Genomic DNA, 128,278 nt, shown 5'->3' with positions numbered 1-128,278 from the left:
GTTACTATTGCTGTGATGAAACACCATGACCAAAGCAACTCCGGGTGGGGGTGTTGTTATTTGGCGTACATTTGAAAAGCAAAGGAAGTCAGGACAGAAACTCAGGTCCGGAACCTGGAGGCTGATGCAAAGACCATGGAGGGTGCTGTGTACTAATTTGCTTCACATGGCTTACTCAGCCTGCTTTATTATAGACCCAAGGACTTCCAGCCCAGGGATGATTCCACTCACAATGGGCTGGACCCTCCCTCATCAATCACTACTTTAAAAAAAATGTTCTACGGGCTTGCCTACAGCACAGTATTAAGAAGACGTTTTCTCTATTGATGTTTTCTCCTCTCCAATGACTCTAGCCTGTGTTGAGTTGAGAAAAAAATTATCAAGCACAGGCCCTCTTCACTTTCTTCCTCCTTCCTCATCCCCCTTCTCTCCATTTTGTCTCTCATTTCTTCCTTCCTTCCTTCCTTCTCTCCTTTTGTCAGCCATTACACCTTTTCAGGTTCACAGAGATCATGTTTTTAATCAGCTAGATCGATTAACTCTCTAACTTCAGTATGAAGCATTGCACACAAAGCAAAGACATTCCCAGGCAGTAAAAGCTTGTTGCTACCACTTACTGGTCATTTACTGTGTACAGACACCATGTTCAAACGTTATGACTTTATGGAGTCAGTTAATTCTCATGTGGACCTCATTTTAACTGAAGAGGAAATCATCATGGGAAGGATCAACACTGGGAATGAAAAATAAAACAAAATTTTTAAAAAGCATGCATGGTTGGTAGTTTGGAGGGCTAGTGGCTGGGCAGGTCGCTGACAAATGATTTTGTATGGAAGATGCTTTGCAAAGTGTAAAACTGTGTGCAAACTTAATAAAGAACCCGGACTTTGCTATCCGTGCATCTCCAGGGAACAAGAAAAGGAGATCATGGCTGAGTCAGGTATTTTACTGCATTAATATTTTGCAGCATTAGACTATCAATATTTTAGGGCACAGGAGACAGTCATTAAGGGCTGAGAGCCTGTGGAACTCTCCTTCTTGGGTAGGTGTACGGATGCACCCTGGCCCACAACCCACTGTCCCAACCCACAGTCCTCATTGTGGGCTCACAGATGAGACCGCCGAGGATTTGGGGCTCACACAGGGTCTCCTCCACTCCTGCCAGACTGGATTCATTCACATACTCTGACTGCATTGCTGAGGGAACCTCAGGCTGTATGCTTTCCTCAGAGCTGTCAAACATTGTCTATTCTCCTGAGCAAAGTAAGCTCCTATGAGCATTCAGGCCACAGATTCCAGCTTGACACTGACACTGACACACACACACACACACACACACACACACACACCACAAACATGTTACTCCCATACACCCTCACCATATACAGGGCACACACAGGGATACCTCCCACACAGACACAATCAACCTTCATACATATAGTCAATACATTTGTATTATAAGTACAGATACCACATGTAGAAACATTAGACCTTCACATACCCACACTATATACCATATCTACCACCTACATAACATCAAACATGCTATACACCTAAACCACACATGCCACACATGTATATGCACACATGTAAATACACACACCACACAGATATACCATACATCCCACACACATGTATATACACATGCTACACACACATAATACACATCACACACATACACTACACATGCAAACTACACATGCATGACACACAAACAAGCCACATGTCAAACACTACACATGTACAGGATATACATCACATATATGCTACATATACCATGTATGCCAAACCCATACACTAAACATACTGCCCATATATACTAAAAACAGCACTCTCAAATCCTATTTCTCGGTCAATAGAGATTGACCAGGCAGAGACCTGGGGTTTGCTCTCACTTTGCCTCACGATGGTCACACAGGCTTTCATGTACCCCACCCCAAGGACCTCCAGTTCAGTGCCTAGGTTATATGGCTGTTTTCAAGGCGTGAGGCTGGTTCCAACTGCTCCAGATTCCTCACTTTCCAAGTTGTTCCCCTTCTCCCACACTGAATGTTCAAGTAGCAGCCAGCAGTGATGGATGTGGCTGTCCACATGGGCTGCTTCTCCCTTTTAGGATAAGAGCTGTTTTTTTTTTTCATTAGCAAATTCCAAGAGCCCATGTAACAACTGAGGTGTGGTACCTTGCACCTGTAACAGTGTTGGAGGGGGTGAAGGCAGGACAATACTGAGTATTCTCGGGCCAGCCAAACTGGCCATCTCCACATTTAGAGAGAGACTCTACATTAAAAAGTAAGTTGGAGAGTGATCATGGAAGAGACCTGATATCAGCCTTTGGGACCCATCTACATGTGTACACATGTGCACACATACACACACCCACGCTTCCTTACCAGCAGCACCTCCAGGAGCAGGCATTTCAGAAAGGGAAGACAGTCGCATCTTTCTTAGCAATCTTTGCCCTTCCAGCGTGCCTTCCAGTCTACCATTTTCTGTAACATCAGTGGTCCTGGAATCTGTGTGCACGCCCCATGGACAGGAAAATGATAGTGTGTTCTTTACACCCATCATCTCCCAGTTCACAATGCTTGGTCTGAAAGAGGCAAACTTCTTGACTCTTCTCAGCATCCATTCCTGGTGGTTCTTAAATTCACCCCTACAGGGTACCATTCCTGGAACTGATGGTAGAAAGAGGACTCTTGGGGCTGTGCAGTCCCCACCACAGTTCTAGCTTGATTCTGGGAACTTCTGGATCAGGATGGTATATAACTACACAGCTTAACTCTTCTAATTATGATAATAATCAATCCATCTGTGCGAATAAAAAGCTTTGCATGGTCTGTCCTAGTTCAGAAGTTGCTGCTTTGAACCATGTTCTATCTGCAAATAGTGACTACCATTTCTAATTTCTAATTTCTAAATGGATGGTGTTTGAATGGTGGGCTCTCGGGGCAGTTCTCCCGAAAGGCAGGACTTTGCCAGGGCCTGTTCCAAACTGAAAGGCTTATCTTCAATAACCCTGCAGATGTGTGGAAACAGCTGATGTGAAGTTACAGTGGACCTTGCACCAGTGTGTAAGCAGGTACCAACTGAGGAAGTCCCTGTGTCCTTCTCCCAGACCATTCTTGCTTTCTCATGGTTCCCCTGCTTCCCTGGGCAAGGCTAGTCTTTTCACCAAATTCTTTTCAGAATACAGATGCAAATATCATATCTGTTTAAATAAGGTACGTCTCCGGATGGCTTTTCCATCCCTGAATTAAATATTCTTTTCTGGCTAGAATATTTTGAAAGAAAGGGGGTAGGAAAAGAAAAAGGCAGCTGTGGGCATTTCTTTCACAGGGTCAGTGAATTCCTCATTGTTCGAAGAGTCTAGGCTTCCCTCTCCCTTTTGTTGTGTCCACATGGAGCACTGTACCAGGTAATGGAAGGATCTTATGTTTCTGTTCTTTGTTTCCGAGGAACAATAGGGAGATGGTATAACCACAGAAGCGAATGCACCCTCAGAAGTCAGTGGCTGAGGATATGAGTCCCAGAGGACATAGCTGAGAAGGCTGTTTCATGTCACCTGTCCATCAGCTTCTGCTCTTTCCAGAAAGATCACACTCGACATCCACAGGAGAATGCCCATTGTCTCTCATTCCACACTGCTTGGTCTGAAAGAGGCAGACTTCTTGACTCAGCTTAGCATCCAGCCTGGTGGTTCTTAAATCCACCCCCTAGAGTTACCATTCCTGGAACTGATGGTGGGAAAAAGCACCCTTGGGGCTATGCAGTCCCTACCACAATTCTAGCTTGCTTCTGGAACCTTCCTGATCAGGACGGTATGTAACTACACAGCTATTCTAATTAGGATAATAATCAAACCATCTTTTGGAATAAAAACTTTGCATTCCTTGCTTATTAGGGCCAAGTAAGGGAGTTTTCAAAAGATGGCAGTCCCTCCAGAAACCCCTCGAAGCCTGTTCTGGCCCTGTCAGGATGAGTGTGTCCAACAGCCATCAACCCTGGGGTGCATGGCAGTTGACAGCTGGTTTACAACCTTTCAGGTGTCACCTGTGATATTATCCTTCCCCAGTGGGATACTCTGGCCTTTGAAGCTTTTGGATGAAGTCCAGGATGTAAAGGTGACATGGTAATTACATTCATCTACTGAAACAATAGTGGGCTGGGTCACAAGCTGTTGGATGTGAGGCCCTGCAGATCAGGAAGTGAGTATTCATGTCCCACGTGCAGCCCATGTCAGGTGCAGAAGCAAAGGAGCAGGTGTTTGACATCTCCTCCTGCTTCCTGATCCTTGGCACACCAAGGGCCCCCATATGAGAGTGGAGTTCTCTGAGATGTCATGGGTAAGGGGGTTCCCCTAGGCTCTCTGCCTCTACATGCTGGATACTTGTATGCGTTACTTGTTCCCCAAGCTCAACTCCTCAGTTTTACTCCATCTTCTTCCCAGTCAGTCAGATCAACTCATCTCTCTCACCTCAGTCTTCCCACAGCCCCCCGTCAGGCTGTTTGTTTATCTCGTGGTTTTAAGGTTGTCTGAGTGCATCACGGTTTATATCAGTAAGAGTAGCAGACAGCGGACATGGGACTCTCCGCTGCAATCCCAGAACTCAAGTCTGATGCTGGGGCGGGACTGAGGATTGCCATGAACTTAAGGACAGCCCAGGCCACAGAGGAAGACCTATCTGAAAACCGAGAAAAAAGAAAAGAAAAACCAAACCAAACCAAGACAAACCAAAACAACCTAGCCACAACTAGCCTTGACTTTTCATCATCCTTTGGCCTTCATAGTAGCCACCTGAAAAAGAAACTGGTATAAACCTGATTATTTTGGCACAGAGGCTTTTATTCAGCTTCAATACACAGCATGCTTTCTCACGACGTATTTAAGAACAGTCTTTTTTTGTCAGTCAATATGCAATGAAGCTCTTTGAAGGGTTGTTAATCTGTACTGTATCTTCACTCTCGCAGGCTCAGGAGCAGAATGCAGTGTAAGAGCACCAGCGTCTATAATTTCTTCTTCAACACAGGGCAAGAATAAGCGTTCTGCTCTCCATAGCGATTTATACTTAACAACAACCACTGCTTTCAGTTCCCAGGGTAATTTGTTCCTATCGACTACCCATTAAGGGCTCGGAAAAAGCAAGAGTTAGCTTTAGTTTACAGACTGAGGAGACCAAGGCTTACAGTGGTTTGATAATTTGTGTGGAGTCCCAGTTGACTAGCTGGTAGGAGAGCTAGGATTTAAATGCACACACATATGAATATGCATGTATCTATGCATGTATGTAAATACAATGAATGTATATATATGTAACAGATTTCAGCTTCACTCCTAAAACTCTTTTGATTCTAGATGCAGACTAAAAATGGGCTTTGCATGTTCCACTTAGGCGTCCTGCAAACATGGTCTCCTCTCAACTCGGCACACAATGCTTTGACTGATCTCTCACATACTTCTCTGCAGTTTCTTCTGTGGAGGCGGATGGGCTGCCCATGTCATCTGACTTCATGGCATGACTCTAGGACTAGAGGGGAAGAAGCTTGTCCGTGGGTAGAAAGAGCTCTCTTGTGAAGCATCGCCTGTCATTTAAAAAGCCTGTGGCCAATGAGCTGAGGCAGGAAATAGGAAGTGGGAGTTCCAGCAGAGGGATGGGGAGGGGGGGTGGGGGGAGGAGAGAGAGAGGAATTCTGGGAAAGAGTCAGGTGCAGGAGAGTTGCTTGGAACATTGCAGGAGGCAGACAGACACATGAACGTGGCATTCATAAAAATAGTGAGATTCACCAGGGAACTCTGAGGAGACAGACACATAAACCTGAGGAGAGGTAACTAGCCAGTGGAAGAACACAGACTAGAACAAGTTTAACTAGAACTAGTTAGGGAATGGAGGAAAGGTTATTGGCCTAGACATTTACTCATGTATAAGAAATCTCAGAGTTGTTATTTTTGGGATCTTGGGTGTGGCTACATTTAAAAGCTGATGGTAACAGTTCTCTACATAATTTCTCTGCAGAATAGATGAGAAAGCGTGTCTGGGAAGATGGTGCAGTGGGTAAGAGTACTTGCTGTGTAAGCACTAGGACCTAAGTTCAAATATCCAGTGCCCATATGAAAAGTCAGGCATGGCTGTCCATGCCTGTAATCACAGCGCTGTGGGGCCAGGTTTAGAAAGATCACTAGGGCTTGCTGGCTGCTAAACAAGCTCCTGGCTCGGTGAGAGACCCCATCTCAAGGCAATACGACGGAAAGCGACAAGAGCAAGATCCCTCAGAGCCTCAGGCCTCTATGCGTGCACAGTGTGTGAAGACACACACACACACACACACATACATACACACACATACACACACATATACACACATACACACACATACACACACATACATGCACACACACATACACACATACATACACACACATACACACACACATACACACACATACACACACATACACACACATACACACACATACATACACACACATACACACACACATACACACACATACATACACACATACACATACACACACATACACACACATACACACACATACACACACATATACACACACATACACACACATACATACACATACATACACACACATACACACACATACACACATACACACACACATACACACACATACACATACATACACACACATACACATACATACACACACATACACATACATACACACATACACACACATACACATACATACACACATACACATACATACACACACATACATACACACATACATACACATACACACACATACACACACATACACATACATACACACACATACACATACATACACACACATACACACATACACACACATACACACACACACAAACACAAACACACATACACACACACACATACACACACACAAACGACATCCACAATAGTAAAATTTAAAAAAGCACGAACATCCTGTGGTTTCAATCCAGGCAGGGAGCAAGACAAAGAATAGCACCACCTCACTGCCTTAAGCCGTAGTGAGGTGTCAGCTGCTGCAGTTAGCCAGAGTTCAAGGCAGTGGGCAGGACGTCTTGTCCGTCCTGTTTGCAGTGATATTCTGGAGGAGGGATATTGGTCCTGGATGTCCTTGTTCTCTGTGGCTTAGCACATCTGAATCCCAGAGAACCCAGGATATCAGGGCCTGAGATCCAACACCTGCAGCTTCTGGCCTCACAGGTGTGGTGGTCTGGGGCCAGAAGTGAAGTCAAAGTCAGGAGCCCCAGGGGCTGGGTCAGAAATGTGCTTAGAGTGGGTGATGCGTGAGCTACAGGGAGAAGATGGGGGGGGGGGCAGCTGGTGGCAGAGTAGAGCTCCTTGCTGCTCATTCTTGCTTAAGTTGAAAGGCTGGCTCATGTCATCTGTCTCTAAGCTCACAGGAGATGGAGCCTCCTGTCTCTGCTTCCTCTATGCTGGGATTATAAAGGTGAGTTGCTATGCCTAGCTTTGCTCCTTACGTGGGTGCTGGGGATCCAAACTCAGGTTTTCATGCTTAAAGCATCACTGAACTACCTTCCCAGCCCAGAGGGTTCATATTTTAAATAAAATACATCCTTCTCTAAAGGGCCTAATGGCTCACATGGGGAGGGTGCTGATGTTTGGGTCTTAGCTGCTGAGAAGGGCAGTGGAGGCTGAGGTCTGGTTAGCTCAGACTCTGGTTTCAGAACAGCCCTCAGAAGTTTTCCCATCTCTGCAGACACAGAGGGGTCCCTTTGCTCTGTTCTGAAGTTTGTCAGGCGATAGCCACTGCGTACTTTCCAGTGTTACTACTTAATGAATAATTTTAGCGCACACAATGGCCCCATAGCCAGTGGCAGTTAAAATAGCTGAGCTTTCCTAACTACATACATTGGGATTTTTTCCCCTTTTCCCTGCAGGTACTCTTTATAGCCCGTCAGACCATTGTTCATAGATGGTGTGACTTCTGAGCCACATAACTATCAGAATCTGGCCTGTCAACTTGCAAGGTCACCGGAAGGCTTACTGTCCCCAATCCTGGAACATCTTCAGAAGTCACAAAATTCCTGACATTGGCAGGCGGTTATGTTTGCGGCTGACCTACAGCGTGTGGCTGTCTGTGATGCCTACAGCTGGGGTGAGACATACGTTGGACACTGGAGTTGGTAGAGGCTGGAGGGGATGTAGGCTCTGCATGAGGGCAGAAGGTAGACAGCCAGTCTTAGGGTTCTTTAAGCATTAGGTCCTGTCCTGCTTCATGTTGAAGTAGCAGCATTTATTCCTGAAGACACCCAGTGAAGCCCTTACTGCTTTAGTAGGTGGCTAGACTCTCTGTCGAATTGTCAGGAATGCTTTTCTGGAAGCATCAACTAGAACAATCTTAGAGACACCCAGCCTGGTTTGCTACGAGGAGCAAAAGTTCAATGGGGCTGTGAAGTCCTGCGTCACCCCACAGTGGGTTGCTCCAGCTGCTACCCTTGTTTCACCAAGGACCATCCTGTTTGTCTTTTTTGTGAGTTGTATGGCCAGATTCCCCCAAGGTTTGAAGAAGCCTCACATTTTACTTCCTACGAGGGAAGAGGCAGAGTTAACAGGCCTTGGTGGGGAATGTTGTTAAGTGTGCAGGCCTCATTCCCAGTAAGGAGGGACCAGGTTGGGGCGTGAGTCCCTCCTTATCTAAAAATTAAGCTTCTAGCTTTTTAAACAAGAAGAAAAAGCTTCCCATTGTATTAAAGAGAGAAAGAGAAGCTACGCCTCATCTCTCCTCAAATGAGGCAAGAAAGTTGGGGTCAAATGCCTGTTCTACGTGTTGATTGAGAATCAGTTTGCAACCCCATAAGAACAATACCAACCAACCAGAGCTCCCAGGGACTAAACCACCATCCAAAGAGTATACATGGACACCCATGGCTCCAGCTATGTAGCAGAAGATGGCCATGTTGAACATCAGTGGAAGGAGAAGCCCTTGGTCCTGCCAAGGCTCCATGCCCCAGTGTAGGAGAATGTCAGGGTGGTGAGGCGGGCAGGGGTGGGTGGATGGGTGGGGGAACACCCTCGTAGGAGCAGGGGGCGGGGGGATGGGATAGGGAGCTTATGGATGGGAAACCGGGGGAGGGGATAACATTTGAAATGTAAATAAAAAAATATCCAATAAAAGAAAAGAATTGTGAGATGGGGTGATGGGGGCTGGGAGGTGGCTCAGCCATTAGGAACACTTGCTGCTTTTGCAAGGTTAAGTCGCCAGCACCCATTTTAGGAAGCTTACACCATCTGCGACTCCAGCTCCAGGGGAGCCAATGTCCTCTTCTGGTCACTATAGGCAGCTACATTCATGTGGTACACATACATATATCCTCAGAGACACATAGAAATACGTGTTTAAAAGATTCTTAGTGGTTTAAGGGTGACAATGAGGCTCAGAGCAAGAATGTTAGCCCAACATTCACAAAGCGTTGTGTCAAGCCTTCCCAGCATGGCAAAACCGAGGAAACACCTTCCCCAAAGAATTAACATGGTTGAGAGGCATTTTATATGCTGCAGGCTTCAGAATGTGACTGTGTTTGGAAATGTCACAGTTGTAATTAGCGAAGATGAGGCTCTCTGTAATATGGTGAGTGCCAGGTCCTTCTCTCCTCAGGTGGGGCAGTTCAAGTGTATCTAAAAGTCACCACAGCCTGCAGCTGAGAGCCAATGAAATATTGACATTATCCACAAAGTTAATGGGGCCCAACAGTGGTGACCTTGGTGGGTACATGGCTCTGAGGCTTCATACATACTCTGTGTGGGATCCACTGTCGCGCCCACCTAGGCCAGCAAGGAAGACGCAACACGGTCGGATTCTTCTCAACAGCCTTTATTGCAGGACCACCTCATTGCTGATACAGGGACCTCGAGCGGCAAAAGCGCTCGCCTTATATACACAGCAGGCTGAGGCTATGCTAATTGTCCTTCAGGGATTGGCGGAGCATGAATCCCTCATTAGCATATTAACGTCCCGACCAACTGGCGCCAGGTGCAAAAGCCGCACATGCGCAGTACCGTTGTTCACCACAGGTGGGCGCCAGATCAACTCATTATCCTTCGGCCGCCCTGGCAAGGGGACAAGCCTGCACATGCGTGGTAAGTCGCTTACTACCAGATGGGACTGGATGTCGGCGCCATCTTTGTTTTACCGCGCCGCTGCCAACTTCTGGCATGGAGAAAAATCTTCATTTCCACATGAAAGGTGTTCGGCCCACATAGTTAGTCACAGCCCTCCAATGGAAGCATGGGAAAGGGAGAGAATTTCCTGAGATGCTTTAGAATATAGAGAACTCTCAGCATGGCAGAGTCTGGCACACCATGGCCAGTGTGCATGAGCGAATGTTCAATGAGCACAAGAACTTCCCTCTGAGTGTCCCCTTCGGGTGCTAGGACAACTGAAGAGAGGAGATTCTGGAAAGCCCTGGATGCAGAGATTTCCGGAGACTCCCTTCTACTTCTCGATGGCAGGGAGGCTGCTCAGCTTTGCTCATGGCTTCTTGGCTCTGGAGTGGTGAGGAACAAGTCCCCCTACTCTGTGGCAGGGTTCCCATGCTGCTAAGCTCTGACACAAAGGAAGCCCTGGATTGACTGTGTGGCACGCAGCTTGACTTGTGCTTCTGGCTCCTTGTCTGTCAAAAGGTTAGAGAATAGTCTAGACCTTTGAGGTTGTGCAGAGTTTATACACACAAAGCATTTTCAGATGGGTTCCACAAAATGGTAAGTCCTGGAAACAGCAGTTGTGAAATGTGCTATGGCTAAAAAATATTCCCATTGGGAGAGGTAAACAATGTCCACTCTTCTTCCTGGGTCCCCAAGGCACACCCAGAAATTGTACTGAAGCTTGCTCTCAGAACCAATGAGTTGATTGGGCTTCCTTACAGTAAGAGCACAGGAGAGAGACTACTTACCAGAATGTGGGGGTGTCCCTTCCAAAGGGCCTCACTGGAAAGTCTTTACCCAGTGGTAATGGGGGCTCTCCCACAGTCACATAGGTGGTTCCCCCTGCTTCTGTCTCCATCTCCTGTTCCTACATGTGCAGTCAGGACACAGGTGCGCACATCGGGTGGTAGTGACATGCTGGATACTCAGCTGAGGCGCCATCCCAGTCCCTCCTCCTCTTATAAGGGCCTGTAAACAGTCAGGAAGCCCCGCTGGGGTGGTCGTTTGCAAGGAATACAGCGGAACTCCTGAAGATGGAGAAGAGCCACATATACCAGGCTGACAGACTGTCTGGCCAAAGACCGCATGGAACACCAGGGTCACTGTGCGGTAAGATGTGTCGAGGGAGTGGTAGCAGAGAAATCCACTAAGGGGCGTTGCCTGCCCCTGGTTCTGCGGGAGTAGTAGCAGGGAGAGCCACCAGGGGGCATTGCCTGCCTCTGGTTCTGTGTCTCTTGTGACTCAAGAGAGACCCGCTTCCTTTGACTGCCAGGAAGCCTCTTCTGAGGAGCGTTTGAGATGGCTGCTCTATGTGGATGCAGCCAGGAGCCATTTGGCAAGTGGCTGTTTTGGAAGTTGATCAGCTGAGTGGGCTGGGTGAGGTCTGCTGCGCCTTCTCATGATTTCTCAGCTTCACTCAACCCGGATGGAACAGTGTTCGGCTGGCAAGGCAGGCCAGCAGATGCACGGGGCTTTTCTCAAACTGCTCTCTGAGCCAAATTTAAAGACACCTCAAGTGTGGGTAGCCCCGCCTCCATTTTCTGGTTTGAGAGCTTTTGATACACATTTCAAATCTTGTTTTCTCCCTAGTGAAATATATTGAGATAGTATACTGGGGTCCAGTGAAATCTATAGGGTCTGAGGAGTTTCTCACCCAGGTATAGGAGAGTGGGGCTGGGAAGATCAGTTGGTGAAGTCCTTGCTTTGGGAAAATGAGTTGGATCCAAGGAGCCCACATAAAAAGAAAAGGCTAGGTATGGTGGTGTGTTCTCACCCCCAGCACTGAGGACTCAGAGACAATAGAACACTGGGCCTCATTGGCTAGCCTACCAGATGAGCTCCAGGCCAGTGAGAGCCCCTGTTTCAAAAGTCAAACCAAATCAACCCAAAAAACCCAAGGTGGGTGGCTCCTGAGGAAAAATTCTTGAGGCTTATTCTACCCTTCATACGACACACATGTTCATACACATGTACACACGCATGTGCACAGCACATGCATATGCTAGTGTACACACAAAGAAGTGCTATAGTAGAGAGACGAGCGTTCATGTGTTCAAACTGAGCACAGTGAAACGCAGCCTGGGGTTAGTTTTGTGACAGTAGGCAAACTCAGGAGCTTCGGTCTGTGGGGCCTTAGCTCACAAAGGCCAACCTTTCTATCATCTGATTGATTAGTTCAAATGTTTATTGGGGAACCACACTAGTCAGACACTGGTTTAGGCCATGAGACTTAAGCAGCAGTAACAACAATAACAACAAAACAGAAAGCAAGTTCACTCAGACCCATCCTACTTAGGCGGGGCTTAGGGGGTGAGGAGGAGCCACATCCAGGAGCCTGTTATCAGGCCTGGACAGGATGTTGAATGGTTCCTTGGACTTTACCCTCACTGCAGATACTGCCTTCTGGGTTCTTTACAAAGCACGTGTCTCTGAGGACACCCCTGGCTTGGGAATTGGATATACTTAAGCTCAAATCCAGGTTCTAAGGGACATAACAGTCTGTGGTGTTACAGAACGGCCAAATCTTAGGGATTTATGGAGGAGAGCGTTATTTTATACAATTCTAGAAGCCGGGAAGTCCAAGGCCTTCATGCTGGGTCATTTCATGGCAGGTGGAAGGGTGGGAAACATGCCTGCCCATCTGACAGGGCATGGCAACTACCCAGATCCATAACCTCATTCCCAAAGCGACCAAGTCACTGAGGAGCATTAACCTCTCACAAGGGCACCGACCTATCCTGTCAAAGACCCCACTTTCCACTAAGTCCCCCACACATTCAGGGGACACATTCTAAACACAGCAGAAAGCTTTGGATTCCCAGGTTCTCCCTGGCCCTCTCTCAGGTTTGGAACATAGAAGTCATCAAGTCTGGGACTCTAGAACACTGTACACAGAGATACAGCCATGGTCCTCTTTCTGGGAATTGTGACAGTAGTGGAGGAGCTGTTAGCCTCAGATGGCCCCATACCTTCACCTTACCTTGGAGAGGCAGGGGTGAAGCAAGGAAACCCTGTGGCTTTCTTAGCCAACTTATATTGAGCCCCTCCTATGTGGGATCTTGAGTCTCATGTGTCTGAGATCAGTACTCACCACCTGCCTGGCCCACGGGCAGCACTGTGGTCCCACTGTCTCCACTGAAAGGACTCTGGCCAGCTCAAGAATGGTGAGCATGGCTCCGGGAGGCCTGGCCCTTCTCTCCCAGTCCCTCTGCCTTGCTAAAAGCCTTTAGATTACATTCCTAAAGCTAGGCACCAGGGCTGGAGAGATGGCTCAGAGGTTAAGAGCACTGTCTGCTCTTCCAGAGATCCTGAGTTCAATTCCCAGCAACCAAATGGTGACTCACAACCATCTGTAATGAGATCTGGTGCCTTCTTCTGGCCTGCAGGCATATGTGCAGGTCGAACACTGTATACATAACAAATAAACCTTTAAAAAATAATAAAGCTAGCCACCAAGGGTCTATTCTTTTATTTGGCCACTTCCTCCTCATTAGAATGACCACCAAGCAATCCAGGGCCTCCTTTGGCTCACTCAATTAACATGCCCAGGTAAAATTAAACACCTTATTCACCTCATCCTAACACAGGGTTTACCCTTGTATCTTTATAAACTGGCATTTTCCTATATGCCACATCTGTCTCCTCCCTATCTAGAGGCACTCTACTCTGGGACAAACACTCCTCCTCCTTCTCCCTTGTTCCCTTCCCCTTCTCCCTCATCCTCTATCTCCTGTCTTTGTCTCTTATTCCTTGCCCTCTCTCCTTCCGAGGCAAATAACTCCCCTTTGTACTGAGAACTTGGTCTTGGAGGTCTTGAGCCAACAGTGTTCTCTTTCACCTGTCTTAGGAGAGGGCCAAAGAGCCCTGGTTATCAGAGGTACCAGATTTCTACCTGCAGGGTAGAGCCAGCAACCAGGCAGCTGGATGGCCCCCTGACAGGTCTCATGGGGAGCTAGTGATGTTTGAGGTGGGCCATGTAGGGGAACTGAATACAGGCAGAAGAACTTACTCTCTTGTCTTACCTGGGAAGGTGACAACTTCAGTTTTCACAGGTTAGGTGCTGTAAAAGAAACCAGGAATACATGTAGATCCTGGCCAAACTATACACAGAGTAAGTCAGGAATACCCCGTTCTTTGTTCAGTACAGTACAGGTCCCAGTCTAGGGACTGCCAAGTCCCACCTTCCGTGACATAAAAATCTATACTTCATCGAATCAGACAAGGCTGGAGTAATGTGCCTCATCTGCTTAACAGCCCCTGGCTGTCTGTCCGAAGAGACAGACACTGTCACTTTGTGCCAGGCTCCTTTAACCCAGAAATCCCCAAGCAGCTGCTTTTGATGTGTCTATGGCTCCAGCGCCAGCGCCTGTTATGTAAATAGATGGGCTGTGTGTCTGTTGGCGCTGGCCATTGCTTTTGACTGAATGGCGTTTGTTCTCCTGGGACTTGTACAATCAACACTCGTTGAACAGCACACACCCAGGAGCTGAGACACAGTGGAGACACACAGATTCACATGTTCTGGTAGGATCTGCAGCTGGAGAATTGTAGGATTTTAGTGACCCCGAGAGTTAATTAGCAGCCACATAACACTCAATGGTAACAGGTTAGCAGCTTTGGTTATGGCCTCAGCAACTGCAACACAAAACTGCCAGACAGCATGTAACTCGGAAAGCCAAGCTCAGCGTCCTCAGGGTGACCAGCCTCAGGGCAAGAGGAAAAAAGTTCCACAGACAACCGAATCCTCAGAGCCACTGAGAAAAGTGTGGGTCAGAGGTCAGGCAGGGGCCAGAGGCCAAGCACCTTAAGCAGGAAGGCAAACAACTCAAAATAGCTTCAGGAAGTCCCTGAAACCAACCAGATTCACTAGCTCTCTCTGCCAGAGTAGCAATAAAAACTGTCAGTACATCTCAGAGGAGCAGAGCCAAGCAACAAAGAAGATTGTGAGACCAGACCAGCTAGCTACCTGGAAGAAGCAGAAACCAGCTGAACTGTCTGAAAGAGGTTTAGACCAACTGAGTCACTTGGAAAAGATGCTCCCTGTTGGGCCTTCTGTTGGCTGTGCAGTGTGCTTCAGGTTACCAGCTTTGTGATTTGGCAACCATGGTGGGCTTTGGTGATGAGTTATTTTTTCTTCTGTACATAACCAACCACTTGCCTATATTCCTGTGAGTAATCCCAGTAAAACTCACTGGTTCATCAAGTTGGACTTTAGTGTTATCTTTACTTTGGTCTGTCTTGCGATTCTTAGTTGGAGGTGATGTATGTTGTATCTCCCCAGGAAAAGTTTTGTCATAAAAAGTTTTGTCGTACAACACAGGCTTACTCATCTTCTCAGGACTTCATCCCAGGCATCACACTCAGAAACGATGCTGGCACTGCCAGGAGCATGGCCTTGTAGTTTCTTTCTGCAGCACTGTAGCACTCCCTGCCCCTTTGAAGATCACTTGACCGAGCTTGGCGTCTGAATGTGACTTCCTGTGCTCTGCCTTCCTATTATGGCTGCTGGCAGCATACCATGTGCAGTCTGAGGCAGGATGCTCACATCTGATGCGCCCTCACAGTCTGATAATCACCCTTCATAGCACCCAGACACAGAGGTGGGTCATATATACGTGAAAGCCTCCAGAAAATAGGTTGTGTGTACAGGCACACCCCAGCTCCCTATCTGAACCCTTGACTCCCACACTCAGGGACTCTACAGCCTGTCTGGACCTCAGATAGTTCACAGGCCCTAGGCTCAGCTGTTTTTTTGTTTGTTTGCTTTAGATATTTTATTTAGAAGGTCATAGACAGTTATGAAAGCCTGGAAAGGCTGGTTCTGCTGTTAGGGAAAGGAGCAGAAGGCAAGCCACTGAGTCAAGGCTTTCTGCAAAGATCTTTTTATATGGGCTGCTACCAGAAGGTACCACCCACACTCAGGTGGTCTTTCCACATCAATTAAGGTGATCACAACAGTTCTTCAGGTGAGAATCCCAACTTAGGTGATTCTACTCTGTGCCATGTTGACATTAAGGCCAGCCATCACAACCTATGTCTCTGGAGTTGTGTAAAAATTCCTTAGATGGAAAAGTTAAGAGGCTCTGGTTTAAGAGGGGGAGGGTATCCTAGTATCTTTGCATGGAATCAGGAATCTGGGGTCCTGGGTCTGGAAAGAGATCAGAGACAGTGCCACAGTTTAGATGAAGTCTTCAACGCAGAGACCTTAGGATGACATTGAAGATAAAAGTTATAGGGCCACTGAGATAACTCAGCAGGTAAAGGGACTTCTCTGCAAGCCTGGAGACCTGAGTTTGATTCCTAGAGTGTTGTTGTAAAATTATAAAAAATAAAAAGCTGTCTTTTTCCCTCCACTAGGTCCAGCACTGCAGTGTCCCAAGATATCTGGTAGATATCTTGCCAGAAACTGACATCCCAATTCCATGGTGGCTTAGTGTCTCTAGTTGCCACATACTCTCTTAAACTTACATCGCTACATGAAAGAGCACACAACACAATAACCTCTGATCCAATTGATAAGATATAATTGCCCACCTAATCATACAAGGCCCTGTACCCATCCATCCCTTAAGAATATTCATAACAACCTGTAAATACACAGAGTGGAATCTTAACGTCAGCCTCCATGTTCTCTCTGCAGCTTCTCTGCTGTCTCCTCCTGTCCCAGTCTCCTCCTCTTCCCTCAAACTTTTCTCCCACCCATCCTTCCTTATTGTCCAATGACAGGCCTCGTTCTATCCTGTACCTGCCCTCACCTGTATGACATCCTACATTGGAGTTCATGTAAACATGGATGGAGAGGATGACTCCAAAGAGTTGTTCTCTGACCTCTGTATGCATATCAGGATTCTCTCTCTCTCTCTCTCTCTCTCTCTCTCTCTCTCTCTCTCTCTCTCTCTCTCTCCCCCACCATGAATGCTTTCATCCCTACCCTCTTCCCTCCTGCTGATGCTGGTGATTTTATGGTAGTTACTGATCCTCTGTCCCGCTGTCTCTCAGCCCTCTTTGCACATGCTACTTGACATTGTCTGAACTTGCGCTCACAAAAGCAAGTGGTAGAAACTTGACTCCCAACACAACAGTGTCAGGATTGGGTGCCTATTGGGATGTGTTTATCCTCACACATGGCTACTGTAAGAGAGATCAGACTACAAGGTCACGTCCTCATTTTCTCACGGTGCCGTCTTCTGCCACACACCTTTGCTGGATGCAGACTCTGTACCTTGGACTTCCCTGCCCCTGAACTGTAAGAAATACATTTCTGTTCTGTGACCCAGTCTCCAGTGCTCTGAGATATAACAACACAAAGCAGACCAAAGCACTGTCTTCCATTCCGGCTTCTTATATTCTTCAAAGACATTTTATTGAACTGCGGTCCTATTTCTGACAAGAAGAGAGAGAGAATTCTTATTGTTAACCCCTCCCACTATGCAGGATGTATATTTCTTTTGGTTGCCTTTAAGGTGATCCTTTTGACAAAAGTGGGTTTAGCTGTGATACTCCTTGGTGGGATTTTCATTGAGTTATATGACTCAAGTCAGCTCTTTGAGTTGATGCCTGTGGTAGTTCGAATAATGATCCCCGAATATGCTACTTTACAGTTCTCAGAGCCCAAAATGCATCCCCTTGAATGATGAAAGGGACTTTACAGATGTGACTAAATGAAAGATCTTGGGATAGGGAGACAATCCTGGACTGTTTAGGTAGGTCCAATGTTGTCATAAGGTCCTTATTAGAGGCAAAGTGATGGAACCAGAACCAGAGAGAGGGCACAGCTGTGCACTGGCCAGCAGGAATTGGTTCCCTAGGTCCCTAGGAAAGGTAAGAACATTAACTTCATCTTCTTGGAGGATTCTGGAAGCTATCTACTTTAAACATGGAATCATTCCCAAAGACTTTTATGTTGATGGCCTGGTCCCAGCCGCTGGTGCTATGGAGAGGTGACCAGACTGTACTAGGGAGGGTGCTATGGAGAGGTGACCAGACTGTACTAGGTCCCAGCCGCTGGTGCTATGGAGAGGTGACCAGACTGTACTAGGGAGGGTGCTAGGGAGAGGTGACCAGACTGTACTAGGGAGGGTGCTAGGGAGAGGTGACCAGACTGTACTAGGTCCCAGCCGCTGGTGCTATGGAGAGGTGACCAGACTGTACTAGGTCCCAGCCGCTGGTACTAGGGAGAGGTGACCAGACTGTACTAGGGAGGGTGCTAGGGAGAGGTGACCAGACTGTACTAGGTCCCAGCCGCTGGTGCTAGGGAGAGGTGACCAGACTGTACTAGGGAGGGTGCTATGGAGAGGTGACCAGACTGTGAGGGTGCTCCCTTATGGGAGGATTTATCCAATAACAGGTCTATCAGGAAGTAGGGCTGGAGAAATTAGATCTGGGGATGAGGGGGAGGTTATGTCTTTAAAGAGTGTACCTTGTGCCCTGCCCCTTCCTGCCCCTTAGAAGGCTTCCTCTTCTAAGCCCTCTTTCCACTGTGATATTTTCCTCCACCGTAGGTCAAAAAAGCAATGGAAATAACCAACCATGGACTGTTTTGCACATATTTTTGTCACTATGACAAAAATTAATAATTTGCTGATGGCTTGATTTTAGACTTCTGATTTTCACAGCTGTAAGTGGATGGATTTATGTTGTTATAATCTCTGTGTTTGTGGCAGTTTGTCAGAGCAACCATAGGGAATTAATGCAGGCAGTTATAAATATTTGTTCAAGGGACTAATTGATGAACCTCTGAGGAAGCTGAAGTTACTCGGTATTAATGTTTTTGTAATAATTAGCGAACAAGTGCTTCAGTTTTTCATAGTTATTTGGCTTGTTATACATGGCAGGAGATGACAACCCTTCAGAAGCCAGCTGGAAGGTGAGGAAGGGGTGTAGCATGTGAATGCTAATATTACAGATCCTTTGGTCCATTGAACACATGCAGATGAGACTGTCCTGAGCTCATTAAGGTGATCTGACAGTCAGATTTTCCTTGCTTTGTGGAATCAACCTTTCTCCAACACCTGTCTTACAAATTGTAGCTCAGCCTCCTGGAGTCAAAAAGTCAGAGAATTTTAATGGGGTGACCCTAGAGAAATCAACTCAACCAGGAGTCATGGAAACTTCATCGAGATATTGTATGACTAAATGTAAGTGTCAGGAATGAGCTCACACTACGATTGGGTCAGTCCTATCTCATTTGACCTTGAATCCCAGGTTCTTCCTCACTGTGCTGTGGTGGCTTTGTGGAGGGTAGAGCCTTGAAAGGGACCTGCTGCTGTCCCTGTAACCTTTCCTAGCTGCCCAGCTGGGTACTGGACAAACAGGTGTGTCTCCCTCCTTAACTCTCTTGAAGAATAAACCTCTTGCTAAAAGTCTTGCTTACTTTTATAATGCTGTGAAGAGATACTGTGCTGGATAGTTTTATGTCATCTTGACACAAGATAATACTATTTGTGAGGGGGGAAATTCAATTAAGAAAACACCTCCATAAGCTGGACTGTGGGCAAGCCTGTAGGGCATTTTCTTAATTAGTGATTGATGGTGGAGGGCTCAGACCATTGTGTACAGTGACATCCCTGGGCTACTTGTCATGGGTTCTGTAGCAAAGCAGGCTGAGCAGGCCATGGGAAGTAAACTAGTAAGCAGCACCCCTCCATTATCTCTATATGATCTCCTGCCTCCAAGCTCCTGCTCTACTTGGGTTCCTGTCCTGACTTCCTTTGATAATGAATAGTGATATGGAAGTGTAAGCCAAATAAATCCTGTCCTCCCGAGTTTGATTTGATTGTAGTGTCTCATCTCAGCAATAATAGCCATAACTAAGATAAATTAGTACCAGCACAGTGGGCTATTAATATAACAGACTTAAGTACGTTTCAGGAGGATTATAGAAGGACTTTGGAAGTTTGAGCTAGAAAAGCCCTTGAATGTTGATAGCTCAGTGGAATGTTCTGTGGCAGTTTGGAGGATTAAAAAAAAATGTTGAAAGTAATTCATAGGAAGGAAGCCTGCCTTGTGACAGTCCAGAGGGAAGTTTGTGAGTTACTCAAAGACTATTGGGCTGTTTGTCATTTTGAGTTAAAAATCTGTGTTTCTGGTTAGCTGGGTCAACTGTGATGCACAAGAGACCAGAACCTCTCAAGTAAAACCTTTGCTTTACTGGGGCAATTGATGCTGGCCAACTGGAGCTGAGAAATTAACTGTAATCAAAAAGAGACCAGCACTATTGAGGGGAAATCTTCTGGGAAGTGTTTCCTCAGAGTCATAAAGGCTGTGTTCCAGAGACAGCCAACGTTGTACCTCATACTTTCACCTAAACTTGGTAACATAAGAGTCACTTGGGGGATACCGATTTTGAAAGCATGAAGAAGTATTGGAGAGCAGCTGAGGCTTGGCACTGTGTGACAGGGCTGGGGTCTCTGAAGAGAGCTCTGGAGAAGCTATTAGTGAAAGTGTAGCAGAAGATCCCAACATTTTGGAAATGCCAGTATCCTGGGATGACTACCAAGGGCAGCAGTAGATATGGAGTGAAGCGAGATTGAGCCTAGGAGATAATTTGTGTGTGTGGAGCTGACTGAATCCATGACCATCATGGCAAGAAGAGGGCAGAGTCAGAGAAGTGATCCAAGCCCTTTAGAGGAGCCCAGAAAATAGTGGGTGTTTCCCAGACACTGGACACTGACTTATTCACACAGTTGGAGTTCAGTTTTGCTTTGATTTGATTGTGACTTTGCCCTGGTTCTTCCCTCTTGAAGTAAGGATGAATTTAACTTATTTTTGATTTTATAGGATCTCACAGTTGAGAGGCTTCATATTTAAAGAGGTTTTAAAAGAGACTTTGGATTTTTTTTTAAAGAGACTGAATTTTAAAGTGTTTGAGTTTGTAAAGACTGAGACTTTTTAAGTTTGTACAATGTTTTATATTATGATGACAGTAAAGTGTCATCTTGGGGATGAACAAGGAAGGAAGGGTTGTGGTTTAATAGTGATGTGTTTGTCAAGTTGACAAGTGGTCAGTTGTGCTGGATAGTTTTGTGTCAACTTGACACAAGATAATGCCATTTGTGAGAAGGGAACCTCAATTTAAAAAAAAAAACGCCTCCATAAGCTGGACTGTGGGAAAGCCTGTAGGGCATTTTCTTAATTAGTGATTGATGGTGGTGAGCCTGGCCCCTTGTGGGTAGTGATATCCTTGGGCTAGATGTTCTGGTTTCTGTACAAAGCAGGCTGAGCAGACCATGGGAAGCAAACTAGTATGCAGCACTGCTCCATGGCCTCTGCATCAGTTCCTGTCTCCAAGTTCCTGCCCTGCTTGGGTTCCTGCCCTGCCTCCCTTTGATAATGAACAGTGATATGGAAAGTGTAAGCCAAGTAACCCTTTCCTCCTCAGGTTGCTTTGGTCATGATGTTTCATCACAGCGATAATAATGGTACCAAGACAGATCTATGACCAAGGCAACTTATAGGAATAGAACTCAGGACCTCTGGAAGAGCAGTCAGTGCTCTTAACCTCGGAGCTATCTCTCCAGCCCCTCAAGGCAACTTATAAAGGAAAGCATTTAATGTGGTTACAGAAAGTGAGCCTATGACCATCATGGCAAGAAGAAAGGTTGGAGGCAGGCAACATGGTGCTGGAGCCTTAGTTGAGATCTTCTTATACGTTGAGACAACAACTGAGAGACAGAGAGGGAAAGGGAGAGTGGAGAGCAAAGACCAAGACCTGGAATGGTGTGGGGTTTTGTAACTTGAAAGGTCATCCCCAGAAACACACCTTCTCTAAGACCATACTTCCTAATCCTTCACAGACAGTTCCACCCAATTGAGGACTAAACATTTGAACAAACCTATAGAGGTCATTCTCCTCCAAACCGCTTCACCTACTTTACTTGTTCAGTGTTCTCCCCTTGAAAATGAGATTCAGCTCTATAATTAGGGACACAAACTATTGTATTCCCACCCTTCAACCCCCACCCTTCAGCCTCCACTCCTTCTAAAGTTCCTCCTTTGGTCTCCCTTTTGTAAGGAGTGTAAACACCCAAGCAGCAAGGTCATTCCACACTTACCTCTCAGGACCAAGAACAGATGGCTTACTGCTTGCTGCCAGGCACTTGAACCACCAGTATTTTCTGGGAGCCTTTGTCTTTGTCACCAAGGCTCACTGGTGGCTCTGTTGGGTGTTGTTGACAATTCTTTGTGCACAGCAGAACTCCACCCCATGGTCTCATTTCAGACTCAGTCCTTGAGTCTACCTATAGCCTGACTGTGGGTATAAGCAATCCCATGTGTCCCAAGACAGGCAATTCAAGGCCTTCATGTGATTGGCTAGTAGGTAGCAATTATACAATCACATCTACAGGCTTTGTGTGGTCTTCCAGATGAATTGATAAGTATCAGTTACAGAATCTCAAGGTTGGGTAGCTTGGAGAAAGCGGTGTAGTCTCCACCCCTGAGAAATAGCTGTGGATACAGTTGTGTGATGCAGATGCTCGGCATTACAGAATTTTATACCTTAGATTCGAATGGCCACGTGCAAAACCTAGGGAGACTCTGCCGCAAGGTGAAAGCTGATCTTTTAGGTAATAATTACAAGACAGGAGAGGAAGAAATAGGAATATTTTTGTGGTGAAATCACATGGACAAAGTGTATACTAAGTGTGCATCAGCTTAATAGCTGGCTCAACCTGTGCTCAGATGGTGGTGGAAGGATTTTAATATTCTCATCTCCTCAACGTTTAAATGCCTCCTCAGGTTTTATTAAGGGCACCGTGTGGAAGCACATATTAATTTCGTGCTTGCCCTAGCAACCAGATGCAGGTCAGGTTCAAGGGGATATGTTTAGCTACAGAGAAAGGCAAACAGCTATTTCTAAGATCATCTTAGCTTGATGGATGATGATTCCACGTTAGCATTTAAAATCATTTCCCTTAATTTAGTATTAAATCTTTGGTCTGCTCCCCCACTCTGAGAGGCCAAAAATCAAAGGGAAAAACGATGCATTTGCTCTCTTTTTAATTTTTTTTATTATTTTTAAAAGCTTTTTATTGGTTCTTTGTGATTTTCACATCATGCACCTCAATTCCAGTCATCTCCCCCTCACCTTGTATCCACTCTCCATCCTTGCAACCTTTCCCTCAGCAGAGAAAAAAAAAATCTTGTTGTGGAAGCCATAGTGTATCCCAGTGTGTCCCATGGTATACCCTTTTTGTTCATGTTTCTTTGCTTGCAAATGTTCATGGAATGACTTCTTGGTTTGGTACAAGGCCTCTGGCTTTTGCTACTCTACTGATACTAGAAGGTCGCTGGGACTCCTCTCCGATAGTCTGTTGTTGCCCTGTGTCATGGAGATCCAGGAGATTTGGATCTGTAGGACCAGCCCCTTCATCAAGGGGTAGATGTTGGGGTGGACCAATCCAAAGCCCTGGTTCTGGGCCTAAGAGGTATCTGAGCTGGTCAGCTCTCTGTCTCTCATGCTCTTACAACCTTGGGACCAGCTCTGCAACAAGAGTCAGCTCTACCCTGCTGCCCAGTTGAGGTACAGTGCCCTCTCTTCTGAGTGTTGCAGCTAGTGAGGGACATGGCCAGTCCTCCCACTCTCATGAGGGACATGGCCAGTTCTCCCACTCTCATGACCATGGGGCCAGCTTTCCTGCCTGCCATAGAAGGCAAGGAACTAGGGAGGGAGGGGAACCTGTTCTTCCAAATGCTGCAGCAGGTGATGGGCAAGACCAGTTCTGCTCCCATGAGCTTCTTGGGGTCAACTTTTCTACCCATTACCAGTTGTGAGGGAAAATGGAGAGTAGGCATCTCTCTCTTGCCAATGCTGTGGCAGACAAGAGGCAGGGCCAGCTCTCTTGAAACCTCCACATCCAAGGTCAGCTTTTCTGTGCTGTAGCAGATGAGGACAGAGCTCTGATCTCTCTTGTTCTGATGACCCCAGAGCCAGCTCTTCTGTCTGAAGTATGTGGCAAGGGGAAAGATGGGGTCATATCTCCTTCTCCCATGTCACCACATAGCAGATATGTAGCTGGGCCAGCTCTCCCACGCTCACACCCTCTGGGGAACTGACTCAACCACAAATCCCAAGAACTGCTGCTAGGTAGGGGCAGAGTCGCCTCTCCTGCTCTCCCACACTGTCCAGGTGAGGAATGTGCCAGTTCTGCATAGCCCTGCGGGGCCACAGACCCAGACATGGCCCCTGGCATCACTGGCTACTCACATGAGGCTCTTCACTACTCTTGAGTCTCTAGTATTTCTGCCTCATTTTTATACCCCCCGCCCCCACCCCCCATTCTTCTGCCTGTCTCTCCAATAGCAGAGGCTGACTCTTCCTTCATGGCTCTCCAGTGGCCTCTACTGGGGAAGCTCCACATTGCATTCTCTGAAAAGGAAGCTCATTGCTGAGCCAAAATGCTCCCATCTATGTTCATGTTGGCTTCAGATAGAGAAAGAAATTACTAGGCTATCTCTAGCATCTAATTCTTGAACACCTACTGAGTGCAGGCAGGATTCTCAGTACTGAGGGCTCCACTCCAGTGATGAAGACACTGGGCCAGGGTGTGTGAGCCCTAATCCCAGAAGTGCAATTAGGGAAAAGAATAGGTGCTTAGAGAGTGTGGTGGCGAAGCATTCGGGTGAGGCAGGATTCCAGATTTGGCGTTCAGAGTGTTGACACTGAGCCTAAAAGACAGGAAGGTGTCATAGGACTGTAGAAAAATTTGAAACTACTACTCTGAAATTCAAGAACTGTCCAGTGCCCTGGACTGTGTAAGAAGGAGCAAGTAATTGCTTTAGTCGTTTGTTTTGCATTGTGTACTTCTGTTATGCAGAGCTATAGTTTAAAACAATGTTCAAACTATGTCTGCATCTCCCTGGTGGATTCTGAAGCTTTCTGAGTGAGAACTCTCAGTGTTCCAAGTGCTTGTTTTGCTTGGCTGTCAGCGAGTGTCCACAATCAGAGTTGAATACCCAGGGTTCCCTCCTCCTTGTCCTTGTGCTTGCCAGGAAGGAACACTATTCAGTCAGTCTTCCTCCTGTTGTGTTTGTGAATGCTAACACCTCCTCTGTCACCCGTTTTCCATCTTGTGTAAGAAACCCAGTCTTGAAGCCAGTGAACCAGTCCTTTGACTCTACCCCTGGTGGTCTCTCCATTCCACTTCTTAAGAAAAGCCCATGATCAAAAGTTTCTCTTCTCTTTCCTCCCTGCACCCCTATCAAATCTCTTTTAATAAGTGTCCAGTTCTCAGACAGCTGCTACAGAGAAGGCTGTAGTCAATGCCCTGCTCCGTATAAACCAATGGGTGGTGGAATGCTCAAAGGGGCCACTTAAGGAAGGAATACTTGTAAAGGGGAATCTCATTGTGATAACAGTGACATCAACTGCTGGAAGCTGGAAGGGGTGATCTGTGAGGAAGAGTGGGTGACTTCTAGTCTACTGATGACTAGCTTGGTTGAAAACAGCCCTTGCTTTCCTGCCCTCCCTCTTCTCTCTCTCTCTCTCTCTCTCTCTCTCTCTCTCTCTCTCTCTCTCTCTGTGTGTGTGTGTGTGTGTGTCAGAGAGAGAGAGTGCAAATATGAATAAATGACTCACATTTGGTTCACGCAACAGACTATTGTTCGCCTGTGAAAAGACTGTCCTACTCCATCAAGGAGAAATGTGATACACATACTCCATGAGGAATAGTGCATGTTACCACTTATACATGGACCATAGGGTAGATGGTTAACAGGCAAAATGTAGAGTGGTAGTGGTGATTGAGTGAAAAATGAGGCCATGTCTGCTCCACAGTGTGGCTGGGGAGGTTCGTTGTAGGATATGAGGGAGAGCACAGCCAGAGGTGTCTGGCAAGGTCCTTGCTGAACATGGCCAGCAAACTGAACCAGGCCATGGGAGAAGGGGATGGGAGAGCAAGAGAGAAAACAAGAGATGAGAGGAGAAGACAGGAGAGGAGAGAAGAGAAGAGAAAAGGTGGGCAAGAGGATCCCCAAACTAAGAGCATGAAAGAGTCCAAAAGACTGCATAGCCAAAATGGTTGAAGTTATATAGGAATCAGAGTCACTGCAGGAAGGGATGAAGCTCAGGCAGGAGCTGGAGAGGTTCAAGGCCAGGTGAAGAGTGCTGAGAAGAGCCAGGGCTCTAACTGGTGCGGGCAGTGCTGAGAGAGACTAGTCATTGACCTCCACTTTGATATGTTAAACAGGTGCAGCTCAGCCTTTGTCCCTTTGTCTTTGAGACCTAACAATGATGGGGTCCCCTGGGGTGGGCAGTCTATGTTTGGTAGAGACAGAGTTGTCTGCTGGAGAAAATGGAAAGTTCTAAGGTGGAGGTAGTTTATACAGTGTCATGTGTCACTAACTTCAACCTAAAAGTTGTCAGGACATATAATTTAATGTTCTTGGAATAAAAACGACCTGAGGAGGTCATGTGCTGAGGCTACAATTTGTATGTGAGCTTTGTTAGAAAGAAGGGGGGAGGGGCATCCCACATTTATTTCCCAGCTCAAAGGTCGGCTGGTTGTCTTTCGTTGTCTCATTTTGTTTGTTTGTTTTCAGTTTTACGAAAACTTCGGTCATCTGGGAAGGGGAACCTCAAAAAATGCCTCTATATAGAAGTTTGGTATGTAGGCAAGGCTATGGGGCATTCTCTTGATCCGTGTGGGAGGCCCTAGCTGACCCGGGGCTAGATAAGAAAGCAGGCTGAGAGAGTGAGTCATGAGGAGCAAGTCAGTAAGTACCACTCCTCCAGGCCTCATTTTCAGCTCCCCGCTCCAGGTTCCTGATTGAGTTCCTGCCCTGGTTTCCTTTGATAGATTATCAAGCTATAAGATGAAATAACCCTTTCCTCCCCAAGTTGTTTCTGGTCACTGTTTTTCTGTAGCCATAGAAGGAAAAGTAGGACAACATCCAGGTCTGAGGGGCCACGGGCTTCTGGCTGTTTGGCTCAGCTTTGGAGAGCAAGGCTGAGAGTGGAATTTAAAGACCCACTGAGGCAGACTCACGACGAAGGTTAAAGATGTCCAATAGCTGAACTCATCTGAGTGTCAGGCCCAATTCTCTCTGACCAGGCAAGCTTCTTAGATGGCCTCCTCTCTGGTTCCTCCTCTCTCTCTCTCTCTCTCTCTCTCTCTCTCTCTCTCTCTCTCTCTCTGTGTGTGTGTGTGTGTGTGTGGTTAGGGGGTCAGTCAGTACTTACTTCAGAGTTTCTCTGACTGGAGAAAGAATGTGCAGGGAAAGGACTGTCCCCCTTGTCCTTCCTGTTCATGCAAACCAGAGTGCTTTGTACTCACCTCCTTGTCTTTCTTATTCCTTCAAGTGTAGGAAGGTGGCAGTTGCATGGAGGCCCCAGGATCCTAGAAAATTTCCCAGGGCCAATAAGTTACCTCTTTCATATGGAGGGCATCATAGTTTGTGGTTTTTGGCTGCAAAAGGTAACATGGAGTGAAGGGCAGCTTGTAACAGATGTTGCCTTAATTAGGAAAAAGCCTTGCGACCATTTTTGGGTGAGAGAGAGAGAGAGAGAGAGAGAGAGAGAGAGAGAGAGAGAGAGAGAGAGAGAGAGAGAGAGAATGGGTCCAGGCTGCTGGGGAGCAAAGGCCAGTCTCACTCACTGTACAGGGGTCTTCTCTGCTAAGTGGTTACTTCCTCCAGGACAACTGTAAGGTCATGCTGTAAGGTCATGCCTACAGAGCTCTTAGTGTTAATCCTGAGAGTCTCAAGAGAGAAAAACAAACAAAACAGTTCTACAATTTTGAGCCAAACTGGAAACAAACTTTAATTAAGTACTGACCAGGATGGATTTTGGTCAGGACTGGGCCAGCTAACTAGATACTTCTGATGAATTCCCCGTGGCCCAGCTTTGACCAGCCTTTCAGGCTTCCTGGGCCCTGGCAACAATATCTTAGTCTCAGCTGGAAGCAGTTACAGACAAGAACACGTCATCCTTGGGTCTCTAAGGGGTTAAAAGACTAAGTCATAAGAAACTCCCTGGCACAGGGGGAAAAATGGCTGTCCATAATGCCAATTAGCATGCCAGAAATGAAATTGGCCTACATTTATCGACAGGTGGGTTTATTAATGGAATCGTAAGTGAATGTAAAGGATTGTAAGGCACTTGGCCTGCTTTATGCAGAACCAAGAGGTGTTATACGGTTTTATGAAAAAGAAAAATATTGTTTCTATATGAACCATTCGGGATTACAATCTGCTATCCTCAAAGAAATATTACAAAAAAGGAGACCTGAGCTGAAATAAATGACTGGAGCCCTGTCTGTTTTCAGACTCCACCTAGATAGTGACTCTGATGCCAGCCATCACAGGGCCTTTGGTCCTTCTGCTTCCTCTAATTACTATTGGCTCTTATATCACTGATGTCTCAACTAGATGATAATTGGTATCTGGATACCATTAAGCTGATGGTTGTTAGATCCCAATATAAACAAGTACTCATCACAGAGTCAAGGATTTTTCCCAGGATTCAATTCAACTGGGGAATGTAATACCCACAGTTAACCTATAAGCCCCACCTGCTCAAGGATCAGGTAACTTCCTAGAATGCTGGGAGTTGTAGTTCTTGGAAAGTAACAAAACTACATGGTAAAATATGGTGGTTATACGGTTTTGTTCTTACAAGCTCCTACAAAGCGTATCTTGTGGCCACTTACTGGAATTCCAGAGAGTGGTCCTGAGGAATAACATTAGCATAGGGCTAGCTCAGCTCAGCCTGGGGGATGCTGGCTAGTGCTGTAGAGACCTCCCTCTGTGGAGGGTGAGAAGCTCCTTTGGCACCTTTGTGGGTGGCTTCCCTTGCGGCCTATTCTTAGCAGTGCGGTATCTGTTCCCAGGATCAGAAGTGGGTGCTGACGTGGGACCGCAGAACCTTCTCAGGCATCACAGCAGAGAAAAGGGTACCAGAAAATGGCCATCTCCCTAGACTCAGAGGTCAGGACTGTGTTCCACCGTCACCTTCAGTCTCGCGCACAGAGTAGGGACCGGTTGGGAGTGTCACTCAGGAAGAGCAGCAGCGCATATGTGGGGCAACAGGGAGCTTCACTGCTGGTGTCCTAGAGGCTAAGATTGGGTTGTTTTTCTTATCGAAGCATGATGGTTGGTTTATTTACGGAAGTGCCGACTTAGTTTATCTTTTTTTTTCACAATTATTTGCAAGTGTCGCGTCGGTCGCGCTTTCACGCCAGCCACCATCGGATTCTTGGCTGCCGGTAAAACCTTCGCCATCCTTACCTGATCATCGTATTTTCTCTCCCACTCGCTTGCTTTAATTTTCTTTGTTTACCGCAATAACGCAAAAACTCTCAATTTTATAAACATATAAGCTATAGATTTAAAAACTACATTTAGATGTAGAAACAAGACAAGCCATTTAAGAACAAGTTCAAGTGTAATCTTTCTATTGAACTCAAACTCCTGGTTGAGTCACAGTTAAAAGTTTCCCCGCCTGACCCTCTACTCCAATGCCAGCTCTTCTGCCCCGTGAGCCTTCCTTTCTCCACATTGGTGACCACACCTTATTCCTGAATGTTTTCTTCCCCTTTCTCCTCCACTGTTCTCTCTCTCCCTCTGTCTGTCTATCTCCCCACTGATATCAGGCATTCTGCCCACACACAGATGTTCATGGGGTTGTTTGCAGTAGCAGTCGATCTTTATTTATTATTTATTTATTTAGACAGTCTTACGTAGTGCAGAATGTCTTCCAACTCCCTTGATACCTGAGGATGATCTCTGTAGCAGTTTGAATGAGAAACGCCCCCACAGGCTCCGGCATTTTGAACACACGGCCCAGCGCTTTTGGGGGAGATTATGGGGAGGTGGGGTCTGGTTGGAGGAAGCGAGTCACTGGGAATGGGCTTGGAGAGTTCTATAGCTTGTACCTTTTTCCTTCTCTGCTTTATGCTGTGGGTGAGCACGTGAGCGCTTGGCTCTTTGCTCCTCCCACCTGCTGTGCCACCCCTCCCCCTACTGCATCCCTAACTGTAACTGTAGCCAAAATAAACCCTTCCTTTTCCAGTAGTGTTACTCATGGTGTTTTATCACTGCAACAGAAAAGTCCCCCATAGGTGGTCTTGAACTTCTGATCTTCTAGCCTCCTGAGAACAGGGACAGGTGTGAATCACCAGGCCTGGATTTTGTTATGTAGGTTCTGAGTAGCAGGTAGGGTTTTGTGTGTGTTAGGTCAGAATGCACACAAAGACCTTGTACTAAACATTCATGTCCTGCCCTGTAGAACTAGAGTTTTAAAAAGGTTACTCATTGTCAGAGTCCGGATGTGCAGGGCCGGACGTGCCTGAGGGAGAGTCAGAGATAGGACTTGCCAAACCAGCTATCAGCCCCAAGGACATTGACCATCTGTAGCCACCCCCTCCCCTTCCTTCACCCCCCTGAGTAAGATGAGCCACCCTACCTGCCTGCCGAGCTGCTAGAGAGCACGTACTCCTTGCTGATGTAATTTCACGCCGAAAGTAACTGTGCACCATTTGAATTGACCAATCATGTGTAACCTCGCGAATGCCCCTAACCTCCCCTATATAGACCCCCGAGTTTGGAAGCTCGGGGTCGATTCCTCTGTCTCCTGTGTGAGATACGTGTCGACCCGGGATCCCGCTAAGACCTGGGATCTCGTTAATAAAGCTACCTCGTGCTTTTACATCAAGAATGGCTACTCGTGGTTCCTGGGGGCACCCCATCCCACAATTGGAGCGAGAGACATGTCCCCCGTTTAGGGGTACGCTCTTTCAGCCCCACACTAGGTGTGGTTTGAATGAAAATGTCCCCTCCCCCCAGCACTCATAGGGAGTGGCATTCTAGGTGTATCCCCGTTGGAGTAGGTGTGTGGTCTTGTTGGAGGAAGTGTGTCACTGGGGCAGGGTTTTGAGGTTTCAGATGCTCAAGCCAGGCCCATTGTCTCTCTCTTCCTGTCAAACCAGATGTAAAACTCTCAGCTCCTTCTCTAGCACCACGGCTGCTTGCCTGCTGCCATGGTTCCTGCTGTGCTGATAAGGAACTAAACTTCTGAACTCTAGGCCAGCCCCAGTTACGTTATAAGAATTGCTGTGGCCATGGCATCTCTTCACAGCAACAGAAACACCAGGACACTAGTTTTTCACTGCCTCACACGAGGGGAAGCTCACAATTGTTCATTCCTCTTTCCTCACTTCACTAAGCACTGTGCACATGAGATTGACGCCTTCTGTCATGGAGCAGAATTTCTTCTTTTGTAAAGCTGCAATTCTCTAAGGCTTGCTTTCCCAGTCGGCTGTAACTGTCCACTTAGCCTACCGTCACTTGAGAAGGGAGTGTCTGGTAAGGGACTGCCCAGAGCAGATTTGCCCAAGATCCTATCTGTGGCTGATTGCCTTGATTGTTATAGATGTAGGATTGCCTAGCCCACTGCAGGGGTCACCATCCCCTGGGCTGGTGGTCCTGAGATATCTACGAAAGTCAGCTGAACATGAATCTGTGAGAGGAGCAGCAAACAGAGTTCCTCTGTGGGTTTTTCTTCAGGTCCCCGCTTGAGTTCCAGCCCTAATGGCTTCATCGATGGACTGTGAACTGGAAGTGTCCTCTGAAGAAATGTTTTCTTCCCCTAAGCTGCTTTAGGTTCCAGTGTTTAATCACGGCCTCAGAAAGCAAACCGGGCTCTCATTTGGTTCACACATCTGTCATGGGATCTCTGATGTTGGTAACTGTGAGCAGAGTGTCCCTGAGATCTCATTTATTTCACATAAATATTCTGAGATGAGGTTGTCAGGTCACATTAGCTTTATCTTTAAACATTGTTAGGAAGCCTAATTATATTTTCCGAAGCGCTGTTCATCAGTCATTGACCGACGGCTTGCAGCAGTTTCTCCACATCTGGTCACAGTTCTCTCTCTCTCTCTCTCTCTCTCTCTCTCTCTCTCTCTCTCTCCCTTTCCTCCCTCCTTCTCTCTCTCTCTCTCTCTCTCTCTCTCTCTCTCTCTCTCCTTCCCTCCCTCCTTCCCTCTCTCTCTTTCTCCTTCCCTCCCTCCTTCCCTCTCTCCCTCTCTCGCTCTCCCTCTCTCGCTCTCCCTCTCTCGCTCTCGCTCTATCGCTCTATCGCCCTCTCGCTCTCTCGCTCTCTCGCTCTCTCGCTCTCTCGCTCTCTCGCTCTCACTCTCATATAGAACAGCACTTTACTCCAGGTACTGATCTGGGGTTTCATCTGCATTTCCTTGTGTCTGGTGATGTTGGGTGTCCTTCTGTTCAGAAGCTTTTTGGCCTGCCATCGTTCCTCTGCTTGGCTTTGTAGCTGGGGCTTTTGGTTCAAAGCCATGAATTCACTGAGCCATCCTAAAGCCTTTCCTCTGGGCTTGCAGCTTGAATCTCCTCCACACAGGCTTCTTTTGGTGTAGCATATTGTGGGTTGGAACCTGGAAAAAGCACTGGTGGTCACTGCTGTGTTTGAGAGCGCTCCCTGGTGGTCACACAGCAGCACTGCTGTTTCTCCGTTCTCAGTGTTAGAATTTACTTATTTAAGCATTTTTCTGACTTTCTATTTGGTTTTAGGATAGTACTCAAGGCAGAAACCCACTTTTAGTTTCTATAATAAGCCAGCCTTTATTTTAATATTCATTAATAATTCCTCTTTCCCCACAAGTTTGAAACGTCATTTTAACCATGAGCTGAATGTCAATGAAATTTGTTTTTATTTATAAATTCTTTATTCTGTTTCACCAATATCTGTCTTATCTGGCACAGTGAGTTGAAAGTGACTCTCTAAAAATTCTTCTTTCTCAGAACCTCAAAACATTTTAAGTCAGAGTCTTTACAGGTACAACAAAGATGGGAAGATGAACTCTGTCTCCAGTACACAAGAAAAATCTGATGTGGCCAGTGTTTGCCTGCAATCCCTGTGCTGGGATGCAGAGAGGGAGGATGCCTGGGGTATGCTGGCCAGATGGTATAGCCAATTGACAAGCTCCAAGGTTTAGTGAGAGACCCAGTCTCAAAAAAATAAAGGAATGCGAAAGATCTTTGTTACACGTGCACATATATATCTACATACATACATAAGCAAAGCCCTACACACAATATATATATATATATATATAATATATATAATATATATACACATAAGCAAAGACCTACACACACACACACACACACACACACACACACACACACACACACACACGGAGGGAGCAGACAGACAAGTCAGACAGACAGACGGACAGACAAGAGACTCTTGATAGACTCATTATAGGACACAGAAAAGGAGAACACAGGAAAACAAGAGGAAGCCATGGGAAGAGGGCAGTATTTGGAGTCTGGTACCACAGGTCAAGGATTGCTGGCAGCCAGCAGAAGCTCCCCTGTGGGGTTCAGTGGTAGATAGTCCCTTCCTACCTCTGACTTTGGCTACCTGCTCTCTGGGCCAGTGGGTGATAGGATAAAAATCTGTTGTTTTAGGCCACCAAATTTGTCTGGATTAGTAAGACGGATATGGGAATGAATGTCCCCAGTGCTTGCCACTCACAGGACAAGGCACCCATCACCATCCAATGAACAATTCTATGGTATTTTCAGAGGTGAATCTATGGAGATCCCAAGTCAAAAGCGGGTAACTTTGGGAGGGAGATTGGATAATAAGCTAATCTATATCTCTATCTATCTATCTATCTATCTATCTATCTATCTATCTATCTATCTATCTATCTATCTTCAAAATCATACTGGTTATATGTCAGAAAGCATAAGCCGTGCCTGCTGCAAAGACCATTCAGAAAACAGGCAAACCTTGACCAGAATGCACACAGCTCAGCTTTGTGCTGACTTAAGACATTAAAGTCAGGGAAATCACAGATAGGTACGTCTTACTGAACAACTGATGTACTCTAGAGGTGGTCCCTCCCCTGAGAACCAGAATTAAGTCATCCTCTGGAAGGTGCTTAATTTTCCATAGCATTGCTCTCATTTGACCCCTGCACCCAGGAAGATGGCTGCTGGTGAAACCTACCTTCCCAGAGCATCCTGGAAGCTCCCCTTAAAAACCCACTTTCTGCCTTCTAGATTCTGTACTTTACAGTGCAAAAGCAGGTTGCTTACTGCCTCTCGTGGATCTCTTGATTTTTATGCTTTTGTGATAAATCTGTTTACAGACATGATGACCACATTTTTAAAACAGTCAGCTCCCATCTAAAGAGGAGAGGAACCAATAAGAGTGACCATGGCCTGAGAATGCAGATTCAGGTCGCTCTGACATGTTCAACATGGTAACAGTTTTGTGAAGTTTTTAAAGGAACAGAACAGAGCAAGTCATAAATCAAAACATTTAAAAAACACATTGTTGGGGACTTCGGGTGTCAGATCCAGCAGAGCAGAGACACCACTGCTACAGGCTCAGATGAAATACGGTGACACTTCAGTTGGTGGGAGCTCTGTGGGGTCTGTGTGTACTTACCCAAGGATTTATCCCACAGCTACAAGATGTCATGTCACAGATTGGGCAACGAGTGCCTACTAAGGAGGGACTAAAGACAGCTCAGGATAATTAGGATCTGGTTCGGCCCGGCTCCAACCTTCTTCTCAATCAGTGAAGTTCTAATCACTCAGTCAGACTGTGACGTGTTGGCCCAAGGCAGGGTTTCTTTCTGGGAGTTTTAGTTCACTGGATGGAGATCAGAGTCTGAGGAGCCTAGACTTCCACCAAGTTCCCCTGGGGGCAGACAGTTGCTATTGTGGTGGTCACTGCATCCTAAGGAACCTGGTCTCACCCACACCTTCGATGTGAGTCTTAATGGACATTGAGTAGATGATGGGGGTGAACTGTAGAACTTGAGTGTTACTGGTCTGCAGCCAAATCAGCCAAGGCTGCCTTCAGCAGGGATCTCAGTCAGGTTACAGACCGTGGGGTGCCTCTATCTGAGCCCTGACACCAGACTGTGTCCTGGATGACAGCCCGCCACATGGAGCATGCAGTGAAACTTGCTGGTTGTTCTCATGCAGGGCAGAGTCGGGGTCTTCATGGACCAACGCCCTCATACATTGTCACCGTTGGTGTGTGCCAGGCTCTTCTTTCCTCCTGTCCTTTGTCCCACCTCCCTCTTTCTACTCCCCTATCAGTGTTGTTCCAAGCAAAGCTCTTATTCTAGGCTCTTGGGTATCTTTGTGCCACACTGAGTGAGCAGTGTAGGTTGGGTCTCCATCTGCAGCATAGGGTCCAACTCTTTTAGAATATATATATATATATATATATATATATATATATATATATATATTCAAATTTTAAAAATTAAATTCTATTATCTGTATCTATCATGTACTTATCTACCATCTATCTATATCCATCATCTGTCAACTATCAATCATCTATTTACCCATCTCTATACCATCTGTCTGTCTATCTATCTATCTATCTACCTACCTATCAATCATCTATTATCTCTATCTATCTATCTATCTATCTATCTATCTATCTATCTGTCATCTATCTATCATCTATATCTATCTATCATCTATTATCTATATCTATTGATCGATCATTTATAATCTATATCTGTCTATCATTTATCTACTTACCTATCTACCTATCAATCTATTATCTCTCTATCCATCTATCTACCTACCTATCAATCATCTATTCTATCTATCTATCTATCTATCTATCTATCTATCTATCTATCTATCATCTATCCTTCTATCTATCTATCTATCCATCCATCCATCTATCATCTGTCTGTGCATGTGGTACAACACTGTGCATTCAAATTTAAAGAACAACTTCGGAGACTTGAGTCTCTCTGTCCACTGTATAGGACCCAGGGATCTAACTCAGGTTGTCAGACTCACAGCAAGTATGTTTACCCAATGGACCATCTTGTCAGTGCTTATTTTCCTAACTCTTGATCATGCTACCCATGTCTATAAAATGTCCTAATTTTAATTTTATTTTATGTGTAGTTGTGTTTGCCTTCATGTATGTGTATCACATGCGTACCTGGCAGAGGCCAGAAGGACCTCTTATAACTGCTCATGCAGACACTTGTTAGCTGTCATGTGGGTATTGGGAACAGGAACCATGTCTTCTGCAAGAGCAGCCAGTGCTCTTAACTGCTGGGCCATCTCTCCAGTTCCCCTATAAAGTGTTCTTGGGAGGTGGCTTACTGTGATTTGAAGATTCCTCTACCTCCAAAGTTCATCTTGGTGCTTAATTCTCAAACCCACACTATGACATCCAAACAATAAAAGTGGGGCTTTCATGAAGGGGTTGGATCGTGAAGGCTCCAGTCTCAGAGGGGATCACTGTCTTATAAAGGGGCTCGAGGAGAGAATTAACCTCCTTCCATTCCTTCTGCTGTGTGGGTCCACTCACAATAACTCTTCCTTCTCAGGGACAAGCACATGGTGGAGTGGGTAGCCATGTCCTTCCTAAATGTAGAACCTGCCAGAACCTTGACGTTGGGCATAGGGATCCAGTGCTCACTTGTGCTATCCAGGTTTATCGTCAACTTGATGCAACCCAAACTCACCTGGGTGTCTCAGGTGAAGAATTGCCCCTGTCAGATGGGCTGTGTCTGTGAGAGATCGTCTTGATGGACAATTGTTGTGGTAGAACCCAGACCACTGTGGGCAGCAGGTGAGCCTATGTTGTATAAGAGATTAGGCTGAGCATGAGCTCGAGAGAACGCTAGTAAGCGGTGTTCCTCCATGATTTCTGGTTCAGGTTCCTGCCCTGACTTCCCTTGGAGATGGACTGTGAGCTGGAAGTGTCTGGCAAAAGGACCCTTTCTTCTCTTAGGGTGCTCCTTGTTAATGGGGTTTGTGACGGCAAGAGGGAAGCAAACCAGGACACTGCTCTTTAAAACCTGCACAGTCTCAGTGTCCTGAGAGTGGACCGATTTCTGTCACTGCGTCTCTTTGTTTCCTTGTGGTTTTACCCTCCTTTGTACACATCCATATCTAGTTTCCCGTGCATGTTGACTTTTTTCTGTAGGATCTCAGTTTTCAGCGTGGAGGTTTCCTTTCGTGGGTGGCTTCTAAGAGCCTAGATAATAAGAAGCTGGCAGTTTGGATGGAGCCTGTAGCAGCCTCTGCCTCTGGTGTTGTGGTGCTTGTCACAAACCACAAGCTTCCACTTCACTCATGTTACATCGATCCATCCAGGAATGATCTGCATCACCTGCTTTGGTTCTTGTTAAAAGAGTCTGAGGCCAACGTCAGGTTGTAAAGACTCTCCCTAGGCCTTTACAATGGCTTTCAACATTTAGCTTCTTGAACTGTCTGGTGTTGGGATATTTGCATGTCCTGCTGCGAAGGACATTTCGGGTTCCCCCACAGTGCCAGGTTTTCATCTCTGTGGTCCGTGACACACGCGAAGGCTGAGGCTCGTGTCTGGTTCCTTCTGGCCCTTGTTGGTCTGCATGCCCAAGACTGTGCCAGACCTTGTGGCTTACGTCAGATCCATATGCTTCAGTGCTGCCCACCTGTTCTTACTTAGACATTCTCATTCCATAAGCATGTTTAATAATGCTTTCTGTAGAGATTAGAATAATCATATTGAATGGTTAGATAGCACTATACACGTGGATTGATTTAGGATTAATTGGTAAATTGACTCAAGGAGTGATACTGGGATGTAAAGTGGATAAATAAATAAATTAATGAACAAAATTGACTGTTAAGTTAGCTAACTGGTATACCTTCTGCGTTTTGCAGTGTTGTGTTGATATGAAGTTCATATAAATTTCCCTTTGTTCAGATTATTGCTGTTAATAATTTAAAAATTTCCGTTATGACATCATTTATTCATTACTAGGATAATTTTTAAAAAGCATGTGTTTTCAGTGTAATGAGACTTAACTGGAAACATTTCCTGAAGGGCTGTCTGTCAGAGTCCCTCACAGATGTCCAATGATAGGTGTCCCTCTCAACTGCTTTGACTTCCAATGCCTTGTTCTCAGATGGAGAGCTACAAAATCTTTTTTTTTTAATGCACCAATCAGTTAAAATAAGTTAGCAGCATCCTGGGCTATGACCTAAGGCACGAGTGCCACTGTTTCTAGCTCTGTGAGCCTCCCAGGGAGCTCTGGAGCTTTTACCTCATTTATCCCAACAGCACACTTCCCAGATGGGATGCTACATCCATGTCCTCTGGAGATTTCCTCAGCTAAGGGTTTCTGGAACAGAACTGCATGTTTGTGGACCTGAGACCGGTGGGCTGTCCTCCAGAAGGTGAACGTGTTTCTGTGTGTGCTTATATGTGCACATGTATTATGTATGTGTATATGTGTAAATGGATTTTAATAATCTCTATTAGGTATTAATACGACCCAGCCAGCTCCCCAGTAATCAAAGCAGAATCCTATGGAATTATTTAGCTTAGCGCAATTATTGGAGGATTACCCGTAATCTATTTTTCTATATGCCAGACTGTCCACATTGTAGACTGAACTTGGAACAAAGACACAAACTCTTGGGGACACAGCAGAGCTGAGGCACCTTGGTACCCAGTTGATGGAGTTGGGGAGTGAGGACCAGTATCTGGAGTGCTGAGGGTAGCACAGGGTGATTCAGGGTCTCCTGGTATGAGGATTTAGGTATGGCTGGTAAGAACCTGCCAAGAGCTTTCTGTGAGTTTTAGAGACTCATCTGGAGTGGCAGAAACAATTCTTCATGTGTATATGTGTATGTTTGTGTATATATATATATATATATATATACATATATACATATGTATATGTGTGTGTGTGTGTGTGTGTGTGTGTGTGTGTTCATGTATATGTCTATCTGTATGAGGAGGTCAAAGGACAACCTTGGTGGTCATTCTTAGTCACCCTCCCCATTATGTTTTGAAATGAGGTCTCACTGGGAAGTGTGCCTCACTGGCAATGTGATGCTGGCTGGCCAGTGAGACCCAAGTTCTCTGTCCCCCTCCACCCCACAACACTGGAATCATAGGCATGTCCCTGGCTTCCTAAAAATGTAGGATTTAGGACTCAAACTCAGGTCCTTATGTTTCAAGGCAAATTTTTATCATCTTTGCCTTTCCTACCCCTGAAATCCAACTCTTAGCAAGGCTTGGCCACGCCCACCTTAATGGTCTCACAGCAAGGCTTGGCCACGCCCACCCGAGAACTTGAGACCTTCTCACCGCATTTGGTGTTCCCTCGCTGGTGTTAAGCAGCGACTGCCTCTGCTTGTATTGAAGATGGTGCTAGAAGAGAAACAAACCTGCATTCCTGCCCCAGTCATACGTAACCAGGGCCTCTTCAGCCTCTTCGCACTGGAAGCAGAACAGTGTGGCAGCATGCGCCAGATTCAACCTGCAGGTTTGGAATAGGTTTGGGTGCAGCAGGTAGCTTATCCCAGACAGGCACTCGGGCTCAGAGCTGGGGCACTGCCTGCTTGGTATGGGGGCCTGAGGTGCTGTGTGGCCCCCAGGACTTGGCATATGGAATCCGTCCACAGGGAGAGGAGACGTGGGTGGATAGTGATACCACAAAACCCCAACTGTAAGACTAGCAAACAGGCAATTATTTTAGCAGAAAATGAGAGACCAGCTTTGAGGCTTCTTGTTTAGGCCTTGTTTCTAAACAGCTGAATAATTACCGTCGTCTATTTAAGACTTCCAGATGGCTTCTACATTTTTCCGCTTTCTTCAAACTTTCTCAGCCTCTTCACACTTGTCTCGGAGATTGCCGGAACATTTCTAATTGGATCATTGCACTTACAACAAACATTTCCCGATGGGCTCTCGGCTGCACTCTGACGCGAATGCACGGGGCGTTCCAGGCCAAACGCAGGAAGACATGGGGCTCTGTGCGATTGGGTGCTCTCTGCGCGCGATCTTCCTTCCTTTATATTCACTATCAAATCAGTATTGACAAATCAGATATTGGTATGAGAAGCCATCATCTGACTCTGGGTAAAATGGCTAACTTGGTATTGTAACTAGACTTAAGTGTAAGATAAATTAAAAATGGCGCCTTAACTTCATTTAAGTATAAAATGGTATTTCAACTTGATTTAAGTATAAAGCCCTAGGTTTTATGTCTTAAGTGCTCTACATTGGGTGGGTGTAACTTTTTATTCTTTAGCATGGAAATTGGAGGATTCTCTAGTTTTTGATTCATTACTCAGAAAATAAAACAATAATACTTCTTGCTGTTGTAGTGGCTGCCATGGTAACAGCGACATTCATTATAAATGCTTGCTGCTACTGCTGTGGGTCCAGTATAGGACACAAGGATGTGGGCCATGGTCCTCGAATCCCACTTTGGGTCTAGAGCCCCAGCTGCCCACTTTGATTTCCTGCTAGCTTACCCTTGTTTCTACCCTGTCCCTACCATATCAGAGGCACTGTCTGTCCATCCTCCGGAATAGCCAGGCTAGATGGCGATTGCACTGAGGTTTGTCGAATGAATGACAAACCTAAATGCGACACCAAAATATATCCTGTGGTGGAAATGTTCCCTACGGGCTCAGGAATATGAGCACTTGGCCCCTAGCTGGTGGCATGATGGGGGTTGCAGAACCTTTCAGAGGTAGGGCCTTGGTTGAAGGAAGTATGTCACTGGAGATGAGGGCTCAGAGCCAGGCCCATGTCTCCTCTCTCTCTGCTTTCTGATCTCGCTGCCATGCCTTGCTGCTATGATAGACTCTATCCCCCAAGGACTGTGATCTTTTACCGGGGTTTTCCGCACAGCAACAGAAAGTTCCTAATGCAGCTGAGGATATATTAGATACAAGTTTTAAAAAGAAACTTAGATCTTTAAAAGGTAGTGGATATGAGTTTTTAAAAGAAAGGTATCTGTAAATAATTATACACATAGACATTTGAGGGGATTCAAAAGATTAATAGTTTGATAACGGCTTTGCAACCACACCATCCACTTTCTCTGAGGTGGCATGTGGCTGGTAATGTATTTCAGGGCTGTCAAGAGTCCCGGGTAAGGCCGTTGGCAGAACAGGCCCAGTTCTTCGGCCTTGAATAGTAAGTGGTCAGTGAAGCTTGTGCCCATACCTGGTACATCCTTGAAGATGCTTCCTCAAGGAATGTCAGAAACCACCCACAGTTACTCAGTGGTGGTGTTCTTATTCTCCATCACTGGGATTAGCAAGACCACAGCCAGAGTGTCCCTACCAGCAAGTCTTCCCTGCCCTGGTGTACTCACTCTTAGGCTGTGAGCCCACGGTAACCACCTTCCCTAGGGTTGCTTCTCCTCAAGAGATTCTCTGCTGACAACTCTCCCTCGGTGGTGCACAGATATGACCACAGGCTCAGCTCCATTAGGGGCGTGGCTCTTCTGGGGGTGAGGGTTATGAGAAGAATGCATGGGGCCATCAGATATTTGAGGTTGAGTCTGTCTTAGCAAAAAACTAGCCAGTATTAAGATAGGTGGCTTTGCTGTCTCTGCAGGACACTGGGGACCTGGGGCCAGGCTGTGTCTGCTATGCATCAGGGAAGCTCTGGATGAGCCTGCTCCATGCAGCCCCACAGCTCCTGATAGCGCTTGCCTTTCTCCTGATGATGACCGGACTGACAGAGGACAGAGTCAAGTTCTCACAAGAGGCACAACTTTGCCACATCACCTAGCAAATTTCTCATGTTTCCCAAAGCCTCCTTCCTTCCTTCTTTCTTTCCTTCCTTTCTTTTTTGTTTTATTTGTTTGTTTGTTTGTTTGTTGCTTTTTCAAGACAGCATTTCTCTGTGCAACTCCTGCGGTTCTCCTGCAACTCTCTCTGTAGACCGGGCTAGCCTTAAACTCAGAGATCTGCCTTCCTCAGCCTCCTGAATGCTGGGGTTAAAGGTGTGCACCGCCATTGCCTGACTTCCCCCAGTGCCTTTTTGCTTGGATGTTTGTTTGTTTAAAAGAAGACAACCCTTCTGATTTTGTTTTTCTTAAAAGAAGAAATTATGCCACATGGGGAGAAACGAGCTTAAGTTTAGGATTTATAACAAAGACTTCAGTGAAGAGATGAGGAGAGGTGATTTGGTAGTTTGTCTTCTGTTTAGTTTGTAGTACGTATTTTTTTAAAGTTTATGCAGAGCAAGGGCATGCAATACTCCATAAGGGACTTCCCTGGCAGCTGTGGGATGCACAGACTTGCTCCCTGTATGGACTAAGTGTCTCCTGGCCTGGCCTTCCCATCAAGACCTATGGGACTGGTTGATGGTACAACCAGGGATTCTGTCCTTTTCTTCAATCTCCTGATTTCCCTTTTGAAACTTTATGATAAAAATAAAAGAATAATAGTAATGTGATTGGCCCTCAAATGTCTCTTCCATTCTGGGAACAGCAAGAGAGACAGAAGGGTGACCAGAGGAGCTATAGTCTTGGCCTGTGACCACCAAGGTTTGGTTAGCTCTAAGGCCTTGGCCTTCCTTTCTGCCTTAGCTGATCCCCTGCTACCACCTGGAATCAAGGTGATCCCTCTGGGCCTCAGATCTGCAGAGAATTGTTCAAGGAGGACTCAAGGTATCACTTGTTGTCATTAACCAGAATTTTTTTCTCTATATTTTAATGGACCTGGGTCATACACTGTCTAGTCACACAGTTTGGTAGAGTTAAGCAAATTGCATTGTGCTGTCCTGTGTGTGAGAGAGGGATATTTGACTCTATAATGCACTATGTCCTGTGCTCTGTCACTCTGTGAGTACATTTTGAAGTCACAGTTTTAATGCTCAATGAACGCAAGCCTGGGTGGAGTGTCTCTAAAGGCTTAAAATCAACTCAGCCCTCAGCTGGAAAATTCTCAGAGGTCACTACCCCTCGGAGCCAGCAGAGGGCAGTAGAGGACCAACCCATGCAGAGCTACTCCGAGATGAAGAAAAACCTATGGCTGGTGGGCCAGGCATCTTTGAAGACAAAAGCTGGTTTCACACAGCCAGCCCCGAAGCTAGACAACTGTCCAGTAGCATAAGGCTATTTTCCCATGAATTCCAATAAGAAAGCGATAATTCTTCCGTCCCTCCCAGGCTGTGCAGCTCCTGGTTCTGAGCCAGTACTTGGGGACATTGTCACATGGATGGCAGTTTGAAGATATTCAGGGTCCCTTGCAGACTCAGGGTTAGTAAGGGCACCACATCACTAAGAGGGGCAGTGTTCAGAAAACAAAAACATGACAAAGATGAACCAGCTAAGAAAACAATCACATAGCTCTCAATCCGAGTCTCCCACCCCTAAATCCGAAAGCAAAAGACCCCAGTGCCTTAGGAAACCTCAGTAGCAACAAGTCACCATCTAACACGAGAAACAAGGGTCTCCTTTCTTGATCACGTGCTGCTCCTTGTCTGTGATGAAGTCTAAGAATTAAAAGGAACAGAACTCTACAGCACTTGCTTCCGACCAGCCTGCTGCTGCCGCCCTTCCCTGCATGGCCAGGCTGTCTAGATTTGATATGAGCAAATGCAGGCTGCATTTCAGAAGCACCCCTTCCCTCCTACCTCTGACTAAAAAGAACCTTCTTTATGCAAATTAAAGGCTGTGCCATTTGACTTCCTGGTCTAGGAACGGGTTGCTGGCATTTCTTTGACCTCTTAGGAGAATAATTAGGTGATCTTGTTACTAGGCAACAGAAAGGCAGGCAATAAGGCAGCTGAGCTCTGGGAGCAGATGGAGCTGGACTCCTGAGAGCTTGGGCCAGAGGCTGTGGGCTGTGGGGACATGGAGCCTCTCGCATAGTGGCTGATACTCAAGAGGAAGGAGCCAGTGTGATTCTACTGTCTGCCTTCCCCCAGCACAGACAGGGGCCCTTCACTGGGCAGAATGCTTGAATACCTGTTGCCAGACATTTGCTCACAGTGGGTTCAGTAATCCAGGCTGTGCAGGCCCTGGGAGAAGGAGTCAGGATTGTTCCCTTTTAAGGTAAACTCTTAGGAAGATGGGTCCCTTCTACTGAATAGTTCTGGATGATGGTTTTGTAACCCAAGCCCCAAAGCCCTAAGGAGGAAAAACATACAGCATGCAATTATAAGAGTTTAATCTTTCTTCCAAATATATTTTAAGACTTTACATATTCATTTCCCTATTTTTCACTTAGGGCCAGTGAGACAGCTCAGGTAGTGAGTGCTAGGTGTGTGACCATGAACAGCTGAGTCTGAGGGTGTGGCAGCCTGCTCTCGGAGTTCCAACCCGCACATGCAGATGATCCTTGGGACTCACCGGCCAGCTAGAGATCCTGTTTCAAAAACCAAGATGGGTACACCTGAGGCTGGCCTCTGGTCTCCACAGACAAAAACACATGGGTGAAGGTGTCCTCCAACCCCCTGTCAAACCCAGACACATAAGTGCAAAACTTACATTAAATCGTACACACCATCTTCACGGTGATATTTTTCTATATGCACACACTGCTCATTGATCATATCTCCCTCTTTCCCTCCCTGACCCTCCTCTCCACCCTCCACCTCTACCAGTTCTTAGGAGCCCTCCTGTAGGAGGGGAAAGCAAGGATTCTTGTCTCCTTATGTCTGAGTTATCTTGCCTGTGATGAACTACTCCGGTTCCATCCATGCTTTTCCGGTGGATGACAAGATTTCAATTTTTTTGATAGCTGAATAGTACTCCCGTGTTTTCTTTGTTTACCCCTGGCCTTAGCTGGGATAGTTCTATAACTTGCCTTTTATGAACAGTGCAACAGTAACCATACATGCAGGCATATCTATGGGCATGCATGTATCTCCTGAAGTACTCTGGCTGGACCATGTGGTATTTATTATTTTTAGTTTTCTGGGGAGCTTCCACAGTGACTCTCACAGTGGATGTACTAATGAATACCCAGCAGCGGTGTGTCGGGTCCTCTGCCCACATTTGCACCAGCGTTTGCAGTTTTTCCTTCACAGTCACCTTGACTAGGGTGAGGGGGACTCTCATGCGGCTTTGGTTTGTGATTCCTTTCTAGCTGAGGCCGGGGACATTTCTCCTCATGCTTGCCTGCTGTTTGTGGGTCTTTGGGAACCTTCTCTTCAGGCCACTGCCCATTTCTACCAGATCGCATGCTTTGCTGCATGTCCCGGGCTTTTTATTTGTTTTCCAGATACCTACTTTGACCGGCTGAGGCTCCCTCCAAATCTGTAGACCCTCGCTGGCTGCTTCTTTGGCTCTGCTTAAACACTTTTTAAAAATTCATTTTATTATTTTAATCTGCTGGGGGTACCTTATGTGTGTCTGTGTACTGCGTACATGCAGTGACCAGGGAAGCCAGAAGAGGTGTCTGAAGTGACTTTGTTTCCAGAGCTAGGGCACTTCTGTGCAGAGGCAAATCAGCACGTGTAACGGTGTCTGTCCGTCTCTCTTGCAGTCGCAGGGATTTGGGTTTTATGGTGATATCTTTGATCCGTTCGCAGTCGGGTTTTGTATAGGCTGAGTGATGGGAACATAGTTTCAGTCTTCACACGGAGCAGAGCTGGAGGTAACACAGCACCTAATTTAAAGACACAGGAACAAAGCCACCATGGTACCGGCATAAATACAGAGACCCACAAGGAATAGAGTAGGGGACCCAGAAGTAAACCCATGTCCCTCTCATCCAGAAGACTCTTACGCATTAAAACCACACAGAATCAAAAACAGTTTCCTGCGGTGGCTGGGAGCTGGCTCAGTGGTTAAGGGTTCTCGCTGATTTTTCAGGTTTGGTTCCCAGCACCCATGTCCGGAGGCTCACAACAGCCTGAGGTTCCAGCTCTAGAGGATCTAGCTCTCTCCTCTGGCAAGCCCTCCTGTAGGATGATGTCACAGGTGAGGCAGGTACAGGATAGAAGGAGGCCTGTCATTGGAGGAGAAGGAAGGATGGGCGGGAGAGAAGTTTGAAGGAAGAGGAGGAAACTAGGGGAGAGAGGAGGAGACAGGGCGGAGGAGAGGGGTGGAGAAGCCGGGGCAGGACAAGATGGCAGGTGATGTTAAGATTCTGCTCTGTGTATTTACAGGTTGTTATTAATGTTCTCAAGGGATGGATAGTACCGGGCATTGTATGTTTAAGTGGGCAATTACATCTTACCAATTGGATCTAAGATTATTGTGTTGTGTGTTCTTTTATGTGAGGGTTTGAGTGTAGGAAAGTGTGCGACTGGGATGTGTTTCCGCCAAGATAATCTAGCAGATATCTTGGGGCACTGTGGTGAGGACCTAGCGGGAAAAAAGACCACAATACATTTTTATTTTTATATTTTTACAACAACACCCTTCCCCCACGTACATAAATATAAGTAAAAATAATCTTAAATAAAATAAAACAACCAGAGCCCTCTGGGAGGAGATGGGAGATGTCACACAGGACTGAGCCTCCTAGTCTTTGAACAGCATCTCAGGAAAGGATACTGCAAACTGCCCGCACAGAGATGGTGCCCCCAGCATCCCCAGCACCCCTAGTTTATGTGTGTTTAATACATCCCTGCAGACCTGTAGGCTGAACCCTGAAATGACACCTGGACTGTAAATCCTTATTGGTTTTGTTTTTCAAAATGTACTACAGTTGTTGCTGAGAGAGAAAGGACAGAGAGCTGGAGCATGGGAGAGGTGCTTCTTGAACACACGTGTGCATGGTTCCCTTTCTCAAATGTGTCTCTTTGCAAACGTGGGTTACTATCAGTTGGGGTCCACTTGTTCCTTCAAGTAGACCTGAGCAATGCCTTCGCCTACCCTGAGATCATCTCTAGCATCTCTGTTCCTGTTCTCTCAGTTTCCAGCTATGTCCTTCAGCCTTCCCTTGACTGAGGCTCCCTATAGGCAGCTGCAGTCACCAGGCCAGTGTCCCCAGTACTCATGGTGGGCCCCAGTAAATGCGTGCTCTCATTTTGAGCTCTCCAGGGAGGTTGTTACCTTAGTTAATTTTCTAACGATTTATTCATTTATTATGTATAAGTACACTGTAGCTGTCTTCAGATACACCAGAGTGTTTGAACTATGAATCTTCGGAGTCTTCACTTAGCATCTGAGAATCCTCAGGCTCCACACCCTCTGCTCACCTCTGCAGATGGGGAAGGTGGCACAACTGTGGCAGCTTAAACGAGATTTGCCCCGCAGTTTTAGGTACTTGAATACTCAGTGCCCAACTGGGGATGCTGTTCTGGGAGGCTTAGGAGGAGGTGTGGCTTTATTGGAGGCTTTATTTTTGGGGGCTACGACAGTGAAGTGAGAAATGGTGTTCCACTTCATGGCTCAGTGGGTATCCCATAGCTCTGTAAACAGTAGCCTTAGTGTCTCCCTGTCAGGGTCAGTCAGAGCTTAGGTCAAGGTTTAACAGGACCACCTTTGTATGAGACGAGACAAGTTTTCCCACTCGTTTGGAGCTGGTTGGCCTTCACATACAAGGTCTAAATGAAGTGCTCTCAGAACTCCAGCCTGCTCACACCCATTCCATCTGGTTTCACCCATCTCTAATCTCATTTTTCCCCCTCTGATGCTCATCAGCCATAGTTTGGCATCAGCTCTGCAAAGAGATGCCTCTAAAATTAAATTCACAAAGGCCCTGGCAGCCAGCGCTAAATCCAGTCCTGACGTCGTTTGTCTCCACACTGGGTTGCAGCCAGCTCCCAGACGGGGCTTCACCGTGCTCCTGGATCCCATCTGGCAGGTGGGAAGGAAGCTGAGTCATGCTCAAGGAGCTACTAAAGGCTGTTGCCAAACTGTACCCTGTTCCTTCCAGAGGGGTAACCCCTGTGATAGGCAAGGCTGCCCCATGGTCAGGAAAAGGCCTCAAAATACCACCCCCTGCTCAGTTCCCAGGGCTACAGCAGCCCTGACTCTCTTCTTCCAAATTGCTTGAGGTTGGGCCTCCCCGCTCATTCATATTTCACACTCCGGCCCTTTCCAGGCTGAATGGATAATGTGTTGGGGAAACCAGGGAGACCACCATGGCTACTTGGTAAACTTTGGGAGATTGGCTGCATCGCAGGCCTTGAACTCCCTGCAAATTGCTGCAAATATACTGTTCCTGCTCACTGTTCTACACAAAACAATATACCGTCCCCACTCACTGCCCTACAGAGCTGTTTCCCCCAACACACACAAGTGACATTATGCAGATTTTAAGCCAGCAAACTCTACCCTCTCTCAAACTCTACTGCTCATGTTTTTCTTTGAGAATTGTCTCCTTCAGACAAGGCTTTGCTGTCAACTTTTTTTCTTGCCTGGCACTCCTTCACTGAGCTCTCTCTGTCATTGGCTGAAAAGACATCTTGTGCTAGGGGTCCTTCCTAGGAATATGTCTATATTTATAAATGCACCATCATCTTTAAAACTGGCACCAGAGATTGTTGCCTACACTGCATTCTCCTAGAAAGGCCTGGGCTCAGGTTGAGCATCTCATTGTGTATGAACTTGGTACCTTGGGTCTATTTTAGAATGCTCAGTTCAGTGTAATTACTACAGTTTCAAAAGGAGTTACTGTGTAATTGCCACATAGTTTATTTCGTGGTAACTATGCAATTAACTTGTCTCATGTCTCTAAACGGAAAATACTGTAATTCTAATACAAATGCATTGGCTGTTAGTGTTCTTCACTGTGCTTTAAAGTATCTGTATTGTAGATGTTTTCTTTATTTCCCCTTCCTCTTCTTCAAGTAACATGTGGAGCTTAGTTCATTCTTTTTTCTTTCTCCTCTCCTCTTCCCCTCTCTCTTCCCCTCCTTTCTCTCTCTCTCTCTCTCTCTCTCTCTCTCTCTCTCTCTCTCTCTCTCCTGTCTTTTTAGGCCAAAGAAAGTTAAGATTGCTAAAATTTTTCTGGAAACCCCTAAATTATCAAGAAATTTGAGACATAAATATAACAATGGTAGCTAAATTATCCTCTGGGATGAATGCTGGGACTCTAAGAACCTCTTGAGGCCTGAGGGAAATTAGGAATGAGGCCAGGAGAAAGTTGGTTGGCTTGTATTTACCTTCCATTGTATGTCAGTTGGGTTTATAAGGAACTGGCTCGACTTGGGCCCTTTGTGTTTTCTGGCACAGGTGGGGCTGGGACTTGAGGGTGGGACTTGAGGCTTGGTGAATGTCTCCAGGATATTCAGCCTATTGTTTAAGGCAGAAGAAGGAGGCAGATAGAATTGCAGAGTAATAAAAGGGTTTACAGAGTGGAAGCAACTTCAGGGCTAATTACACTTAGAAGAAAGTGGGATGTGCCAACTCAGGCTCTTTCTTTCTTCTTTCCTTCTTTCCTTCCTTCCTTCCTTCTCTCTCTCTCTCTCTCTCTCTCTCTCTCTCTCTCTCTCAACATATCATTTGTTTGTGGTCAGCATAGCTAGTGTGTATACAGCACACTGCAATGACAAGTGAATTAACTTCTAAAAACAAAACAATTTCCCCATCTGACCCAGGGCATAGCCATAGGCATAATTTAGGTCCATCTAATGAACCCATCTGTCCATCCCTGTATCCCTATATCCAAAGCACATAGAATGCCTAGGCTCCAGGCAATAAGGAAGACACACTTCGGTCCAGTGGGAGTAACCCACAATTAAGGGATAAAGCAGAGAGCCTGGTGCTGGAGCTCTCAGCTGTGAGAGCACCTCACTTCTGGCCCACAGTGTGGGCCCTGGATGCTCTCCAAGGTGCTGAAGACGCAGATGCAAACAGCCCTCCTAGAATAGACAGAGAACAGACCATGGGACACATGAGCTCACGGAGAAATTGTGAGGGATGCCATGTTCTGTGTTCTGCAGGGAGAAGGAGAAAAAAAGGGGAAGGAAGGGCTGGACTGAACATGAGTGCTAGGGAGGAAGGATTCTGGGTTTGAAGAAAACAGCCTCTAAGTGTGGAAGCTAGAGACTTGTTTGTGGAGCAGAATGCTGGAACCAGTGATCTGGGGCAGAAACCCCAGAACCAGGCCAGAGAGACCAAAGACAGCTGTGTGGAAAGGCTGAGTGTGTAGGGCCTCACTGCCATCTCGGCTTTTCTGTCTGCCAGGAAATGTCACAGGGAAATTGCATGTCCATCACCTAAAATCCCAATGCCCTTGATGACGTCTTAAGATTCTGGTTTTCAAAAGAGGATGATGGATGTGATTGTTATCCTGGAGGAGGGGTGGGGACCAAGACCCCAAAGCACTCCCTTTTTACACATCTCACATAGGCACAGAAACATTTCCCCACCCTGCTGAGGTACCCGGACTCACCTCGGGTATCCTCATGACTTCTCCTGGAGGCTGTTGAGGAAGCCCAGCAGCTGTGTCTGGAGTGCTTATGGGCTTGGCTGGGGCCTAGTGAGCATTCTTGCCTAGGAGATGGTGAGGTAATCAGATGGGATAACCACTTTCAGTTGGGAAGAATGGGGTGAATCATGCTATCAGAATGAGACAATTGTACTGAATATGTTGTGGCAGCATACTGTGTTTTGATGTGTCGTTATAGTTAACACGTAACTGATCTGAACACTTCTAGTGGAATTCCTACTGGGAAGTATGACTAATGGTGAGGAGACAGCCCCTCACAATTGAAGTGTGTTTGAAACAAAGGGTGGCGCCGGGACTGGCTATGCCCTTGGCTCTTACCCGGACTTCAAGTTCCCACGTGGTCATGTTCTTGGATGAATTTAAGCAAGGCTGTGGAAAGGAGGCCCTCAAAGCACGGTCATGTGCATATAGGACAATTTATGTCATGTGGTGAGGTGGCTTTGTTTTCTTGTGTGTATGTGAAAATGTGGGTGCACATGTATGTGAAGGCCAGAGGTTGTCTTCAGCTGTTGCTCTTCAGGTGCTGTTACGTTGTTGTTTTGAGACAGGCTCCCTCACTGGCCTGAAACTCACCAAGTAGTAAGACTGCCTGGCCTGTGAGCCCCAGGAACCCTCTCATCTCCACCTCCCCAGTGGATGTATCCATCCATACTCCTAGGACTTTGTTATGTGGGTTTGGGGGCTCATACCAGGGTTCTCATGCTTGCAGGACAAGAACTTGACTAAAAAAAAATTATTTTAATCTTTTTTTTTCCAGAGCTGAGGACTGAACCCAGGGCCTTGCGCTTGCTAGGCAAGTGCTCTACCACTGAGCTAAATCCCCAACCCCTAAAAAAATTTTTTTTAATCTCAAACCTTGGTCCATTCAAAACCTTGGGTCAAATATTGATTGTTTTCAGGGACCAGCTTATACCCCAGGCAGAGATTCTCTGTGCTTTGGAGGGTGGGCCCAAGCACAACATGTGTCACCATTACTTCCCACACTCTAGTCTGATTACGTGGTTTTTGCTTTTGCTTTGCTTTGTTTCTTTTTTCTTTTTCTTTCCTTTTCTTTTTTCTTTTCTTTCTTTTTTTTTTTTTTTTTGTAGAAATCATTGTTTCATTAGAACTCTCAAGTGTCGGTTTTCCTGCGAGCAGCTCTGGTGTCCAGGGTCCCACAGCCTCTGAGCGCCACATGTGATGGGAACCTTCTTCTGAATTTTCAGTCACCATCTGCTGGCTGTTTCCAGGAAGTGGATTTTTCAGCAAATATTCCTCTTTGAATGGAATTCCCCTTTCTAGTCATTTCCAGTGCCCAAACATGGCAGTTGTAGACTCATTGTGTTTGGTGCTATACAGTGACATCCTGGCCATCTGATGTCCTCTCAGCAATGTGTCTGAGCTTGGGAAGTAGAGGCATGGAGCCCCTGACTGTTCACACATGGATGGCTGCAGCTACTCAGGAGGCCCTGGAACACGCTGAGACTGGCATACCTGACCCACATGCAGCCAAGAAGTGGATGGGTAAGGCTTCCTTTCTACTTTTATCTCTTTTTGATCTGGGGCCTTGGTTTCAACAGAGCCTCTGGGCACTGACAGACAGCAAAGGCCTCCCCTTACCCAACACTCCTACGGGAGCATACAAGCCTTTGGGCTTCAACACTGACTTTCAGAGGTTCAAGTCCTCCAGCTTCCCCAGAAAGGCTGCATCAGTGACAGTCTGCTTACTCTCTCTGACACGTGGTGAGATGTCAACATTTCCTAGTTATTCAGGCTCCCATGACTTGATCTCTCACTTGTAGCACAGATTCTAAGCACTCATTTAACAGCACAGGCAGGTGTCACAGCTCCCTGAGATCCCAGAATCTGGAAGGAGGAGGCAGGGGATCCCAGAGGTAAACCACCTAACTAGACTAACTGAGTCACCAGGCTCTTGGCTCAAGTGAGAGATCCTGGTTCACTATAGAAGATGAGAGTTTTCAAGGAAGACATCTGGTATCAACCTCTGACCTCCACACCACACATACATGCACATACATGTATATACATACATACACACATGCAAACTACACACCCACATGTGTTCAAACCATACACCACATACACACATGGACACACACATCAAACAACACACACACCACACACACCACACATACCACACATCACACACACACAGAGACACACACACACACATAGAAGCCACACCATACACATACACATATACACAAACTACACACCATAGACATATGCATACACTCCAACATGTGTTAGCATGCACGAGAAAGCACAAGGAAAATGTATGTTTTGTTGGATATCTCTTCACATATGAGGTTGCTCATTTTATTGTCATTATTATTCACACAGTGGTTTTTGTCATCAAGCCATATCTGTGGTTGTGATCAGCAGTGTGGGTCTGATTGTCATTAATAACTAATATTTATACTTTACAATTTTTAAAAACAATCCTCTTGCATTTAAGGTAGAGTTTGATTTGCTTAGAAGAGTTACTGAAACACAGATTTCTAGATATCTATTGAATATACCTGCTGTAATTACAGAAGGTGACATATGGGCATTGTGTGTGTGGTTGAACACACCTTCTTTGTTCTACACTTTCACAGTCCAGAAGAAGGCCACAAGGGAAGCCTGGGTCTGGATCCCGCCTTGACTTCCCCCCACCCCCACAGGCTCCCACACTCTGCCTTAATTAGTCCCACTCCTCAATCTTCCTCCCCTGCAATCATTTCATAATGGTTACATCTAAGCCACTAGTTTAATAATCTAGATAATAACACACTTTGTACAGAGCTATGGATAATAGCTGCGTATTTATAATCCACGCTGTGTGTGTTTTCAGCTTTAGAAACGTTGTATTTCTCGTAGAATTCTGAATCCCCACATGATCTTATTTTCCCCTTAACTGCTGCTTCCTCCTTGCTGACGCAGCTGTGAGCATCCATCCGCTGCCTAGGAGACCTGCCTGGCTCATCTCTGCATTCGTGGCCCTGGTTCTGCCTCTCCCTGCCATTGAAGGTGGAGTTAGTACTCATTCATCTCCATCTGTGATGACTGTGCCTAGGGAAAAGATCTGAGGTCTTTGTTTTCATCTGGTATGGGACTAATCAGGGTGCTCCAGAGTCAGCTCTAAAAAGACACACACACACACACACGTGTGTGTACATAGATAAATCTCTCTGTCTCTCTCTCTGTCTGCCTGTCTTTCTCTCTCTATATATATGTGTGTGCGTGTGTGTGTGTGTGTGTGTGTGTCTGTCTGTCTGTCTCTGTCTTTCTCTGTCTCTCCCTCTCTCTGTCTCTCTCTGTCTCTCTGTCTCTCTGTCTCTCTGTCTCTGTCTGTGTGTGTGTGTGTGTGCGTGCGTGCGCGCGCACATGCGTGCGCATGACTTAGGGTTCTCTAAAGAAACAAAGCTGATAGAACGACCATACATTGTAAAAGGGTATTTATTAGAGTGGTTTGCAGACTATAGTCTGTGTGGTCCAACAATGGCTGTTTCATACCAGAGAGGTCAAGAATTTTGTAGTTGTTTGCCCTGTGAGACTGTGTGTATTTCTGCAGTCCCAGTCAGGTGCTGGAGTTCTGGGAGATTCCTTGAGAACTCTTGGTCTTCAGTCTGTATTGGAATCTTGAAGAAGTAGGTTCTGACACAGGGGAAGGAATGCCTCAGTAGCTGGAAAATAAACTTGCCAGAGTGGGGGCAAGCAGGCCAAAAGCAAAATCTGCTTTCTTTCTTCCATTCCTTTTATTCTGGCTTGCCACCAGAAGGTACATTTAGGCTGAGTTCCCAGTAATCTGATCAAGAAAGACCATCATATACTGTAGCCACACTCTGGTCCCTCCCTCGAGTCCATCTGATAAAAGGTGGAGTCCTTAGATCAACAACTAGCTCATGAATGGTAAAATGGAGACCTCAGCCTTGCCACACTGGCCAAGCCTGTGCACTGGATTCTGAGTCAGTGGCCAGCATGCAAAACAAAAACAAAAGTAGTGCTGTCTGGACTAAGCGCTTGCTCTGTTTAATGTTGGTATGAAATGCTTAGATGTCAGCTCTGGTCTGACTGCTATGAGCAAACAAGCAAAAGACCCATGTTTGCTAAAAGTTCTTTAGAAGCTCATTAGTCATTAATCAGTACATCGAGATGTGTGCTTTGTAAGCACAGAAAAAGCTGTCTTTCCCTTTGATAAGTTGGTGTCAAATACAATCCACAATCCCATACACCAAGGCCTGAGGTACAGCCCATGTTGCTGTTATGGAGTGGCAGAACCATTAGTGGAAGGCAGTCAGGTCACTGATGGCCTGCACTTGGTGGTGATATTGAGGCCCTGGCCCCTTATCTCGCTCTGCTTCCTGGTGCTAGAATACAGACCCCAAAGGGATGAGGGCCAGTGACGGTAGACTGAATCTCTGATGCCGTGACTCAAAGCGAGCCTTTCTGCTTTCATCTGGTGGTCATGGGGATTTTGTCTTAGTAGCTGAAATCAGTCTCATCGTCCTTGGGATTTTCATAGTTTGCTCCACACAGACCTTGCTAAGTGGACCGGGTGCCTCTCCCAGAGAACAGCCTGGCCTGACACGAGGCCTGTGGACTGCATAACCTATGTCTACCTTAAAGAAAACCTTATCTTTTTTGACAAACTTTTTTTTGTTTGAAATTGTAAAATTTAGCTGAAGTAACTCATTAAGGCCACATTTAATTATAAGTGGATCTGTAGGCTGTGGTTTCGTTTGGGAAATGTCCCTTTTGACACAGACTCTGGAGAGTAGGTGAGGATACTGGATATTCAAGTATTAGTTTTACAAACATTTACTTTTTTTAAAAAGATTTATTTATTTATTTAATGTATATGAGTACACTGTAGCTGTCTTCAGACACACCAGAAGAGGGCATCGAATCTCATTGCAGATGGTTGTGAGCCACCATGTGCTTGCTGGGAATTGAACTCAGGACCTTTGAAAGGGCAGTCAGTGCTCTTAACCTCTGAGCCACCTCTCCAGCCCCAGCATTTACCTTTTTGTCACATAGGAATTAAATGCTCATTTGAGAAAATTCCAAAATTAGAAACTCCACTGGGTATGGAAGTTCCTGAAGCAGGAAGATCTTAGGTATACAGGTACTCATAGTCTGATTTCTCATGCCTGGGCTATGTAGTTAGTTCTGGGACAGTCTGGACTATGAAGTGAGAACTGGTCTCAAAAAAATAAATAAATGAAAAGAAAGAAAAAGAAAGAAAAGGAATAGCAGCAACATGGGAGCATAAGAAGTTTGAATATTTTCATATATTATAATTATTAATTATGTATTATTATTACATTAATATGTTGCTTTTCATCTCATAATTGAGGACAAATACATGTATTCATTCTCACAGGGAAAGTATTGGTAATATGTGAGAAACTGACTCAGATAAGGATGAATGAAGATACCTACGTTTTAGTCAATAAACAATTTTACAAATACCAGCGCACTGAGTCCTGACTGGACCATGGGACTTAAATTAGGAGATATGTAGATACTAAGTAAACTTTGGAATGATGGTAGATGTGCCTCTGTATATATGCATGGCCTTGGATCACAGGAGTTCAACCAGGGAATCCTTGACTCTTAGAGTTGTACAAAATCAATACACATTCATTAGAAGCTGTGCTTCAGTTCTGAATTTTCATCTTTTCCCAGGCTATTAGCATGTGGTGGCATCCTTCAGTGATGTAGCTCCCAGTCAGTTGCACAAGCGAGAGGATAAATGTGTGTGTATGCTTGTGCAAGTGTGTGTGCATGTGTGTGTGAGAGTAAATGGGTATGTGTATGCATGTTTGTGAGGGTAAATGTATAAGTGTGTATTTACATGTATGTGTGAGGGTAAATGTGTGTGCATGTGTGTGTATGTGTGTACATGTGCATGTATAACTCATCAATGAGATACTTGTCTAGAATATAAGTGGAACTGGATTCCACCATCAGCACTTGAAAAGAAGAACAAGAGAGGGGAAGTGGGCACTGTGGTGGGCTTCGTTGTTAGGCTGTGATGTGGGTCAGGTCAGGTAAATTAAATGCATTTGGTCTTATGCTTATCTGTCATAAGCACTTGCATGTTATGAATATTTGTGTATGAACACATATTGTAACATACTGTGTATATGCTGGAGAAAAAAAAAGATAGCAGATAGACTAGCATATGCAGTGATGCAGTGACCAACAATAGGACATTCTATCTCAAACAAGATAGAAGGTGAGGACTGGTACCCTGGACTGTCCTCTGACTGGTCCACATGTAATATGGTATGTCTTGCCAGCACTCACAAGAACATGTATGTACACGCCCACACCCATACCCCCCCCCACATACAATAGAGAGACAGAGACAGAGAGACAGAGAGACTAACCACTACATACTCGGGAAGTGGCCCAATTAACCAAGCATCCATGCTCTGTGTGAACGTGAGTCTGATTGTATGTTTGTAACCACAGCCTTGCTTCTGGGACTTGTATCACACACTAGTAAGGTCAGGAAGTAGCTACAACTCGGATAGTCTGGAAGGAGATGAGACTTTCATTATCAAGGTCCTCATGGGTAATGGCAGGTAGGTTAGTCATGGAAAGGTATGTGATGGGCTGTGAGAGAGCCACACTCTATGGAACTGTCTCTTTGTTCTTCCCCTGTCCCCAGGGAAAGGACCATTGCTCTTTCCTCAGTACTAGTTTTTTGTAGACATTTATTTGTCTAAGAAGAAGTGAAGTCTAATCAGGTCACAAGAATTAGTCATGAGTGACATTGGGCAGAGTCACCTGGGTTTTGGAGATGGGGACACTGAAGGGTCATCAGGCCCATCCAAGGCAAATGGTTTGCTCCAGTGTGACTGTTTCCCAGTTGGTGGGCAAACAGCTTGTCAGAAAAAATCACACTGAAGGACACATCATGCGAATGGGGATTAGGATAGTCAGACCACAGGCTTGCATACCCAGGGACTGGTGGGATCCCTATTAGTTATTAGTTATGGGGTCTCCTCAGAAAGACTCCAGTTACCTTGGGAAGTTACCCAGTAAGAAAGGCTGAATTTGTCTTGGAGATGGGTTTGTGACCTGTCTCCTGTACCAGGCTCAGAGTTGTCACAATTATTTGGTACAAGCCATCAGACCTGGGATTCTTACCCATATATTCATTGTAGGAGATAAAATGTAATTTGGATAATATGTCAGAACTGAGGGTGCAGCTCTGGAGAGATGGATCAGTCAATATAGTGCTTGTTATGCCAGCATGAGGACTTGAGTTGGATCCCCAGCATGTAAATAAAACTCAGGGGTGGTAGTACTGTAAACCTGGTACTGGGGAGGCAGAGGGAGGAGGATTCTCAGGCTTTGCTGCCTTGATAGCGTATCCAGTAAGAGCATCCTATCTCAAAAATAAGTTGGAAACTGATAGGGGAATATGTCTGACATCAACCTCTGCCCCCCACACCATGCATGCACAGAGAGAGACAGACACACCACACACACACACACACACACACACACACACACACAGAGAGAGACAGACACAGAGACACAGACACACCTCATACATACACACACATACACAAACACACACACAGACACACACACCATACACACACACATACACACAGATAGACATACCATACATTCACACACACACCATACACACACACACACATACACACAGATAGACATACCATACATACACACACACATATACAGACACACACACAGACACATACAGATACACATACACACAGGCATACTATACACATACACATCATACATACACACAAACATACAGACATGCACATATATAGACACACACACAGACACATACAGATACACACATCCGCACAGACATATACACACACCATACACACATACCATACAGACACACAGACACCATACACACACACAGACACACACAGATACACACAGACAGACAGACAGACACATACAGACACACACACCCACACAGACATACACACACACCGTATATATACACACCATACATACACACAAACTATACACACACACAAACTATAGACACACATCATACATACACACAGACAAACCATACACACACACACACATGCATACCACAACATATACCATACATACACACACAGACACACAGATACACCATACACATACACAGAGACACAAATACACTGACACACACACATACAGATACACATAGACACATTCAGATACACAATACACACAAAGACACATACAGACACACAAAGACACACACACACACACACACACACACACACACACACACACAGAGCCAGGTATGGGGAGAACAGAGGAGACAATGGGAGTAAACTCAGGACTGAAATGTAGATTTTCCAAGCCACAGTCTTGGTGGCTGGGAGCCACAGTCCTGAAAAATCTCTCTGCCCAAGGCTATGTCATTGGCCTTGGGCATGGTGCCAGGAAATGCCACTCTCAGCTGGGAGTAGAATAGCAAGCCTATCCTTCTGAAATCCTGTTTCCCCTTCAGTTATTTCCTACATGGTCATTTTGGAGTACCCTCAGTTAGGAGAGAGGAACACCGTGTGTGTGTGTGTGTGTGTGTGTGTGTGTGTGTGTGTGTGTGTGTGTGTGTGTGTGTGTGTGTGTGTGTGTGAAAGAGAGAGAGAGAGAGAGAGAGAGAGAGAGAGAGAGAGAGAGAGAAAGAAAGAGAGAGGGAGGAGAGAGAGAGAGAGAGAGAGAGAGAGAGAGAGAGAGAGAGAGAGAGAGATGCAAGTCATGCGCATAATCTCCTCACAGTGGGTTCTGAGTGCAGAGTCTCTTGGCAATAAACAAAAAGCAGTATGTGTAATTTCCCACTGGTCTGTTTTGTTAATTGGGCTCTTACCATCGAAGCCTTTAATGTAGAGAATAAATGAATAACTGGCTTTTATGCACAGTCTCCTTTCATCATGTACAAGGGCTCAAAATTTAAAGTGAACTATTTTTAGATGTTACATGATGATATAAAGGACTGTTTATTGCGAGTAATGCAGAAAGCAAATTGTATTTGCGCTTCTGCCTGGTTCCCCTGTGGTGGGTTCTGTGAGCTTCCATTCTTGCTGATTCATTGTTATGTCCAAAAATGTCTCCAGTCAAATCTGGTCGCTTTCAACATGGAATATTGAGCCTCGAATATTTCTAGTACAATTCAAACTCAAGGTTTGCTCTAGCCAAAAAGGGTGGTAGTGTTTAAATGGATTAAGTTGCTGGGAGGAAACAAGGAAGCTGGGTACCATGCTGGAGAAAGCATGGGCTTGCTTTTTTCTCTGCATCAGTAGCTGATTATGAGTGTTCTTACTCTTTCCTCTTCCCATGTGTTTGGTGTGTCTCTGTCATACTCATGTGTGTACAAGTGTGGGTATATAGGGACCTGAATGACAGTCCTGAATGTCATGTTTGAAACAATGTCTCTCACTGTAAGGGACCTCACCAATTACATTAGATGGTCTTGGTCATGGGCCCAGAGACAGAGGTCCTCTCATCATTGGGATTACAAGAGTGTGTTACCATGCCCAAAATTGTTATGGGGGTTCTGGGTTTTAAACTCAGGTCCTCATCTTGCAAAGCCTGTGATTTGTGGACTGGGCCATGCCCCAGCCCCTTGAAATCTCTCTTTTAATGCTTTGACCTTCTTTGGATAGTTCTTATGCTTGTAGCCTTTGGAGGAATCATACAAGAAACAGCACAGAGAATGATCCTGGGCTCAGCAACCTCTTAGAATTTATCACAGTCTGCAGATGCATCTGAACCATCCTAGAGAACACAGAAAGAGTCACCATTTCAGTTTATGGACCCAAGGTAATCTGAGAATAGAATTGTACCCACGTGTGGGTTAGGGGCTAGGAAATCCAGCACAAACAAGTTCTTGTTTCCTTCACTGCTTCCAGAGGTGACTCGGCTGAGGGTGAGTTGAGGAACCAGAGATAACTTTTGCCCTTGGCTCATCAGAGGTGCAGAATGGCTCTTCCTTCCAGCTCTTAGGAGCTGTGTGGCCCTGGGGTGCTTGCTATGTTTCTGATGGTGAAAAGCAGGTAGCATTGGTAGGACCCTCTAATGATCTGCAAGCATCAAATGAGTGTGTGGGAAGTGTTTAGTAGTGGTTAGTATACAAATGTCAAATGTCAGCTGAGTCCTCACTGTCATCCCTTGTATCTTTGTTAAAAAAAAAGTGTGTGTATGTGTGTGGTATTTTGTGTGTGTGTGTGTGTGTGTGTGTGTGTGTGTGTGTGTGTGTATGCATATGACATGTAGTTTCCTGGGAAGGCCAATAAAATGGTGCTAGATCTCATGTAAGTGGAGATATAAATGATTGTGAGGCACCTGAGGCAGGTGCTGGGAATTGAACTCTGGTCCTTTGTAAGAGCAGTAAGTGCTCTTATCCACTGAGCTATCTCTTCAGGCCCATCTCTTGTAACTGGAGTTCAAGAGGGAGTAAGTACATGGTCTCAGTCCTATCAGCGTGGTATGCAGATAACTTTATTGTTGTATAAAGGACTGCTTTCCCGCCCCTCTGTTAGCAGAGCCAGTCCTTTTCAGCCCTCTTGGAAATGGCCAGCACAGGAAGGTCAAGAGGCTGACTGGGAGAATCTTCCTACCAGTAGAGCAGATGGGGAAACCCCAGAATCTCATGAAGAGGCAGGGATGCCCAGGAACAGACAGCAAGGAGAGAAGGGTAGGAAGAGATTATGATTGCCAGGTCCCCCATGAACATCCCTCCCTGCCAACAGGAAGCAAGAAGCAGAGGTCCTCTGCATAGCACTCCTCAGAGGCACAGGAAAAGTACGCATCTCCCTACAAGGCTCAGATGTTGCTGAGCTCAGCTGGGGACGTTGGCTTTCGATAACTTCTTGACAGTCCAAAGAGCCAGCTCAGAGGTCAGTGGAGGTGGTTACTGACTTGTAATTTACCATTTCAGACAGTTTCCTTTGCTTCTTCCTGTCCCTGAGACATTCCTGGCAGACAGGTAGGTCAGTCAAACCTGCTTTCCACTGCCTGTGGCTGAAACCTACTCTCAGATCATTGGATCTCATGCAACTCTTCGTTAGAAGATAGAAAATAAGACTAGATATGACTCACATCTCCAGGAGTCTGTTCAGTAGATCAAGGTGAATCTGAGAAGTGTGTGTGTGTGTGTGTGTGTGTGTGTGTGTATGTGTGTGTGTGCGGTGACCTATTCTTGTCTCTTTCGTGCCCCTTTCCAGCCCTGATGCTTCTAGAAAGCATAGCTGTTAATCAGAAGGAGACTCCTCCCAACTTCCCCAGCATCCTTCACTCCCAACTTCCCCAGCATCCTTCACTCCCAACTCCCCAGCATCCTTTGCTTCCAACACCTCAGCATTCTTCACTCCCAACTCCCCAGCATCCTTTGCTTCCAACACCTCAGCATTCTTCACTCCCAAACCTCCAGCATCCTTAGCTCCAAGTGAGAGAACTATCCTTCTGTGTCAAAAACAGGGAGATTTGGGAGCATTCTACTTTTCGAAAGGGCAGGGCTTTCTAGCCCTTTATGAAAAAGTGTGAATATTTCTGGTAAATTAATGTAGTCGTTATGGAGAACAGTATGGAGCCTCTTCAGTAAACTATAAATAGATTCTCTGTATAACTCAGCATTTCCACCCCTGGAAGTGTATCCAAGGGAAATGCAATCAGTCTGTGGAAGAGACACCTGCAAATCTCTGATTGTTGCTGAACTATCCACAACAGCCAGATTGCTCTTTAACAGGGGTGAATAACTTGATAAGTGGATGAAGAAATTGTGATTCTTGGTGGAATACTATTTAGACATAAAAAGGATGCAGCCCTGTCATTTGCAGCAAAATGGATGGATCTGGGGAGGCGTTATATTAAGTGAAATAAGTCAGATGCAGAAAAACTAGTGCTGTCTGCATTCTATAGGCAAGCTTGCTTTACCGGTAAGAGGACCTGAGTTCAGATCCCTAGCACCCATGGAAAATTGTGGCAATTTTTAAAGCCCAGCACATAAAATGTGAGAACAGAGGATCCTCGGAGTAATCCTAGCTAGCTAGATCAACTCTGGGCATGAGGAGGAAATTCTGCCTCAAAATAAAATGTGACTAAGAGTGTTGTTTGCTCTTGCAGAGGATCCAAGTTTGGTTCCCAACACCCACATCAGGTGGTTTAAAACTGCCTGGATAACTCCAGCTCCAGGGGATCTGATACTTGGGGCTCCATTGGCATCGTCCAACCCCCATGTACATGTATTCATAATTAAAAATAAAATATGTTGTAAACAAAAGGTGAAGAGCGAGCAATTGAGGAAGACACCTGATGCACACGTGATGTGCACGCACAGGTGCAAGTGCACACACACGCACTTGTGCCCATATACACGTGTCCCCCCACACATGTGAACATGTACAGTGTACACACTGCACATATAAAATAGAATAAAATTGAAGTGAAAATGAAAAGTCAGATTTTATAAATGGAGACAGGATTTGATCAGTGCTCATTAGAGGAGGAACATCACACTGTAACATGCTAGAAAGAGAGAGAGAGAGAGAGAGAGAGAGAGAGAGAGAGAGAGAAAGGAAGGAAAGGAAAGAAGGAAGGAAGGAAGGAAGGAAGGAAGGAAGGAAGGAAGGAAGGAAGGAAGAAAAGAAAAGAAAGATTGATTCAAGGAGGGATCCCTGCAGTCAACATCACAGAATAGTTTGCATCCCTGTTCTGTGTACATCTCAGAACCACAGAGATTTCGATGCCGTGTGAAAGAAAGGAACCGGATGTGAAATATCCTGCCAGAGAGGGCTTGTTTTGGGCCACATTTTTCTTTTCAAAAGAAAGGAAGTAGGGTGGACTTGGAAGGATCAGGAAGCCTGCTGATGGCCAGGTGTACCCTGCATTTCAGGAAACAACCAGCAGGTGGCGGAGAAGCATGGCTCCCTCCTGTGTCTGCAGCGAAGAACCTTGCAGAGCAACTGCGGAGAGGCTGCAGAGCTGTGAAGGCGAGCCTGGCCCCCGAGCCCAAGCAAGAAATGACCCGCCAGAGTCCTGTCTTTCGTTTGTGCTCTTGAAGCCAACTTGTCCTTCTGAACGCTGGCTTCCTGCCAAAGCTCATTCAGCTACGTGCAGGTGCACTTCTGGACTACGGGGTTCCCCAAGCCTCTCCCACCTTCCGGCTGACCTGTTTATTCCGGAGCAGGTTCTTTCTGCTCACCTCTCTCTCGTGCGGAGTCCATCTTCCTTCTACCTTCATTAAAAATTCAATATCAAACATTATAAAATAATGCCATGGCCTTCGGGAGGGTGCCTGCCGCCCCCCTCCCCCCCCCCTTTCCTTACACCTGATTTGTGGTCAAATGAGATTGTTATAAAAGGGCTCTGAGCCAGACTAACGACATCAAATAAATGCTTGCATGGGTAACCAAAATGCCCGAGTTCCCGCTGTCCTAGTTAGGAGTCCGCTAGGCACTCAGAACATCCCTCTTCAGGAAGCTGACTCCTGACACTGGCCCCTGTCAGTCACCCTGGACAGCAGGACAATTGGCTGTGTTGTTCCACCTTCGGATTACCTCTAATTTTGTACATGCTGGGATTGCCCTGTCAGAAAGGATTCAGTCATTGTGCTTTGTTAGGGGAATGAGGTGACACCAACGTGATTTCTGAGAGGGACACCCTAGTCTTTCTTGGCATCTCTGTCCTACTCTTCCTGTACCTTCCCCATAGGTCAAATCTTGAGCAAAGGTTTGCTCAGCCAGGATCCTGCAGCTGCTTAATCACACGGGTGATTTCCTCTCCCTTAATTCTGTGTGAGGTTCAGCTTGTTACCGTATTCCTTCACGTGGAGGGCTCACACTACTGAGAAGCATTTTTGACTCCGCTAATCACGAAAGCATACCGGTAATGTTGAGTAGATCCCAGGTGCGTCCCAAGACTGACTTCTTTCCAGAATTGTTCTTTGCTGACAAGGGATACATGAATGTGGTCCCGGTGTGGCAGTGTGAGAGCTGGTAAGCCTGGTAAGGGGCAGAGTGCAATGGGATAAAGTCAGGTCATAGGGCAGCCCTCAGGAAGGGGTTGGCACTGGTCTTTTTTTTTTTCTCAGAAATATCTGCATGCATGACTTTATTTTTTAATGTTTGTGCTAATGTCATAGAATATAAACCTCTCTTACATATTGGAGAATCATTTGGGTCATTTGTTAAAATTCGAAACTGAAAGCAACTGTTTTCATCCTTTGTTTAAAGAGCACAAGACAACACTTTGAGCCAATCTGCTCAATATGATGTTGATAAATTAATTAATTCATCTAATAAATTAAGTGGTAGAAAGGCAAGAGAAATCTTATTAGATCAAGACATTATAGAAATGTCTTGATATTTTAAATATATAATACATTTATTCTGCAGTGTAAAAAATATTTCATGTATTAATTAGGAGCCAAAAGATAAAATAAAATTAGGAAGATGTATTTGCAATTTATGTCACAATAAAACTTGTAGCAACTGATTCTCCCTTATATGCAAAACTTTTCTTGAAAACGCTGCTTTCACTGGAATTGGAACAGGCAGTCATCCCCAGGGAAAGGAACAGGGAAAGACTGATTGTCTAATACCAAATGGTAAGTCCTGAGACATAGTTAAAATGAACATTTTATGGAACCTACAGTGTATATTCCATATATATATATATACATGTATATGTATATACATATCTATAACTAAAACAATTAATAAAACAATGAATAAAAAAGAACACTGCTTTCAAAAGAAAAGTGTGAAAACATTTTAAATACCATACAATAGGGGACTGATTTATTATACAATAATTAAATATTAACCAAATAACTGGTTTATTTTCCGAGGGCTGACTGATTATATTCCACAGTTGAAAACTCTGGCCTGTCCTTGTCTCTGTAGGGAACTGGAAATCAGCCATGCCATTCATCCACGCATCATCTCTCCATTGTTGTTTTCGCTCAGGAACAGCGGCTGTGTGACTACAACAGCAACTGGATGGCCTTTCATTTTCTCTCTAGAGTGTCACAGATTAACTGAAACCTTGTGATTCATTCGGCTTCATCCCCATTGTAACTCCACTTCCTTAAAATATATATTATCTGTGCTTCCCAGACATTAAATAATCCCTAAGGGTCAATAAGATTTTTGTGGGACTGGTTAGAAGTTATGTCAACATTCACGTAAGGATCCAGTCGCCTCAGAGAGGTCACAGATAGCAGCCATCCTAACACTTGCTTCTTGGTAGGCTATAGCCATGGAATCAGGTGAGATTGGAATGTGGCAATTAGGCACAGGCAGGGGGTACTTGGAAAACACATTCTAACTGATCTGGATAGATCTTTTTCCCAATCCCTTTCTGGCTTAATCTTTTTTTTTTAAATTTATTTAATACTTAATAATAATTCTTTGGTTTCCGGGCAAACATCCCCCCCCTCCCCTTCCCTATGGGTGTTCCCCTCCCAACCCTCCCCCATTGCCGCCCTCCCCCCAACAGTCTAGTTCACTGGGGGTTCAGTCTTAGCAGGACCCATGGCTTCCCCTTCCACTGGTGCTCTTACTAGGATATTATGAGGTTGGAGCCCAGGGTCAGTCCATGTATAGTCTTTAGGTAGTGGCTTAGTCCCTGGAAGCTCTGGTTGCTTGGCATTGTTGTACATATGGGGTCTCGAGCCCCTTCAAGCTCTTCCAGTTCTTTCTCTGATTCCTTCAACGGGGGTCCTATTCTCAGTTCAATGGTTTGCTGCTGGCATTCGCCTTTGTATTTGCTGTATTCTGGCTGTGTCTCTCAGGAGAGATCTACATCCGGCTCCTGTCGGTCTGCACTTCTTTGCTTCATCCATCTTGTCTAATTGGGTGGCTGTATATGTATGGGCCACATGTGGGGCAGGCTCTGAATGGGAGTTCCTTCAGTCTCTGTTTTAATCTTTGTTGGCACTGGTCTTAAGGCGTGCTAACCTTTTAGATGTCTCAGCAAGTGAAGCCATACCCTGAGACCGGCTGAAACCAGCCGAGACTGACCCCTTCTGCAGTGGGATGGGGTAGGGTGCCCTGCTATGTTTGAAGTCACAACCAGGTGTTGCCCAGGGTGCTGGAGTTGTGCATTGGACCCCCAAACCAGTGAATGGAATGAACCTTTTTACTTTGTACAGCATCTAGCCTCAGGCGTTTCCTTATGCTAATGATGCTTAACTTATGGAGAAACAGAAATCGGGGATTCATAGCCTCTGCATAGGAAGATGGAGATTGTTGACAGTTTTCAATCTGAGTTAAGCCCGTCTTAACCCAGTGTGAATTTATCATGATTTATCATGTCTTTTTCAAATACAGTCAGCAACCCAGTAACAGAGGCTAGGCCCTCCACAGATCTTTTGGGGTGACACTATTCTATGTATTGCCTACATTAACAGGCAATTCTGCAGTCAAATGCTCTACCACTGAGCTACCCCACACCTTGTGCTACACTAGGGTGTCTGCTGGAGGAGGAGTCAAAGAGCACAACTGAAGGTAATAACAGCAGCTGATTCACAAGCCACAGTGCCAGGAAACCCCTCACTGCCATGCACAGCTGCTCATTCGGGAGTCACAGCCTCTAAGACGTTTAATGTATATCTCTTGCAAAGTGGCTTTGAAGATGGCTGTAAATGCCTGTGATTGTCTGGTGAAGCCTTAGCCATTATGTCTCAGATCACCTGAGGTGTGAAAGGGGAATAAAGTTCAAACTATCCCATTCATAATTTAGAAGAAAATAAATAATTTTAAACATGGATATACTGAGGCTATACCATGATTGTCTGGCCTAGGATTAAATTGAGAAGCGGGTGACAGCAGAGCTAATTAGCACATCTAATCCATTGTTTTCATGGGGTGAGTGTTTCAGCTTACTCCACAAGTATCAATACAAGATGGCAGTTACTCTGTCCTCCGGTCTCCAGAGCCTCTGCTCTACTCACTGTTAATACCACTCACATGTTGTAGATTCTATTTGTCAAGGGCATTGTGTAATGGGGTGGAGAGAGAGAGAGAGAGAGAGAGAGAGAGAGAGAGAGAGAGAGAGAGAGAGAGAGAGAGAATATGAGAATAGGATATTAGAACTCAGAGCATTGCATGACTAGGCAAGTGCTCTACCACTGAGCCACACCCCACTGGTCAGTGTTTTCTCTCTGTGTCTGGCTTGCTGCAGTTAGAAGAATGTCTTCTTTCTTAAGTATGGGAACATTTTATCAGTGTAATACATAAAGTACATTTCATGCTTTCTCTTTTATTACATGTGTATGTATGCATATAAGTGTGTGTATATGTTTGTATATGTTTGTGTGTATGTGTATATGTCTATGTCTATGTATATATGTATATCTTTGTGTGTATGTGTTTGTGTATGTGTGTATATTTGTGTTTGTGTGTGTATATGTGTGTATATGTATATGTGTAAGTGTGTGTATGTATGTGTGTATATGTTTGTGGTGTGTGTGTGTGTGTCCTGTGGTGCATATGTGAATGTCAGATGACAACTTGTTGGAGCTGGTTCTCTCCTCTCTCCATGTGGGTCCTGAGACTCAAACTTAGTTCAGCCGGATTAGCAGCAAGCACATTATCTACTGAGCCATCTCACTGGCCCCATCTCATATTTTCTTTATCAACTCTTCTGATGACAAACACACAGGTAGCTTCTACACTTAGTCCCTCTTGCAGTTGCTTTGTTGCCAGTAGGAATGGAATGCAACCCTGGTGTGCAGTACATGTTGTATGTAAATCTAGGAGTGGGATTTGTTGAATCACACTGTAGGTTGTTTTTAAAGTTTGAAGAAACTATTCTGTTTTCCCACAGAGAGCACAGCACTTTAAATACCTATAAAGTGTAAAGGATCTAATTTTTCCACCTCACTGCCCATACTTACCTTTCATCTCCTTGGCAACAGCATCCTGAGGTGTGGGATGATGTCTGGTCGTCTGAATGAGAAATATTCCCATAGGTTCAGGTATTTGAACACTTTATCCCCAGTTGGTGAAAGCTGTTTGGGGAGGTTATGGAACCTTTAGGATGTTCAGGCTTACTGGAGGAAGTGTGTCACTGGGAGCTGCCTTTAGTGGTGCTCCACTTCCTGTTCTCTCTGTCTGCTTCCTGTATGGAATGAAAATGTCATCAGCCAGTCTCTTGTTTCTGCTTCCAAGCTCTCTTTATCTGTTCCTTGCCACGATGGAATTTTATATTTATAAATATTTTCTCCCATTCTGTGGGTCACCTAACATTTTGTGGTTGTCAGTTTCCCCTGTGTAAACCTATTAGTTGGGTGTTGTCTCAATTTTTTTTTTAAATTGGAGAGATGGCCCAGCCAATAAAGTACTTGTCCTGTAAACATGAGTACCTGAGTTCAGATCCCTAGTGCCCATGTAAACCCAAGCATGGCAGCATACCCCTATAACCCCAGCAATGGAGAAGCGGAGATACAAGGCTCCCCAGGGCCCACAGGCAGGAAGCCTAGTCAAGTTGATGAGTTCCAAGTTCAGTGAGAGACCTGGTCTCTAAGAGTGACAGCTTGTAAGTCAGCTCTGGTGACCATAAATATTTGTTTTGTTTTTATTACCATAAATATTTGTTTTGTTTTTATAGTGAAGTACCCTTTTATCTCTGAAGGGTATTTTGCTGATATAACAGTCTCTCTGAACAAGATTATTATTTTCTTTCAGAATCTAATCCAGGACTCAACCACATCTGCTGAGAATTTTGCTGATAGCCTCACAGAACTCACTTTATATGTGATTAGTAGTTTGCCTCTTGTTGGTTTCACAATTCTCTTGGCCTTTGGTTCCCACCCCACCCCAGTTTGCTTATAATGTGTCTTGGGGTAATCTTTGGGTTTATCTTGCCTAGGAATTTCTGTGCTCCATGGATCTGGATGTCCAAATCCCTCTTGAGATTTGGGTTGTTTTCCTGTGATCTTTCTTATGTTCCTGCAGTTCCATTGTTGAGTATGGTTTTTAGTGTCCTATTTTATAATCTGAGTTTCCAAGTTTCTATCTGTATTCTTTTAGCTAGTTGATTTCTAGCCTTTTGTCTTGGAGTTGATTATTTCTCATCTATGACCACATCAGCTGCCTTTGTTGATTGAACTTTGGGCTTCTTTCAATGTGTTCATCACCTCTGGGATTTCTGTTTGACTCTTGGTTTATGATTTCTGTTTATTATCTTTATTATTTTGTTTATATATTATTTTCCTGATTTTTCATTTTTGTATCTTCTTGTGGGATTTTTCCATCTCATTGAGTTTATTGAAGTCTTTTTCAGGCAGTTCCAAGATTTTATTTCCTTAGGGTCAGTTGCTGGATCACTAGCCTTTATTAGTGATTAGGTATTATGTTTGACTATTCTTCTCAATTCATATAACTTTGCTTAAGTGTTTCCTAAGAGGTAATGACCCCCCAGGTCAAATTCCATTGATTATATTTGCATTTCCAGGTAATTAGAAAGAAGTAAAACCTTTCTGAGACATGCAGTAAATAATTGAGCTCAGATACTGTACAGTTACATAGTCACACAGTTACATAGTCACACAGTTACATAGTCACACAGTTACATAGTCACACCGGTACATAGTCACACAGTTACATAGTCACACAGGTACATAGTCACACAGTTACATAGTCACACAGTTACATAGTCACACAGTTACATAGTCACACAGTTACATAGTCACAGTTACACAGTTACATAGTCACACAGTTACATAGTCATACAGTTACATAGTTAGACACTTACATAGTCACACAGTTACATAGTCACACAGTTACATAGTCACACAGTTACATAGTCACACAGTTACATAGTCATACAGTTACATAGTCACACAGGTACATAGTCACACAGTTACATAGTCACACAGGTACATAGTCACACAGTTACATAGTCACACAGGTACATAGTCACACAGGTACATAGTCACACAGTTACATAGTCACACAGTTACATAGTCACATAAGTACATAGTCACACAGGTACATAGTCACACAGTTACATAGTCACACAGTTACATAGTTACATATCTACCTACCACCTGTGGAGGGGAAAGCCAAGCTTGGGCACCATTCTTATTCTCTAGGAGTCCTCTGCTTTGCTTTGTGTGTGTGTGTGTGTGTGTGTGTGTGTGTGTGTGTGTGTGTGTTTGAGACGGGGTGCCACATTGTGTTGGAGCTCACCTGGTTTGTTAGCAAGTACCAAGGAGCTACCTGTTTTTTGACTAGACAAACTACTAGGATTAAAAGTGTTTGCAAACACGCCTGGCCTTTAAAATGTGGGTTGTGAGCATTGAACTCAGGTCCTCATGCTGGTGTGGCAGTTTATAAAAGCAGTTTATTTTGACAAATCTCAGATTTTAATTAAATAACACACAACAATTGTTTTTTTTTTGTGGTCAGTTTGCTTTGGGTCAGAAATAAGGACTGTTGTCCTATTTTAAAGCCAGAAAGACCTTGTCATATTTTCTTCCATAATATTTAAAGGTTTAAATTTCTCAGAGTTTGTACATTATGTAAAGTCAATGTTCATTTATCCCTACATTAATATAGAATTCTTTTCATACATTTTTTAAAGATTCACCCTTTTTCCATCTTGTTGGTATGCTTATACTCATGGTATGATCAGAAGACTGCAAATCTGTGGGTAGGTTTCTGGACTCTCCAGTCTCTGCTATTGGCTTATATGTATCTTAGAACATATAACAAAATTAATGGAACTGTAATAGAAATGTTTGAGATGGGTTAATGTAGTCTTCTCTTTGTTTTCACCCAGATTATCTTTGCAGTGCTAGCTACTTAACATCTTAAAATTAGAGTTCACAGCCACCTTGTTAAGTCTCAGACACACACACACACACACACACACACACACACACATACTCACATATACACATGCACATATATAAACACATACACATAAATGCACATATGTGTACATACATATATATGCATAAACACACATACACACATATGCATACATACGTACCCACATCTCTGTTGGAATTTTAATCAACACTAGCCAATTGTATAAATAATTTTGATGGTGAAAATCTATCCGAAAAATTGAACTTTTCCATTTATGTTAGCAATTTATTCCTCCATTCCTTCAGGCCTCCTTCTATGTTTTAGTAATGTGTCTTAGCTCTCACCATGGCTGTCCTGCACAGATTTTGTCAGGTTTATTCCCACAGGTTTGATGTCACTTGATACTATGGCCTATAAAGATTTAAAAATTCATCTTCGAATGATTTGTTCCTGGAGAACTCCAGGCTTGGGCCCTGGTTGTCTCGGGGATCAGCTTTGTGCATCTCACGTTTTCTTTTCTCAGCTGTGTCACCTGTCAAAGAGAGACAGAAAAGCAGCTGCATTCATGCATCATGGAGATCAGCTAAGACTGCAGTACCAGAGTGAGATGTTCAAATCTGCTAACGCGAGACCTTGGGCAAGTTGACCTGTCCTGAGGCTCAAGTCAAGTTTGAACAAACCTCAAAAGCCTCCCTTCTTTCTCGTGAGTTTTTCTGCCAAACCAACGGACTCTGTGTGAGATACTCTGTTACTAAATATTTAATGTGAGTAGAGGAGATCTGCATTGAGCATATAGGAGTCAGAATGGGTGGCTGAAGTATTCGAGGTTTTGGTAGGAGGGAGAAGTTTGCTGTGTTGTGTACGCCTGCAATTCTTAGCTAAGGAGCCTTTGAAGGAATCCAATAGCAGCCTTTGAAGAAGTACCCTGCCCCCTATCCACCACTTAGGCCACATTTAGTGCCTAAATGGACTGAGCAACTATTCTGCATGAGTTACTTTTCCACACAGATGGTTTTTCTTTGAGCACAGTAACGGAGATTCAAGCCCCCTGAAGGGTTTCTGGAAAGTGTGCATTTGGTGGACCATTGCCCACAGAGCAAAAATAAATTATCCAAGAGGCCAGAATTTTTGGTGAATTGTTGATCGTGAAGATGAAAGTCAGACACTCTTCAGATGAGATGGCCGCTGTTCTAATCCATCCTTCAGAAGCCGTAATTCTGTCCTGGTCTACAGGAACCTGATTTCTCCTGACTTCCTCTCTCCTGCCGCACTCTCAGAGTACCATTTAGACTGCACCAACCACTGGGGAGAGGCCAGGCTGAGACTCAACTTTTCCCTTTTCCTTTCCAGAAGCACTTTCCCCTTGTCACACTCAAGTTTGCCGAGCACCTGGGTAAACTCTCTCATAAAAACTTATGATCTCTTACCCTGGAATCTGTTCCTAGTGAGGTAGAAACACCAGACATGCATAGCCATAGGGACGTCTGTATTGGACTTTCCTCTGCCTAGTCTCAGGTTCTCTCCTGTCTTTTCTCTGTTTCTCAACCTAGTAAGATGCCCTCCATATCCCTGGGTTCAACATCTGAGGATCCAATGAAAAGCAGAAAGAAAACACTCAACCAAAGTTGGGTCTTTACTGAATGTAAGCGACTCTGTAAACAATGCATCCATGAATCATTCTCACACGTCATCGTAAGTGTGCATTGTGGATCCACAGGTTACTTGCAGAACCTATGTAATTTTATAAATGTGACCAGAGCATCTGGAGGTGTGGATGTCCAAGGGTTTCTGAAAAGATTCTCCTTGGGTCCCGTTATGGTTTAAATAAGAGCTATTGGTGTTTTGCACTCTTGGTCCCCCGCCTGTGGTACTGTTGGGATGTTGTAGAAGCCTTGGAAGGTGGCTCCTAGATAGAAGCAGAAGGTCCTTGTGGTTGTGTGGTTGCACCCAGTTTTCAGCCCCCTCCACTCTCTTTACTTCATGTTCATCATCATCCTGAGTGAGGTAACCCAGTCACAAAAGAAAACACATGGTATGCACTCACTGATAAGTGGATGTTAGCCCAAAGGCTTAGAATATCCAAGATACAATCCACAGACCCCATGAAGCTCAAGAAGAAGGAAGACCAAAGTGTAGATGCTTCAGTTTTTCTTAGAAGGGAGAACAAAATACTCAAGGGAGGGAATACGGAAAGAAAATATGGAGCAGAGACTGAAGGAAAGGCCATCCAGAGACTGCCACACATGGGGACCCATCCCATATACAGCCACCAAACCCAGACAATATTGCAGATGCCAAGAAGTGCATACTGAGTGATATAGCTGTCTCCTGAGAGGCTCTGCCAGAGCCTGACCAATACAGAGGCAGATGATTGCAGCCAATCATTGAACTGAGAATGGGGTCCCCAATGGAGCAGTCAGAGGAAGGGCTAAAGAAGTTGAAGGGGTTTGCAACCCCATAAGAACAACAGGAATATCAACCAACCAGACCCTGCCCCTCCCAGAGCTCCCAGGGAATAAACCACCATCCCAAGAATACATAGGGATGGACCTATGGCTCTAGCTGCATATGTAGCAGAGGATGGCCTTGTCAGTCATCAATGGGAGCAGAGGCCCTTGGTCCTGCCAAGGCTCGATGCCTCAGTGTAGAGGAATGTCAGGGCGGGGAGGTGGGAAGGAATGGGTGGGTAGGGGAGCACCCTCACAGAAGCAGGGGGAGATAGCAGGTTAAACATTTGAAATGTAAATTAAAATATATCAAATTAAAAGGAAAAATGTCAAAAAAGAAGATTAAAAAAGGATGTGATGAACACCTCTGCCATGATGTTTTGTTCCAGTGTGGGAGGTCAAGTGTTCATGGAGTGAACCCTCTGGTACTATGAACCAAGGTTAAGTTTCTCTTCCCCTTAAATTGTTGCTGCCATATACTTGGCCACAGTGACTATAGAATCCACTAAGACAGATACCGAGGAGAAACTATACTTAAGAGACTTCTAACAGTTAATATCAAATGTCATTTTGACAGACTCGCCACTCATTTCAGAGATGGGTTTCTGAGCATGTGTGTCTGATTGTTCAGTTTACTTAATTGAGGTGGGAAAGCCTGCCCACTGTGGTTAGCACCATTTCCTGGCTGGGATCCTAAGCTGTGTAAGCAGAGTAAGGAGCTGAGTAACCATGCATCATTCATCTGTGTGTGTGTGTGTGTGTGTGTGTGTGTGTGTGTGTGTGTACCTGTGTGTGTATGTGGGTATCTGTGTGTGTATGTGTGTGTGTTTGTGTGTCTGTATATGTGTGTGTCTATATCTATGCGTGTGTATGTGTGTGTGTATGTGTGTATGTGTTTGTGTATGTGTATGTGTGTGTATGTGTGTGTATATGTGTGTATATGTATGTGTGTGTGTATGTGGGTATCTGTGTGTGTATGTGTGTGTGTTTATGTGTATGTGTGTGTTTGTGTGTCTGTATATGTGTGTGTGTATGTGTGTGTATGTGTATGTATGTATGGTGTGTATATGTTTATGTGTGTATGTGTGTTTGTGTATGTGTGTGTATGTGTTTGTGTATGTGTGTGTATGTGTGTATATGTGTGTTTCTGTATGTGTGTATGTGTATGTATGTATGGTGTGTATATGTTTATGTGTGTATGTGTGTTTGTGTATGTGTGTATGTGTTTGTGTGTGTATGTGTGTATGTGTTTGTGTATGTGTGTGTATGTGTGTATATGTGTGTGTGTTTCTGTATGTGTGTATATGTTTATGTGTGTGTTTGCGTATGTGTGTGTATGTGTGTATGTGTTTGCGTATGTGTGTGTATGTGTGTATGTGTTTGTGTATGTGTTTGTGTATGTGTTTGTGTATGTGTGTATGTGTGTATGTGTTTGTGTATGTGTGTGTATGTGTGTGTATGTGTGTGTATGTCTATGTGTGTGTGTTTGTGTATGTGTGTATGTGTGTGCGTGCATGTGTGTGTGTGTGTGTGTGTGATATGACACATTGCTTCAAACTCTTGCTGCCTCCACTTCCCTCCCTAGATGAACTGCATCTTGAAGTGTGTGTGAACTAAAATAAACTCTTCTCTGAGTTCCAGTGCTCACCCAGACTGTTTTTGTTTGGAGCCTTTAGTTTTTCATTATCACTTTATTTTAAAATTTTAAAATGTTCAGAAACAATACTGATTTCGCACTTGTTTTTTAATTGTGTATATGGTCAAGATGGAGCCTTACCTCAATGGAGCCTACTTCAAAGGCAGAAGGCAACCTATAGGAGCTAATTCTGACCACCATCCTGGGGATAGACCTCAGCTCGCTAGAGTTGGTAGCAGATGTCTGTACCGGCTGAGTCATCTCCCTGGCCCATTATATCGTTATTTTAATTGTACATATTTATGAGGTACGGTGTGCTATTTAAATAATTGGATTAAAATATGATAATGGGTGTTTCCAGATCATCCTTACCTTGAGTTGGAGACTTCAAGTTCCACTTGTGAAATGTATACTAGGTTGTGAACCATACCAGCCCCACTGTGCTACAGACACTCAGACTTGTTACTTCTAACTCTATCTCATTAGCTCTTAAATCTAACTCTGTCCTCACCTTCCCTCCCAACACCCTTACCATCTAATGCTCACGGTTTTATATCCACACTGACATTACTTGAGCATACGTCCATGAGGGGCAGCATGTGGTGTCTATCTCTCAGTGTCTAGATTATTTGCTTCCTTCATTTCCTTACAGAGAGCACGAACTGTCATGGCTCCACAGTGAGTTGACAGTCACCAGGCCTTGTGATGTCAGGGTGTTCTCTCTCCAGGTAGCCTACCTTGTCTCTTAGAGTCCTGGACTGAGGGAAGACACTTCCCAGGTGGGAGAGCCTCCCATGTGTCTTTCATGGCACAGCCCTACACAGCAAAACCCACAGAAGACTGATCAGAGCTGCGATGTAGCATGCCCTCAGCTCTAAGCCGAGAGTCAGGCTGGTGGTTTGCACCAACCTCAAGGAGCCAGTGTGTCTTTGAAACACATTCAACAGGGAAGGAACTGCACTTCCTGCTGCACCCAAAGACTGCACTCTCTTTGTGCCTCTAGGTCAGGAATGGGGAGTGGATGCAGATCCTGTGAGGACCTATGACATTCTGAACAGCTGCTGACACCAAGAAAGATTTTCATACATATGAGCTGAATTCATAATTATGTACTCTACAACCATTGGGCCAATATCTTCCAGGAGCTGTGTGAGGTTCCCTTTGTCAGAGCAAAGATACTTAAAGGGGAACCCAAGGACTAGATGACTCCTTTTTGTGAGGCAGTCAGTCAGTAACACATCTTTGAAACTGAGAGTTCGGGGACAGGGAGGTGATTCAGTGGATAAAGCACTTGCACAAGCGTAAAGACTTATTTCTGTTCCCAGAATCACATACAAGCTTCATGACAGCGCCCATCTCTGACCCAAGTACTCTTTCAGCAGGCTGGGAGACAGAGGCAGGAGAACCCCAGGAACCTGAAGACCAGCTAGTCTAGAGATCCAGCAGGAAGTACCAAGGGGCCTGTTTCATGCAAGATGGGAGGAGAGGTTCAGTGCCTTAGGTTTCCTCTGTCGATGAACCCCTGCACCCCAACTCCCTCAGATTAAAGAAATAAAAAGCAAAAGTAAAAAAAAAAAAGAAGCTCACATGCTCTACTTTTCTTGCTAGATTTTATTCAGCTGTTGTGACCCCTCCCCCCAAAAAAATCCTCCTGAAATATAACAAAAGAAAGATGAGAAGCTCATCTCATATTTAAGCTGAAAAACTCAAAAAGCCTTCCACTCCCACCCTCTCTGTTGCCAAAGATGAATTTTTAAGCCAGGAGTCAGCGTCTCAATGCTCACTCGGAGGATCCAAGTGGAGTCATTAAATCTTATTACAACTCCAAGTGCAGAAAGTAATTGCACACTTTTGTAAGTAGCTTAGGATTGATTAAAAACGCATAAAGCAAAGCTGCAAAACTCTCCACAGGCTGGGGATGCTGCCCCCCACGGGGAGCCTCTGCAGCTGTTCACTCTCTCAGAGACCTCTCCAGTCTTCTGGCAGGGCAGGAAGGTGGGGTATGCATCCCCGAGGAGAGCAGGGGAGCCTGGAGATGCTGGTCTGGGTCCACACGCCCGGCCACAGTAGAATTCATTTCATCATGCTGAGCTCGTCACCTCTTGCTGGGTCAGGGTCCTCCCTTCAGAGTCTGCATTCTTGTGCACAGCACAGTAGCAGTTGCTACCAGTGTGGGTGGGAAAAGAGAGATGGAGACGAACTTTCTGGGTTCTTGGGAAAAGGATTCACCCTTGTGCATGTTGCAAGCAGGGAGACTGGTGGAGGTTTGAGGTGAGCTTCCAGCAAAGTTCCCGAGAGTCCCACTGCCCTGTGTCTCTCCTGCCTCCCATACCTCAGAAATTGTTCCTTAAAGCATTGGGTTGGTTCAGGGTCACCACAAACAAACCACAGTGACTGACACAAAACATGAGGAATGCTTGCTCATTCGACAAACAGTTAAGGAACACCTCAAGAGGCCAGGCACTGTTTTAGTTGGTAGAGAAAGAGCCAAGCAAGGAGTTTATGGTGGGAGATAGAATAGTGGCTCCTTGGTAGTGCACAGGAGGCTGTGCTCAGTTATAGGTAAATAGCACTGGGTTTCAAAGGCAGCGCACATAAATATTCCATTCTTCCTCCCCACTTCTTCCTCCTCCCTTCTCCTTCTTGCCCCCTTCCCCAGCACTGAACATCTTTCTACTCAGAGCCAGTCCTTATCCTAGATTCCGTAATAATATAGGGAACAGATTCTATTTCTAAGAAATTTCTGACCCATACCTAGTTTTTCCCTTTGAAATAAACTCTCTGGTGATTTGTTTTTGACCTATGTTGTCTCCTTCCACTTATTTCTTATTAAAAAATAAACAAACTTATTAATGAAATACTTATCAGAAGCTGAATGAATTTCCTAAACAAAAGACACCACAAAAGCACCTGAGGATGGACAAATGAAGCATTTCCCATACCCGGAGCTTACATTTATGCCTTTCAATCAGTATTCCTTCTAAGGAATAATATCAACTCTATTGTTTTTTATTTTATTTTATTTTATTTACATTTCAAATGTCCCCCTTCCCGGTTTCCCCTCCCCTGCCTCTATCAGGGTGCTCTCCTACCAACCCATCCACTCCCACCTCACCGTTCTAGCATCCCCCTATGCTGGGGCATTGAGCTTCCACAGGACCAAGGCCTAACCTCCCATTAATGCCAGACAATGCCATCCTCTGCTACATATGTGGCTGGAGCCATGAGTCCCTCCATGTGTACTCTTTGGTTGGTGATGTAGTCCCTGGGAGCTCTGGGGAGTCCGGTTAGTTGATGCTGTTGTTCTTCTTATGGGATTGCAATCCCCTTCAGCTCTTTCAGTCCTTCCCCTAACTTTTCCATTGAGGTTCTTGTGGTCAGTTGGATGGTTGGCTGTGAGCATCTGCATCTGTATTAGTCAGATGCTGGCAGAGCCTCTAGGGGTCAGCTATACCAGGACCCTGTCTGCAAGCACTTCTTGGCATCAGCAATAATGTCTGGGTTTGGTGTCTGTATATGGGCTGAATCCCCAGGTGTGGCAGTCTCTGGATGGCCTGTCCTTCAGTCTCTGCTCCACTCTTTATTATCAACTCTTTAAATTTGTTTACCTTTATAAATAAACTCATACTTCTCACAAAAAGACTATTAAGAGATACACGAATTTTTTTTTATCACTTTTTGTGAAACTCTTCTGTGTTTGGGTAGGAACGACTTGTTCATTTTCTCTGCTGTATGATATTTCATTTTGCAGGTACACCCAAAGAGGTGGTTCTCATTCTTCTGTTCATGAAGAAGTGAGCTGTTTCTTGTTTTCTATCATTTCACACAGTTTTCTACTATGGCAATTTTATGTCATCTTTTTGTGAACATGCATGTACCTATCTTCCAAGCATAATTTTAGTCCTAGCCCTACCAAATTACGGCAAGTAGTAAGTTTCCTACAAAAAATTTCCAGTTTACATTCCAACCAGGATGGTGTGAGAGCGCAGTTTTCTTTGGTCTTCTCTGAATGTAGCATTACCCATCTTTCTCATCATCAGAAGGTTCTTCTCTGTGGTTTTAATTTGCACTTATCTGATGAAAAGTGAAGTTGCTGACTCTCTCTTGTACTTATTCACTGTCCGGCAAATCTTTATTGAAAAGACTGTGGTGGGTAACGTAGGATGATGTCATTATGCAGGTGAAGGCAGGTACAAGATAGGAGGCCTGTCGTTGGACGAGAAGGAAGGATGGGCGGGAGAAAAGTTTTAGAGAGGAGGAGGAGGAGACTGAGTGATAGAGAGAGACCGATGAAAGAACATGGAGGCTGACGTTAAGATTCCGCTCTGTGTATTTATAGGTTGTTATGAATATTCTTAAGGGATGGATGTATGTCTAGGTGGAAAACTATATCTTACCAATTGGGTCAGAGGTTATTGTGTTGTGTGTTCTTTCATATGGCAATTTAATTGAATTTAAGAGAGTGTGTGGTGGCTGGAGACATTAGACCACCACAGAATTGGGATGTGTATGTCTGGCATGGTGGCAACCTGCCTTGGGAACTAGATGGGTACAGAGACCGTTGCAGGCTCAGAGAGCAGCCATCAGCAGTGTGATATGGGATAGAGCAAAGTGGGTGAGACGCTTTGCCGACTGAGATGAAGATATCTAACAGATGTCTTGGGGCACTGCGGTGCCGAACCTAATGCAGGGTAAAAGAGAGCATTTTGTTTTTTATATAATTTTAAAGCAACAGGGTAGTGTTTGTCAAGTTGACACATACTAGAGTCTCCTGAGAAGAGGGAACCCCAGCTGAGGAGTTACCTCCATCCAACTAGCATCTGGGCATGTCTGGCAGAGGAGCATTTTCCTGAATTGTGGTTGCTGGCCTAGCCAGTGTGGGTGGTGATACCCCAGGACAGGTAGTTCCCTGTAATAAGAAAGCAGCCCAAGCAAGCCATGGGGTGTAGGCCGGTAAGCATTTTTCTGTGGACTTTGTTTTAGTTCCTACTTCCAGCTCATGTCCTGAGTTCCCTTGAACTTACAAGGATCCACTTGCCTCTACTTCCTGGGTGCTGGGATTAAAGGTATGTGCCTTCAAAATTATTTGATTGTCTTTATGTGCATGAGTGTTTTCCTTGCATGTATATCTTGCTTTACCTGTGTTCCTGATGCCCTAGGAGGCCAGGAAAGGGTATTGAATCTCCTGGAACTAGAGTTGTATATGGTTGTGAGCTCACCAAGTGGATGCTGGGAATTGAACATGGGTCATCTGGAAAAGCAGGGATGCTCTTAATGTCCAGCCACCTCCTGGGGCCCCTTACCTGGAAAATGTTTATACCAGCATTTGATTGTTTTGACCTGACGGTATTTGACTCAGAAGTGTCAGGTGTCAGGTACCTCCTTCTAGAGGAGGCTGGGAAGTACCAAGGACCAGGCAGATTACCAGTAAGTACTAGCTTTCTCATCTTGGGTTGCTGTGTGCACCACCCATCCCAGTCTGAGGAAATCATAGGAAATGCAACATACTAGCAGAAAGGGGGTTGGTTAATCCAAGTCTGGAAAAATGAGTGTTGAGAAAAGGAGGGTCTAGAATGGTGGCTACCATGTGGGCAGCCACACTGTGTCCAGGTGCGTGAGTGTCTCTCAGTGAGCACACAGACCCTTAAGCAGTTAGAGCACCCTGACGAGAGTCTACAAGCTCTCGAAGAAAACAACCTCCGTAGGGCTGAGAACCATACTTTCAAAGGTTCAAAATCAGAGGTGATCTATCTTCTGAATAAAGCAGGGGCCCGTGAAATGTCACTCAGTGAGTGGAATGTTCTCATTGTATTTGCTTTTAAAACATATAAATTAATCAGGAGTTAGCGAGATAGTTAAGAGAGCTCGCTGTTCTTACAGAGAATCTGAATTTGGTTTCTAGCATCCAGATGGGGTGGCTCACAGCTGCCTGTAACTCTAACTCCTGGATTCTAATACCCTTTTCTGCTGCCCACCCCCACCCCAGGCACTCATGCATATATATGGTGTACATATATAAACACACACACACACAGAGAGAGAGAGAGAGAGAGAGAGAGAGAGAGAGAGAGAGAGAATAGCACACACTTGCATGAAAATCTTATTTATTTAGCAGGCATTGGTTTCTTCCAAAAGTTTCTTCCTGACGGGAGAAGCTAAGCAACATGTCTGAAAACACAGGGTGGCCTAACAGGGGGTTGCAGTTTAGAGGGGGTTGCAACCTGAGCCCACACACCCCCCTTTCCACTCTCCCCCTCCTTCTATCTCTTCTCTTCCCCTCAGTATCCATTTACAAGGAGAAAACCAAAATGTATTAACTCACAGACACAAGGAGAACTGGAGGGAAACTGAGGAGGAGCGGTGGGTTTCTGTCCTTTCTAAAGATGGCAGTGGGTGGAGCGGTAGCCACTGGTGAGCAGAGGAAGGCATGGTGGGAGGAGTCAACAGGAGGGCCCTTCAACTCCCCCTCTGCACATGTTTTGTAGACTCTTATAGGGGTAGGGGGTGTGGGCTCCGAACTCAGACACCTTTGAAGGTGAGAGAGCTACACAGGAGGGTCAACCAAGACAGGCGCTCTGAAGTCTCCTTGGCATCCTGAGCACAGAACAGCCAATAGGCAGATATTTATCCCTCAGGCAAAAGAGCAAAAACTTCCTGACAGGAGAAGCTAAACAAGTTTCTTAGGAAGCAGGGTGTCCTGAGAGGGGCTGAGGCCACAGCGTGCGCCCAGCCCAGAGTGTAGCTTGCTTTCATCCTAGTCACGCTGCGTGTGGAAACCCGGACCAGGAGCCTCCTTTGCACACAGAACTCAGCCTTGCAGTCTTCACATGTGAATCTACAGTGGGGCCGCAGAAATTTAAAGGACATCTGCATTACGGAAGAGAAACCAAGTGAAGTAAGACCCAAGCAACCAGAAAGGGACAAAGAACTACTGGGGAATAAAGAATGTGTGGGAAAAACCCTTATCAATGTGAGCAAGAAGACATGGGAGTGAATATAGTTCGCAATATATAGGTTTAGAAAGGATTATCAGAGGACACAAAAGATGTCTTGGAAATATAAATAATTTTTTTCAAAGTAAAATCTTTAACAGACTGCTTAACAAGGGAAGTTGAAGAAATTTATTAAGTGGGCTGAAAACAACTAAACAAAGGGCTTGACTAAGTTCAGGTAGTGAGGGGGCAACGCAGACCCATTTAAACAGCTGAAACACAACCAACGGAGTATTGCAGAAAGAGATCAAAGCAAACACCAGGGAATGTGATTTTCAGGGCATGAAAAGAAACGTCCTCAGGTCTGAACACACACACACACACACACACACACACACACACACACACACACACACACACGCAATCTTCTGAAATATTTTTTTTCCATTTTTAATCTCATCATAATACATGGGAAAGAACACATTGAGCTCTTTTATGGAGATTGAATTATATCAATTAGAAGATTCCCATGGATCCAAAGAATAAGGACTCTTGATCTACAAGGGATCCGGATCAGACTGGCTGCAGGATTCTTACCAGAAACAATGTTACAAGGAATGTGTCCTGTCTGTACTCCGCCCCCCCCCCCGCACCCCCAACTCCCTGTAAGTAAGTTCCAAGGTTTAGAACTGAATAGGCAACACTATGTGCTTTTTTTAAATAGAAAGATAGGGGAGACCAGAGATGTTTGGTGGGAGTGCGGTAAGGTGTGGGGGAAGGGGGTTCCTCTGTGGGCTCATGCTGAGGCATCCCTTTCCCCTCTGAGGTACCAGCTACATTCTATTCTATAGTATAGAATAGAGTTTATTCAGGGCATGGGGAAGGAGTTGAGGGAGGGAGGAAGGGAAGGAGGGAGGGGGAGAGAGAGAGAGAGAGAGAGAGAGAGAGAGAGAGAGAGAGAGAGAGAGAGAGAGAGACTATGTGCTTGTGGAGCAGTGGGGGTGGGGTTGGGGGGAAAGAAGGAACAGAGAGGGAAGAGGGTAGTAGAGGAAGAGCAAGAGCAAAAGAGAGAGGGGGTGGGCTGGGGAAGGGGCAAGCAGCCCCTGTTTTAGTGAGTCAGGCTCACCTGGCTGTTGCCAGGTAACTGTGAGGCGGAGCCTAGAAGAAATGCCAACACTGTGGGTATTAAAACAGATTGTGCCAGAAGCCAGGCATTTTATTTCCTGGATATGAAATGAAGTCATTTCAATTGTATACCAGGAAAACAAAGAGTAACCCCAGAAAGAAAGACCTAAGGTCCAGCTAGAGTAGACATCAAGGTGCTGCCTCTGAAACAGAACTGGGGCAGGGTGTCACTCTAGACCACAGGGCCCAGAGAAGATGGGAAAGAAGAGAAGATATTCCATGTATTGAAACATTGATGGTAGTCAGTAAAGTAAAAGTAAAGTTTGCCTAATAGATATATAGATGGGTGAAGGATAGGTAAATAGATGATAAATAGAAATGATAGATAATGCATAAGTAATAGATGATTGACAAATGATAGGTAGACACATGATAGGCAATAGGTAGATATAGATAGACAATAGTAGTGATTAAATATTTCAGGAAAACAAAAATCCACCACTCCATGCAAAAAGAAATCAACTATGCCTTATTGTGTATTTTTAATTTTTAAAGATGTCATTAACTTGTTTCTCAGTGTGTTTGTTTTTCTGCCTGCATGTGGAAATCAGATATCAGTGTCTGTTGTCTTCCTCTGCTACATGGTTTTGAGACAGGGCCAGCCAGTAAAGAACCAGGATACATTGTCTCTAACCCTGCATCTGGAGTCAGAGCTGCACATGGCCAAGACTAGCTGCTTTACATCATCCGTTCTGCAGGATGATCCTGAGGTGTTTATGATTTCACAGCAAAACCTTACTAACTGAGCACCTATCCACCTCCAACCACCTTATCTTTGATATCATTAATATATATATACATATATGTATGTATATATATATATATATATATATCAGTCCCAGGATGAAGCAAAGAGTATGGCTATAGGACAAGTTATGCACAGCATTGACCTTGACAAAAAAAAGCGAGTATGCATGAGAGATTCAAAGAGAAGAAAGGTGGAAAGAGTGGAATAGGTGGGAGGGGTGTGCACATACCCATTTCAAAAGGGAAGCAACAGGTATTGGCCGTAGTTGTAAATAATAATATCATAACAGTGGCTGTAGAGAAGCAGAATTTTAGGCTATAACTGTTGGCTTACAGGCAATTCTGCTAGGCTCCGCCCAACAGCTACCTAGCAACTGCTTGCTTAGCGAGCTGTCTGCCAGTTGCAAGCCAACCTGGTGTATAAGAGGAACTGCTTGGCTACCCCAGTGCTCTTGCTCTCTCTTTTCTCTCCTTTCTGTCCTTTTCTGCCTTCACCCCTCACCGCCTCTATCCCTTTTCCAGGTCTCCTCCCTTCCCACCAATAAATCTTTACACTTGGTCTGTCGCATGGCTCGGTTGTTTATGGGGACACCTCGGCGTGCCTCCCTTGTGCTGCATTATACTGCCATTTTATAAAACACAATTACTATTTTAGGATGTCCCTCTAGGTTTAGGTATGTTTCTCAGCTGATGAAGCTGTTTGGGGAGGTACAGTCTTGTTGTAGTAAGTGTGTCATATGGGGGTGGACTCTGAGGGTTTATAGCCTGGCCTCCCTTCTAGGTTTTTCCTGCTTCCTGGGTGCAGTTGAAGTGTGATTAATCAACCTCATGTTCCACATACCTGCTGTTGTGCCTCCCGGTAAGATGGAATCAGTCCTCTGGAGCACTGGGTCTCAACCTGTGGGTCTCTGGAGACCAACTATCCTGCATATCAGATAATCAGATTATAATTCATAACAGTAGCAAAATTATGGTTACAAAATAGTAATGAAATAATTTTATGGTTGGGGGGGGGTCACCACAACATAAGGAACTATATTGAAGGGTCTCGGCATTAGGAAGGTTGAGAAACACTGTTCTAGAACCATAAGCCCAAGTAAATTCTGCCTTCAGAAAATCACTCTGAGCATGTCATCTTGTCATAGCAACAGAATCAGAATATAATGAATACAGGCAGGGATGAGGACAGAAAAAGGAGTTTGAAATGCTTTGGCTAACTTAGTTCTTGCTTCTGATAGTTGAGTCAATCAACAACGAATAATTTTTTAAATTCTTAAATGTTCTTTATTTGCAGATGACGCAACAATTTGATAACTAAAGACACCAAATGGAGACTATTATTATTATTATTATTATTATTATTATTATTATTATTATTATTTGACAGAGTATCTCTAAATAACCCTGGCTGTCCTGGAACTCTCTACGCGGACCAGGCTGTCCTCAAACTCCTGCCTCTGCCCCCTGAGTGCTGGGACTAAATGTGTGCACCACCATGCTCGGCTTGTAGGGAGGTTTTTACTGTGAGGTAACATTTAAAAGAGTTAACGGATACAGCAAATACAGAGGCGAATGCCAGCAGCAAACCACTGAACTGAGAATAGGTCCCCCGTTGAAGGAATCAGAGAAAGAACTGGAAGAGCTTGAAGGGGCTCGAGACCCCAAAAGTACAACAATGCCAAGCAACCAGAGCTTCCAGGGACTAAGCCACTACCTAAAGACTATACATGGACTGACCCTGGACTCTGACCCCATAGGTAGCAATGAATATCCTAGTAAGAGCACCAGTGGAAGGGGAAGCCCTGGGTCCTGCTAAGACTGAACCCCCAGTGAACTAGACTATGGGGGGAGGGCGGCAATGGGGGGAGGTTGGGAGGGGAACACCCATAAGGAAGGGGAGGGGGGAGGGGGATATTTGCCCAGAAACCGGGAAAGGGAATAACACTCGAAATGTATATAAGAAATACTCAAGTTAATTAAAAAAAAAAAAGCATTCTGTAACAGTCAAAAAAAAAAAAAAGAGTTAACGGTGGTTTCTCTATGGTACTCTTTGAGGTGGGGAAGAGCTGGCAAACACTCCTGAGCTTCGCTAAAAGCATATGGAGGTGATTTGACATTTTTGATTTTGATTGAAGATTAGTCAGAGAAATGCATTGAAAATTGTCCCCTCAAAGAGTACTCTCTTGGTTTTGACCATGTATGCAACTCTCCTGTTGGAAGCCTAGGCAGAAATTATTTCTTCATATCCATCCTCCTAAACAACAACATCAACAGCCACAGCAACGGCAACAACAAAACAATTAGCTAGTGTATCTCTCCAGAGGCAACCGGGCTTCAAAAGTGGTCTAAGCCCTCCATGTTTGAACTAACGTTTAAGAGAACTTTGTAAAAGATTAATAACATCTTTAAAGGTACATGCATACTCTCTTAGACCTTTCTGGTAGCATAGTGCCATGAGTGCACAAGTGGTCAGGTCTCTTGATTAAGGGGTCCAGAAAGCAGAAAGTTCTCCAGTTAGTGGGTTATACAACCAGCCGACAAGCTGTCAAGCTAAACTGCTCAGAGCTAAAGTGATTCCTGACATCCTATCTGTAGCCCGTTGAAAAGCATGTGGGCGAGACCCCGACTCCCCTGCTTTTCTGCTGGTGGTTTTTAACATCTTTCCGTACTCTCGGTTCAAACTTCTTCTAGCTTCTGTGTTTGCATAAAGCCTATTTTCCCTGCAAACTTACATGACAGTGGCCCCTTGTCTAGCAGTGGAGAGAGGGCCCACATGTGATGGTTAGTTGTGGGCTAGCAGATGCAGTCTCCTTCCTGTCTTTGGCCTTTGCATCTGAGTATCACTGAGCTAATCCACATTGCGTGGTGACTCACAGGTACGCCTGCATCACCGCAGTGGAGTGTTGGAACCCTGAGGGATTTCCTATTATTTTTCTGTGTGTCCACCTTTTGCTTGCCTATGTATCCACCATCATGTCTTGGTGCTTGAGACTGGCTTTTGCAAGACTAAACAACTAGGCTTGCATTAACATAACATGTGATGTTCATTCTTTCTGTGGGCTACGTGGATACAAATGGACGTCTCTGTTTTATCTATTCAGACTTTGTTGTCCTTTTAGCTTTCTGGAAGGGAATAAACTTGTTAGGGCATAGACAGCCCGAAGGTCTAAAGACCCCAGGAAGGAGAGCGAGTGACACTTGGTTCAACTTTCTGGAGAAAGGGAGATTCTCTTCACTGCGTTAGCTGTGGCTCTCTCCTGACCTTCAGAAGTGGAGCTTGGCAAGTCTGGTGACTATGTCACAAATTGGAAAACCTCTCATAACTGGGAAGGGCCTGGGGACCTGAGAAGGGCCCACTCTGTCCAGCTTGTCTGCCTGCATCAGTGATGGGTATGTGCAATACGCAGATGGAGAAGAGATGAGTGTGTGTGTGTGTGTGAGTGTGTGTGTGTGTGTGTGTGTGTGTGTGTGTGTGTGTGTGGCAGGGTGTGAACTGCACCTCTAGTGGACATGAGGGCTGTAACTCACACACACATTTCCAAAATATGTTCAGATATGTATATTTTCTGTCAGTTTTCAAAACATGTGTGTTCAGGTCCTACACCTGGAAGGCTTCAGTATGTATCCCAGGCGTGGTCAGCCTGGGACACATTAAATAAAGAATTCTCTGGAGTCACACATTGATTCCAGACGTGTCTAGTATGTTGGTCTGAGGTTTGAGGAGCATACATATGTTTACTTTGTGTGACACCGGGACACAACGTTGCCATTGACAAGGTACACCCTTGAAAAGTGTGCAATTGAGCTACAAAGTAATCCACAGAAAAATCTCATACTGTTTTTAGTACATTTAAGATGTTTTGCTAAGCAGGATTCATGATGGTCCTGGGGCACAAGTGGCCTGGGGGTCATGGGTGAGCCATTCCCACCCCAGATGCTCTTTTCCTATTCTGGAACCTTCTTCTGTATTTCTATGGTGGCCTTGCCACTTACAGAATGTCCAAATCGGAAGCCAGCTTTCCGCAGCCTCCTACTTCATACTTGGATCAAAACTGCCTCTTCACTTTGTGGTTCAGGCTCACAGAGATACTTATAACTCACAGGGATCAGGGAACACGCAACACTTACCCAAAGGGGCATCTTTATACCTTGCTGTGGGTGGCGCGGTAGGCTGTTGCCCACAGATCTAATCTATCCTGAAACAATGTCTGCGTCTGTTTCCATGAGAAGCATCCATGGTTCAGCACTGTGGAAGATTCTGCGAGGGCGATTGACTTGTGGAGGGTCTGAATGCTGCAGAACCAGAGTCAGGTTATTTTGGGCCAACTTGAGCCCTCTTCATAATCTTGCATTGACGATCTGTGACTGATTTAATGATGCTTTGATTATTAGTTTGACGGGATACAGTTCACTTGGGCAAAGTGTGGTGGTAGGGGGATGAGGTAGCTGATCTCACTGTGCTCGGTCAGAATGCAGACAGGAAGTAGGGAGGGCCAGGTTACAAAACTTAAGGTCCAGCCTCAGTGACCAAATTCCTGAAGTGAGTCTCTACTGCCAGTTGGAGACCAAATGTTTAAACATATGAATTCCTGGGAACAGCTCAGGTTCAAAACCCAGTACTACCTTTTCTCTCTCACCTGGATGTAGAGTGGATTTGGGAAGAGCACAGTGTCCTTACCATTTTCCTGGCAACAGCCTGTTTTCTCTGAATGACTGGATTTTGTGTATAAGGCCCAAGTCCTGGGTACTCAGCCCCAAGCCGAAGCTACGTTGGTTCCTCTCAGAAGACTCTATTAATGCGTGCTGAGGGTCAGAGGTGATGGTGATACTGGCAAAGGAGTGGAAATTTTCCACATTGTATCCCTATAAATTTGTTTTTCTCTTGTTCCTGGCACTCAGTGAGGTAAAGGGAAGCCAATTCAGCCACAGTATTTGTAACAGTGCAAAATCTTGCTTATCGTAAACTGCTTTTTTTGCATATCTTTAAACATGAAAGCATACATTTCCTCTATCTTTTTTACACAAACAATGCATTTATTTAACCGAATAAAGTCAGATATGAAGGGTCAATGAAATAAAGTAACAGTGCTCACCACCCTCCCATTTGTGCACCCTGTGCACCGCCCCAGACACACATACCAGGCCTTGTTTCACAAGCTACCTGTATCCTCTTATACTTGGGTCTTCGCCAACTTCTACAGTCATTGATGGATATCCTACAATTCTAACCCATTCAGTTTCCCACCTGAAACATAAATAGTATTGCGTGGGCTGGAGATATGGCTCAGTGGTTAAGAGCAGCGGCTGCTCTCCCAGAGGTCCCGAGTTCAATTTCCAGCAACCACATGGTGGCTCACAACCATCTGAAATGGGATCTGATGTCCTCTCCTGGTGTGTCAGTTACAGTGTACTCATATGCATAAGATAAATAAATAAATCTTAAGAAAATAATATTGCTACCATTTGATGAATGAGTGACCTAGGCCAAAGTCTATTTTGGTTTTAAGCATCTACATGACAAAGCGGGCGAAGCAAGTTCCTGTCACTTGTGTGAGTTCCAGAGAGGGGTGGAGAATGCCTTCTTCAAAAGGGAATTTCTTTGCTTTTCTGTTAACCAGATGTAAGAACCGCCTCTCTGGTTGTCTTTTGTTTCCTGGATCTCAGGGTGGGGCCCAATGGTGAGCTGGGCTTCAGACCAAATATTGTCAGAGAGCCACAGAAATCTGAGCGAAGTGTCCTTGAGTGACCTCTGTCCTGCATTCTTCATCCTCCTATAAAGGAAACAGCATTCTGTTAAAACAAAAGCTGAGGCATTCGGCACTGGCTTGCTGTCCAGGCTTTATAGCCGATGGGCAACAGTTGCTTGGTTTAGCTCACTAAAACCATAATGTCTCTGCTGGAGGAGGCCACTGGTTTCCATAGCAACCGAGATGATGCATAAGCCCTTAGCACCACTGTTAGGTGGGTCCACGTGCAGAAGAGAGTAGGTGTGGTTAGGAGGCTCTGGGCTGTCAGCTGCGAAGAAGCTTGTGTTGCCCACCCTCCTGCCTGTCAACCCTCTTCCTTTCTTGGTCCCGTCCTTCAGGGACCACTCAAGTATCTGCTGTGCTCTGTCCCTGCACCTAGGTAGCTTCCTGTGGAGCAGGCCTTCCTCTCTTGCTTAGTCATCTCTGCAGCTCCTTTCAGGATTCCGCAGCTGGCCTGAGAGTGCTTATCTGTTAAGCCTGTAGATGGCAGATTTCCTCCCTGTCAGCCTTGGCATCAGCAGGAGGCCTCCACATGTAGAAGTGTCACCTTAGGGTGGGGGAATACATTTCCTCAGTAGTCAGCTCAGATCTGGCCAGTATTATTGGAAGCTGTGATGATGATGATGATGATGATGGTGATGATTTTCTCTTTTGGATCAGGGAACTAGGATTCGTGCATGCTAAGCAAGCACTCTACTCCTCTATATTCCTAAGCTTCTACATCCCACTCCCTAAACCCTGAGAAAAATTGAGGCTGCTCCTAGGTTAACTAGGAAGGGCACACGGCCACCCTCTGAATGCGAAAGAGAAGCTGGTGATGGTGAGGGCTGTTCGCTCACTGTGAGATTCAGACACTCCGGCAGCTGGGGACAGACACACAAGCAGTGTTGCTGAGAGACTGCATGATCTGTTTGCGCGATGCACTCAGGTTTGCCCGTCTTCCTCTGTGATGTGCTCTTACCTCAGCAGAGGACTGGGAACACCCACAGATCACACGATGAGGGAAAAGAGCCAGTTATCTGTCCCCATGGCGCATGTTTACATTGTATCTGGAGTCAGAAAGGACAGGTCATTTTTTATTTCTAGCTATCTTCATTATGCTGAGGAGTCTAATCTCAAGATATATATCCTAGACCTTGAGTCCTTGGGAAGAAAAGGTCGAAATTTCTTCAGCAGCCTGTGAGGAGAGTCAATGCCACTCTAGGAAACCCCCCAGCTCTCCATAGCAATTTCCCCACCCCACAGACTCTTGGGAGATAGGACCTAATATCCCCTTGTGGAAACTTCTAGAGTGTCATGTGCAAAGCTTTTCATCTTTACATTTAGCATTTAATTTGGTTATATCTTTACCAAATATTGAGCCTGTATCTGAAAGAAAACCATGTTTCAAATATATCCATCTTAGGATTATTATTATTATTATTATTTTGCTTCTTTTTTTCGGAGCTGGGGACTGAACCCAGGGCCTTGGCGCTTGCTAGGCAAGCGCTCTACCACTGAGCTAAATCCCCAACCCCCCATTTTAGGATTATAAGTGAAGGTCTGAGGAGGTCAACTGACTTTCTTGGAAGATACAGGAGGGCTTTTAACTTTATTGAATTTTGTGCACATGTGCGTGGGTATGTTCATCCCACCGTGTGAATGCAGAGGTCCTAGGGTCACCTGGAGGATCACATTCTCTTCTTTGATCATGTGGGTCCTGGGGATCAAACTCATTGGGCTTGGTGACAGGTGTCTTTACTGGGTGAGGCATCTCAAAGGCCCCAGCAATGCAGTGGCGGCGGCAGGAGCTCAGGAGACTGCAATCTCATCTTTAAGCATGTTTGTTTTATTATATCTGTCGCAAAATGCTTCTGTGCCCTTCACAGCGTTGGCCTTGACAATGAAACCTAATTAGGCAAGGTTAGGAGAAAGGAAAGAAAGACAGACAGGCCTATAGAAAATCTGTAGCCAGGTGGAATGCACACACTCTAATGGGGTAGCATCAACAATCTTTGTCCACACTGTCAACGTTCCCATGCTGACCAGAAGATTTTCCATCCCTCTGAGCCTCACTCCAGGGGGAAAGATGCTGTCCTCATGGGTTTGAGGCATTAGGGTCCATTATGTGCTGCATCCAAGTCAAAAAGTACACAATCCCTCAGAACTTCTAACCCCTCAGCTCCTCACAAAACGCCACAAGTCTGGCAGCTTCTACCAACCTGTCTCGGGCCTCACAAAGTTTCGGAGATGAATGGCCCTCAAATCAAGGTGCCAGAAGCCTTGGGTGTTTCTGGAAGTCTCCAGAAAGCAGTGTGTCTTCTCCAGTTTCTCAGCTTTTAGAGGTTACTTGAATTACCTGGCCCACGGCTTCCTCTTCTCTCCTTAAAGCCAGGAGAGTAGCATCTTCTAGGTTGATACTGACCTCTGATCTTCGGTTCTATGAATGGGTATACTTTCTGTTCCCGACCTTCTGAGAGTGACCTTAGAATCAAAAGGGGAGGGAGGAAGGGGAGGGCTCATCCTGCTTCCTTTCCAGTGACCCTCTTGTAAGCATCATTTTGGTCTTATGTTACCAAGACAGTAAGTCGGGCTAATTGCTAGATCTCAGGCCCATCCCAGTGCTACAAGCTCCCTTCTGCACACTCACAGGTCTCAGGAGGGACTCTAAGCATCTCTGGAGACTGTCATTCTGCTTCCTGCATATAGGGTTAATCATCTCTGAGGCAACCTGGCTGAGATGTTTCTAGTTTTGGGTCCTTTGAGGCTAGAGAATGTTGACCTGCATTCAAAACAAATGAAACAACAACAAACCCTATTATTTTAGCAGCTGTAGCTCAGGGTGTCCTCCTAGCATGCACGGAACCCTGGGTTCAATTCCCAACACTTGTCAACCAACCCTGGTGGTGCAGGCCTGCAAGCCCAGCACTGGGGAGGTGGAGGCAGAACAATCAGAATTTCGAGGTCTGTTTTTTTTTTTTTTTATCGATTTAATGAATTTCAAGCAAACCTGGGATACTCTGAGATTCTGTCTTAAAACACATGAAACCCCAAACACCCACACATCCCATTTTTTAAACCAATGAAGAATACCAGCTCAGTCATTAGAGACAAACCAGACAAAACAGACATTTCTAGTCCTAATGTTACCAACATCTGCCCATGAATTCAGGCAACTAAATCTTTACAACAGTCTCAAGGCAGCCCCTGTGAGCAGGCTGCTGGATTCCCCCTCTCCCTCCCAGCTTCCTTCTTTCCTTCCCTTCTTCCCTCTTTCTTTCCCTGTCTCTCCTTCCTTCCTGTCTACCCTCCCTCTTCTCTTCCTCTTTCCTCCCCATCTGCCTACTTCCCGCCTTCCTTCCTCTCCTTTCTTTCTTCCCCCTCCCTGGGCTCTGAAATTGGAAGTCAGCTCTGGAGGCTCACCGAGCTGATAGTGCTCACGTGATACACCTGTTGATTCGGGGGCTGCTGTCTACCTAGGGAGTAACGGGAGGGGTTTGATTACCTCAGAAGAGGCAAAGGTTGGGGTTGCAATCAGGGCTTAATTGGGCACTCTGAGTGTGGAGTCAGCCTCCCAGTTCAGCAGGTGCCCACCAGGGTAAGGATAAGTTCAGGCCTCTGCGTGGGGCCTCTTGAAGCCCTCCACACTTAATAACATCAGAGGAAGGTTCCTGAATGGGCCCAGCTAGGCAATCAGCACCTGTATTTCAACTGCAACACAATTTCTCCAACTCCCAGAAATGCAATTAATCCTCTCAAAAAGACACTGGGGGAGAGACGCCATTTCATGTTGAAGGAGCCTTAGTCTCTGTGGCTCAGCAGGTGAGTGAACCGGGGCAGACAAAGTCAGGCAGAGATGCCCTGTTGCCAGGCTGGGCCACCAACTCAGTGCTAGTAGCTGTAGGTTGGGCCAGCCTTTGCTCAGGATTGCTCTTCTGGCCTTTTGGGTTCCAGTAGCTTCAGGCTCCACAGAGGCCTTCATGTTCCTTCTCTATTCATCCTTGTGTTTCAGCTGGGACTTGGTGCATGGACCCAGCTAAGCTTGGTTGTTTGTAACAGTCTGCTCATGGGCCTGTGCCTTGTGTGTGATATTCTGCTGTATGCACAGTGGTGGATTTATCAGTTTGTTTATTTTAGACATTTGGGTGATTTTCAGGTCTGGGCAGTTTTGAACAAGCTTCTGTGATGTTCAGGGGCAGGTCTTCAGGTAGACAGATGATTTTTTGTGGTCTGTTATGATACTAGTTTGCTTTTATGATGCATCTCAGGAAAGAAGTAGTTCATTTGGCTTATATTTTAGGTCACAGTCAGACTCTGAGGGAAGTCAAAGCAGGAGCAGAGCCAGAGTCACAGAGGAACTCTACTCACTGTCTGGCTTTCTGGGTCATGCTCAGCTAGGTTTCTTATATAACCCAGGACCACCTGTCTAGGGATGGTGCCACCTACAGTCAGCTGAACTCTTGTATATCAATCACCAGTCAAGACAATCCCTCAGAGGTATGTTACAGGCCAGCCTGACCTGGGAAATACCTGAACAGAGACTCCCTAGAGTGTCGAGTTGACAGCTATACTCACTAGGACTTTAGAATTGGAGCAGGCACAGTACTATGTAACTATGGAAGGATCTCAATTTCAAAGGTGGGTAGAGACCCTTTCACCCACCAGCCAGGCATGACTACTGCAAAGCCCTCAGTTAGTACCAAGCACTGGTTTTGTCTGTTGTTCTCACTTGTAGACAATCTGTTGAGTTTCCTGGTATTTTTAGTTGCCTCTCTAAAACCTTTTCATTGGGCTAAAGTTTAAAAATATTTATTTTTCACGAAAGACCTACCTCACCTCCTAGCCACCAGTTTATCCAACACTACCTCATCTTTCCATTTACTCATAAAACACCTCACCCTTCCATTTACTCATAAATACCAAATCCTTCCGTGTCCCCAGGCTACAGGTGAAGTGTGAAACGGTGAGCAAAGCAAACTTCTGAGCCGTTAGTGAACGGTGGTCTCCAGCACAGGCTTGATCTATCATAAAGTCAGAAGGTGCTTTGAGTGCCTATCAGGGCATGGAGCTGGTGAGACGATGGCTTTGCTTTCTCTGTGAATGGGAAACCTCGGTCTTGTCTCCCATTTCAGCACTCTTCTAGCATGTTCTCCATTTGTGTTCATGTAGAGTTGGCTTGGGTACATCCTAACTCAAGGGTCTTCTTACTACACACTCCATCATGGAGTTCTCAATAACTGCAGGGTTCCCTAGTCTAGGGATAAGCGGGGACTTGACCAGTGAAAAGGCACAGGGGGTGAGTGTTCCACAGAGAAGAAAAGCCATAGAGTAAGGATGTGTCTTTGTGAGAGCCAGGAGGAGAGACCTGATTTAACCTTTTTTTCCCCCCTGGATCAGGCTCAGGGGCTCTTCCAGGCCCCTCTGTCCCTGTCTCCATGTTCACACACCACAGCTGGCCAACAGCTTGTCTGAGATGCTGTGATGGGGATTTCTGAAGACTATGAGAGTGATAGGCTGGGGCCAGGCTGAGCTGTTTGGTCTCTGAGGTTCTTCCTGGTCCAGAGAGCCTCTTCTGGGTTCCCCTTATTGAAGCTCTGTGTAGCGTCAGACCTGAAACATGTGAAGAGCTGGTTTCTGCACCCTCACACACACCCTCATCTGGGAGTTTTTATATGCTTATTTGAGTTCCTCTGATATTTTTCTCTGAGACTGTGGGATCTAGATCCATTTATTTGTTTGAATCTTCCCTCAAAGCCTATTGCATGTAACATGTGTTCTCAAGCACAAGACTCTCTCAGCAGTGGAGGCTGGGCAAACCCAGGTTTCTAGGTCTGTATTTGACCCTTGGACAGTCATTCAGGAAGCGCAGGCCCATGTGAATGTGTTGTGTTTATAATATGAGAAGGCCTTTAAAAATATTTATTTATTTTCCTAGAGCATGTTAATTTCCCTTGGAACAAACAAATTGAATTGAAAATTAGGAATCAGATTACCTTGTGAATAGCACCCATCTATCACTGTGATTTGGGCTTTGAACAATCTTGTCAATAAATTTCATGCAATTCTGTGATTGCCTAGCTGAGCCGATGCTTGACCCAAGGAGGTTCAGATCCGGTTGCTGGCAGCTGAAGCATATGTGGTCTTCTGCCCTACCTCACGGAGGGTACTTGGGTCATGTAAACCCTTCAGCTTCTGCAAGATGGATCTGATCAATTCCCTAGGAATATATTCAACCAGGCATGGAGCATTGGTTATAATAGACATCATTCCACATCATTTTAAACCAAATATTAAAGTGAACTGAAACACAGAAACATTGATTATTACCAAGATGAAGAGTACTGAAAATCAAGCATGTCTCACCAGGCCTGAGATAGACAAGGCTAACAAAGCCACCCAGCTGGGCCTGCAGCCATGGGCCCCGTTCACTGTGCTCAGGAATCTGCAAGGCCATCAGCTATCCCATGTGTGGAAAGCTACAAATCTGGCAGTTTGCATACCGCACCACAAGGCTCAGTACTGAGAGGATGTCACGTCTTCTCACCTTGTGGACTACAGTGACAGGATGTAAAACCACAATACTAGGACAAATTGTGAAATTCTTATGTGCCAGAATCCAAATTACACAACTATTGCCTGCATTTAAACAAATATTGTGTGCGTGCACGTATGCGTGCACACATTCCTACAGTCTGAGATCTTCTAGGATTCTTTTGCAAGCACACATTCCACCCATAAAAATTGTCCCTAGGGAATGCACTGCATAAATATTTACAGGATGTTCTCTGAATATATGGTCTGTAATGAGCAGAGAAAGGTGCTTTTACCAAGAATGGAGGACTCTGGAGTTGCTGATAAAGCCAGGTAAAAATAACTCAAGTTCTTCCCACAAAGCAAGGAAGCCTTAAAACAAATCTACCCTAACAACAATGCCAAGCAACCAGAGCTTCCAGGGACTAAGCCACTACCTAAAGACTATACATGGACTGACCCTGAACTCTGACCTCATAGGTAGCAATGAATATCCTAGTAAGAGCACCAGTGGAAGGGGAAGCCCTGGGTCCTGCTAAGACTGAACCCCCAGTGAACTAGTCTATGGGGGGAGGGCGGCAATGGGGGGAGGATGAGGAGGGGAACACCCATAAAGGAGAGGAGGTGGAGGGATTAGGGGGATGTTTGCCCGGAAACCGGGAAAGGGAATAACACTCGAAATGTAAATAAGAAATACTCAAGTTAATTAAAAAACAACAACAACAACAACAACAACAAGAACAACAAGAAGTCTACTTGGATACTGTCATATACTCCATTCTCTCCACTGCAGCAGGTCCGTGACAGCAACCCCTCTGGCTGGCCCCATCCTATAGGTGGACTTTGGGACATAAAGACTAGTCTGGTTTTATCAGCACGCACCTTCCTGACCGATTGGTAGTTTCGTCTTAGGAAGCATCCTGGCATCCTGAGGGCCAGGCAAGGCTTAATGAACCCTAAGCTCTTCCAATTACTCTCTTGGTAAAAACATGCAAAGGCAGTTAGTTTCTTAGCAATCAAGTTGAGTCTTTGTCCCTCCTGAATCAACTCTTCCACATAGTTGTTAGCCTCACTCTGGCTCTGCTCGTCAGAATGCTCAGCCTTGTTCTTTCCTTGCTGGTCATACCATTGACATTCTGAAGAGTATGTTATAAGGATTTACATGAAGGAAAGGCCATGCAGTGGCCGGCCCAATTGGGATCCATCTCATGCTCAGGCACCAAACCCTGACTCTCTTATTGATGCCATGTTCTGCTTGCAGACAGGAGCCTGGCATGGCTGTCCTCTGAGGCTCTATCAGTAGCTGACTGAGACAGGTACAGATACTTACAGACCAATCACTGGACTGAAGTTGGGGAACCCTATGGAAGAGTTAGGGGAAGGATTGAAGGAACCAAAGGGGATGGCAACCCCTTCGGAAGACCAGACCCCTCAGAGTTCCCAGAGACTAAGTCACCAACCAAAGAGCATACATGGGCTGGTCCATGCCCCTACCTCCCCACCCCAGCACATATGTAGCAAAGGACAGCCTTGTCTGGCTTCAGTGGGAGAAGATGGGCCTAATCTTGTAGAGACTTGATGCCCCAGGAAAGGGGGATGGGAGGGGGTGTTAGAGGGTAAGGTAGAGGAGCAGAGGTGAGGAGGAGCACTCTCTCAGAGGCAAAAGGGAGGAGGGATGGGGTGAAAAACTCTTGGAGGGGAGACTGGAAGGGGTCAACCTTTGGAACGTAAATAAATAAAACAATTAAAAAGATTTACAGTTTGCAGGCTGCCTTCCTACCCTCTAACTGATTTGATTCCTACGGTGTTACCCAAGGTTTTGATAGCATTTGTGGACACACAGTGGCTCATCTCACAGGCTGTGACTCCTTAACGAGCAACCTCCACCTACCATTCTTATAGGGAAGCATCCGTGCCCAGTTCCTCTCAGGACGGAGGCTCTCCAGCCGTCACTCTGGCAACCTTGGTAAACTGGGTAAGAAAGCACTGTGGCAGGGCTGCCAGAGCAATGCAGGTTTTCTCGGGATTCTGACTGGCTCATGTACACATCACCCTTCTGGTCTACACTGAGATTACTCTAAATTTAAAGGGAGAGAGGGAAATCATACTGTGACGGTTTCTACAGGAAATACATTCATCAGGCAATTGGACATGTGTTAGGAGAGAGCTAAGTTCTTTATATGTTACATGTTAATGCTGTATCATACAGCTTACAGATGTTTTCTGACACACCTTAGGTAGTGCTTTATGGGGCTTTATGAGGCTTTCTTTCTGTGCAAGACGCCTTGTGATTTGAGGTGCTCTGGATGCACATTTTTACTTTTGTTGTCTGTGCTTCCAGGGTAATAATTAAGATGTGATTATTAAGAAGACCAATTTAACAGAAGATTTCCCCAATGTTTTCTTCTGGGGATTTTATAGTTTCACAACTTTAGCATCTCGGACTTATGTTGATCCTTGTATGTGCTGAAAGACAGACCCAGTTTTAGTACTCTGGAGTGAAAACTCAAGGGTTTTTTGGAAAGTCTGTTGGATGGTGTTTTGCTGGGGCAAAGATGTGACAGGACGTTTGGGTAAGGTGGACACAGGTGTGAAAGGCTCAGGCAGACTCATGAAGGACCGGACACAGGAGAGAGGATGTCCTGCTAAAGCCAGCACCTGAAAGGACCCGAGATGAAAGATTCTTTGCTAAAGACATGTATGTGTTGGTCTGTCTTACATTGCGTAGTTGAGCTGCATTTGTCGGGATGCCATAGAGAGGGACAGGTCAAAAACTTCTGGTGGATTCTGCTGTCGATTGTGGCCGCCTCCAAGGACTCCAAGACTGGATGCACACGCTGAGGCAAGACTGCTGAGGCGAAGCACATGGAGGACACATGATGGTTAGAGGGTATATAATAAGGACTCCACAGAGTGTGTGTGTGTGTGTGTGTGTGTGTGTGTGTGTGTGTGTGTGTGAGAGAGAGAGAGAGAGAGAGAGAGAGAGAGAGAGAGAGAGCGCACTCGGCTTCCTGGTACACTAGTTGTGTCACACTTGCTGGGCTTTGCTGACCTTTGCTTCACTCAGAGAGGCACAGCTGAGAACGTCTGATGTTCCTGCTGGTCCCTCCTGCTGACTGGAGCCCGGGCTGAGGCCTGGCTGTCACCGCTGTTCCTAACCTGACTCTACTGGACTGTACTTGTTGTGTATCCATGAGGAATTGGTGAGTGTATTGAGCTGCCGCTGCCTGCTAACCTGTGAGCTGAACTGCGGACAACACAGACCACACATAGGAGTTGCTCCAGGGAACCTTTCTAAACAGCTCCATTTCCCCCATATCCTTTCTTTTCCACTTCCTCTGGGTGGTGGGTTACAAGGGAGGTTAGAGCGTTTAAGAGCCATCATTAAAAATAGGTTTGAGGAGAGAGAGACCCAACCGCCTGGTCAGGTGGGCACTCCTGAGGCTGCAGAGCAGAAGAGACCACCAACACTGCTCACCCCTGCCCATATCCCTGGCCCAAGAGGAAACTGTATAAGGCCTCTGGGCTCCCGTGGGGGAGGGCCCAGGAGCAGCAGGACACCTGCCAGAGACACCACCGGACCCTGAAGGAAACAGACCGGATAAACAGTTCTCTGCACCCAAATCCCGTGGGAGGGAGAGCTAAACCTTCAGAGAGGCAGACAGGCCTGGGAAACCAGAAGAGACTGCTCCCTGCACACACATCTCGGACGCCAGAGGAAAAAGCCAAAGACCATCTGGAACCCTGGTGCACTGAAGCTCCCGGAAGGGGCGGCACAGGTCTTCCTGGTTGCTGCCGCTGCGGAGAGCCCCTTGGGCAGCACCCCACGAGTGAACCTGAGCCTCGGGACCACAGGTAAGACCAAATTTTCTGCTGCAAGAAAGCTGCCTGGTGAACTCAAGACACAGGCCCACAGGAACAGCTGAAGACCTGTAGAGAGGAAAAACTACACGCCCGAAAGCAGAACACTCTGTCCCCATAACTGACTGAAAGAGAGGAAAACAGGTCTACAGCACTCCTGACACACAGGCTTATAGGACAGTCTAGCCACTGTCAGAAATAGCAGAACAAAGTAACACTAGAGATAATCTGATGGCGAGAGGCAAGCGCAGGAACCCAAGCAACAGAAACCAAGACTACATGCCATCATCGGAGCCCAATTCTCCCACCAAAACAAACATGGAATATCCAAACACACCAGAAAAGCAAGATCTAGTTTCAAAATCATATTTGATCATGATGCTGGAGGACTTCAAGAAAGACATGAACACACTTAGGGAAGCACAGGAAAACATTAATAAACAAGTAAAAGCCTACAGAGAGGAATCGCAAAAATCCCTGAAAGAATTCCAGGAAAACACAATCAAACAGTTGAAGGAATTAAAAATGGAAATAGAAGCAATCAAGAAAGAACACATGGAAACAACCCTGGATATAGAAAACCAAAAGAAGAGACAAGGAGCTGTAGATACAAGCTTCACCAACAGAATACAAGAGATGGAAGAGAGAATCTCAGGAGCAGAAGATTCCATAGAAATCATTGACTCAACTGTCAAAGATAATGTAAAGCGGAAAAAGCTACTGGTCCAAAACATACAGGAAATCCAGGACTCAATGAGAAGATCAAACCTAAGGATAATAGGTATAGAAGAGAGTGAAGACTACCAGCTCAAAGGACCAGTAAATATCTTCAACAAAATCATAGAAGAAAACTTCCCTAACCTAAAAAAAGAGATACCCATAGACATACAAGAAGCCTACAGAACTCCAAACAGATTGGACCAGAAAAGAAACACCTCCCGTCACATAATTGTCAAAACACCAAACGCACAAAATAAAGAAAGAATATTAAAAGCAGTAAGGGAAAAAGGTCAAGTAACATATAAAGGGAGACCTATCAGAATCACACCAGACTTCTCGCCAGAAACTATGAAGGCCAGAAGATCCTGGACTGATGTTATACAGACCCTAAGAGAACACAAATTCCAGCCCAGGTTACTGTATCCAGCAAAACTCTCAATTAACATTGATGGAGAAACCAAGATATTCCATGACAAAACCAAATTTACACAATATCTTTCTACAAATCCAGCACTACAAAGGATAATAAATGGTAAAGCCCAACATAAGGAGGCAAGCTATACCCTAGAGAAGCAAGAAACTAATCGTCTTGGCAACAAAACAAAGAGAATGAAAGCACACAAACATAACCTCACATCCAAATATGAATAAAACGGGAAGCAATAATCACTATTCCTTAATATCTCTCAATATCAATGGCCTCAACTCCCCAATAAAAAGACATAGATTAACAAACTGGATACGCAACGAGGACCCTGCATTCTGCTGCCTACAGGAAACACACCTCAGAGACAAAGACAGACACTACCTCAGAGTGAAAGGCTGGAAAACAACTTTCCAAGCAAATGGTCAGAAGAAGCAAGCTGGAGTAGCCATTCTAATATCAAATAAAATCAATTTCCAACTAAAAGTCATCAAAAAAGATAAGGAAGGACACTTCATATTCATCAAAGGAAAAATCAACCAAGATGAACTCTCAATCCTAAATATCTATGCCCCAAATACAAGGGCACCTACATACGTAAAAGAAACCTTACTAAAGCTCAAAACACACATTGCACCTCACACAATAATAGTGGGAGATTTCAACACCCCACTCTCATCAATGGACAGATCATGGAAACAGAAATTAAACAGTGATGTCGACAGACTAAGAGAAGTCATGAGTCAAATGGACTTAACGGATATTTATAGAACATTCTATCCTAAAGCAAAAGGATATACCTTCTTCTCAGCTCCTCATGGTACTTTCTCCAAAATTGACCATATAATTGGTCAAAAAACGGGCCTCAACAGGTACAGAAAGATAGAAATAATCCCATGCATGCTATCGGACCACCACGGCCTAAAACTGGTCTTCAATAACAATAAGGGAAGAATGCCCACATATACGTGGAAATTGAACAATGCTCTACTCAATGATAACCTGGTCAAGGAAGAAATAAAGAAAGAAATTAAAAACTTTTTAGAATTTAATGAAAATGAAGATACAACATACTCAAACTTATGGGACACAATGAAAGCTGTGCTAAGAGGAAAACTCATAGCGCTGAGTGCCTGCAGAAAGAAACAGGAAAGAGCATATGTCAGCAGCTTGACAGCACACCTAAAAGCTCTAGAACAAAAAGAAGCAAATACACCCAGGAGGAGTAGAAGGCAGGAAATAATCAAACTCAGAGCTGAAATCAACCAAGTAGAAACAAAAAGGACCATAGAAAGAATCAACAGAACCAAAAGTTGGTTCTTTGAGAAAATCAACAAGATAGATAAACCCTTAGCCAGACTAACGAGAGGACACAGAGAGTGTGTCCAAATTAACAAAATCAGAAATGAAAAGGGAGACATAACTACAGATTCGGAGGAAATTCAAAAAATCATCAGATCTTACTATAAAAACCTATATTCAACAAAATTTGAAAATCTTCAGGAAATGGACAATTTCCTAGACAGATACCAGGTATCGAGGTTAAATCAGGAGCAGATAAACCAGTTAAACAACCCCATAACTCCTAAGGAAATAGAAGCAGTCATTAAAGGTCTCCCAACCAAAAAGAGCCCAGGTCCAGACGGGTTTAGTGCAGAATTCTATCAAACCTTCATAGAAGACCTCATACCAATATTATCCAAACTATTCCACAAAATTGAAACAGATGGAGCCCTACCGAATTCCTTCTACGAAGCCACAATTACTCTTATACCTAAACCACACAAAGACACAACAAAGAAAGAGAACTTCAGACCAATTTCCCTTATGAGTATCGACGCAAAAATACTCAATAAAATTCTGGCAAACCGAATTCAAGAGCACATCAAAACAATCATCCACCATGATCAAGTAGGCTTCATCCCAGGCATGCAGGGATGGTTTAATATACGGAAAACCATCAACGTGATCCATCATATAAACAAACTGAAAGAACAGAACCACATGATCATTTCATTAGATGCTGAGAAAGCATTTGACAAAATTCAACACCCCTTCATGATAAAAGTCCTGGAAAGAATAGGAATTCAAGGCCCATACCTAAACATAGTAAAAGCCATATACAGCAAACCAGATGCTAACATTAAACTAAATGGAGAGAAACTTGAAGCAATCCCACTAAAATCAGGTACTAGACAAGGCTGCCCACTCTCTCCATACTTATTCAATATAGTTCTTGAAGTTCTAGCCAGAGCAATCAGACAACAAAAGGAGATCAAAGGGATACAGATCGGAAAAGAAGAGGTCAAAATATCACTATTTGCAGATGACATGATAGTATATTTAAGTGATCCCAAAAGTTCCACCAGAGAACTACTAAAGCTGATAAACAACTTCAGCAAAGTGGCTGGGTATAAAATTAACTCAAATAAATCAGTTGCCTTCCTCTATACAAAAGAGAAACAAGCCGAGAAAGAAATTAGGGAAACGACACCCTTCATAATAGACCCAAATAATATAAAGTACCTCGGTGTGACTTTAACCAAGCAAGTAAAAGATCTGTACAATAAGAACTTCAAGACACTGAGGAAAGAAATTGAAGAAGACCTCAGAAGATGGAAAGATCTCCCATGCTCATGGATTGGCAGGATTAATATAGTAAAAATGGCCATTTTACCAAAAGCAATCTACAGATTCAATGCAATCCCCATCAAAATACCAATCCAATTCTTCAAAGAGTTAGACAGAACAATTTGCAAATTCATCTGGAATAACAAAAAACCCAGGATAGCTAAAGCTATCCTCAACAATAAAAGAACTTCAGGGGGAATCACTATCCCTGAACTCAAGCAGTATTACAGAGCAATAGTGATAAAAACTGCATGGTATTGGTACAGAGACAGACAGATAGACCAATGGAATAGAATTGAAGACCCAGAAATGAACCCACACACCTATGGTCACTTGATTTTTGACAAAGGAGCCAAAACCATCCAATGGAAAAAAGATAGCATTTTCAGCAAATGGTGCTGGTTCAACTGGAGGGCAACATGTAGAAGAATGCAGATCGATCCATGCTTATCACCCTGTACAAAGCTTAAGTCCAAGTGGATCAAGGACCTCCACATCAAACCAGACACACTCAAACTAATAGAAGAAAAACTAGGGAAGCATCTGGAACACATGGGCACTGGAAAAAATTTCCTGAACAAAACACCAATGGCTCATGCTCTAAGATCAAGAATCGACAAATGGGATCTCATAAAACTGCAAAGCTTCTGTAAGGCAAAGGACACTGTGGTTAGGACAAAACGGCAACCAACAGATTGGGAAAAGATCTTTACCAATCCTACAACAGATAGAGGCCTTATATCCAAAATATACAAAGAACTCAAGAAGTTAGACCGCAGGGAAACAAATAACCCTATTAAAAAATGGGGTTCAGAGCTAAACAAAGAATTCACAGCTGAGGAATGCCGAATGGCTGAGAAACACCTAAAGAAATGTTCAACATCTTTAGTCATAAGGGAAATGCAAATCAAAACAACCCTGAGATTTCACCTCACACCAGTGCGATTGGCTAAGATCAAAAACTCAGGTGACAGCAGATGCTGGCGAGGATGTGGAGAAAGAGGAACACTCCTCCACTGTTGGTGGGATTGCAGACTGGTAAAACCATTCTGGAAATCAGTCTGGAGGTTCCTCAGAAAATTGGACATTGAACTGCCTGAGGATCCAGCTATACCTCTCTTGGGCATATACCCAAAAGATGCCTCAATATATAAAAGAGACACGTGCTCCACTATGTTCATCGCAGCCTTATTTATAATAGCCAGAAAATGGAAAGAACCCAGATGCCCTTCAACAGAGGAATGGATACAGAAAATGTGGTACATCTACACAATGGAATATTACTCAGCTATCAAAAACAACGAGTTTATGAAATTCGTAGGCAAATGGTTGGAACTGGAAAATATCATCCTGAGTGAGCTAACCCAATCACAGAAAGACATACATGGTATGCACTCATTGATAAGTGGCTATTAGCCCAAATGCTTGAATTACCCTAGATCCCTAGAACAAACGAAACTCAAGACGGATGATCAAAATGTGAATGCTTCACTCCTTCTTTAAATGAGGAAAAAGAATACCCTTGGCAGGGAAGGGAGAGGCAAAGATTAAAACAGAGACTGAAGGAACACCCATTCAGAGCCTGCCCCACATGTGGCCCATACATATACAGCCACCCAATTAGACAAGATGGATGAAGCAAAGAAGTGCAGACCGACAGCAGCCGGATGTAGATCGCTCCTGAGAGACACAGCCAGAATACAGCAAATATAGAGGCGAATGCCAGCAGCAAACCAGTGAACTGAGAATAGGTCCCCTATTGAAGGAATCAGAGAAAGAACTGGAAGAGCTTGAAGGGGCTCGAGACCCCAAAAGTACAACAATGCCAAGCAACCAGAGCTTCCAGGGACTAAGCCACTACCTAAAGACTATACATGGACTGACCCTGGACTCTGACCCCATAGGTAGCAATGAATATCCTAGTAAGAGCACCAGTAGAAGGGGAAGCCCTGGGTCCTGCTAAGACTGAACCCCCAGTGAACTAGTCTATGGGGGGAGGGCGGCAATGGGGGGAGGGTTGGGAGGGGAACACCCATAAGGAAGGGGAGGGGGGAGGGGGATGTTTGCCCGGAAATCTCGGGAAAGGGAATAACACTCGAAATGTATATAAGAAATACTCAAGTTAATAAAAAAAAAATAGGTTTAAAAAAATTACAGTTACATTACTTTGCCTGTAAATATCTAGTGTTCATAGCTGAAGACACTGTTTTAAGTATGTAATACTGACATGGAATTGTTGAAGAGTTATTGACTATACACATGTGCATTTATTTAGTTTCTTTTATCCCATTAATCTATGTGTTTTTATGAGAGTAACATTATTTTAATCAGTATAGCTTTGTAATGTATTTAAAATTTATTTTATGTTTTTGAGACTATAATATTATTACAATATTTCCCCCTTCCTTTTCCTCCTTCCAAGCCCTTCCATATACCTCTCTTTGCTCTCTTTATGATCCTCTTTTTTAATCATTATTTGATATATATATATATATATATATATATATATAGTTATCTACATTATTATCTAGTCGGTTTGTACAAGGTTGCTTGTATGTATCTTTTCAGGGTTGAGCATCAGGTATTGGTAATTATTGGTGTGCTCTTCTACCATATTTTAAAATCATAGAATACTACACCTATAGGTGTTTGCATGACAGGTTTCATCCTTTGTGGTTATGGATAGATACTAGAATTATTTTAAATTATTGAATAAAAACTTTCATTGGGATTTTGCTGATAGTTGCCTTGAAGCTATAGATTGTTTTGAAGATAGTAAGTGTGGCCATTGTATTAATATTAAGTTTCAGAACTCTAAATAATGAACTTTGCTACAAAGAAAAGAAAGCCTGGCCCTAAAAATGGTTGTAACAGCTAACCCAAGAGGTGTGCAAATTCTAACACAAAAGAACAAGGACTATGGAAAGACAAGATAGATGGAAACTGCCCAGAGGATATAATATGGATACAATGCCTGACTAAGAATTCACCCTTTCACCTTTCATAACATCTAATATTTCACCCCACGGCCTCCTCACTGGCATGTTTCTGATTCCTAACTTGCCATGACCATGTTACTGTCTGCCGGTGGGTACGATTCTCGCTTTCATCTAGTTTTTTAGGTTTTGTTTTTCATTGTCTTTGGGTTTCTGAAGCTTGGATTTAATATTCCTAGTCATGTTTTGTTTTGTTTTAAGGAATGGGAATATTGGTTTGTTCTATGTGCTATTTTCTAGTTTTCTGTGGTATGTGTCTTAATGTCAGTCAGATCAGAAAAATTTAGCTTTGTTAAAAATAACTTTTGCTCAGTGTTCCCTTTCATTTTTTCCATGGTGTATGGATTTAATCTCTTACACCTCTAAAACAATCAGGTTTTGGATGATCTCATTTCAGGGAGGGGGCGCTTTCCCCCATGTTTTGAATTTTCTCTCTATTTCTGTTTGGCAGTTTTTTAATTTACTTGACTTAGATTTAACCAATAATAATATCACACCTACAATTAAAATCATTAAACATCCTTCACCTATTATTTTACAGTATTTTGCTTCCCAACATTTTCCCCCTTTATTCCTTCGTAGAGTCTGTAGTTTTTTCCAAGGTGTCTGAGGTCAGCTTTGTCTTCTTGGGTTCTCTCCCCTCATCTTCCCATGGGCTTTGCCGTGTTTTGTTGGCATTTAGGTGAGAAGCATGAAGTACTGGGGACAGAGATAAATATAGCAATGGTGTCAGGTTTTATGTCCACCTGACATAAATGGCTAGGTGCTTAGAGTTTGCTGTAGCCATGGGTACCAGGCTTCAGAAGCCTTCTTGCTGCTTGCCAGCTCTCTTGGATGAGGCGTCCCCAGCATCTGTAGAGCAGTTTGTATCTTCACAGCTCCCTTTTAGTTGTAACCCCTTCCCCCTCCTACTGGCGCCATGATAGTGTGCTGGCTACACATGGGATAGGGGACCCTTTGTGTAACTGTGATTAAACCCCAGAGTCTACACAGCCATCACTCCAAGCTGCAATTGCACAGGTGTGTTTTCAGGAGCTTGCCACCCGTCCCCCGTTCTCAGCCACAGAATTACCAAATCTGTCTCCTTGTCTCTGGCTCCCTTCCTATGTCAGACAGGAAGACTGGGTGGGGCTTGCCTGGGAACAGTGCCTCTTACCAGCTGGGGTCATGTCCACACAGAACCTATGCTTTGTTCTTTATTGTGGAGGAGACCCTGCATTTCACAGTGATTGTCTTTCCCCCAGCAAAAGTTAGCAGCAAAAAGAAAGCACACAGCTCAGTTCACGGTATTTTTCCTACTGCAACTAAACAATAAGGACTTAACAATTAGTTCTCGTGGGCAATCAGGAGCAGTGACAACAGCCTGCAGTGTTTGTGGGGTGACAGGAATGCCCTTGAACGGCCACTACAACAGAAGTATGTCAATATTGGTATTGTCATGATCTTCTTGAGATTATAGCATAACATAATATAATTATATATTATATATATGCTACATTATATAGGCATATATCAGTACATATAATATATGTTACACACTATATACAATATATTATATATTGGTATGTAATAATATATTATAATATATAACAATATATAATATACCAACATGTACCAATATATTACATATTTTATATATAATTATAGCATAACATTTAACTCTTCCCTTTCCTCCCTCCAAATCTCCATTGTACCCTTCCTTGCTGTCTTTCAAACTCATGGCCTCTTTTTCACCAATCATTATTACATATATTTTTTTCAGAGCTGACTGTTACGTATTATCTAACCAACTGTTATGCTCTTTTCTGGGAAGAACTATTTCTCTGCTTGCAGCATTGCTACTTACAGATAGCCCTTTGTGTGGGCTTGAGGTATCTTAGACTTTCCTTCAGTTTGAGGCGGGTTTTCTTGTTCACCATACATTTGGGAAGTCAGATAGGTGAGATTTTGTAAGTATTGATTCTTACTATTTCTTACTTTATGGGTGTCGCTCCCTTAAAACAATCCACACATGTGTCCTTCTACTCACAGATGAGTGTCGTTTTCATTAACACATTTTTGGCCTTTGCCCTAGTTCAGTCAGTTTGTTTGCATTTATTTCTGCTCACTGTTTTGGAGGGTTCAGCATTGGTCATTAGCCTCCGGTTCTCGGGTGTCATGGCAGCTTAAGTGCATGGCAGAGGAGAGCTGGTTTTCATTCCTTGATGGATGAGAAGCAGAGAAAGAGGGTCTGAAGGGGTCATGGGGACACGTAAGTTCAAGGATGTAATACTGGTGATGTACTTCCTCCAGCTAGGCCCCGCCTCCTATGTTTCATCACTTCCCAATGATGTCACTTCCCAATGACATTTCACTGTGAGTACTTCAAGGTGCTAATATATGCATTAGTTCAGGGCCCTCATAATTTAGAGCCTGTAAACAACATCATAGATACAATAGGGTTTTAATCTCTCTCAGCTCTCTTCTCTCTCTCTCTCTCTCCCTCTCTCTCTTCTCCCTCTCTCTCTCTTCTCTCCCTCCCCTCTGTCTCTGTCTCTGTCTCTGTCTCTGTGTGTGTGTGTGTGCGTGTGTGCGTGTGCATGTGTGTACAGGTATGAGTGTGCATGTGGAAGCCAATGGTTGACATCACGTGTCTTCCTCAATTTCTCTACATTCTGAGTCAGGATCTTTCTGACTAAATCATCTGGAATACCAGGATAGCTAGCCTAGGGCTCCTCCTGACTCCACCTTGCCAGCACTGAGCATTGAACATGGGTCTTCATGCTGTACTGCAAACACTTTACAGGGTAAACTATCTCCCCAGCTCTCCTAGCCATTTCTTAGTCCAAGTTGACAATGCAAACCAACACTCTTACATTCTAATGTTATTGTGTCACAGGCATGGCATATATGTCAGTCATTGATGCTCTAGGTAATGCTTCCCGTCAGTGATGGAGATCACTACTCTTTCAATTAAAACTATCTTGTGTTGGAACTAGAGTAAAATTTATGAAAAATTGCTAGACAACTGCCAATCTACTTTTCTTTTTTGGGATTTGGTGTTTTGAGGTTTTTACTCTATCTCCACAGCTCCCAGTATCCCGCCCTTCAGAGATTTTTTCCCCCAATTTATTTATTTAGATATTCACTTTATATCCTGATTGCAGTCCCCCTCTTCTTCTAGTCCCCTCACAAGGCTCATCCTCCATCTTCTCTCTACTTCTCCTCTAAGAAGGGGGAGGATGCCCTGGGTACCAACCTACCCTGGAACATCAAGGCACTGCTCGAGTAGGCACATGCTCTCCCACCGAGGCCAGGCCAGGGGAACAGCATCCACGGCTTAGCTATTCCTTAATCCAAGCACACACAGGAATATGACCTGACCTGAAAGAGAGACCAGCTTTGTGCTTGTGGTAGGGCGTGTCAGTGTAGTGAGACTTGGTTTCTCAAACCCCAGATCACGGCAAGGAATGTCGGTCCCTGTCTGCATCATATATTTTCAGTGCAACTACAGAGCTCTACAAATTCTCACGGGGAAACATATGTGAGGCTTCGCTAGTTTCCAAGCCAGCGTTCCTTCTGTGAGTGACTCCCATGGTCTCCTAGTACATCCCTCAGTTTAGGGCAGGTCTGGTCTTCAAGTCACGGTCAGTACTGGCATTTAGATCAAGGGTGGTTCCCACCTGAGCTGCAAGGGTTGCTCCTGTCTCTATGGCTTGTATTCATTCATTCCTCATCATTTTCATATGTATTTTCTGTAAAAAAAACATTTTCATTGATTCTTTGTGAATTTCATATCATGCACCCCAGTCCCACTCATCTCCCCATCCCTTCATACCTGCCCTCCACCCTTGTGGAAGTTGTAATGTCTGACAGTGTATCCCACAGTATATCCTTTTATCCACATTTCTTTACTTGTAAATGTTCATTTCAATGAGTCTGGTTTGAGGCCTCTGGCTCCTGCTATGCTATCAATACTGGATCCTCATGCAGACGCCTCTTGGATATCCTATTGTTGCTGTGTGTCAAGGAGATCCTGTAGCTTTGGATCTGCAGCACTGGCGCCTTCATTTATTCTAGCAGTTCTTGGAGTGGGACAAGTCCTGGGTTTGAGCCTAGGTGGCTGCTGAGCTGATCAGTCTGCCAGCTCTCCCTTACCTTTATCACTAGGCTGAACTTCTCCAGTTAGCTCAGCTAATGCAAAAGCCAGCAAGGTGCAGAGCCAGCTCTCTTACTCTCATGTCCTTGGGGCTGGCTCACCTGTATCCACTCTAGAATGGTCCAGTCTATTGTGATACCCAGGTGAGGGCAGGGCATAATCTCCCAAGTGCTGCAACTGGTGAGGGGCTGGGCCAGCTCTCCCACTTTCATGACCTCAGGGCCAGCTCATCCACCTGTCATACTTGGGGAGGACAACTCTCCCTTGCCCACGCCACTGCATGGAAGACAAGTGGCAGGGCCATCTCTCTGATCCTTGAAACTCTCTAGTCTGGTACAGCCGGTGAGAGGCTAGGGGTTGGGGGTGAAGGATCTGTATGTCTTATTTTATTTTCGATGCTAAAACAACACCTGAGACTCAGTAATTTAATAGGGATAGACATTCATTTTCTCAGAGTTCTGGAGGCTGAGAAGTCCAAGTTATAAGACACTGGCAATGATCCTCTGTCTCAGCTCATGATGGATGAGAAGGTCAAGGGGTCAGGTGAAGAAACCCACTCTCACGATATCCTTTCACAGAGAGACACCAGCTCCTCACGACCACAGTCTCCACCTCTTAGTTTGGTCACACTGGGGATTCAGTTTCCAACCTATGATTCAAGGGTACATTCAAACCATAAAACAGTAGTGCTTCCATTCATTAGTACCTGGAGTTAAGTGATTTATCTAGTTCCTATAAAGTATCATAGCATTAGTGTTGGCCTATTACACTCTACTATGACTACTGTTGGCATTTGCCATGGACTCCATTTCTGACATCTCTGGCATTTATGTTGTTAGAAGTTAGTAGTAACTACTACTATGTTAGTAGTTAATAGTAGTAGTTGCTATGTTAGTAGGTAGTAGTAGTAGTAGTAGTAGTAGAAGTAGTAGTAGTAGGAGGAGGAGAGGAAGGTGGAGGAGGAGGAAGAGGAAGAGGAAGAGGAAGAGGAAGAGGAAGAAGAAGAAGAAGAAGAAGAAGAAGAAGAAGAAGAAGAAGAAGAAGAAGAAGAAGAAACCAGAAACCAGAAACCATGAGCTGAAAAGGTGTGAACTCTCTGGAACACAAAGAAATGGCTGAACAATATTCTGTAGTGCTTCAGATTGACCTGGAGATTTACACACAGATATTACACTCTTTCCCAAACATTAATTACTTGACGTGTGTATGCATATGTCAGGGTAAAAGTGATGGAATAGTTGAAATCAACAATGTTCTTTCAATGTAACATTGAAGGACCTTAGGATGCTGTGCAGAAACTATAGATAAGAGCATGGACTCAGAAGAGAGAACATACCTGACACCACACTTGACAGATATACTAGTGTTCTCCATGTTCCTCAAGTGGAGCTTTCTGAGATTTTGTGCCCTTGTGGAGAGAGTGGAGATGGTCTTCATGTCACAAGGCTTTGGAGGAAGTTAAATTAGATACTTGATTATTACCATGTACTGTGCCCAGGGAGCAGATATTGGATTATGGTAGGCAGAGGTACGAGTTAGCAATTTTTCTCACTAACAAAGGAAGAATGGCTAGTTTTGATCCAACAGTTTCAGTGTCGATTACAGCATGATGGGGAAGTTGTGGCAGCAGGAATATGAGGCAGCTGGTCACACTGTGTCTGTAATTATGAAGGAGAGAGGAAGAAGAGAGAAGTGGAGGGAGATGGAGAGGGAGAGGGAGAGGGAGAGGGAGAGGGAGAGGGAGAGGGAGAGGGAGAGAGAGAGAGAGAGAGAGAGAGAGAGAGAGAGAGAGAGAACACAGTTTGCTCTCTTTTTTGTATGAAGTCCATACCCCAACCCCTTGGGCAGTGTCACCCACATTTAGGGCATGTATTCCCATCTAATTCACCCCCATCTATAAACTCCATCACAGACCCACTCAGATGTTTATCTCCAAGTGGTTCTAGACCCTGCCAAGTTGCCAATCAATATTAACCATGAGGGGATGTTGAGTAACTGAAGGAGATGCGGAGAGAGGGAGAACGGGAGCTAAACAAGTCATTTAGGTTTCAGCGTGAAAGAATCTGAAGCTAACAGCCCAGGAAAGCAAGTGTCTGAGAGAAGAGATGGGGGAACAGATTCAGGACATAGGCGGGGAACACCATGACCAGCCTCCAGGGGAGCTCCTCTCTGAGTGGGGGCCTCTTCTAGCCTCTCCGGTTGCAGCCGCCACTCACACAAGAGAGGTATGGTGATGTCAAAAGTACCTGTCACACAGTAAATTTCCAGCTCCATTACCCTTGAATATGTATGCTGTAGTGCAATGGCTGCATCCTATGGTTCACATTTATTTTATTTCTTGTGATTCTTTTGCTTGTATGTGAATTCTATGTGTGCCTGATGCCTTCTGGTGCTACTTTTTTTAAAAACTATTTTATTGGGTTCTTAGATCTCTATCTCTTCCAACCTCCCAACACTAGGTAGGAGAGAAAGAGGATTAGAGGAGAAAGGGGTCATAGACCTTTAGAGACTACTATAAGGGGTGTAGGTACCTTGAGGCAAGTCCAATCTTTGTAGTCAGAATATCTAGCAATGGAGCAATCCAGCAATAGCAAATGCAGCAGGAACCAGTCACAGTGTGGATCAGCAGCAGTACGCAGCAGCAGTGATCACAGGCCTTCTTTGGGCTCTCCCATTCATACCCTTTCCAGAGTCCACAGAATTAAACTATCTGCAGCTGGCAAAAAGGCACATCCCTGCTAATGCAGGAGGCAAACTATAATCACCTGCTGTGAAGCAGCCTTTTATCCCACACCTGGGATTAAAACAAAAACATATTCATATAAGATAACTGTGCTTTAAAAGAAACCAAAGTTCTCAGTACAGATACCCTTGGAGGCCAGAGAAAAACATTGGCTCTCTCATCATTGGAGTCATGGGGGTTTGGGGGCTATTTTGTGGGCTGCTAGGAGCTGAACTTGGGTCCTCTGCTGGAACAGTTAGTACTCTTAACTGCGGAGTCATATCCCCAGCCCCTACAAAGGATGTTTTTTTAAGAACCTGTGTTTTCGTGACATTATTCATGACAGCCAAGATAGAGAATCAACCTAAGGCTCAATCAGCAGACCAATGGGAGACACACACAACTGAGTGCTGGTGCAGACGCTTGTGCAGTGTGCAAAGTGAAATGAACCATGTGATCTCACTCGCAGGGGAAGTAGACTCTTGAGGAAGTGGAGGTAGAATAGGGCTGGGCAGAGGCTGCACAGGGTGGGAGAAAAGGGTGTGGGAAGAGGCTGGTTGATGGGCACTAAGTTCCGGTTAGGCAGGAAGCATCCATTGCATGGAAAGGGATGAGGAACAGCATAGCACACATCTGGGAAGGCTGCGCGAATTCGAAGATTCCCATTACGAATAGCCTTAATCATTATTGTAAATAACTCTAATTTTATTTCTATATAGAGTTACATTTTTGAAAATATTATAGTAGGCCCCCTGACACCATATGTTCATACATACTTCATATGTTCAATATTATGTGTACATCAAAAGTGAAAGAAAATGTTTAAAGAACACATACAAGTCAAATAGTTGCTGCCCATAGAGCTCATTTCCCCCCTAATTAGTTATCTGGCTTGGTCTGGACCCACTCCTGGTAGGCATGTCTATTGGCATCTACTGGTTAAAACACAGGTGGCTTCTCAGTGTCCCAGCATGCACAGGGAAGCCATAAAGGATTATCCTACTTGGGATGAAACTGGGAAACTCTGATTCAATCAACTGCAACTCAATGGAATACACTTGGCAAAGGAAACAAGAACAGAAGACCTGAGAGTTCCCTCTCTGATTTCCCTTCACTCCTGTGTTTGCTACTGGCCACAGCAATATGAGAGAGGTGTGGTGTAGTCCTCTTCCTTCTGATCTGAGTTCTTCTGGCTTCCTAGCATTTGCCTTTGTAATGTGCATATTGGATATTCTGGATCAGAGACAAATGATCAGTAGTGATTTAAAGAGCAAAGAAGGACCACAAGATTCTCACACCCTGGTCCTTTATCTCAGCCCCAGGCAGACACTTGGTGCATACAACCTTCCCAGCCTGTTTTTCTCAGTCTATAGGAAGGAGAAGCTGTTGCCTTCTCACCTCTTAAAAGGAAGGGAAACATCTGTTTCTTGGGGTTGTGGGAAAGGGGTCCTGGATTCTCACTGTCATCTTCTGCTACAGAGTTCTGTGTTCAAGAATAAAGCCAACAGTGCGGCCAGGATCTGTGTCCTAACAATGCCTCTAGTTTTAGGGCTCATTTCCCCTGCTGTAAACACAGCAGAGTTAGGGCGTCTTTGGGATGCGCTCTGGTAAGTTAATTCCCAAGACTTTATGTGAACCCAGAGTACCAAATCTGTGGGAAATTTTATTCAGACCTTAGAAACAGTAAAGTATTTTCTCTCCATATAATTGTTGAGGGGCTGAGGAGATAGGCAGAAGGATCTTGCTGACCTTCCTGGTCTGTCCCTCTTATAACCTTTCCGTGTTAAAGTGGATTCTGTCAAACAGGTGAACCACCTTTATGCACATCCTGAAGCATTTAGTATGGCGTCACTTTAGCATGCTATACCCACAAGTGTAATTAAAAAACAGTGTTTGTGACGTTAGATAGAACTTGAGTCAGGTTGCTCTGCTCTAAGGAGATAACGCTTCAGTGTGTCTGGAATACGGTCAGTTCCCTCCATGAGACTTGATTAACATTGTAGTGTGCTGGGAAATAAGAAGAGGGCTCAGTCAATAATGGGCTGGAAGACCTGAGTCTGGATCAGTCTCCAGCACTCACATAAAAGCTAGACGTGAGGCATGTACAGCTATAACCCGGGGACTGGTGAAGATGATGGTCGTTGGGTGGGGTTTCTTGGCTGACCAGTCTGTCTGAGTTTATGAAATCCAGATTTCAATAGAAGCTCCTCATCAAAACTACAATAGAGGGAGGTTGAGGAAGATAGCAATGTTCACCTTCAGCCTCCACAAGCGTGTACACGTGCATTCACGAGTACTCAAGCACATGAATGTGTAAAACACAAAGCATACACACCCTGGTGAGGTTGTTAAGGAAGATGACTGGAGTTCTCTGGCTGGATTAGTTATAGCATCGGGAGGGGGTTGCTGTACACCTCACACAGGCACACACTTACCCTCTTTTCTTCTTTGTAATGAAATGGCACAGACCTCCTACAAAATTGCAAAATGTCTGCCTTTACAAACAGGAGCCAAAATAAACCCGTCTTGTTTAGTAATTACTCACTCTTGGGTATTTTATTACAATAACAGAAAAAAGACTTACAACCATCTTCAGGAAATGGCTATATCAGGGTGGGAGTCTGACCCTGAGGCTAACTGAAGAGGTGTATGCTTCTCAGTGCCCCCTAGTCTTGCTCTCAAAGGGCTTGTCCCATGCACATGAGTGATTAAAAGCTCTGAGACCCCATTGTGGCTGCCCTGTCCCAAGTATATGAAGGAAGATAGTTGTTTACACTATTATCACAATTCATCTGTGTTGAATTCCTTTTTTGTTTTTTTTTTATTTTATTTTGTTATTTGGAGTGAGATCTTGTTATATAGCCCATGATCACTTTGAACTCACCTCAGTCTTCCTCATTTCGAGTGCCGCAATGAAAGGCCTGCTGTAACACTCCTAGGTTATGCTGTCTTTTTATTGAGATATCTCACACAAGCCCCACCCTCAGAGTTGGGAAAAGGGCACTAGGATGTTCACCATCACTTAGGAATTATCAATATATGGAAAGGTAAGGAAATCTACCCCATAATTCCTTTGTTGTACGCTATTTGAGGATGAATGCAGTCTGCACTGTAACAATAATGCAGTAAGTCACTCCTAAAGGACCAAGGAGACTACACAGCAGATACCAGCAAGCAGGGATAAAGCTTTCAATAAAGCTTTAAAGTGAAAAATATTAAGGGTGTGACTCACTCTGCCTCAGGCACTTGTGTATTCACTGGGGAGAGACGGGTAAGACATCAGAAGCCGGAGAATCCTGATGCTCCTGGTGAATGTCCCAGTGTGGTGGCCATTGGCTCCAAATCCTCACACAAATAGGCTGTCACTGTCCATGTCCAGAGCTAAGACCCACTCTCCAGGTAAGTATGGCTAAGATGCCAGTCAACTTTCATAGACCAGGTATCAGGTACTCTGTCCTGCGGTTCTGCTATGTGACAAGAGACTTCTCCAGACTTTTTCTTAAGTCACAGACAGTCTCCTCAACGTGAACACACAAAGCTCAGGGAAGACGGGCACCAGTCATTGACAAACATTGTTTGTCCATCCTGAAAATCCTCCAGCACCTTCCAGAGTAAGACATCCCAAGGCGTCTCTCCCTAGAACTTCCAGTAAGTGACCATCAGAAGAGTCACAAAAGGAGAAGCCATGTGTTCATCCCTGAGATATATTTTAAAACACATCAGCTTCACGGACTTTCATTTGGATGGTCTGGAAAAACTTTCATGTTCCCATGACAGTGAGTATAGCCCTGTCTGGAGTAAGGGTAGGGGCTGAAGGTTTCAGCTCAGCTGGGCGAACTTTGTGTCTTTTGGAATTCACAGGTACTCAAGTCAACATGGAACGAAAGACACGAGTCTTCTCTCAAGGCACTGAACAACTCAGAGCAGTCATTGAGACACCTGGGTCAAAGGCCATTCTAGAGGGGTTACCTTAGGATCAGGGGAACACAGTCTGGTTACTCATATGTACATAAGAGCACTGTATGTAAATGACCTCACTGTATGCAATCACATACATTGTGTAGTAATCACATTGTTTACTACAAAGAAATTACCTCAGAGGTATTTCCTGAGCTCATTTAAACTGTTGAGGGCTGATAGGGGATGACACATGAGCCAGGAAATGCCACAGTGAGCAAGCCAAACTCCCTTTACCCACAGAAATGTGATTCACTGGGGAGCTAAGAATGAGCACAGAAGAGAAAGGTGTGTCAGGAAGAAGCCCTGCTGAACGCTGAAGCAGATGAACTAGAGTTGGGCCTCAGATTGGCAAGCTTCGTACCACAGCGAGGCCTGGGTGTCTCAGTCATGCATGCCACAGTGAGGCCTGGGTGTCTCAGACCTGTGTACCACAGCGAGGCCTGGGTGTCTCAGACCTGCGTACCACAGTGAGGCCTGGGTGTCTCAGACCTGCATACCACAGTGTGGCCTGGGTGTCTCAGTCATGCGTACCACAGTGAGGCCTGGGTGTCTCAGACCTGCGTACCACAGTGTGGCCTGGGTGTCTCAGTCATGCGTACCACAGTGTGGCCTGGGTGTCTCAGTCATGCATGCCACAGTGAGGCCTGGGTGTCTCAGTCATGCATGCCACAGTGTGGCCTGTATGCCAACTGCCATATGAAGGTCTTTATAGGTTAGAGTCAGTGAGGATCCCAGAGAATCATTGCCACATGAGCTGACCTCTCATAGGCCATTTAAAAGGAGGAGGGGTTAGTTCAACTCTTTCCCCTTCTTTTCCTCCTTCCTGCCCCCTTCCCCACTTCCTCTTCTGTAAAGAAGCTTTGGTATTATCTGAGCAGATTGGGCAGGAAGGAGGAAAACCCCGCCATCCTGCCGAAAACCACAGGGCATTTCAGAGAGGTCACCTTGCACACTAAGCCAGATGAAGCCAGAGGCTGCCCTATTCTACACTGACTTGATAATTAAGAGGGAGAAAAACAGGTCACAGGGATGCTTTAAAATATAGTAGTGTGTAGCGATTCCAATAGTCTACCCATCAGGATCTCGTATGAAGAACAATATCTTTTCATGCAAATTAGAAGTGACTGCAGTAGCAATGTAGATGCCATTAGCAAGTGCAGTCTTTGTGCCCTGGGGTGTGGCTTAATGGTCCCAGGCACAGTAATTTTGTGTCTTTTTTTTTTTCCTTCTGAGTGTGTGTGAGAGAGAAAGAAAGGTAAAAGTGGGCTATTATTTCTATGGCCTCACATTAATGCTGACAAGCCTTGCAAGGAATCTCATTATGTTTCTTATTTCTGAGTCAAAGTGCTTATGTTGGAAAGCGGCTAAAATTTTACCTGTAGGAAAATTGGCACAATTTCTTATCTTACCATCCTCAGTGCCACACATAAAAAATGCACTTTCTGTTTGGGCAATTTTACACAGCGGGAACTTTAAATTATTTACAGCTTTCCTTATCTGGAATCAGAGGGAAGGAACCACTTTCCACACCACAGTTGGTACTGGGAAATGTTCTCAGGAAAAAAAAAAAAAGGAGTGAATTACTGATGTGAACAAGAATCAGAGAAAGAACAAAGAGTGTTCAAACACAAGAGGGCCACCACCCTTGTCACCAATGTGGACACGAGGGATTCTGCGGGAGCAGGGACAGCAAGACACTGCACAGCATGCTCTCAGGGGCTTCTGCAAATTGGCTATGAGACAAGTTGTTGAATGACCTCTTGGGGAGGAAAGGGTGTGGCATTGAAAGCTGTGCTATGAAGTGTATTCCTGGTCAATGAGGCTGAAATGCTAGAGTGAGGGGTGGCTACGGCAGGCGTTTATCCCTTACAGTTCTCGGCCTGTAGAGCCCAGGGTGTTCCTCTTCATTTAGAGAGGCTCAATTTATCATGAAGAGAAGTACAGAGACATGGGGAGAAGGAAAAGGAAAAGGAGGAGGAAGAGAAGCAGAAGAAAGGGGGGAGAGGGAGAGGTGGAGAGGGAGGAGGAGGAGGGGAGGAGAGGGAGGACAAAGGGGAGGAGAGGGAGGAAAAGGAGGAGGGGAGGAAAAGGAGGAGGGGAGGAAAAGGAGGAGAAGGAGGAGAAGGAGGAGGGGGAGGAGAAGGAGGAGAAGGAGGAAGAGAAGCAGAAGAAAGGTGGGGAGGGGAAGAGGTGGAGAGGGAGGAGGAGGGAGAGGAGAGGGAGGAAAAAGGGGAGAAGGAGAAGGAGAGGAGAAGGAGGAGGGGGAGAGGTGGAGAGGGAGGAGGAGGGGGAGGAGAGGGAGGAGAAGGGGGAGGAGAGGGAGGAAAAGGAGGAGGGGAGGAAAAGGAGGAGAAGGAGGAGGGGGAGGAGAAGGAGGAGGGGGAGAGGTGGAGAGGGAGGAGGAGGGGGAGGAGAGGGAGGAGAAGGGGGAGGAGAGGGAGGAAAAGGAGGAGGGGAGGAAAAGGAGGAGAAGGAGGAGGGGGAGGAGAAGGAGGAGAAGGAGGAGGGGGAGGAAAAGGAGGAGAAGGAGGAGGGGAAGGAGGAGGGGGAGGAGAAGGGGGAAGGGAGGAGGGGAAGGAGGAGGGGGAGGAGGGGAAGGAGGAGAAGGAGGAAGAGAAATAGTAGGAGAAGGGAGAGGATCAGAAGAAAAAGAGGAGGAGGAGGAGGAAGGGTAGGAGGGAGGAGAGGGAAGAGGAGACCGAGGTGGAAGACAGTGTTATCCAATGTTACCGGAAGAAAGAGGCAAGAGAGAATTGTAACATCTATTTTTAAGGGCCTGACCTCTTAATGTCATTCAATCCCTGTCACCCCTTGAAGGTCCTACTCCCTCACATCATCATGCTGGACCTCAGAGATACAGCGAACACACTTTAGAGGGACAGATTCAATCCATAACAGTTTTCTTTCTGTTCGATGGAAATGTAGAAATGCTGCGGCTGTTAGCTGCACATGTTTTTGAAACTGACGAAGCCTTTGAATTGCACACTTCCAGTGGGTACATTTACTAGCCTGTGAGTTTTGTCTTCATGAAGCCATTTCTGTCTAGGTTCCCTGTGAACCAGGAGCTGCAAGGTGTGCCTGAGGACCCGGAGATGATGCTGAGAGGGACATGCAGGCTGACACAGCTGGGAGGAGGAAGGGCTGTGACAGAGGCTGTAGGTTGAGGGCTCAGGTGAAGCAGTGTTAGAGTGAGCCTTCATACTGGGAGTGAGGCTTTCCCAGAAGCTCTCTGCAGACACCGTGTCAAGTTTTAAACACTCATTCGCACAAACACGGGCTTTTATTTGTTTTTCTCAGTATTTTTTTCTCCCTGGTCTGAGGTGTGTGTATACAGCCAAGGCCGAGTGGAGATTTCCTGAAGGTCAACCTGACCTGCTAACAACACCATCGTCACCTTACCTGGGGGTTGAGTATCCCTGTGTACCCTGAATCTACATGTAAATAATCTCATCCCCATGGCAGCCATCACGATTACCAAACCTCAGCTCTGTTCCAATTCTATTCTTGGAGCTATGGTGTGCATTTTGTGTATGTAGATTATAGTGTGTGTATGTGTGTGTGTGTGTGTGTGTGTGTGTGTGTGTTTGTGTAGTGTGTCTGTGTGTCTGTGTGTGTCTCTGTATTTGTGTGTGTGTCTATGTGTATGTCTGTGTATGTGTGTGTACCTGTGTATATGTTTGTCTATGTGAGTCTGTGTGTGTCTCTGTGTGTGTCTGTGTGAATGTTTGTATATGTGTGTCTCTGTGTTTTTCTGTGCGTGTGTCTGTGTGTGTCTCTGTGCATGTTTGCGTATGTGTGTCTTTGTGTGTATATGTGTATGTTTGTGTCTCTGTGTGTGCCTGTGTCTATGTCTGTATGTGTCTGGGTGTGCCTTTGTGTTTGCGAGTCTTTTTGTCTGTGTGTCTTTGTATCTGTCTACATGCACAAAGGTGAGTGTGAGTGGGTAAGACAACCACCTTCCTCCTCCTCCTCCTTAATACTATCATATTGAGACAGAGTCTCTTACTGGCCTACAGCCTGCTACGTAGGCTAGGCTGGCTGAGCTCCAGGGATCTGCTGGTTTCTACCTCCTCAGAGCTGGACTTACAAGTGTGTGTCTGCACTTAGTGTTTTATGGGGACCACGCACAAGTCTTCATGCTTGTATGGTGAACATTTTACTGATACAGCTACCTCCCCAGCCTCCCGTCTACATGATTTGAGTTAAATTTTACAACAAAATGGTGTGACCATTTTATCAAGGTGTTGGGTGCCTAACTTAAGACCTTACAATGTGCATACTTTGAACTTGATGAGGAGGATATACTGATGGTCTTGGGAGCTTGCACGGGTAGACCCGAGCCTCAAGTCATGACACCACATCTGAACAAGTAGCAGGAAAGTTTAATATGTGTTTTTGATTTACAGGACATTCTGACATACATTTTGAAACCAGTGTTTGACATTAGCTGGGTCAAGACGACCTTGTCAATACATAAAAATCACTGTTCTCCAAAATACCAAATACAACTGAACACAGACCTGCCTGGTCTGATGGCTCTCTCTCTCCTTTGCTGGAAAGGCCTCCTTTCCTATTATAGAAATTTCTAGAATGAATCTTCCTTGGCCCTGAGAATATGTTCCCTTTGTAATAAGAAAAATAGAAAGAAATTTTACAAAATTCATTAGAATTGGATTAGTTTCTTAAGTCCAGACAGCTTATTAAAACATACTTTCAAAAAAGGTTTTTAAGTAAACTGTGCAGGATAAGGAAGGAATATTTTAATGACTCAGGATAAACAATGATTTGCAGTAGAGGGTGCACCTTTTATTTTCTAGGCCCAGGGGGTGGGTAGTACTACATATACTTTCCATCTATAGGAAACATGGTTGCAGAGGTCATGCAAAGCAAGGGTTAAAGCATGGGCAGTGGACGTTCTGATGGTGGTCACATTTTGTTTTGTTTTGCTTTTCAGACAGAGTCTCACTATGTAGCTCTGTCTGTCCTGGCACTTACTATGTAGATGAGGCTGGTCTTGAACTCATAGAGATTCACCTGCCTCTGCCTCCTGAGGGCTGGGATTAGAGTTATATGCCACCATACCTGGCTATAATTGTGGTCATTTAAAAAAGATGATATATCCACTAGATGTGACATGTATAGATGTGACATGTATATGTGGCATTCTCTCCTTCAGCCACCAGCTCCTTTTTAGATGCACGTAAGAATCTAGGATCTTATAGTAATTATACATGTGTGCAAGCAAGAGAAGTGTCATGTGTGTGAGGGTATATGTACACACAAACATATACATAGACATAGTACATGCATCCATTCATGACGTTGTATGCCAGGTACATGTCTGCAGACCTAACTACTTGGAAGGCCGAGGCAGGAAGGCTGTGATTCTGAGGCCAGCCTAGGTTATATGAATTCATAGGCTGAATGTAAATATGTAAGAATAGTGAATATAAATGCAATATTTTTTTTACCTGAGTGGGGCATCATGCACATGCTCTGATTCACAGCTTTCCTGAATCCTGTCATAAAGAGAAATTCCTCCAAATGGACACCATGAAATCTTCAATTCCTTGATAAGGCACACATTATTTTATGTGCCACTAAGAAAGTAACAAAGAAAGGAAGGAAGGAAGGAAGGAAGGAAGGAAGGAAGGAAGGAAGGAAGGAAAGAAGGAAGAGGGACAACACTCATTAAAACGCTCTAGAACATCAGCTATAAAAATAGTTTTTGAGATACATCTTCAGAAGGTAATCAGGTCTAGTTATGCAAGGTGGTGATGTAACATCTAAGAGGTGTCACTGCAGATTCTCCAATGAGGCCCACAAAACAGACAGTTTCCATCTGAAATAGCTGAGCACAAAATGGCCATTTTCTTGTATCTCAACAAAAACTGCATTTTTTCCCCAATATAATGACATCAAATAGTGATCACCATGAATTTTCATTCTGCATGTTTTCTGGTGAAGAATGGCATTAACTGTCATTTAGTAGACTTTGAATTAATTAATTAACTTACATTTATTGTCTATACACGTGGAGGTATGCCATGCATGACTATGGAGGACCTGTGTTATCAGAGGACAACACATGGGAGCCCGTTCTGTCCTTCTGCCAAGTGGCATGGGTTAAACACAAGTCTTCAGGCTTGGCAGCAACTGCCCTTACCCTCTGAGCATTCTTACCAGCCGTAAGTTTGAATACCTACGTGTTTCGCCCATTTTTAAAACCAATACCTTGCTTATTTTGTTTTGTATATTTTTCTGTCTTCAGAAAGCTAGACCACCCCTTTAAAAAGGAATCCATTTATTTAACTTCCTCTCCATACATATTATTCTTTCTTTAGAGTCAAATCTTTTTTGTCAACTCTTTTAGAGTTTCTAGGGTTTTTGTTTTGATTTTGGTCATGATCAGGATGTGTTTGAAGATGATTGGAAGCATGCTTGCTCACTGAGGCTACTTCTGGTTGTCCTCATACACCTCTAGGAACTCCATGGTCTATGGTTTTAAATGTGGATTCATGACATTTCAGATCAGGTTTCTCATAGGTTACAAAATGTCACCATAAATAGGTACTAAAGTCCCTCCCTGCATCTGGATTTTAATTGGTTTATTTGCATGTTTCTGCCATGCAGTTTCAGTTGGCATAAACTTACAGTTTATTTTAATCTTATTTATAGAGGCTCCCCCAGTGAGTCGTTTCTCATTACTATTTCAATTATTTCATGAGCGTCCAACCATGTATCTTTAGAATATTTAGCAAAAACCTCCAATCAATATTTTTATTGTTACTCTACCTATGGATACCATAGACCATTCGGTGTTCCAGCATCTTGCCATTCTTCACAGAGACCCTGCCCATGGCTTGTTAAGTTTGGGCCCATTTAAAATCGATATTTCATAATTGTAAGGATTCTTTTAGACAAGTCAGTCCCTTGGGGGTTCTAAGTAAATGTGGACTAAGATTATAATTTTAATCCCTCCTGTATTAATCTGCTTTCCTGTTATATGAGAAGTACCATGAACAAAGGCAGCTTATAAAAGATGGGTTATTTTGGCTTAAGGTTCCTGGGGGAGAGACTATAATTGTCAAAAGTGAAATTATATGAACTTGCATTAAAAAATTATACCTGAAGAGAGATAATGCATTAAAACCATCAGTTCCTGACCCCCTCATGCTGACTCTGTGATCTTGGGATGCGCATATATCATGGTACCCTCATGGCAGATAGCCTGCCCATGCAATGTCATGGGCTTGCATTAGGTGATGTCACAGTGGTACCTTGAGATCAGCCATGGGCAATACATTCTCATCTTGGACACTGGCAAATGGCCCCAACCAGAACTTGAGTTATTGTTGTATTTCCTGTCTAGAAGAAGGAAGCACTGGAGAAAATGTTGGTAGATCCACATGAAATATAAAAGCATGTAGTGTTCTTTACCATTATTATGAGATCAGAAAGAAATTTGAGGGCACAGACATCTAGCATGAAAAACTATTAAATCACTCAGCAAAGAAATGAAAATATCCCAGTGACCAGAGCAAAGCTAGGACACACATACTTATGTTCATGCTCTGTCTCTCTTGTCGATATGAGTAAAAAGGCCAGCGTCCAGCCCCAGCCTGGAATTAAGCTGGAATAGACCACTTTCTCCCTAAGTTTCCTCGTGGTCAGGAAATTTTATCACAGCAACAGAAATGAAACTAGGAAAGTCATTAAAGGGCTTACTGAAGAAGTATGAGGATCTGAGTTCAGACTGGAAGCATCCATGAGCTGAGCATGTAAAGGTATGTAATCTCAGTGCTGGGGAAACAGAGGCAGGTGAATCTCTAGGGTTGGTGACCAGCCAGCTTAGTCAATCAATATGTTCCAGGTTCAGGGAGAGACTCAGTTTCAAAAGCTAAGATAGAGAATGAATGATAAAAATATCTGATATTAATGGCCACACTCTTATGAGCACACACATGTGTACAAGCATACTCTTATGGGCACACACATTTCTGTATCTGTTTCTCTTTACATGCACACTCACACTCACAAGACTTACACACTAAATGAAGCCCCGTTCATTGTCAGATCTAAACCCAACATCAGTTGGATCATGAGTTCTCTATGGACATAAAAGAATTCTGCCAGAATGAATAAAGGCACATTGTAAGAGACAGTGAGCTGTGTGGAATTTATAATAAGGACGCCACATAGGGTATGATTTGTAAATCGTGCCCTTTGTATGAGTAAATTCAGACTTTGCCATTCCCAATTCCCAAATATTAAAAAAAAAACCCATTTATGCATGAAACCCTCATGGCACAGCACCCATATGGAGGACAGAGAACAGCTTTCAGAAGGAAGTCTGTCCTCAGCTTCTACGTGAGGCAAGGCCTCGCAAATGTTTCTGCCACTGCATTGTATAGTCCAGAATCACCAGCCAGCAATCTTCTAGGTAATTCTCTCCTTCCCATCTTGTAGGAGGGCTGGGATTTCAAATTCCCACCAGGGGCATGCTTTTGTTTTCTAGGGGCGGGAGAGATGGCTCAGTGATTAAGAGCACTTGTGGCTTTTTCCGAGGACCATGGTTTAATTCTCAGCACCCACAGGAAGGGTCACAACAGTCTCTATTTCCAGTTCCAGGAGGTGTAATGCCCTGTTCTGGAATTGCACACTAGGCATGCACCTTGTGTATATACATACGCATAGGTCAAATGCTTGTGTACATTGAGCAACAACAACAACAACAACAACCCAACAACAACGACAACACTCCAAGTAAAACCTGTGGGTTCTGTGGATCCCAACTCAGGCCCCCGAGCTTCCTCTCTGGCACTTTAGCCACCGAGGACCCCCATGGATTCTGCTTCTCTCCTTTTCAAGAGCTGGTCACTAGACAGCATGGTCATGGCACCCTTGCTCCACACCATAACTACTGTGAGGGTCTATTGTGTGCCTGTCTCAGGGATGTCCCCAACCTCCACAGTGAAACTGCCTCCTCAGTCTAATCAGCTGTCAATGTTAGACCTAGAAGAGGCCTCTCTGTCCATTCTTGCCACTCTTGTCTCTTTTGCCATGCTGAGGATTTAACTTAGGTCTTCAAAGTCCCTTAGCAAGTTCCCCTGCAACAACCCCAGTCCTTAGTGTATTTTTCATCTGGCCATGGGACCATAACAAGCTGTACTTTTTGTCTGGGGTAGGGCCTTGCTAAGCTGTTCAATCTGACTTTGGATGTGTCAGGTAGCCCAAGGTGACTTTGACTTATAATCCTCCAGCAGGATTACAGGTCTGCACCTGCAGTAGACCCTGCTACTCTTTCTGAAATTCAAATGTGAGCACAGATCTTTTTGTTTCTGGTGACTATTATACCTTCTGTGACTGTTAGGTCTAAACACTATGGTTGGTACAGATGTGTAAATCACTGCTTTGCCGCATACAGTTGGTTGGTGCAGACATGTAAATCACTGTCTTTGTAGTATAGAGTTTACACTCCAGAGAGTCAGACACTAGTGAGTTCTAATAAAAAAAAAAAAAAAAAAGAGGAGCAGGGAAGAAAACTATAGAGGGCAGCTAACAAGAGTGGCATTGAAGATGATCAAAGTCGCATAGTAGGACCTCATAGCATTGTCCTAGGGCTTCCAGCTCTGCTTCTTGAGTGCCACCCAAAGCGCAATGGCGGTTCCATCCTGTTTGACCTTGGCTGTAGGTCAGGGCACCTTTCCCTCTTCCTCTGTGTAGTCCCTGCTGATCCACTTAGAGTTAGCTTTGGTGAAAGCCCCAGGCTTATAGTTTGCTTAGGGAAAGGATTTCCATAAAAATCTGGAGCCTTATTCTAACTTCAAGTAAAATGTGTTACCCAACAGCGAGTGCTAGAGGGGACATGTTAGGAGTGAACTAAAATGTCATTGAGAGCACACAGACTTTAAATGAAACTGGTGGAATCGTGTTTCTTTTTTTTCCCTGACTGTGTCAGAGAGGCTGTGACTTATGCAAATGGTTATCATGTTCTTCCCACCCTTTGGGCACCAGACATGTCCAGAGGACCTGGACTTGTCTCAGCCCTTGAGACAGACAGGCATTTGCGTTAGAGACTTAGGTGGGCTCCGATTTCATTATTACCCTAACAAATCCTTACAAATGAATGGCTCAACACTCAATTTATCATCTCTGGGTTTTGTAGTTCCAGCTCAGCCTGAAATTCTTGGGATATTGCAAGGTCAACACCAAAGTATTTTCAGTGTGAGCCTATAAAGAATTAGGACCTGGCTCACTTGGGTTAGAAGAATTGAGCAGATCACAGGTAGGGTATTAAGGCTGATGTCCTGTCCAAGCTCTGTGACACCACACATACACACACACACACACACACACACACACACACTTTATATATATATACACACACATATACATCACATACGTATGCATATACACATACACATAAACACACAAAACATATACATCATATATACATATTCATGCATATACATATGTATATGTACATGCATATACACATATACATAACACATATG

At 44.9% G+C, this 128,278-nt stretch overlaps 1 long non-coding RNA gene across 1 annotated transcript; it reads left to right on the top strand.

Annotated features, from left to right (window-relative positions):
• The first annotated feature begins 10,018 nt into the window (after positions 1 to 10,018).
• On the top strand, positions 10,019 to 64,444 carry LOC148002562 (uncharacterized). Its single transcript, XR_015633736.1, has 3 exons — positions 10,019 to 10,113; positions 51,637 to 51,801; positions 63,179 to 64,444. It is a non-coding gene; the product is annotated as an uncharacterized LOC148002562 (long non-coding RNA).
• Positions 64,445 to 128,278: the final 63,834 nt, after the last annotated feature.

The sequence above is a fragment of the Rattus norvegicus genome, chromosome 11 (genome assembly GCF_021556685.1).
Source record: "Rattus norvegicus strain SHRSP/BbbUtx chromosome 11, alternate assembly SHRSP_T2T, whole genome shotgun sequence".
Taxonomy (NCBI): Eukaryota; Metazoa; Chordata; class Mammalia; order Rodentia; family Muridae; genus Rattus; species Rattus norvegicus.
Note: the sequence above shows the minus strand (reverse complement) of the source record. Positions and strands in the feature narration are given on the sequence as shown.